At 47.8% G+C, this 133186-nt stretch overlaps 3 protein-coding genes across 5 annotated transcripts; 1 reads left to right on the top strand and 2 right to left on the bottom strand.

The window, feature by feature from the left end:
- Positions 1–24739: 24739 nt before the first annotated feature.
- On the top strand, positions 24740–32978 carry fhl3a (four and a half LIM domains 3a). Its single transcript, XM_035389936.1, has 5 exons — positions 24740–24943; positions 25810–25984; positions 30413–30582; positions 32355–32541; positions 32761–32978. The coding sequence occupies exons 1-5, from the start codon at positions 24788–24790 to the stop codon at positions 32910–32912; spliced, it is 840 nt and encodes a 279-aa protein (XP_035245827.1). The 5' UTR covers positions 24740–24787; the 3' UTR covers positions 32913–32978.
- Positions 32979–58325: 25347 nt separating this feature from the next.
- meaf6 (MYST/Esa1-associated factor 6) lies at positions 58326–63344 on the bottom strand. Of its 2 annotated transcripts, XM_035402793.1 has the most exons (8): positions 63141–63344; positions 62101–62216; positions 61898–61985; positions 61627–61672; positions 61171–61360; positions 59809–59838; positions 58970–59003; positions 58326–58593 (listed from the first exon to the last, which is right to left on the bottom strand). In XM_035402793.1, the coding sequence occupies exons 1-8, from the start codon at positions 63228–63230 to the stop codon at positions 58585–58587; spliced, it is 603 nt and encodes a 200-aa protein (XP_035258684.1). In that variant the 5' UTR covers positions 63231–63344; the 3' UTR covers positions 58326–58584. The 2 variants fall into 2 exon arrangements, with proteins under 2 accessions (XP_035258684.1, XP_035258692.1); XM_035402801.1 differs by lacking the exon at positions 59809–59838 and having other exon boundaries at positions 63141–63342.
- An 8010-nt stretch (positions 63345–71354) lies between these two features.
- rspo1 (R-spondin 1) lies at positions 71355–108569 on the bottom strand. 2 transcript variants are annotated; one of them, XM_035403626.1, is made up of 6 exons: positions 107861–108569; positions 98474–99289; positions 89296–89487; positions 85667–85816; positions 83045–83260; positions 71355–72224 (listed from the first exon to the last, which is right to left on the bottom strand). In XM_035403626.1, the coding sequence occupies exons 2-6, from the start codon at positions 98565–98567 to the stop codon at positions 72052–72054; spliced, it is 825 nt and encodes a 274-aa protein (XP_035259517.1). In that variant the 5' UTR covers positions 98568–99289; positions 107861–108569; the 3' UTR covers positions 71355–72051. The 2 variants fall into 2 exon arrangements, with proteins under 2 accessions (XP_035259517.1, XP_035259511.1); XM_035403620.1 differs by having other exon boundaries at positions 107865–108569.
- Positions 108570–133186: the final 24617 nt, after the last annotated feature.

Here is a 133186-nt window from a genome sequence, read left to right as displayed (position 1 = left end):
AACAGATCGTTCTGCCAGCGCTGTGAGGATCGCGTTGAAAGCTCGTGATTATTCTGAAATACGACCTCGTCCCCTGCTAGCCGTCGAGCCGACAGCATCCTAACTGTATAATAGACGTTAGCTACGCCAGCGTGCGTGCGTGCGCATCGGAGAAATAACCCGACCGACAGAGTGAGCTTTTCCCTTTTTTCGCCTTGATGAGCGAAGCATTCAGCGTTCTACAGAAGGACCTCGCGGGGCATTATTGGGTTGAGAAGACTCATGTCCTTGATTTTTAGCGTGTTATTGATGCGTTAACGGGCCCACTTGAGTCGGGACGTGGGACGTGAGAAACCGTGCAACGACCGTTCATACAGGAGGAAAATACTTCCTCACTGACAGATCTCCCACCTTGTGGACTGCGAGTTCAGTTGTCATCATCATTTTAGTTTTTTGCTGTTCCACTGTCTTCCTCTCTCTCTCTCTCTCTGCGTTGCGAAAGGCTCGTTTCCTGACGCAAAGCAGCGAGCGCCTTAGCTTGGTGACCTGTTTCGTTTCCGCGCGCGTTCACGAGGTTCACCCTTTTGTTTGGTAAACGTGTGAAGAGCGGCGTTTCGGTCTGAGGGGGCACAGAGAGTGACACGTGGCTCCCCTGGTACAGGCAGCCAAACGGGTGCATAGAGAGTCACATGACATAGAGCAAAGCACGGCGTGAACACAGCTTCTGAGTGATCATTTTTAAAGATTGCCTGTGTGTGTGTAAGTGTGTGTGTATGTTGTGTGTGTGTAGGTGGTGTGTGTGTGTAAGTGTGTGTATGTTGTGTGTGTGGGTGTATGTTGTGTGTGTATGGGTGGTGTGTGTGTGTGTATAGGCGGTGTGTGTGTGCTTGTGTGTGCGTGTGTGTGTTTCAGTTTTCACTGGAACTGGTAAACACAAGCCCTAGACATCCATGGAAAGTTATTCTTGGAGTAAAGCTGAAGTGAACCAAAAAGAACCTGAGAAAAATATTGAGCCCTGCAGGGGGGCAGGGGAGGGGAGGGGGGGGCTTCAGTGTGTCCCCCATGACTGAAGAATGAATGAATGAATAATGAATGAAACGATGAATGAAGGAGAGAATGACTGAATGTGGGCCACCACGGGCGAGAACGTGATACCTCCTGCTTTTGTTCTGCGCTTCGACGGTGACATCATCCGTGACCCCCTCTCATCCGGGGTCAGATACCGTTCCCCCCGGCTCAAGCCCCGCCCCCTGACCTCAGGCTGACCTTTGACCTCACGTTCTGGCTCAGGCTGTCAGAAGACGGTGCGATTATGAAGGCAGCTGTCCAGAGACTGAACCTGGCGTCAGCTTCCTTATTTTTAGTGAAATAGGGCAGGCTGCTGTCTCAGAGGTGCTTCTCTTTCCCTGTAAGTGCCCGATATTTAATTTAACCTTCCAGAGGAGTTCAGTGCTGTAGTCCCAGCTAGCACAGCATGTTCTTAGCTAGTTGTTCTTGTAGTTCTGGAGAAAGAAGCACTAGAAATGGTAGTCTCATTCACTCACTCACTCACTCACTCAATCATTTACTCAATCACTCACGCGCTTATTTATAATCCTTCTGATTGACAGGCTAGACAGCTGACTGGACTCTCTTTCCAGCCATATTGCCAGGCCTAACTGTTAACCGAGGGCTAAACTGAGATGCACAAGACCCGAGGAGTGTCACTGCAGCGTTGCAGAAATGTTGTCAGAATGTTAGCTGTTGGTTGGCTGTGTCCCTGTGAAAACAAAGAGACTGAGAGAGAGAGAAAAAAAATGTCTTCCGTATGGAAATGTGTAGCCCCCCCCCCCCCCCCGCCTCCCCGCCCCCCACCAAGCTGCACATCACTAACAGGCAAACAAAAGGTCACTCAATACCCTCTAGAGTAATGCATAGCAGCTATTCTCTGGCTTTACATAATCATATGTATTTTTTTTTCGCCTTTATGATTTTTTTTCCCTTTCATTCTGCTTCTCCATACGTTAGCAATTCTTGAACATAAAAGAAACGTGCAGGGGGGGGGGGGGGGGGGGGGCGCGGGGGATGGGGGGGGGTGCAGAGGGGGGTTGCAGGCATCCTGACTTCAAACGGTCACCACATCCTCGAGCTTGAATTGAGAGGAGAAGGCAGTAAGTGGAACAGACCCCTCAGCCTGGTGGGGGCTGTGCGCAGGTCTAATGACACAAGGGCCATTACCTCACTTTGAAAACATGCCCCAAACCCCCCCCCCCCCCCCCCCCCCCCCCCCCCCCCCCCCCCCCCATAATTCCCCTTCCCTCACACACATTTTTTCCCTCTTAAACCCCTGCAAATGGAAACTCTTTAAGGTTGTATGATCTTAGGGGAAAGGGAGAGGGGAAAAGTCAGCATGCCCAGGGGGGAACGGCTCTGGGTCCTGTCTCAGTTCATTGCACTTCCTGAAGGGGGAAATCGCAGGGGACGTGTGTGTGTGTGTCTGTGTGTGTTTATGTGTGTGTGCGTGAGCGTGCACGTGCGTGTGTGTGTGAGAGAGAGAGAGTGTAGAGTGTGTGTCTGTGTGGTGTGTGCATATGAGAGAGTTTGGAGTGTGTGTGTGTGTGTGTAGAGTCTGTGTGTGGGAGAGTATGGAGTGTGTGTGTGTGTGTGTGTCTGTGTGTGTTTATGTGTGTGTGCGTGAGCGTGCGTGTGCGTGCGTGTGCGTGTGCGTGTGTGAGAGAGAGAGTGTAGAGTGTGTATCTGTGTGGTGTGTGCATGTGAGAGAGTATGGAGTGTGTGTGTGTGTGTGTGTAGAGTCTGTGTGTGTGGGAGAGAGTATGGAGTGTGTGTGTGTGTGTGTGTGTGTGCGTGAGCGTGCGTGTGCGTGTGTGTGTGTGTGTGAGAGAGAGAGAGAGTGCAGAGTGTGTGTGGTGTGTGTGTGTGCAATGCGGGTGATTTGAGGCTGTGTTCTTTCAGGCTTGCGATCTTCCCCAATAACCTGAGACCACAAGTAAAGTATTTCAGCAGCGCACTGACGCAGGGCTGAGTCTCCTGTTCTTCTGTCTGCGTGTCTGTTCGAACTCAAACGCACATGTTGGATCCGTGTGCCTGGATAACCCTGTTTTTGTCACTATGGGGCGAGAGAAGGATGGAGACAGAGAGAGAGATGGACAGAGAGAGTACGAGGAAGGGGATAAAAGGGAAGAGGGAGAGAGAGAGAGAATAGATATGAAAACATCCAAACTCATCTCATTATAAAACCCATAATTCACCTGTGCTTGATCGCTGTTTATTGGGGCACCTGTTGCTGTGCTGTTTCTCATAGCGAGTGTGAGTCTGTAGGAGAAGGCCCAGCCGCTTCTGTAAATATTACCATTGGCGGCGTTCTCTGGTGCCGTGAATCAGAGGGTTTCACATCGCGTCCCGATAAAGGCGTTCCACCTGACACGCGGATAAGAGCTCGACAAATTAAAAGACTCCTTGCTCCTTCGGCAAAGCCAGGCCTACGAAGCGCTTTTTGAGACCGGTCCTCCTCTGACTGAAAAAAAAGAGGAAAATCTCCCGTGCTCTCTGTCCAATAGAAGCCCTGCTGCCTGTGCACACGGACCAATCATGTCCCGGAGTTCGTTGCGCAAGCTAGCTTTGCGCACTTGTAGAGTAACTCTGTAAGGAACATTGTACGGACTGCTCTGGTCTAGTTGACCCTTCTGAAGAAAACATCGGGCCTCATTCGCAAAACGTGCGTATGATCGCATTTGATCGTAAACTGCGTGTGAGAACGTTTCCAAGACAATTTCGGCATTCATAATAATTTTTCTTATCTGTATTTGTTCATGGCTGTTTCCTTATGCTAATCACATGAACAGGACTGCGCATAAGATCTGCACGTTTCATGAATCCCATGCTGGCCCATTGACACATACGACACGTTTTCACACAGTGGGGACTGTGCAGTGCTGTAGTGTCTGCAGCTAACGCTCCTGTGTGCGTTACAGTGTGTTCTTACTGGCGAGGGGATTCCAGTGCTGTCAGTTTGATTCTCGGTTGGGGAGTTAAATGGTTCTTCGGCCGAATGGCTTCAGTAAATATCCAGCTGTATACATGGATTGTATGTAACGCATGTGAGCTTTGGTAAAGTCACTGTGGGTTAGAACATCTGCTGAGTGTAAAATGTAAAATCTGTGTATGCGTGTGTGTGTGTGTGTGTGTGTAATTGGGGGGGGGGGCTCAGAATGATAACTTATTGATTTATTGTCTCCTTTGAAGCTCAGTGCAGCCCCCCCAAGTACCCCCCCATGCCCCCCCCCGAACCGGTTTGCAGTGTGCTAGCAGAAGCAGCCCCAGCCACACCCCCCCCCCCACCCCACCAGTCTGCAGTGCACAGGCAGAAGCAGCCCCAGCCCCCCCCCCCCCCCCCCCCCCCCCCCCACCAGTCTGCAGTGCTTTACCAGAAGAAGCCCCCCCCCCCTCCACCGGTCTGCAGTGTGCTAGCAGAAGCAGCCCCCCCCCTCCCCACCAGTCTGCAGTGTGCTAGCAGAAGCAGCCCCCCCCTCCCCACCAGTCTGCAGTGTGCTAGCAGAAGCAGCCCCCCCCTCCCCACCAGTCTGCAGGGTGCTAGCAGAAGCAGCCCCCCCCCCCCCTCCCCACCGGTCTGCAGTGTGCTAGCAGAAGCAGCCCCAGCTCCCTGGGTATGGAGAAGCAATTTAGCAGGAGGCTGCAGCCCCGAGCGAGGTCACATGACCCCACAGCCATGTGCAGCACACTTATTTACTCACTGCCTTTCAGGGTTCAGAACACAGAGACCGTCAGAGACCCCGGGGGGAGGGGGGGGGCACCCCGGGCTGTCAGGGAGCTTGTGAGAACATCCTCTGTGTGTCTGAGAGAGGAGAGAGAGAGGGGGGGAGGAGGGAGAGAGAGAGAGAGACGGAGAGACTGCAGCGGAGAGATAGACGCGTTTGAAATAACAGCGCCGGTTTCCGCTGTGTTTCCAGTCTACTGGAGACTCGGGACAGAGCGACAGGAAGCCGATGCCACTTCACTCCCACACGGGCTCTCCTCTTTATTTTACTTCCCCTGTGTCTGTTTCCCAACAGATAATAAATGTGTGTGTGTGCGTGTGTGTGTGTGCATGCATGTGTGTGAGTATGTGTGTGTGCGTGCATGTGTGCCTGTTTGCAGTGCAGTGCATGTTTGTGCATTGGAGCGTCTATAGGTGCATACATGTGTGTGTGTGTGTGTATGCATGCATGCTTTTTGCATGAACAGTGTATGTATGTGTGTGTGCATGTATGTTTGTGCATACTTGCGTGACAATAAAGTAAGCAAACACAGAATGCAGTTCTGCTCCATCTCATAAATTGAGAGCTGGGGTTTCTAGCGTACCACTCCACTGTCCTGCCTGGGATAATTATCTGGTGGGACGGGGGGTATGGTGTGAATGGGGGGGGGGGGGTGGTCTGTGGTACCCTAAACACGTCTCTGTAATGACATCACCGCGTCCTCGGAAAGAGGTCATCACAGCCTCCTCTGTGAGTGCACGGTGAGCCAAACCGCCCACAATCAGACTGCCCGCCAGAGGTCACATGACCCACACAAGATCCCTCCAGGCCAACGTGGGACGATTAGCGTGTGTAACAGAGAGAAAGGGATTCAGGTGTGGGGGGGTTCGGGGGAGTGAGGCGAATGGGTTGGACCCGTGGCCCCCTCCTGTGTTATTTTGTCCTGCAGTCCTCCCTTCAGACCTCTCTCTCTCTCTCTTCCTCTACCTCTCTCTCTTCCTCTATCTCTCTCTCTCTCTCTCTCTCTCTCTCTCTCTCTCTCTTCATCCAGTCACCTCAGCTCTCAGCAGTTCAGCAAAGTACAGGAAGTCCGTGTGCCATGGGGACGCTGTGTATGCGTGTGTGTGCGTATGTGTGCATGTTTGTGTCTGTGTGTGTGTGTGTGTGTCTGTCTCTGTGTGTGTGTGTGTATACCCCCCCCCCCCCACCCAATCCCTCCTGTTTTTCTCGACCCCCCCCTCTGTGGTCTGTCAGGTCACAGTCCAGCAGGAAATGACCTCACGGTCGGCCCCAGTGCCAGGCCCAGCACAAAGAAAAGGTCTCATTAGTGTATGACTGGAAAACCGTGATGCAAACCAGAGGTATGCAGCCGACCCTGGGGTGCACAGCCCCCCCCCCCCCTCCCCCCCCACCCCCACTCCCTCTCTCATCTTCTTTTCCGTTCCTTCCCTCATCCTCTCTTTCTTTTGCCGAGATTTCTCGATCTGCAGTCGTTCTGTTAGCCTGGGCTGCACCCAGGAGCTGCTGCAGGTGAGCTGAGCCCTGCAGGTCTGCAAAGTGTACGCAGTGAAATGTCCGGTGTCAGTTCAACTCGTAGCAGAGTACATAATATGAGTCTGATTGAAACCGCGTGTACTCTGTAAGAGTTGATTTAACGCTGAAAGTTTCACCGTGTGGAGGAAAAAAACAGTTTAATTTAGAGTACTATCTGTTTCACACGCAACACATCGGTGTGGTGCGCTGGTAAAGCAGCGAGCCGTGCAGGCCGTGGTTGGGTTGAGTTTAATTTGTCCAAATTTCACCGGCGTGTTTTGCACGTGTGTTGTTGGAAGGGCGTTCGTCTTCATGAGAAACGGACTTGTTTTAGTGTAAAGCGTTAGAACCTGCAACGTAATGTATGTTCCTGGCTCTTATTTTATTTGCGAGCCCTTGCATTCAAGCCGGACATAAAATATCTAACCGTAAGCACACAGCACACTGATGGCTGTAGCTGGAATGAATGCCTCTGCTTCCAGTCTGCAATTTGTCAGGGAAATCTCTTTTTTTTTTTCTTTCTTCTCTCTCTAAGCGTTGCTCACATTTTTGGCAGATGTTGTGTTATTACTGGATTAGCTCTCTCTAGGACTTGTATAAGGTGGCTTGGATACTGAAGACTCTCTTTTCGCTCTCTCTGTTTGTGGAAAGTGGAGCTTTGTGTTCCTCGTCATGGGTGGAGCCACCGCAGTGCTGCCAATCTCTGCCCCTGTGGTGTGTGCCAATCAGTAACGTGATTGGTTCAAATCATTCAAGTCGTGGTGTCGCAGTGTGATAGCTCCGCCCATTTTTTTTGGAGTAATTTTGGCTGCAGTTTAGAATCGCGCTTTAGGTTCTGTTCAGAATCACTGTTGTCTCTGTTTTTTTTTTTTGGCTTGCTGTCGTGCCAAAACCTCAAAGCCGGTGGAAGATCCTGCTAAAAAAAATGCAAGTTAGCCACAGCGCTACAAAAATGTGTCGGTTACGTATGTTGCGAATGCGTTGGAAATGCGTTGCGAAAGCGCTGTGGGAAGGTGGCGTGCTGATGCGGGTGAGCTCACCGGCCAGAGCCGTCTGAAGCAGGGGTATGAGGACACTGTTTACTCGTTGCCATGGAGAATGAAGAAGAAGAAGAAGAAGAAGAATAAGGGAAAAAAAACCACATGTACTGGAAATGACTCTAAACGGCTATTCGTTCCAGTCATTTCCCATTTGGCAGGCTTACCCGTGAGTAACCTGCTTTGAGTAACGCCGTTTCATGAAAAAAAAAAACCAAAAAAAAAGGATCACCCCTCTTGCCCAGGACTGAGGGAGATGGAGGGAGACTTTACTCAGCTGCCCACAAAGGATCATGGGAGATGATGATGTGGCAGTGATGATGGGAGCCCACGCAGCTTATCGCCAATCATATCACACTTTAAAAATGACCAATAGGGGCCTAGGATTGTCCACTTCCAAAAGGAAAATGGTCACTCCAGCACTAGGATCTCTCTTCACAGTTTTTCATGAATACCCACGATGCACTGCGGCAGTAGGTGTCAGAACTCACACAGACTTTCTTTTGGCACTCAGGGGGGACAGAGGGCCTTTGATGTTGTCTTGGCCGTCTAAGTCATCGCCAGCTGGCGCTGCTCATTTTTTTGGGGGATGTCTTTTGTGCGATCGGGAGATTTGTTGACAGACGAAATTAATCATGTGTCAGGCAGGTCCCATAGCAAGTTGGTTTAAAAGGGAGGATAATACCGTTTTATATATATAAAAAAAGGAATACTCCCCTCGTGGCTACATTACTTTAATATCATAATTATAGCACCATGAAAGAAAAAAGAGAGCGATACAGAGACAATATTTGCGTTGCCGGGGGAACCGACGTGCTAATGGTTATGTCAGTGGATCAAATGCTGTGGATGGCTGTGAGCTGTGAGCTTCAGAGGGGTAATTGTGTCATGTTTGTTGCGTAATCTCTTACTGTGGCCACTGTGGTCTGGTTCCCTAAAAAAAAAAAAAAAAAGGCAGTATCGTTTGAAACCTTACCCTGCATCCCATAATTTATGTTGGTTTTTTGGCTTTAAGTGCTGATGCGGAGAATATGCCTTGGGGAGACCACCTGGAAATGCCCACTCAGAGGTAACAGGAGCTGTCTGATCGTGGCCCTGGCCTATGTCGGGGCAGACTGGACTCAATCCGAAGCCATTTTGGCTCCGGCGGCTGCCATTTTGGCTCTGTGGTTCCGGGCCTGCCTGCCGCCCTCATTACTGGGTTAATGAGAGGCCTCCGGAGGACCTGAAGCGAATTCAGCCCCGTTCTAATTCCGCGGTGTGGAGGCGGGCGGCTGTAGCAGTGAGTTTGTGATCAGGGGGCCTTTGAGTTCCCTGCTGGTGTAGTCTTTAAGGAAAGGGCTGCCCAGTGCTGCCCGAGTAAAAACATTTACTGCAGGAGCAGGTGAGGGTTCGTGTCTCGTATAGGGTGGTTAAGGGGCCCTGCTGTGGTGGTTTTTTTATTTTTTATTTTTATTATTTATTATTTTGGGACCCATTTTCTAGACCTCACCTAGGGCCTCACAAGCCTCACGTGCCCGCTGTGGTTATGCCCACTTTTCACAGGCTGGCAGTGCCACGGTGTGGCTGCATCGTAGGAGATCTACTGCGTGGGGGGCGTCTCGTGGCATAGTCTGTGGACCGCATAGCAAGCTTCGAGTCCGACCCCGCGACCTTCGTCGCATGTCTCTCCCTCTCTCTCTCACTTCCCATTCTTCCTGCCTATACGCTGTGCTGTCCAGTAAAGCTGAAAATGCCCTAAAAAATATATATATATACACACACATATATATAAATAGACATACTGCATGACACAGGCTTGATTTTCGGAGAGGCCCTGCGGTGTAAAGGTTAGGCCAGCAAGCCTTAAAGCTCCCTGGCTGCGGGTTCGATTCCCAGGTGGGGCATTGCCGCTGTGTACTTGCGCAAGGCCTTCGGCCCCGATTTGCTTCGGTAAACATCCAGCTGTAAAAATGAGCCGTGTGTGAGTCAAAGGAATGCAAGCCGTGCTTGTGAGCGTCTGTTTGAATGCCTGAAATGTTTCAGTTTCAAACATGTATTTTACTGCAGCCCTCCGTCTGAACTCGGGTCCCAGAACGGTCTCCGAATTCAATTATTCCTGCGAGAGAGAATAACACTGTCACAAGCCTGCAAATAAAACACCTCCGTCGGGCTCTCGCTCGCTCCAGTTTACCGTTTACTGTTTACAATGCAGGCGTTAGGCTGATTCCTTTAAAGCAAGCTGACTTTTAATGAAGTAGTAAGTGTATTTATCATGGCTGGAAAACCAGCACTAGATCCAGAGTTCAGTAAAGCAGTAATGAAATGACCGAGATGCAAGACGTGCGAAACTGAGAGAAAAGTGTTGGGGTTTTTCTGGCTCCATATTGAAAGAAAAAGAAAAGAAGAAGAATCCTGATTGTTTGGTAAAACTGCAGCTCCTGTGACCTTGCCTTTTAGACCTGTCTCCAGTGCATCTGTCTGGCTTTGGGTTCGACAGCCTCGTCAACTAGGGAGGGGGTGGGGGGGCGGGGTGGGTGGTGAGCACTGGCAGGGATTAATCTGTCACCAGGCCCGAGAGAAGGGAGATATCACCGGGGGGGTTTCTTCTCCAGCCCCCCCCCCCCCCCAATCCAAACTCCATCAAGGTCGACCGGCTGGGTAAAGTTTAGCAGCTCCGGTCGGTCGGTTGGTGTGAGAGACCCAAACATCAAACATACACTGAGGTGGTGTTGAGTCTGGCAGTGAGGACGCTCTTTCTGTCACTGAGCCTGGTGATGTGGGGTGGGGGGGGGCAGGGGGCGGGGGGCGGGGGGGTCGTGGGGGGGGGGGGGGGGGGTTGTCCCCTGTAATAATTTGTTCGGTGTGAAATGTTACACACTCACATTCCTATCATTTTTGTCAGCATTACAACTGTACCGTAACATCATGTGCTAATGAATGAGAGAAAGAGGGAGAGAGAGGGAGAGAGAGAGAGAGAGAGGGGGCAGATGGGGAGAGAGAAGGGAGGGAAAAGTGGAAATAAAGAGAGAGAATGGAGGAAAAGGGGGAAGAGAAAGAGAGATGGAGGGGGAGGGGAAATGACTGAAGTAGAAAAGAAACTCAATCCCATGACTTTCTGTGTGTGTTGGCAGGGTGGGGGGGGGTGGGGGGGGGGGGGGTTTATGGAAGGTGGTGATTATCTGTCTGCCCCACGGACACATGATCTGCCTGATGAGTACAGCGGTATCATCATCATCATCATCATCATGGCTGTCCACCCCCACTGAAAAATGGCCTTTCAAGTGATTTTCCACTGACACCCTCCCTCTCCCCCCTTCCCCCATCCCTCTGCCTAGTCACTGACCGTGCTGTCCAAATCAAAATCTAAAAAGCAACAGATTGGAAAAGCAAAACTTTTTTTTTTTTTAATCTGAGATAATTTAGGTGCCAGATTTAGCAGAACAACGTCTTTCCGTTCCATCCTGTCCTCCCCGGGCTGGGCTGGGGGAAAAATAACAACTACGCTCGATAATTCTGCGAAAAAATATACCGGCAAAGAAAAGAAAACAGAAGAGAAATGACGTCTGTCCTTATCGTGGACGTCCCTGAGGGTTAGCCTGTGTGTGGAAGGAAGAGGGGGGGGCGGAGCCAGGGGTGACCCCGCCCACAGGACAAATAAACGTGATAGCTAGCGTAGCGCGATGGCATCCGCACGCCGTCCCTCCCATCGTTCTGCGCACGTCAGTGACCAGCAGGCACCTCGGTGAGAGGGAGCCAATCGCAACGCGGTAACGAAACAGGCAGGTGCTGTCCGGCCCAATCACGGCGCTCTCACGGTGAGGTCACGCCTCCACAGCAGTTCATTTGCATGTCGTGCCTGGACCTCTGCAGACAGTGGGAAATAGAGAGGAAAGGTGGTGACTGTAGAGGTGATGGCAGACCGCTGAGAGCAGCCACACGTCTCAGGCTTGTGCCTCTCAAGGCAGTGCACTTTGTGAGCGGAGAGCCCTCCCACATTTTGGAATATAAGAGGTACGGGTTCGGGTACGGGAGGGGAGCCCATCCTAGTCCCCAGCATCTTTCGGGATCTGGACCGCCTGGGGTTGCTAGACTACCCCGTGACGGACAGCGAGGGGGAAAGAGACCGGGGATGACCATGTTTGGTCATAAATCAGCATCATACGGGTAGCGTGGGTGGGGGGCGATTTGTGCATGGTGTTTGTCTGCAGAAGGAGGAATAATATACTCTCTCCCTCTCATCCTGTGGCCCCAGGACACCCCCCACTCCCCCTCCACAAACCATGCCTTCCCTCTCTTCCACATCTCCCTCCATCTCTCTCTTTATCTTTTTCTCCTCCTTTTTTCACTCTCACCTTCCTCATCCTGCCGTTCTCTCTCTCTCTCTCTCTCTGTTTTTTTCTCAACCTTCTCTGCCCTTCTTCCCTTCTTCCGCAGCACTCGTTTTTCCATCCCTCGTTCCATTATGTCATTCCCAGTTTCGGTCCCGTCTTGCTCTTCCCCCTTTCGACTCTTTACAAGGAAGAAAATGTCATCTTCCCATGATTCACCGCTTGCCTGGCTGCCACCAGGGCTGCCTTTATTTATTCTGTGTGCGAGTTGCATTCTTTCATCCGTTTATTACAGCTTTATTACAACTTCACTGCTTTATTACAACTCACAACTCCTGCTCTCCTCCTCTCTACCTCTCTTCTACCATCAGCTTTCACTGGAAGAAAAATGTACAGCATTAAAAAAAAGAATTTAAAAAGACAAGAGCACCTTCGCTCTCTGTATTCTGCTTAGCGACTGCTCTCGGAAAGCCGCATTCTTCTGCCGATGCAAACCAGATGTGAAATCCTGATGTATGTTGTTTTTCTTTTCTTTTTTTTGCTTCTTCTTCTGTGGAAAAAAATTAAGAAACATGAGCAAAAAAAAAAACTTTTTTTGTTTTAAATATCCGCTGCGATTATGGAAGTGAACGTATTGAATATATTGCAGAAGAGTATATTGAATATATTGCAGTATATAGAAATGTGGGAGAATTGCCATTGACTTCTCCTCATCCTCCCCCCTTTCTGTTTCCCCTGCCAAGGTATTTTTGGCATTGCTTTGGCAGGGTTCATACCAGCGATAGAGGGCGGGGGTGGGGGGGGGGGGGCAGAGAGGGGGTGATGGAGGGCGAGGGAAATGTTTCAGTAGGAAGGCATTCCTGAGTCATCTTTGTTGAATTTTTTTCAGTTGGTAGGGGGTGGGGGGTGGGTGGGGGGGGGGTTCTGACGTGGCATGATGGTTCTCAGAGCTCAGGGGCTCCTGTGTTTTTTGTTTTGTGTGTGTGTGTGTGTGTGTGTGTGTGCGTGTGTGTGCGTGTGCGTGTGTGTGTGAGTGTGTGTGTGTGTGTGTATGTGTGTGTGTGTGTGCTGTGTATATGTTTGTGTGTGTGTGTGTTAGTGTGTGTGTGCGTGTGTGTGTGTGTGTGCGCCGGAACCCCAGTGGATTCTGGGAAACGGGGTTCCCGCAGGACAGCCATAGGCAGCACTGGAGGTCCACGTTCGGGAGAACCGCACGGTCCATCCGAAGACGTTTCCGGTTTCTAGTGAGAAATTTCTAAAAAGCTCTGGGATCCAACTGTTCTGAGGCCAGAACGTACGATGGCTTTCGCCCAGGATGGGAGCATCAGCTGCACGGTCGGGCCGTGGGAGGGGTCAACGGATATGTGTTTAAAAAAAAAACACATTTTATAAACGTTCCGCACACATACACACCAATCAAGCCTAGTACGAGTATAGTACTGGCATAGTACAAGCATAGTATTAGTATAGTACAAGCTAATTACTATGACATATTTCTAATGAATGTCTGGCTTTGTTTCAGTGAGAGGGGTGTCATGGAGAATGTACTCCCTCGTTAATTTGGGGTTCTTGGAAAGCTTGGGAAACCCTGCTGTGCACATTTTGTTGCAGAGTCTTGCTATGCTTATTACATACTGAGTAAGTGCAATGCAAACTGTGTACGTGTGTGTGCTTGGTGTGTGAATGTATGTGTGTGGATGCTGTGTGTATGTGTGTGTGTGTGCGTGTGTGCAGCATGTTTGTGTGTGTGTGATTAGGTGTGTGTGTGTTTTGTGTGTGTGTCTGAAGGAATTACAGAGCTGTGGCGGGCTTCCCTCGCGCAGACGGTGCGTTTTTCGGGTCCTTGATGTTTACGGCGTTCGCCTTCATCTGAGGCTCGGCGCCCCTCCCCCCCCCAAACCCCCCCCTCCCCTCCCCGCCGACAGGCAGCCGCCACTTACGCGCTTAGCCCAATGACAGGGTAGCGCCCAGCCGCCGTCTGTTCCCAGCCTGGGCTCCGCTCCCAGAGCCCCAGACTGCACCGATCCCAGCCCCGAAGCAGACCCCCCTTTTAAGGCCTGCGGTGTGCGAGCACCTGCCGCGGGATCCTACCTGCGCGGGGCCCTACCTGCGCGGGGTCCTTACCTGCGCGGGGTCCTTACCTGCCCTGGGGTCCTACCTGCGCGGGGTCCTACCTGCGCGGGTTTTTACCTGCCGCGGCGTCTGCTCTGAAAAACACGCCGGTACCTTTAGGCCAGGTAGGGAAACCGCACCAGGGGCTGGGGGGTCATTAGCCATCCATCCATCCATCCATCCATTCTCTTAAACCGATTGTTCCTGGTCAGGGTCACGGAGCCTATCCCAGCATGCAATGGGCGGGAGGCAGGAATAGGACAGGCCTCCAATCCAATCCAATCCACTGCAGGGCCTGCACACCATTCACTCAAATTCAGGCCCCAAGCACAGTTTAGCCTGCTGTCTTTGGGCTGTGAGAGGATACTGGAGTACCTGGCAGAAACCCGTATGGACATAGAGAGCGTGAGCAAAATCCACACAGAAAGACCCTCGTCAGGATTTTAACTCAAGATTACTTTCTTGCTGTGAGGCGACAGTGCTGTTCGCTACACCACAGTGCCTCCGATGGTCCTTATACCCTGGGACATTTCTGATCTAAAGAAGGGTGTGGCCAAAACAATGGCTTTTAGCATTTCTTTTACCGCTGTGGCTTATCTTTTGAGAGAATCTTTATGTTCTTAGACTACAAATACCAGAAATGCCATGTGGAATTTCACCCACCCTCTGGTTTTGACGTAGAGGTCTGATGCTTGCAGACACCTTCACTCACACACCGCTCTAGACCCTGAACCAGGTCCTAGACTTGGGGACGGAGGGTTTATGATCCAGAAGTACGCAGCTGAACTGCTTACCTAATTTAATCCGGTGTGATTTTCTTAGCAGACTACTTTTTTTACGAGGGCCCATTTTTTACAGTAGCGTACATGTCCACGTCTAACAGTATACATTATCCGGCTTGTTTACCCAGCTGGGATTTTACTGTAGATCTCTGTAGCTATCAGCAGTGCACACTGCTGAAAGCTTTCAGGAGCCAAAAAGCGAACAGTTAAATGGTGCCGTAATACATCATTGGACGCATGGTTGCCCCGGTAACGTGGCCACCTTCCACCTTCCACCGCTCCCATGTCCTGCGTTGCTGGGAATGCGTCATAAAGTCTACCTGAGTTCATTTGCACCAAAGGGTGTGATGTCACAAATATGTGATTAGAACGTTCTCGACTGAACATTCTAATGCTGATGTCACAATCGCTGCTGGTAAATTGTAAGCAATGGAATTCTGGAACACTGACTAGGAATTTTGACTTCCAGAAAATTCCAAAAACATTCCAGACAGGCATGCATAGAGTGGCACAGATTCAGGAGGGGGAGGCAGGGCTTATACTAGGACCTTCCCATGAAAATGATAATTTACAGATATGCAGAATGCAGGTCTCAAAGTTCAGAGAAATGGCGGGATGACCGTTAGTGTTTGGTGCTGGCGCTGCAGTGTGGGACCCCTGCGTTCTAAAGCGAGTGTAGAGAGAGGGCGGGGTTTCTCATCCACATCCGAGCTCAACATTGCTGTGTCCCAGCGGAGCGGGTAACCGTTCTCCTCAGGTGACCCCCAAACCCCGTTAAAGCACAGGTGATTAGGGGAGACACAATGCCAGGGGGGGGGGGGGCATCTTAGTCAAAACTTCAGCCCCAGGACGTCTGGTATTTTCCCAGGGGTTTCTACTTTTTTTAGGGGGGTGGGGCATTCCATAGCTTTTGCTTCTCTCAGGCGTGTGAGAAGGGAGGGTGGGGGGGGGGGGGCATCGGCTGCTTGGCCCAGTGATCTGTTGAAAGCGTGAAGGGGGGGTGGGAGGAGATTGGGATGAAAGTGTAAGTGGGGTGGGTTTTGGTGGAGGGAGGGGGGACAAGCTCTCTGTCCCAAAACTGTTTGTTTGCCGACAGCGTCCAATCCCCAGCTTTGCATAAACAGAGAATAAACAGCATCAGTCCCCTGATCGCCCAGCTAGTGCAAAACTGCTAACCTGCAGAGAGAGAGAGGAGGGAGGGGGGAGAGGGAGGGAAAGAGAGAGGTGGAGAGGGAGAGAGAGAGGGAAAGAAAGAAGAAGAGAGAGAGGGAAAGAGAGAGGGGGGATTGAGAGAGATAGAGAGAGAGAGTGAAAGAGGGACAGAGGGAGGGAGGTAGAGGGGGGGATCGAGAGAGTGAAAGAGGGGCAGAGGGACGGAGGTATAGAGAGAGAAGGGGGAGGAAAGGGGAGAGAGAAAGAGAGTGAAAGATTGTGTGCACTGGAGCATAGTTTACATGTAACAACCTTGTCTGAGTACGTCACACATTCCTGCACGCTTTATGAGGGAAGCTGGTGTGGGGGGGTGGGGGGGGGGGGGGGCAGGGGGTGTGGAGGGGGGGGGGGGTGAAAAGGCCTGTCTTTGTGCCAGTTGTCATGCAGGCATGTGTATGCGTGAGTGGTCTGCTAACTGCACATGAAATTATGCCCTTCCGGTAGTCCCTCCTACTCCTGCGTGTGTGTGTGTGTGTGTGTATGTGCGTGTGTGTGTATGTGTGTGTGTGCGTGTGTGTGTTTGCGCTGTGTGTGTGTGTGTGTGTTTGCGCTGTGTGTGTGTGTGTGTGTGTTTTTTGCTGTGTGTGTGTACGCTGTGTCTGTGTGTGTGTGTGCGTGTGTGTGTATATGTGTGGGTGTGTGTGTATGCGTGTGTGTGTGGGTGCATGTGTGGGCGTGTGTGTGCCTGCGTGCATACGCGTGCCCGCGTGTGTGTTATTGTTATTACACTGCTTCCTTTGATAAGGCGCCCTCTGAACCAATTTGCAGTATCTGAGTCGGCAGCTGCTCACCACAAAAAAGCCCCACCCTCGCCCAATCAGACCACACCCCCCATCACTACCCCGTGCAAACCCACAGTCACATTCCCTCAGTATCTCTGCGATAAGGGCGCTAAAGTTGTGGGAACAGCGTGTATTTGCACAGAAATTTCCTGGCGGTGTTTACTGGAATGTGACACAGACGTTCAGTCGAACAGTCACCTCGATTTCTCCACTAAGTTTACAAAACAGTGCAGAGCGAGGCCCCATTTATTTTAGGAAAGCGTCTCAAAGCAGTAGCCCTGTTCTGGAATCAGGTTTACCATGCCCCAAGCCCCCCGTTACTCAAATCTGAGAGCAGCTGGTTTTCCACCCTCCCTTTACCTGGAAGTCAGGTGTGAAGACAGTCTTGGCCAATCAGGAGCGCTAACTGTTCAGTTAATTACCTGGGAGGAAAGAAAACCAGGGGCCGGATTTTGATTCCAGGCCCAGATGTGAGTAAACCTGCCCTAACCTAATCTCACCCATAATCCTAAACTGATCCTGGATCAGCTCTCCTTCTCTTAGACTAAATACAGGCAGGAGTGTAAAGTCCAGGGGTCAGAAAGTAAAAGTCCTACCACATGTTTCTTCCACCCATACTGGAGAGGGCTTTTATTTTCTGAACCTGAATATTTCAGCTCTGAATACAGGCTCGGTTCTCTGTCATCCTGCTGTTTGAAAGGGCTTCTGGGTACTTGTTTGAAAGGGCTTCTAGGTACTTGTTTGAAAGGGCTTCTGGGTACTTGTTTGAAAGGGCTTCTGGGTGCTAGTTTGAAAGGGCTTCTGGGTACTTGTTTGAAAGGGCTTCTGGGTACTTGTTTGAAAGGGCTTCTGGGTGATAGTTTGAAAGGGCTTCTGGGTACTTGTTTGAAAGGGCTTCTGGGTGTTGACGGTCCACTCTCCTTTGTATCTGGCAGCACAAGGAAGGACTTTATTATGAGACTCGCACCCAAACCTCTGCCAGGGGCTCCTGGTAGGAAGGTTAAGGCTTCCAAACTCGTTTATCTTTCTCATCGCTTCTTGTCTTCGGGTCGTGTAGTTTTTTGTTTTTTTTTCGGTACACGTGACCCCAGTTCCCCTCCTCCCGGCCCTCCGGATGATGTATTCAGATGTCAGGCTGCCTCTGCGGCTCTTTCTCGAAACCCTGGTTAGGATCAGGCCTGAGAGAGGGTTTTTTTTTTCGGGAGGTTGGACAGGGTCCAGGGGACAGTGCCTGAAGACAGATGGACGGAGTGTGTTTACACAAACGCAGTGTGTCGCTTCTGCCTGGCTTGGCTTCCGCGCAAAAGCTGTGTGTGTGTGTGTGTGTGTGTCTCTCTCTCTTTTTCTCTGCCTTTTTCCTTCCCTTCCTCTTTCTTTTTCTTTTTGTCTTGCTCTTGCTCCATTTATTTCCCCTTTTCTCTATTTCCCTTTCACTCTCCCTCTCTTCTCTTTCTCCTTCTCCCCCTCTTTCTCTCTCTCTTCCTTCCTGCCTCCCATGCTGGTAAGCTGTAGCAGAGAGCAGACACACACACAGGCCATCGCCCCTGAGCTGGCGTCTCAGTGTTTGGCCCCCTCTCTCTGTTTCTCATGACCAGATTATTCTGCGTGAACTCCCGCCTCACTGTCTGTTCTGTACACTGTTTGTCATCATTCCTGTACCCTGGAGAGTTTAGGGTTCCCCTCCCCCCCCCCCCCCCCCCATCCCGTGACATTTACTCTGCTCATGTCTTCTTTCATGCTACACTCTTTAAAAGTCCTCTTGAGTTACTTCCTTGAGAAATGAAGACCTAGTGTCCGGTTGACCGTGCCAGACTTTTCACCCATAAATCTGACTTGGAAAGTATCGGTTAGTTTGTGTTTGGTGTAGGTGATACATCCAATAAAATACTCCCTGGAGTCCATTTTCAGATACTGTACTTTCTGACTTTTTTTTCCCAGATGACCTTAATTTGACTTCAGGGTCCAGTTGGCAGTACACAATAAATATCTGCTAGGTTTTTGTTTTCCCAACACTGCCCATAATTCCTTGTTGTGTTCTGTATGTGCAGAACACTTTTAGAGTGACGTGTTTGTGGTGTACAGGACCCTGAAATTGAGAAATCAAGGCCACCGTCCTTCGGTTTCCAAGAGAAAGGGAAACAAAACAAGACAGCATTAAATGGAAAAGAGTAATTGCCAGGTAGACTGCCGACTCTGTTTTCGGAGAGCGACAACAAGTCATTAAGTCCGGGCAAGAAAATCACAGACAGGTGTTTGTGATGTAATTGGAGGTGTAGTGTATGTGCACTTTTTTTTGGGGGGGGGGGGGGGGCTGTTACAGTAATCCCAGAAAAGAGAAAAATATAGAATTAGAGGGAGCTGAAACAATGGCGGCTGTGTTTCTCTATTGGTTCCAGCTGCCGCTGCCGCCGGCGATGAAGCAGCCAATGGCGTACGAGCCTGGCGCATGGCGTGTTGGTGATGTCACGCTCACACGTTGGCCGAGTTTGTGTTTCGGACATTTTGGGGGTGTACCGCTCAGAATGTATTGGATGTACATCTAACCCAAGTCTTAAAGCACACTTGCGCACATGTATACACACACAGACACTGACACACACAAGTGCACACACAAACACACAGAAACACATGCTCAAATGCATACAGAAACAGACACACTCACATTCACAAATGCACACGCAGGCACACACTTGTATGAGCACACGCACATGCAGACACATACTGTAAATACATGGATTAGACACAGACACACACACACACATATTGTGTCCACGCACACAGAAAAGCACCTGCACAGACACACACACTCACACTCACAAACACAAACACAAACACAGCCCCTCACCTGTCTGGGTTATTAATAAACTCCTTTGATGGTCAGCGCTGGACACAATAGCAGCAGGACTTGCCAAAGGCAGGTTCAGACATGCTTATGACCACAGAGCCGCCTGGTGGGGGGTGGGAAGGGGGGGGGGGGGGGGGGCAGACGACGGCCTACATTCGGGAGGAAGACCTTGAGTCACTCTTCAGCTGCTTCCTGGACCGTGGGCCGGGACGGGCCGGCCGGGGCAGCGGGCGGGCATGTGAGGCCACTATTCGCTTGGGGGGGGGACACGGTTGTATTCGGAACTATGGCCTTTGTTTTCAGAGCTGTGAAATGAGACAGGAAAGCTCCGGGTAGGACGCCGCCACTTCTGCGCCGTTTTGTTATGGGGGGGGGAGGAACTGCATCCTGTCTGGTTTTCTTTTTTTTGGAGGGGGGGGGGGGTGTTTTCCTGCTCTGCTGTCGGGACTTCCTTTCACCTGAGGGGTACTTAAACATTCCCAAACACGCGGACATGGCTAAGCTAGCGACCGCGTTCTATTGTGACATCATAACTGTAACGTCTGTTGTTAGCGAACTGCCCTTAGCCGACTTGGTTCCCATCAGATCTGTTTTTACATCTGCAAATAGATGCTGTACCTCGCCAGATGTGATTGGCTTTCTTTCTTTCATCCTGATCTATTTTTGTTCATAGGACAGGCCAGCAGCTTTCATGTGTTTCCAAGAATAGAAGAAGCTGTGGCATTGATCATCAGTAACACGTTAATAAGGAAGTAGATTTTTGAAAATACACTTTGGCTCTTTCATCTTCTTTTTAATATTTTTTTTGCAGTTTCGATCCCTTGTCGTCATTTCTAACATCTGCGTCTTCGTCATCCGGGATGAATGGCCGTGGGTGGTGTGCACAAACTGTTACCATCTGGGGGGGGGGGGTTGATGACTCACCTCATCCACCACCGATGTGTAGAGCCCACCTGTGAGATAGAGGGGTCAGCCATCTTGGGCCAGAACGCTCACCACACACATCGGCTGAAACTGAGAAGGGAGCGGTTTTATCTCACCAGCCGAACCGGGAGATGGTTCCATTTTGTACATTTGGGATTAGGCCAGGACAGCAGCCGAGACCCAGGGGTCTGTCACATGGTCCAGGGATAACCTTCATCAGCCTCACCTCTCCGAGTTAGGCTCTAATTCTTCTTTGTGTGTGTCAGTATTGGTGGTTTGCGGGTGTCCTATTTATTATTGTTAATAAAGGGAAGTTAAAAGTTTTTTCAAAAAGTCTCTTTTAGTAGAGAAGAGGCCGGTGGCTCATAACTACTCACCCTCGTTGTTTTAGAGAGAAGCAGGGAGGGGGGGGGATTCGGGGGGGGGGGTAAAAATAAGCAGCCAATGGCGGCTCTCCTCAGATTACTGTGGGACAGGATTCCCAGCAGCCCCCTGCAGAGCAACGCTGCCTGGGCCTGGGCTAAAACAAATAGAATGGGCCATAACCATAGCGACGGGCAAGCAAACCCTGCGTGATGGGCGGCGCCACAGTGAGCTGTCAATCACCGACCTGTTTGAACCAATCAAAATCATTTCCCCTCTGGAGCATCGCTAGTGATTGGTTAGCATCAGTGGGCGCATGGTAGCACCTCCCATTTCGTTCATGATGCCTGTTTTTTTCCAGCAGTGGGAAAACTGGGTTGTGATCGTCTTTCTCATGAAACAGTAAGAAAGCCCTCCAAGACACACAGAGATGACATTGGCCCTTAGGCCCCTCTTTCTGTTTGGATTTTCACTTTTCTCACACTTTCTGATGTTTACTTTTGGGCCATTTAAGGAATCATTTCAACCACGTCTTCCTCCCGTACAGTACATCTTTGTGAAAGGAAAAACAACCGAGCATTTCAGTCCTGGAAGGAAAAACAGAAGGGCAATTATATGAAAAAATGAGTGAGCCGCAAGTTGAGATCCGTGCTTGTTTGAAGTCGAAGCAGAAGGTAATAGTAGTGTCCTTTCTGCCTTGACCTCCTGCGTGGATCTTTTCCCAAGTTTAACAGGCTCCTGGAGCTTGTTGAAGGCCGCGTTTGATTGGTCGGGACTCTTAGCCATGCGTGTGTCACCCTGCAGTCGAGCGCACGGAGGTGAATGCAGGTGAGGTCTCCGGCGCGGCGCGGTGTGGCTCGGCGCCGTTGCGGTTTAGCGCGTTTACGCCGGGCCCCGCTTCGAAAGAGCTGAGCGATCGATTGCTTAGTAAAAAAAATGTGTTAATGTGTTGATGCATTTTCATGATTCTTTGGAGCATGGTGACTGTTCTCTCCCTGCTGACATTTATCCTGTTTTTTGTGGGGTTTTTTTCATCTTTTTATGAAATGCAGAAGTCACAAACATGCAGCTCACACCAGCCTGGCTTTGATGTGATGGGGCGGGGGATGGGGTGCAAAGTGTCTCCTTAACCAAACACACATTTCAGTATTCAGCCTCGCCACCCCCCCCCCTCCGTGCCCTCCCTCCTGCTGCTGCACAGGAGGAGAGTAGACCTGGGGGGATTTCCAGCAGAAATCGAGCAGCAGGCTGTTTGAAGTTTAGTAGAGCATTATGGGAGTTCTGGGGGGAGGGGTTAACACAGCAGACAGTAGAATGCACATGACGGGAGGGGACCGGGAGGGGCTGCCAGCCTGCCCGCCCTGACGCAGCGGCACAAGCAGCGATGCCACGCCCTTCCCGGCTTCCTTTCGCGCCCTTATTGTAGTTGGGAGGGGCCTGAGTGCCCAGTGACAGACCATAGGGCTGCCAAACCCGGGACTTCCTGGTTCCAAACACAGACGGGTCAATGGACCTTCTGCCACTCTGAGGTTGCTCGCACATCGTGTGCAACAGCTATGAGAATCTGTTTTTTCATTCAGTGAGCAATACCCTCGGCCCCCCCATTCCCTCCCACCCCCCCCCCCCCCATCCCCTCCTATTCCCCTCCACCCTCCTCACACCCCCCACCCCTCCACCCCCCAATCAGATCTGTTGCCGTTCCCAGATTCTGGGTTCAATCACCTCTCGGGTTGTCTCTGATGTCATCGTCCGTGCTGTTCCTGTCCGAGCCATGGGGGGCGGGGGGGGGGGGGGGGGGGGGTGAGAGGGTTGATGGGGCGGAGGGGAAAGGGGGGGGGGGGCAGTGGGGGTGAGGGGGTCAATGGGGTGGAGGGGGAGGGGGGGGTTTACCATTGGGATTTGATTTTCCCATCAAACTGCCTGGGCCCCCCTGCTAGCCCCCCCCCCTGCCCGGCCCCTGTCTTCATCTCTGACATTCAAACGTGACACGGAGAAGCAGAAAAATGCGGCCCTAGCAAACATGTGTTTGTGTAAACGTGTGTATCTGGGTTTGGCATCTGTGGGCCCGGAGCGTTCCCAGCTGTCCTGGGGCAGGCTGCTGAAAGCTTCGCAGCGGCCTTCCCGGGCCTGAGCGGCCCGCAGCCCTCATGGGGCCTCACAATGAGCGGAGTTCGGGGGCTGAACCCCGGGAACCTGCGTGGGCTGCATTGTGCAGATAACTACAATGCAGGGACCCCCCCCCTCCCCTTCATACACATACACACACATACATACGCACATACACACACACACACATACATTTATACATACATACAGTACATATATATAATACACACAAATACATACGTACATACATACATACATTGATGCATGACCTTCGGTGTGCACTTATTGTCTGTCTCTTTGGATGAAAGCATTTGCCAGAGAAATGATGTGATGTAATGTAATGCATACATACATTCATGAACACATCATACTTTACACGGTATTGATTATAGCCCGGGATGTAATTATTATTGTTATGCTGTGTTCTGTGTGTAAGAAATGTCCCAGCTGAACGTGTGGCTCTTTGGCAAGGTCCCCATAATGTTATAGCAACCTGATAATGCTGCCACAGTGTTGCATCAACATTGTACAAATATGACAAATGATGTGGTCTGCTGTGTTATCCAAATAGCACTTTCAAAAATGACTTTGTGAAGAGGGTCACACTGTACGCTGTGGTATTCATAAATACCAGTATCACAGAGGTACAATATGTAAACACACACACACACACACACACATGCTCTTTCTCCCATTTTCATACACACCCATACTCTCTCTCTCTCTCACACACACACGCACACACACATACACTTCTCCCATTGTCGTACACACACACACACATACTCTTACATTTCCACACACACACACACACACACACACACACACACACTTCTTCCATTGTCGTACACACACATACTCTTACATTTACACACACGCACACACACATACCCTTCTCCCATTGTCGTACACACACACACATACTCTTACATTTCCACACACACACACACACACACACTTCTTCCATTGTCGTACACACACATAATCTTACATTTACACACACACGCACACGCACATACACACACCTTTTCTTTGTCCTGTTCTCCACACACGTACACATCTCCTTGCCTGCGGTGTGTAGATGTGATTTCGGGGTTGGTACCCTGCTACCTCTCCCGCTCTGTGGGTGGTCTGGTCACCACTGCAGATTCACGCGCTTCATAAATATTTACAGGTGAACTCAAACAGGTTGAGCCAATAAGTGTGCGTGCGTTTGTGCTTCATGCAACCCTGTCCCTTTTCCTTCCCACGTTCGAGCACGGGGATCTCTCCTTCTCTCCTTCTTTTCTCTCTGTCCTTTCTTTCTCTCTCCTCTTATCTGAGTGTCATCAGACCAATCCGATAAGAGAAAGCCACGCCCCCCCCCCTCCCACCCTCAAGTTTAAGGCTCCCCATTGGTCGGATCTTCCTCTAATCTTCCTTCTCCTGCCCTTGTGCTCACGCATTCACATTTGAAATGCCGTATAACGACGTGACCATGAAACGCTGAGCAAATACAAGCGAAATATGTGTAATATCCTGTCCTAGCATGTGACCTCTTTGGCAGTGACATCACCAATTTGTTGCTTAGTCACATTTGTCCAGTGAGTCAGGACCATACTTCCTTCCCCATTTTACATGGATTTTTTTTTTAAACACACGAGCCACAGAACATTTTTGAGGCAAACGAATGAATCGGTCTCACTGGATTTCTCATTTCTTGCGTGCTCTCAACCTAGTTCAAATACGTACAATACGCGTGACAACACTGCTGCTAATCCCAAAGAGGTTTCAGGGAAAGCAATAGCGCGTGAATTGAATGAAAGGTTGAATTTAGTTTTTGAATATTGACGAAAATAGATGTTTTATTTTAAAATTGTATGCTGCAGGAATTCTACTGTTACTGTTGGGTACCAGTAGAATTCCTGGAGTAACTCTGGGTCAGAGCATCTTCTGAATTCCTGCCTACAGTGTAAAAGCATGTAGCTTATACCACCTTATGCTGCCATTAAAAGCCCAGCGTGTGTCTGTTTGGTGTTCCAGTGTCAGGACGGGGCGAGCAGAACAACATGAGCGAGAGATTCGACTGCGACAACTGCAAGGAGTCCCTGTACGGGCGCAAGTACATCCAATCAGAGGACAGCCCCTACTGCATTCCCTGCTACGACAGCCTGTTCGCCAACACCTGCGACGAATGCAAGGAGCTGATTGGCCACGACTCCAGGGTGAGTGGGACGCCAGCCAATAGGAATCCACCTAAAAGGGAGGCGGCTTCGTTCCAGCCTTTGGAATATTCCAGCCGCCCCCGAACAGAGACCGTAAAAACACCGCTCTCTCTCTCAAAAACAGGCACAGTGCCCCTCTCTCTCTCTCTCTCTCTCTCTCTCTCTCGCTCTCTCTCTCTCTGTCTCATTACCTTTCGTCTTACGGTCTTACTGTAAAACAATCACCCCGTCACCCTCTCTTCTCTCCACTGCTTTTTTTTTTGTTTTGCCCTGAACTTGTAAACAGAAACAAATGTTATAAAGTCAGAAGAGACCCCCCCCCCCCTCGTCATCATTGGAATCGGGAGTTTACTGTCTGATGCTGTAAAGGTGCATTTTATATGAGGGCTGTTAAATAGCAGCTTAATGTACAGTGGGTCTGGAAGTGGTTCTGGATTCAAACAGTGCCAATGTGGAACCTGACTAATTCCAAACAAGTGAAATGTCTTAACGGCTTCAGTATGAAGTAAAACTCCCTCTATCCAAAAAGACCCAGCCGTAGAGTGATTTTTAAAATGAGGAGAACTTTCAGTTGAGGTATCTTGTTAAATATTAAATGGGGCTTGCCACTATGTGTGTTATGTCATATTACTTAGCTAATGTTTAATACATACCATGAATACTTTGGTCCTGTAGGTATGTAAGTATATTCACACACAGGCCTGCACACTCACACACACACAGTTTCTGGACAATATTAATACGTGAATTTTAATTAGTTTTACGTGTGTTACAATGTATAAAATTAACATTTCTATGAGTTTCTGTGTTTCGTCTGTTATTGTGATTATATTGAATGATCGATGACCTTTGACCCTTGACCCCAGGAACTGTTCTACGAGGACCGGCACTACCACGAGCACTGCTTCCGCTGTTTCCGCTGCGACCGCTCGCTGGCGGACGAGCCCTTCACCAGCCAGGAGGAGGCGCTGCTGTGCAACGACTGCTACTGCAACGAGTTCTCCTCCAAGTGCGTGGCCTGCGACAAGACCGTCATGCCAGGTACGGCCACGCCCTCGCACCTGTAATACTCCACCCCAAAGCCCCGCCCCCCAGCCACGCCCTCGCACCTGTAAAACCCCTCCCCAAGCCCCGCCCCCAAGCCCCGCCCCCCGCCACGCCCTCGCACCTGTAAAACCCCTCCCCAAGCCCCACCCCCAAGCCCCGCCCCCCAGCCCCGCCCTCGCACCTGTAAAACCCCTCCCCAAGCCCCACCCCCAGCCACACTCTCAGGGTAAGGCTTGACCAATCATGAAAGACACACAAAAGGGTACACCATGCTCCTTGTCAACTCTCCTCATAGAGAGAGAGAGAGAGGGGGGAACATTCTGTTCATATGTTTGTTGTTACTCATGCTTTGGCAATATGTGTATACTGTATATATATCATGCCAATAAAACTCATTTGAATTGAATTGAATTGAGAGGCAGAGGGACAGAGAGAGAGAGATAGAGAGACCAAGAGAAAGAGAGAAATTAAGAAAGAGAGTGAGAGATTGAGAGTGAGAGATTGAGAGGGAGAGAGGGAGAGGGAGAGAAAGAGAGAGGGAGAGAGAAGAGTTAATGGCTCTCCTCCAGCAGTGACAGAGTAATTGGCGGTTTGGCCTGACGAGCCATCTCTCAGCCAGATCCCCAGGCCTGGCAGCGCGCCAGGGTGTGATGATGAGGAGAGATTAGCCCGTAAAGTATTCCAGAAAGAACCGCGGCCAAGGGAAGAAGCCCTAAAATAACAAATCAGCACAGACGGAACACTGCCATTTTTGCTCATAGGGTTGGGATATTTCATCTTTGTCTCCCTAGAAATAAAGAAATTAGCTCTTACCCTTTCACCCCTGAGATTTTTGGTCGCTGCACTGCGACGCTAGGTCGTGGAGGCTGTTCTCCGGACATGGCTGAAATGTTTGTGGCTACGTGCTGGTGGTGCAGTAGCACTGGACTGGAAGTGTTACAGGGAGGCTTTCTTAATGTTAGGTGGGCCCAGCGAATGTCTCTTCCCGTTACGATGCGCCTCTAAGGCCTTAATTCAGAATGGCAGGCTGCTGGCACCTGCTCTGGTTTTGCGAAACGGCGAACAGGCTTCAACGCCTCTACGCTTTTTAACGTAGGATAACATAACGACGGGATCCGGCCATTCAGCCCAACAATGCCCGCCATTTTCCTGACTAAATTAGCGCTCTGATTACCTACAGACTAGATAGTATCTTAACACCGTATCAAGCCTAGTCTTGAAAATCCCCAGAGCTTCTGCTGCCTCTGCTACGTGACCTGGCAGGCTACTCCACACATTGACTACTCTCTGCGTGAAAAAAAAAAAAACTCTTCCTAACGTCTGTACGGAATTTACCTTTTGCTAATTTCCATTCATGCCCCCTCGTTTCTACTAACAGAACTCAACCTGCAGAATCTCCTGTAGTTCACTTTGTGTCGATCCCCTTTATGAATCTAAAAGCCTCAATCAAATCAAATCGAGTCTCCTTTTCGACATATTTCGACCGATTCCCCGCGGGTCAGGGCGGTGCGGCGCTGCCGCTCGGATTTTCGGGCCGATCGCGGTGGAGGCGGGGTTTCCTCGGAACCTCTTCCCCCCCCCCCCCCGTTTTAAATCACGTCCCGTGCTGACAGAGCCGACAGGACCCCCCTGTGACCGGCCCGGCGGTTTACAATCAGGCGTTCAGGCCTCAAGTGCTTTATGAGCTTCCTGAAAGAGGGACGAGGAGACGGCGGTTTATCTTCCGAGCGTTGAGAGGGTCGCGGGAAGAGCTCTGGCGTGTCCTCCAGCCCGGAGTCTTCTGGAAGCGCAAACCGTCTGCATCGTCTCCGCGAACCGAATGGCGATGGATTTTCCCTGGGTTTTTGGAGTAAAAAAAAAAACCCGCAAACAAAACATTTTGCTATCCCTAATACTTCAGCTGTACAACCTCTCCACTGTTACCATGGAGTAAACCGATCTGACCAATCACATGGCTTGGCGCAATTTTCTACCACGTTGCTCGGCGATGGCTGCCCTGCGAGGTTGATGACCAATCGGATGCCTTGCAGACCGTCCTCGCTTTACTCTACTTTACACCCTTACTCTGCTTTACACCTTTACTCTACTTTACACCCTTACTCTACTTTACACCCTTACTCTGTTTTACACCCTTACTCTACTTTACACCTTTACTCTACTTTACACCCTTACTCTACTTTACACCTTTACTCTACTTTACACCCTTACTCTACTTTACACCTTTAGTCTACTTTACACCCTTACTCTACTTTACACCTTTACTCTACTTTACACCCTTACTCTACTTTACACCTTTACTCTACTTTACACCCTTACTCTACTTTACACCTTTACTCTACTTTACACCCTTACTCTACTTTACACCTTTAGTCTACTTTACACCCTTACTCTACTTTACACCTTTACTCTACTTTACACCCTTACTCTACTTTACACCCTTACTCTACTTTACACCCTTAATTAATCTCTTTTTCTCTCTCTGTGTCCCTTTCCTTTGCTCTCTCTCTCTCTTTCCAACTCCCTCTCTCTCTCTCTCTCTCGAACTCTTTGTCTCTTAGTTGTGTAAGTCGCTCTGGATAAGAGCGTCTGCTAAACGCCTGTGATGTCATGTTTGCCTCCAGTCTGTCGTTATGCACGATGTCGGGGGAACTGTATGTACTTCTTCATTTGTAATGTTTCCTTTCGTTCAACGGAAAGATCCACAGAGCAAAAGTCAGTTTTTATTTATTTGTTTTTGTTCTGTTTTTTTTTAGTGAAGGACTTGGCCAAGATTGCCGCCATGGGCTTAAATGTTTGAGAATGAAACGTTTTAATATGGCAAACAAGTACAGCTGTCACAGTGACAGTGGGCAACAAGGCCGTTAAAATGGCGGCAGATGTACATGGAGATGAGCAGCACGTGTGCATTCCTCAGCAGCCCCACTGCCAAAAAGACATGATCAAATCACCAGAATAAACAGGAACGTCCCCATACGAATGGAGATTATCATTACATTATTGTAACTATATTTGTGGAAATGACAGAGCGTCAACTAATACCATATGTGCGTACGTGTGTGAGTGGGTGTGTGTGAGTGCATGTGTGACTGAGTGCGTGTGTGTGAGTGCAAATTGCTATGTACACTAACCAGAGTAGGGAGGTCAGTTCTCTTTCAATAAAATCAGGTCAGGTCAATTCATGAATCTAAAAACAGTTTTAATACTCTGTGATGATTTTTCAGTCATTGAGTTGAATTTAAATTAATTGCCTGATTCGACTGAACCTGAAATGGAATTGATTCCAAATAATGATATTAGCACACTGCAGAGCGCTGTGTCTCCTTTAACTGGATCCCTCTCCTGTCACTCATCCTCGCTTAATGTATAGTTGTGTACAATCTGAGGGCGTTGTCACTCACTCTCACTGTCCAATCAGCAAGTGCTGCACCAGTGTCTCAGAATGCACTGCCATGTGATTGGCCGGGGAACATTGCATACATAGTGTCAATATGCAGTTTCTCTCTCCTGTGCTTTGTTTTCTTCCTGTTTTTATCTCTCTGTCTCTCTCTCGTTTTCTCTCCCTCTTGCATCTTCATCATTCTTTTCTCTCTTTTCTTTACTCTTAACCTCTTTTTCCATTCAGTTTCCCCATCTTTTACACTCTCTCTCTCTTTCAAAGTTGCTGCATGTAAACTATGCTCCACTGCACATAATCTTTACTCTCTTTCCTCTCTTCCTGTCTCTTTTGCTCCCTCTCTCTGTTTTTTATCTCTCTCTTTCTCTGTTTTTCCACTTCATTGGCAGAACAGCTGGAGCAGTATTCCCACAGCACATACAGTACAGAACATATGCAGTAGGAAATGTTAAATATTTATCTTTGTCATATTGTTTAACATCCAAATATAACAGTCATCTCTATCTCCCTCTCATTCTCCCATTACTCTTTCTCTCCCCGTCTCCCCCCTTCTCTCGCCCCCACTTTCTCCCCCTCCCTTCCTCTCTGTATCTCACCCCATCTCGCTCCCCCTTCCCTCTCTTTCTTCCACTCTCACCCTCCCTCTCTCCCCCCTCTCTCTCTCCCACTTACTTTGACCCTCCCTCTCTTTCTCTCCTTCCCTCCCTCCCACTCTCCCCCTCCCTTCCTCCTCTCCCACCGCTTTCTCCCCTTCTTTCTCTACCTTTCTCCCTCCCTCTCTCTCCCTCTCTCTCTCTCTCCCCATCTTTCCCACCCTCCCTCTCCTTCCCCCTCACCTCCCCCCTCCCTCCCTCCCTCTCTCCGTCTGTCTCCCTCCCTTTTTCTCACCCTCCCTCTCTTCCCCCTCTCCCACCCCTCTCTCCCCCTCCATCCCTCTCTCTCTCTCCCTCTCCCTCTGTCTCTCTCCCCCCATCTCCCCCCTCCTTCCCTCCCTTCCCCCCCCCCCCCCCCCCCCCCCCCCCCCCCAGGCACACGGAAGCTGGAGTATGGGGGGAGCACGTGGCACGAGACCTGCTTCATCTGCCACAGCTGTGAGCAGCCAATCGGCTCCAAGTCCTTCATCCCGGACAAGGACGAGCACTACTGCGTGCCCTGCTACGAGAACAAGTTCGCCCCGCGCTGCACCCGCTGCAAGCAGGCCAGTACCCGCGCCCGTGCCCTCTCAGTACCCGTCCCAGTGCCCCCTCAGTACCCGCCCCAGTACCCCCTCAGTACCCGCGCCAGTACCCCCTCAGTACCCGCCCCAGTACCCCCTCAGTACCCGCCCCAGTACCCCCTCAGTACCCGCGCCAGTACCCCGTCAGTACCCGCGCCAGTACCCCCTCAGTACCCGCGCCCATGCCCCCTCAGTACCCGCCCCAGTGCCCCCTCAGTACCCGTGCCCGTGCCCCCTCAGTACCCGCCCCAGTGCCCCCTCAGTACCCGCGCCAGTACCCCCTCAGTACCCGCCCCAGTGCCCCCTCAGTACCCGCCCCAGTGCCATCTCACTCAGCAAACCTCCACTGCTTTATTAATACAGCCCACAGGCCAGTACCCACTCCAGTGCCCCCTCACTCATTAAACCTCCACTGTTTTATCAATACAGCCCACGGGCCAGTACCCACTCCAGTGCCTCCTCATTCACCAAACCGCTGCTTTATCAATACAGCCTACTAACACACACACACAGACACACACACATACACACTCTAGAAGGATTCATAAGGGCGGCAGCCATGTTTGTTTGACAGTATCGTGAGACTCGGCCCTTTATTTGGCCCAGAAGATGGCGGTCACGGCGAATGACCTTTGCCTAGCGTACGCTAGCTCCTAGCCCTAGCATCGCTGCACATTTGGGAACTCCAGAGCTGAGCAATAACAGAGCTTCCAGTGGTCCCTACAAAGCAGCTTTTGTCCGCGTTCATTTTACGGTTGTGAATCAGAATTGTTTTTTTTTCTTCGTCTAAACACTGCTCTTTTGTTGTGGCGAATCACGCAAACACTGTTTGATATTCCGTTGTCTTGCAACTGGAAAATTCCCGATTGAGACAGAAAGAGTCTTACAACAACAACAACAACAAAAAAAAAAACACAATCTCGCAACCTCGTTCCCCCGTTTAGGGAAACGCTAATCCCTTTTCAATGTGTTCGGTTTAATCAACAAGCGTGAATAATAACTGGATTATCTAGCATTTGAATGTTTTAATTTATGCAACCGAGTAGAACAACTGCAGACAACAGTGAGATTAATTAACTGTTTGTTTATGGTCCGTAATTGGCATGAATTGTTTGCATAGTTAAGCCCGTTTAAAGGAGGACATTTGCACAAATCAAAGACTTGTGTATTACTGGATTCCTTTTAATGTCTGTTTGTTATTTTGAGGAAGGCCAACAAACCCTTAACATCAACACTTCTATAAATATTTATGTGTCCTCATATGTAATTAATAAATGCTTTTACAGTTTTAAAGCAGGTTTTGCACCAGATTCCTGTACCTCTGATACTCATTTCCAGGGCAGTACGTTTACATGGGGCCACTTGTGGAATTTATTAAATTTTTAAAAAGTGCACATGTATGTGGGCACATTAGACTAAAGTACGTATGATGGGTATATGAGGCAGGAAGTGGGTATGATGGGTGTATGAGGCAGGAAGTGGGTATGAAGGGTGTATGAGGAAGGAAGTGAGTATGATGGGTGTATGAGGCAGGAAGTGGGTATGATGGGTGTATGAGGCAGGAAGTGAGTATGATGGGTGTATGAGGCAGGAAGTGGGTATGATGGGTGTATGAGGCAGGAAGTGAGTATGATGGGTGTATGAGGCAGGAAGTGGGTATGATGGTTATATGAGTCTGAAAGTAGGTGTGATGTCATAATGGATGTTCCAGGGTGATTGACGGCTGTAGCCCCTCCCCCCCCCCCCCACTGCAGGTCTTGACGAAAGGGGGCGTGACCTATCGGGAGGAGCCCTGGCACAAGGAGTGCTTCGTGTGCACGGGCTGCAAGGTCCAGCTGGCTGGCCAGCACTTCACCTCCCGCGAGGACAGCCCCTACTGCCTCAAGTGCTTCGGCAGCCTGTACGCCAAGAAGTGCGAGGCCTGCAGCAAGCCAATCACAGGTGACTCTTGCCCTTGCAAATGAGGCATAGGGATGGATATGGTCTGAATCAGCGGCCATTGTTGCTTTCTGCTTTTTTCTATGAATCAAACCCACAAAATGTGTTTAAGGTGCTGTTGGGGACTTTCAGTGGTCTAATGCTCTCACTTTCTCTTTCCCCCTCTCCCTCCATCTCCCCATCTCTCTCTCTCCTCTCTCTCCCCCCCCCCCCCACGCGCAGGCTTCGGCGGGGGGAAGTACATCTCGTTTGAGGAGCGGCAGTGGCACCAGCCGTGCTTCGCCTGCTCGCGGTGTTCCGTGTCGCTCGTGGGTGCCGGCTTCTTCCCCGCGCAGGACGAGATCCTGTGCCGCGAGTGCAACAGCAGCCTATAAGCCCCGCCCCCGCCCCCCGAGGCCACGCCCACCTCACAGCCTTAACACCAAACGAAAAAACAAAAACAAAAAAAAGCTTTAAAAAAAAAAAAATACTAAGGCCTGCTGGCTGATGGCACCCCAGCTCCCTTTCATCGTTTTACTGAGGCTTACGAAGGTGTTTACACTCCTTACTGTACCAAAGAGAGATTTCACTAATCACACATTTCCCCACACACACACACACACATTCACAGCGTCTACACACAAGCGAAACCCTTTTTTTTAATGTTTGGGGGGAAAAAAAAAACAAAGCTGTTGCCAGTCTGCGGCCTTCAGTCGAAGCGTGGCTCGCTTATCACAAAACAGTCCCCCGCTTCCCCACCTCATCCTGCCGGTGCCGATTGCCCGGGTTTCCCTTCATCTGCAACAGGAGTTACGGAAACAGCTGGGGTGGAAGGGGAGCCAGGGCGGCCATTGTGTGTCAAGCAGGCTTCACTCTGAATCTGACAAACTCGTTGCCCCCGGCAGCAAACAATGGCAGTCAGCTCCAGTAGCACTGCCTGCCTTTGCCACACCAGCACAAAAACGAGCGCCCAGCTGTGTTAAGATAGCCAAACTGAAGAGGAGCGTCGAGTGTGATCTGGGGCTGGTTTCCGTAGTCGTCCTCGTTGAGCCCCACCGTAATCGAGGGAGTTTTGGGGAAAAACCCTCCCACCCACCAAATTTCGAAAATACCGTGAATCACGCTTTTATCGACTACTGCTGTATTCAGTCCCGAGTGTTCTGCACCGAGCAGGATCCTCTGCAGCCATCGGTCAGAAGTTACACTATGGAACCTGGGTAAATGTAAATACCCCAATCCACCTTTGATGCAGTCACATCTATGCATTTCCAAATAGCCAAGACATTGACGACAAAGCAAGAGGGTCTGTATGAAGGGGTAAGGGGAAGGGGTACCCCGGCCTGGGCGTATCGAAGTGTCCCTGAGCAAGACACCTAATCCCTAACTGCTCTGGCGAATGAGAGGCATCAATTGTAAAGCGCTTTGGATAAAAGCGCTATATAAATGCAGTCCATTTACCATTTACCATTTACTAAGCATTTACACACACACACACACACACACAGCACATGCACACACAAACACACACACACACACACACACACACACACAGCACATGCACACACAAACACACACGTGCACACACACACGCACGCACACACACACAGCACATGCACACACGCACACACACAGCACATGCACACATACACACACACAGCACATGCACACACACAAACACACACACATGCACACGCACGCACACACAGCACATGCACACACACACACACGCGTACACACACACACACACACACACTTTGTCAAGCCACAAAAGGACAAAAAATATTTTATTTTGCTGTCACAAAACACACTTTCCGCTCTTTCCACCTCTTCGATTTTGCACGAACGCCTCACCAAACTGCTGAAGCAAATACACACACGACCAGCCACAAAAACGTTTATATTCCTGTACGTCTGAATGGATGAAGATTTGTTCCCACGCCTAATTTTTTATACTGTACACTGCACCAAAAGCCTTGCTGTGTAATTTGTGTTTCATTCACCTATTTTAAGCACACTGTTATGTTGAGGATCTATTTCTCACACGTCTGGTTTAGGATGCAGTTTCTGTATGTGTGGACTTTTTGCCATGGATGTGAAGTTGGCTCTCCTGGTCAGTGCGTGGAACTTTTAGACATGATCTGACTGTCCCTGTTTATATCTTTTACTGCAAAAAAAATAAAAATGAAAGGATGATGGTAAGATAATGAGAGAATGCGAAGGAAGAATGAAAAAAAAGGCAGGATTAAGAGAACGGGAACTTCCGGGGGTGGTTGGAGTTCATTCTCTTCAGATGTTTTCAGCACAGAAAACAAGCCGCGTTGAGAGATGTTCGTATTTTATACACACAAAGCATGGCACACTGTGTTGAAATATGTTCTCGAAGCATAATCAATGCACATAACATGCACGCTACGACATAACATAGAGTCACATGACCACTAATTATTATTCTTATAACAGCTGTATTGAAATTGATTTTCATTTTGGTGTTTTTTTTTTTTTTACATTTTCTATTCAAATCTTATCTGCTAATTGACTTAATGCTTATTTTACACTTTTATTTCTTGTCTTCTTTGTATGCTATCTTTATTAGCAGTACCATTTTGTTTTATAGCCATTATTATAATTGATAAGAATGAATGGGCTAGCCCCAAAGTCACTGCACTGCATTATGCAAATATGTTAACCAATGATATGCAATGCATGACGTCATTCATGTTGTTTTTCTTTATATTTGTGATAATAATTATTGTTGTTACAAGTTGGTCACCTATGGAAAAGTTCTTTTTGTAATAAAAGTAAACATATATTCCTTTATTTGAATTTTGATGCTGGGAAGTCAGAGTTGACTTAAATGCTTTTTTGTGCCTTAGAGAGAAGAAAAAAAACATGCCTTAGATTTCAGAGCATGATTAAAAGAATGACTTCAAAACAGAACAAGAATTTATTTGTGCAAGAAAAATGTTCCTTTATATGATTTGTTTATAGAAGCCTATGAGAATAAATTTAAAAGAAAAATGATTCTGTTTGTGACTTTTATTCCTAAGATGGTTTCCTTTTTGTAAAGTCTGTTTGTTCTTTATGCACACAGATTGTTTTACCCCACAATGCTGTAGCTGTTTGCTACAAGTCACTCAAGTTCTCATCTTATATGCAGTTGCATTAATTCACACATAACTGCTATTGCCATAGCCAGAAAAAAGGTAATTAATTTTTTTGATATATGTGACAAAAACATGACAAAAACATGTTGCAGGTAACTATTTTTTTAAATATTATTTATTTTATTTTTTGTGAATATCCCTTACAGGTCAGGTTTCAGCTGAGCAAAACTTACTGTATGATTCTTGAGATTAAGACCAGAGACTCATGTCCCCAGTAGGGGATGGAAATGTGTCACCAAGTCTTAATGGGATATCTCAGGCATTTTATTTTTTAAAAGGTGACAGACCTGCTACATCATAAATCTTTGGTCAAACCCGAGTGTCACTAAACGATCTTACCAGAGTGAGCAGCCCCTCAAAACGTTCTCGTCGAGCCAGACCCAAATCAAGGCACGACCTGTCAGTTTTTTGCGAACAGGTCCAAACCTAAAACATGCAGTCTCAGCTTCCAGTAATTTCTTAACCGGAAATTCACAACTAGTCTCGGCCCCGTCCTGCCCCCACTGAATCCCCCCCCACCCCCACCCCCACCCCCCCTCCACTGACGCCCCCCCTCCTCGCCTCTCTGAGTCCAGAGAACAGGATTTAGGATGAGCTCAGCCCCCCCCGCCCCCGCAGGATATAGGATGAGCTCAGCACACACCGCACACCGCAGCCGTTGTTATGAACACGGTGAACCGAGGCTGGCTTGGCTCTCACACGTTCTCGCGGGCTGGCGGGTGACAGCTTGACGTTGTTCTGCTGGAACCGTTCCCCAGCCCGTTTCTTCCAGGAGGTGCTGACTGCCAGGCCCTCACGAGGTGATGACTGATGCTTTTAATTAAACTGGGGCTTGAACCCATGCCCTCGTGGTGTCAGGGGCAAACCGAGTTAGCCAGTGAACATCAGTCAAAACTGCGGGGGGGGGGAGGGATGCCTGCTTGTCTTCCGGACGAGAACCAGAGCCTGAAGCAGGAATTTTAAAACTCTGGGCCGAGAGGGATGGAGGTTTTACTCAGTGTCCTTTCCGTCGGCAGTCGGTTCTGGCCTTGAAGCCCACAGGTACGTGGACTCCTCAGCCAATCAGTGACTGAGGCGCTGACAGAACACCTGTGGTTCGGCTCTCCTTTGCGGTGAAGGAGACGGAGCCTTCCCACGCTGGCCCCTAGTGATGATGTCACTCCACCAGCGGGCACGTTTTCTGTGTTGAGTGTGGACACGCATGTGTTGTGTCACATCCTGGGTGAAACACACACACTCACACACACACACACACACTCTCACACACGCACACTCACACTGACACACACACACTCTCACACACTTTACAAGCTGACGGCCGGATATACTCTCCTTCAGGCCTGCTCCCCCCCCCCCCTTCCAGCTCCTGCTTCTTTTTCAGATTTTTTCACCAAAAAAGGAAATGGAAATCAGAAAGGGGAGGGGCTTGGTGTGGAGGGAGGAGGATGGGGACAGAGGAGGGAGAGAGTAGGGGTAGTGTGTGAGTGTGTGTGTGTGTGTGTGTGTATACACGTTTGTGGGGGAGAGCATTTCAAGGGGGGCTGAACATCTGGATTTCATCGCAGTTGCTTTTGCTGGGGGGTCAGTTGTACACACACTCACACACTCACACACACACACACACAGCACTCAAATTTATGGAGAACAGCCTGCAAGCATGAGTGAGGGAAGAGAGAGGAAGAGAGGGAGAGAGAGAGAGAGAGAGAGGGGGGGGGGGTTCCCACACAAGCTCCTGATGGCAAAACAGGGTGATTCTCAGAACCCCCTCACCCCCCCACCCCCCAACACACACACACACGCGCACATACACACACACACACCAACATTAATGACATGGGTGTCTGCCACAGTTCACGGTGGAGCACTGAGATGGGCCACAGACCCCTGGACCCCCGCCCCCCCCCCCCCTTCCTGCATGCGTCAGTGTGGAGTTGTCGTCCCAGTGGGGAGGGCCGGGGAGGGGAGGTGGGGTACACACACCAGGGAGCGGTACCTCAAGCAGAGGGCCCAAAAAATGCAGTATACCCCCTGTGGAGGGGACGGAGCTTTCCAATGCACCCCGGACCCGTCCTGTGCAAGCACACAAATCTGGAGCCAGTCTCTGTGAGCAGCTCAACATACGCTTACGAGAAAACACTTTCAACTGTCTGTGAGTGTGTGAGTGTGGCGTGTGTGTGCCTGCGTATGTTTGTGTGTATGCATGTGTGTGTATGTGTGTGCACGTGTGTGTGTGTATGTGTATGCGTGTCTATGTGCTGTGTGTGTGTGTACTTGCTTGTTACTGCATGCTTCACTGGGCATGCTGATTTCGTACCCCAACATTTGGATGTGCAGAACACAAGGACCTTGTGAAATGCATTCTATCCCAATCAATTTAGCCCGAATGATCTCATCGCTCTTTTTTTTTCTCCCCCTCGGTAACACAAACCCAGAGACGGATTACATTTCTCCTGACCCAAAAAGTTTTTTTTTAAATCTGATACTGGGTCCCAGTCAGAAGAGACAGCAGAGGAATTCTGGGTAATGACCTCTATTCACATGACAAAAAAAAAAAACTGCATCGTCAGCTTTAATTCCTCTCTGTGAGGTCACTCTCTCGCTCTCTCCCACACATGAGCTGGGCATCATCAGTATCAGCTCTCAGACTGTCTCAGCCTGCCAGGGCTTAAACAGATTCCACCCCCGCTGACGCTCAATTTGTTTAACACAATTTTCGCACGATGATTCGGGTTCGGATTACAGCTAGTGTAGGCTGTTTTTTGGACCGGTGCTGGGTGGCATAAACTATCTGGAGACCATAGCTGGAAGCTTGAGTGTATTCATTCATTAAGGGAGGTGGAAAGTCCAGGGGTCAGCCAGTACAAGTCCTGCCCTGTCCTACCCATGAACTCAGCCAGCTGATTTCACTCATTAGTTCAACCTCCTGGCAGAAGAATTGTGTTAATTAGTGAATCCAGGTCAGTGGATCATAACACTGGGGAGGACTTTTCCTTTCCATACTTGGATTTTCCACCTCTGTTCATTAAGAAAAAAAAACCCTCAAAGCCTTCAGCATTCCTTTTCACTTGTACCATGATGGACAATGTGTCAACCCGAACCCCTCTAGTGGCCAACGTGTGCAGTTACAGATACCAGATACTTAGACTTAAATTCATGCAGAACAAAATTAAACGAGCATATGGTGTGTGTGTGTGTGTGTGTGTGTGTGTGTCTTCACCACAGCACAGTAGAGGAACATATCTGGCCGTAACTTCATCATAATTTCCCCCCCAGCAACACCCCTCACCCCAGTGCTATGCAAACAACATCACTTAACGCAGACGTGATGTCACAGACGCGCAGAGGGAGCCGTCCGGGATTTGAACCCGGCGTTCCGTAAGTGAGAGTAACCGACTTTGGGGAAATTTTGGAGTGCGGGGAAAGGTCACAGAGGCGGGCTGGACTGCAATCTGAGTCAGCACAAAAACGAACAAATACTCAGCAAATAGGCCCCAATGCTCTCGCGCACGCGTGGAGAGGGGAGAGGGGAGATCGCTGGTTTCCGTGACAGCGCGAGTAAAAAAACAGCGTAGCCTTCCTGGTGACGTTGGGGCCGGTAATCTTTGTGGACACGATCGTTACCAGCAGTGGTGAGGCTTGGAGCCACTTCAGCCAGAGCAGTTCATTTTTCCATAGAACCTGATGTTATTACTGGCTGAGGTAAGAACAGTGCATGTGTGTGTGGGGGAAGGGGGGGGGGGGGGGGGGGGCTGGATTCTGCCGACTCAGCAGACTGCGAAATCCAGATGTCTTAAGCTACCTGAAGCCCCGAAGAGCTATGGTGGCCATTATGGGACTTATAAAAAAGTAAAGATGAGTACTGTCTGTGCTGAAGAATAAGAACAGAACTGCTTAGTTGCAACATCAAAAATCTTTCTCTTGCCACCAAAATGATACCTTCCCCCCCTCATCCTCTTTCTCTGTCTGTGCCAAGCCTAAGTGACCCTTGCCCAGTGCAAACTTAACGCCATTCTCATTCTCATTTGACCTCATGCTTCAGTGTGGTGTTCGCTTTAAATAATCGGTGGCAGTTGGTGGCAGTTAGTTTGAAATAATCGGTGGCAGTTGGTGGCAGTTAGTTTTGAATAATCAGTGGCTGTTTGCGGCAGTTGGCTTTAAATAATCGGTGGCAGTTGGTGGCAGTTAGTTTTGAACAATCAGTGGCAGTTTGCGGCAGTTGGCTTTAAATAATCGGTGGCAGTTGGTGGCAGTTCACTTTAAATAATCAGTGGCAGTTCACTTAAAATAATCGGTGGCAGTTGGTGGCAGTTGGTTTTAAATAATGTTGGAATTTCATCTGCAGCAACATCTGGAGACTCTCACGAAGGTCAGAGTGAAACCGCTCACCTTCTCCAGTCGTCAGGCCAGTCTGAAAACCGTTGGTTTTCAAAAATTTGAAATATCTCTGCTGACATACTGCCGAGAGTCGCCGTGACAACTTGGAATCAGACCTGCCAAAACAGACAGACGTTTCGCGTAATGAAGTTATGCAGAGGAGAGGAAAAAATGGGCAGCAATTAAATTGCATTTCAGTTGTCGAGGCTTGTCGACCACAAGATGTGTTTCCCCTGAGCTCTCGTCAATCTCCCCAGTCTCCAGAATCAGACCAGCTCAAGCTCACCCGTTCGAACCCGTGTAGAAGAAAGAAACAAATCACCATTGCTGCGCGTCTCCCTGGCAATCAGGGACTCCACCTTCGCAGTCCGGAGTCGCTGCCAAAATTCAGTAGGAAGCCCTCTAAATCATCCCAATTCGCCCCTCAGGAGAGGAGTAAGGAGAACACAGGGCAGTAAATACACAAAAACTGTCCGCTCTCCACTTAGCCTATCAGAATAATACCTGCAATGCATGGAGAGCAGGTAATTCGATCAGCAACACGAGGAATTAAGTTTCCTTTTTTCATCCTGGAGGCCTGCAGACCCAAGGCTGTAATCTCCTTTTTAAAAAGGGCTGCAAAAACTAGCATCCACGTGTATTTAACACATCCAAAGAGGGGAAAACATCGGGTTAAATTTAAGCATCTTTGGCAATGCTGTGGTCATTGCCATTATTACTACTCTAGGCTATAAATTGTGTTGTCTTACATAGACTCAGGCATAATCAAATTACTTGATGGCAACAGCTATACTTAGCTGTTTAGAGTTTGGCAGAAAGTTATTTTATAATGTTAGCGGGTTCCTACTAGCTAGGTAGCCGACTGCCTAGCTGTGGTTACGAATTAGGCCACTATTCTATTGTGTAAATAACTCAAGTTATTTAGGGAAGCAGCAGTTACAACGTACCACAACCTCTTGCAATAGTGGTGGTTCATCTCATCTCTTACTAAGTGTAGTTTGTTGTCAAGGGAGTACAGATGGCAAGATAATACCTTGGCAGCCAGTTATCCAGTAAGCATAAAGGCTCATAGTACAAAATGATCAGTTACCATAGTAATTGATGCCAGTTTAGTAACTGTCAGTATGGAATTCTGGGAAATGTATGCTATAGTCAAGTCAACACACTTTTTGAAAGGCATACTATGCAGATATTTTTTAGCCCAAAACAAGCTCCAGAGAGTTTATGCTCCAGAAGCTCCTTTCCGACACGCAGCGCAGAGTTTATTGGCCCTCTAAAGCCGGCTTTATTAAAGATAGATAAATAAGTCAATAAAGGAGTTGGAGCAAAGCTGGATTGGGGGGGGGGGGGTGTGGGGATTGAGAGATCAGCCTCAATTAACGGCCTGATCCTCAGAGCTCTGCAGGAAACGAGCTCCATAAAAAGCTAGCACCGCGGCGAGCAGCGTGCCGCCTCCATATTGCTCCCACATGTCCCCGGATCGCCGTGACAACACGCTCTGAACCTCTCAGCGCGTGCATGCACGCTGCAAACAACATGCCCCCGTCACACGCAATCCTGTATTTATTGAGCCATTTGCGAAGCCGCGTTTGGCCCTCGCACCGATATCGCATCGCGCTCACAGACTGCCTTGTAAGTTTTATTTAACATTTAACGCTGGCGATGTGCAGTGTTACACACAGACTGGGCCACATTAACTGGCACAACCAGTCGAGAAAAAAACATTAGCAGAATCCCGATGAGGGATTCGATCCCACATCCATCTGTTTTTTTATGCCGATAGAGGGGGACCAACCCAGCTCCTGTAGAACCACAAGGTCCCTTGTTTCTGCTTTCATGTTGAAATTAACAACCAATTTAGACCAAATGAAGCAGGTGAGGTGAATTAACAGTGTAATCAGCTGCTTTAATTGGTCAATTAAGTGCTGAACAACAATGAAAACCAGCAGAACCTGCAGGCCACCAAGACCAGGGCTGGGGACCTCAGCAGACCCTGCAGCTCTCCTGGACCAGGGCAAAGAAGCAGTGGTGAGGGGTTTGGAGATGGTGTGGGTAGGCAAACTCCTGCCATCCCACCAGGTAGCCTACAGCAGGAACCCGGGGGGGTGGGGGCAAACAGGGACCTAAGAACGCTGCCAGGGGGGCGGGAGAACAGAAAACAGGCTATCATGTCTCCTGTGGGGGGGGGGGGAACTACTGCCCTACAAAAGTTTTTGATGTAGGTCACCTACTCTTAAAAGTCATTTTTTTGCCCATGGACTGTCATATAATTGTACATTTTGTATGGTAACACTTTCTTCTTGTAGTTGTTTTAGGATCTGCAAGGACAACTTAGATTTTTTCAGCACCTAAAGAGTCAAATTATTTCAAATATGCACACATATTTGTCCCAGATTTTGGCCAGTGTGATATTACAGATTTATAGACCACAGAAGTTTATGCAAACAGGCTGAATCAATTGCAACACAAGTACTTCCTCTCCTGATATGGAAAGAATTTGCCGTAATATATTTCAACTTAATAAATGTTTTTTTATACAATTCTTTATCCTCATTGACTTTAAATACTGCATTTGAGTTACAAATAAGAACTCTAAGGGAACTGCAAAAAAAAATCGTAACATAACAAAAACAAATGAAAGGAAAAAAACTGCAATCGTTTATACAGTATATTAATTTGTTCTGAATGCTTAAGGCTAGTTCACAAAGTTAAAAAAAAATGTTTAAAAATTAAAATTAAATTTTAAAAAAAACAGAAGTTCTTGACTTATGACAGGTTACAGCTCTTTGCCAGCAAAGCCTTTCCTCTGTCTTAAAGGGAAACCTGGCAGAATCGTTTCCTCTGATCACCAGCAGCTTTTTTTTTTTTACCAGTGTAGGCTACTCAATAACTCAGGTTTATTTCAGCCTTGGAAGTTCCACATTTCATTTGTGAGGGATTCGGGGAAAGGGGACAGGTGAGGGGAATAACTGCCTGCGTCACCGGACAGCTGCTGGATAACGACCGCGCATCGCCCCGCGTCGGGAACCGAAGCGCGACACCGCGGGTTAACGGCCCAGACTCGCTGACGTTACGACGAGAAACCCGAGCAGCCTGGAAACAGATGCCGTTTACTGCCTGGCCGAATGCTCCCCGAGCAGACCGGTCGTCTAGACCGGGAGCACCTAAGGATTAATCACCTGGGACAGCGTAACGGCGTCAGCGCGTTTACACAGACTGAACACGAGCGCATACTTAGCCCCGTCTCCCTCGTCAGAGCCCAGCCCGCGTGCACTGAAAAACAGGGTCGCGAGCGTTCGTTTGCGCAAGTACGGGACGGAGCATAACTCAACAACACTGATCATAACAGGAAGTGCCGCATACCGCATAGCGCACAGCATCACGTAATTTAAGGCGGCCAGATTTTATATATTTTTTGAAGGGAGGAGGTGGCATTAATGAAATTGTTGACCAGAGGAGTGGAGTGGCGGTGCTGGGGGGTAGAGGTTATGTGCTATGCTATTGATTGCACCCCATTTATGGCTGGGTATTTGGGGAATTAGGCGTGTATCCAGAGTATAGCAACCCAAATTTAGTCGGTTATTCACCAAAGCACCATAAACGGGACAATGGACATTCTATAAGGGACAAACCATACCACACAACACTTCACAATGGCCATTTTCCAGAGGAAATATAAAGCAGAAGTAAAAAATAAAAACATTTAAAAACACACCGGAAAAGTAAAATTTATCAGCTGGCACTGTACCTCACAGGTCAATGGAGGACTAATTCCAACAATAGGGATCTACTGGTGTACCCCAATAAATAATGGGTACAGGGGGAATTATGGAGTCGGACACAGAGGACTAAAGAGAGAGAGAGAGAGGGAGAGGGAGAGAGAGAGAGAGAGACCAGAGACTAAGGAATGATGTGGATGACATTTAACTCCTAACTTCTCTTTTCCTGGAAGTCATTTATTTTGTGTGGGTGTAATCCTGTGGCGATTCAATACTTCTTTGCATTTGGCCCAATTACAGTCAAAGCTCCTGGGGGGTTGGGGGGTGAGTGGAATATTACAACCCCCACCCCCCCACCCGGCTCCAAGTTCAAACCGCGGGGAGTCACACAGCTGGCAGTGTGGAGTACAGATTGCCTACATCTCGTCCCATAGCCGTGGTCATGGGTGAAATATTAAATATGAAATATTCAGTGGAGTGTACTTAACGTTCTTGTTTGTGCATCTTTAGATATCAGATATCAACATTTCAGATATCAACATTTAACAGGATGAAATGCCAGAGGGAGCAGTGAACTTCCAGCCAGGCCCTACTGTCCATATGTCATCAAAAAAAATTATGAATAAAATATTAAAATTAAATGAAAGCAGATTCTGTGCATCTTGTGTGGTCCGCCTAATTTTTTTTTTTATTTTTTTTTTTTTAATTAAAGCTTCTGAAACTGGTGAGTTTTTTTGAAACTGGGAAAAAGTGCGTAACTGAGTAAAAACTTGCAAAGTCCATATCAAAACGCAAATTTCTGAATGAAATGACGGTTTCCATAACAACGGTTCCTCACTGGACTGCTAAACAGCAGGGGGAATGTGGTCTAAAGCAAGATTCTGTCAGCTAGCAAATTAAGACCATTTATACATGCAACGGCAAGAGGCTGCTTCAGCAGATCCATCTTGCCTAAAAAAAAAAAAACTCTAAATATCAGAGAGGGAGAAAGTGCTGTAGTTAAACGTGTCAAAATGATGAACGAGCGAGCCGAGCGAAGGCTTTCATTAGGAAGCCCCCGGTCGGCAGGGAAACCGCCGATCTGCTGGTGTTTATACCTTCTGTTGTCCTCGTCCACTTTAAAGCTTTCAGCAAGGAGAGAAAATCTCAACAAGAGAGCTGCTGACGCAAAGCTTCACATCTGCGAAAGTAGCAATGGCCCCAACCATCCGAGCACTCATCACCTCCAATTACACATGGAGGGAGGGAGAGAGAGAGAGAGAGAGAGAGGGAGGGAGAGAGAGAGGGAGAGAGAGGGGGAGGGAGAGGGAGGGAGAGAGAGGGAGAGGGAGAGAGAGAGAGAATGAGAAGGAGGGAGAGAGAGAGAGAAGGAGAAGGAGGGAGAGAGGGAGAAAGAGAGGGAGGGAGGGGAGGAGAGAGAGAGAAAGAGTGAGAGGGAGGGAGAGAGAGAGGAAGGGAGGGAGAGAGAGAGAGAAAGAGGGAGAGAGAGAGAGAGCAGGAGGGAGAGAGAGAGAGGGAGAAAGAGGGAGAGAGAGAGAGAAGGAGAGAACAGAACAGAGAGAGAGAATTTTTTTTTAATTCTAGAGAGGGAAAGGGAGAGAAATAGTCTGCTAGTGCATTCTGGGATTGTGGAGGTTCTGGCTGCATGCTGTCCACCGATACACCGATTCGCTGAATACCTTCCAGCTCCACCAACCAATAGACACCTCTTGTAAACGCACTGAAAGTACACCAACACAGTACAGACTGTACAGAACATAGCAGGTTTCTCAATAGAACAATCTACTCCTCTATCAGCCTCTGTCAGACAAATGTTTATGTATGCATTTATATGTCATGTATTTCCCACACAATATGTCCATGACCTTTAAGTCCATGACATTATATTTAACGAGAACTCTTAGGCCACAGAGAACAGAATATCAGATAAAAAAAGACCCTAAAATACCAAACAGGAAACACTGGAAACATGCAGGGTATAACGTTTTAAAATATAGACTGGATTATTTTCTCGGCCTTATCAGAACAGCATTGTTTTTTTTTCGGCTGTGTATCTCTGTATGGAGTCTCGTGCTCTCAGGCCCTCTGAGAACACCCCCCCCCCACCCCCATTGGAGCAGCTGTATGGCTGAAGCAAGCAGCCAATACCAGGCTGCGTTTCTGAAGCTCACTTCCTGGTCTTGTTGAGAGACGTTGCTCACTAGCGCCAGTGCGGTTTTGCACCAGTTTAGGTGTTAGTATAGCCTCCCGTTTCAATGCAAGTCAATGGTAACTATACAGTCAAAATAAGTGTCAATCATATTTGGCTTTCACAGATAAATTTGAGGGCCCTTCACAGGCAAAAGTGAGGGCCCTTCACAGGTAAAGGTGAGAGCCCTTCACAGGTAAAGGTGACAGCACTTCCCAGGCAAAGCTGAGGGCCCTTCACAGGTAAAGGTGACAGCACTTCCCAGGTAAAGCTGAGGGCCCTTTACAGTTAAAGGAGACGACCCATCACAGCTAAAGGTGAAGACGGTTCCCTGCGAGGGGAGTCAGCACCACTGAGGAGAAGTGTCCGCCCAGCGCTGCAGCGCGACGTGAGGTCACAGAGTTTCAGCTGCCCTTCAGCTGCTCTCAGACACGTTATATTATGGGCTGGAGGGTGGGAGGGCGGGCGGGGGGGGGGGGGGGGAAGTGAGGGCGGGACAGGGAGGGCGTATCTCTATTCTGATCTCAGATCAGTAGCGGGTCAGCCAGCAGCGGCGGCGGCGGCGGCGGCGGTTTGGGGAGGAGAAACCGACTTGTGTAAGCGTCTCTCCTCTGGTACGAGCCGCTTCCCTGTCCCAGGAGCGGCAGCGAGCCCCGGCAGCTCTCTAACCACGGAGACTCCCCGACAGCTGCCAGCCCTCTCTGCCTCTCACATGGGCTGGGCTGGGCTCCTCTTTTTATCCCGGTTTTAGTAGCTTCTCCCACCCCCCCCCCCCCCCCCGCTTTGGAATGGCGACGGGTGTTCACCGTGCTTAGGCCTGTCCCGACGCTGCAGCGGCTGCCTGACGGTTTTGGGAACGCGCGAACGAGCGTTGCGCGCGCGCCATGGAAACACACGCTGCCTTTCTGTCAGTTCATGTCTAGAAATGAGCGGAGCGTGTGCAAGCTCCAGACTGCAACCGCTCTTCTAGATCCCGCCACTTCGCAGTCCTGCACGGCAGTTTAACTGCTTTCGTTCGCCACAAAAAAAGAATTCTGACAAGCAGCAACAACGGCTTTCAGTATCTTAGCAACCACAAACAAGCCAGCTCGTGGCATTTTTCATTTCTGCGTCCTTCACACTGTTTCTACAAAAAATGAAATTGGCCATTCCCATTTATCGTGAAGTAGTCATGTTAAAGGGGGTATTTCTGCGACGTTAACGGCCAGCTTTGAAGTGTTAGCAGTTCCCGTATCATGATCAGCTTCTAAATTTTCCTTTTCTTCTTTCTGGGTCAGACTGCGTCCTCAATCTTCCGGAGCGATGCGGACGTTGCGCTTTGATGTGAAGAGTAAATCTTCGCACGCGGCTCGCGGGTCCCTCCCTTCTGTAAAGCACGTCATAACAGAGCGTCCGTTTCCCCACAGCTCGTCTTCAAACCACACCGTCCGCACGTCACCGTCAATCAGCCGGTAATCTCAGAGGAATTCCTGCCCGTCCTTTAGTGCAAAATCATGCGCTCCTGAGGCGTGATTGGACAGATATTAATCAGCTGCGTTCTAAATTATGAGTTACACAACGCCGATTGATCTGACGTTTGAGGGGCAGGTAAGGTTGCTGAAGTTTGCTTTACATAAACAAAATGTTGGGGGTTTTTTTTGTAATGTAAAAAAAAAAAAACTGAAGGATAGAGGCGGATAAAAGAATTTTAAAAAGGCAAGTGTGGTGAGCAGCAACCAGTGTTAACAGTAGAGCCAAGGCCTCAGAAAAGACCGTTTTTATGGTTTATGTCTGTGGGACGTGGCGCTCGAATCGCACGGTGGAGGACGTCGCGGACCAGAGGAGCACATTCCAGAGGCTTACGTGGGATCCCAGAGAGGGTCGGGGAGTCAGAGTTTGGGTTTCGCCTGGGTGTCTCCCTGTGCAGATGGGACAGTCCCACGTCTGGCTCAGGGCAGTCTTAACCCAAAAGGACACAGCTCTAGAGCAGTGGTTCTTAAACTATGGATCGGTACCCAAAATGGGTCGCAGGAATTAATCTGTAGTCCATGAGACCATGCTTTTATGCATACTTGACAGGTCCCTGAAAGACACTAAATGTCTACTTCTACTTTACTCTTCAAAGGGTTAAAATGGCATCATATGAACAGACCAGCTGGTCTTCCCTACAAGCGTTTTTTATTTTATTTTTTTTTTGGAGCAGGATGTACTTGGAGATATTTTACATTACCTTATCTCTTATTTATGCTGTGCTCATGAAGTAACTTCTCTTATCTTCTGAAAGCCAGTGACCTCTGCTTCCTCCGTATGTTGGTCAAGAGCCTTCTGAGGTCAGGCAGCTTTGAGTGAACAGGGCCCCCATCGCAAAATTTATGAGGCTCCACCGTGTGCTTACAGCTTCGCGAGCAGCACTTCATTTCGCTAACGTTTATGAAATTACAGCTTCAAAAAAAAAAAGCACAGATAAGCAAAGTTATGATTTTCGGTCTTTTTCATGGTGCTCTGTGTCAGATGTACTCATTCAATCAAACTTAGGGGAGGTTGCCAAGCCGGTAATTGAAGACATAGCCTCATGTGTCAGACTCACAACCTCCTGCTACTATGAGCCTGACTAAGCAGTCAGTGTGATGTGAGATAAGTCCATCAACTTCCTGGCATGTGGTTTGCTAATAAAACCAACAGTGATTGACTTCTTTTAGCCAATCATAATCTCACATACAGCACTGTATGTGGAGGCTCAAGCTGTATGTTAATGAGCCAAGTGAATCAGACCAATGACTGATAATGTGACGCCGGCTGAAACTCGCCAGAACCAATCAGATTGCAGGATCTCAGATACTGAAACTTCCCTTTATATATGATCAAGGTGATCAATAGTCAGGGGGTTGAATGGTTTTACTGTCAAATCTGGACTGTGCCAGTACCGACTGCATCCAAGTCAGTCCCTCAAGGTGAGACATGATTGGGCCTGGAGACAGCCAGGAGGGCAGTGTACTATCTGCTCCATAGCGACCCCTCTGGCACAGCTGGGTTCCTGCAGGTTGTCGGGATCAGCTGTGTCAGGGTTGTAGTACGGCAGCTGGGGAGGGTCATCCGATTGGCTGGAAAGAAGCACGTTTTTTGGACGCCGCGAAAGCTTGCGCGTCGCGCCCACCAAAACCGACCAGGATGATCCTGGAATGGCACACGCCCACAGGCATTTCGAGTTTGGAGAGAAAATGGGTGCGGTAGGGTGGGGTGTTTGCAAAGAAAAAGAAAAGAATGCTGAAAAAATTTATAGGAAGTTCACTGGATCCATAACACGCTGTTTTGAGAGCACTGCAGACTGGTGACCCCTGAGGCCAGAGTCACTTCAGGACTGGTGTTTGGTGAGGGCAGTTTGGAAGCTGCCTGCATGGTTTTGCCCATACAGCTGCCCACAACCACTTCATTCCCAATTTAAGGTCAAGAGCTGGCTTAGAGTGGGAGGTTTCACAACTGCCCTGTTATAAAACCGTCTCTCTCTCTCTCTCTCTCTCTCTCTCTCTCACACACACACACACACACACACACACTCTCTCTCTCTCTCTCCCTCTCACACACACACACACACACACACACACTCTCTCTCTCTCACACACACACACACACACACTCTCTCTCTCTCTCACACACACACACACACACACACACACTCTCTATCTCTCTATCTCTCTCTCACACACACACACTCTCTCTCTCTCTCTCTCTCTCTCTCACACACACACACACATACACTCTCTCTCTCTCTCACACACACACACACTCTCTTTCACACTCTCTCTCTCTTGCCAACTCTTTTGTTTTCTCATCCCAGCACTTATCCCAGCAAACCAAACAAACCATCATCCATCATCCACCCAACCCTGTGATTCCACTCCACTGAAAACCCAACTGGCAGCTAGCTGACCTAACATATACCTACCACTCTAAATAACCTGGGGGCATCAAAACAGGGGGGGGCGAGGGGTTGTGTGTGTGTGTGGGGGGGGGGGGGGTTGTTTGGGGAAACAGTGCCATTGTGAAAGATCCTGCTAGAGATTCCGCTCAGATCCATGCCAATCACTGTCAGACTGCGCTGCCAAGGCTCACAGGCACCAGGTGTGATGTGCTGACATCATCGGCTTAAACCGCTGAGGTAAGGCCTTTTCTACGATTTCAATTTCTGTAAAAACAGCCTCACCCCAGGGGAGGGACATCGCCTCATATTTTCCACACTATCTACGAACGCAGCCGAGTTCATGACTGAGGCAACTCAGGTGAAACGCTTTAGCTCGAGGGTACCACAGCGGCGCCCTTGAATGGACACAAACCTGCAACCTCCAGGTTTCAAACTGATGTCCTAACTCACTACATAACACCACCACTCCTATGGAAATTTCAGGTCTGTGAGAAATAGCTTACACTCAGCACATTTTACACTTAAAGGCCACATTTTAGTCATGTTTCCTTCATTTATCCAGGAGACAGTGTTGTAATCACATCGCCACACCTCAAGAGTAAGTTGGAGTCTGGAGCCCCCTGTGTTTGAGTCTAAGACCAAGTCACTAAAACAGAGTCCAAGTAGAGCCCCCAAGTCCAAGTCACAATCAGATGCACTTAGTACTTTACGTCCATGATAATCAAGTCTGCCTCATTGTGAGAGCTGACCTAGGGGATAACCTTTTTGCCCCAGTGTTGTGTGCACATCCTCTTTTATTTAGACACAAGAAATAGGGTCAATATATCAATATCTCATGACAAATAATGACCTACTGCCAAAAAAAAAAGAAAGTCTTGATCAAGTGTGAATCCTCGTCTCCGAATGAAGCCCATGCTTGAGACAGAGTCCAAGTCTGAGTCATCGGTTCTGAGGTCCAAGTCTGAGTCATCGGTTCTGAGGTCCAAGTCTGAGTCAGGAGTCATGAAAATCAGGACTCGAGTTGGATGAGTCGAGTTCTACGGCTCTGCCATGAGCTAAACTACCGCTAGCTCAAGTCGCTCCGCGGCGCACCAGCCGAGCCACGCAGTCACTGTACGCACGAGCGAACACCATGCTCCTACAGGCTTCCAAAAACATGAATCAGCATCGAACGACTTCCAATGAGCGAACGCCATGCTCCTACAGGCTTCCAAAAACATGAATCAGCATCGAACGACTTCCAATGAGCGAACGCCATGCTCCTACAGGCTTCCAAAAACGTGAATCAGCATCGAACGACCTCCAATGAGCAAACGCCATGAGCTACGGGCTTCCAAAAACATGAATCAGCATCGAACGACTTCCAATGAGCGAACGCCATGCTCCTACAGGCTTCCAAAAACATGAATCAACATCGAACGACCTCCAATGAGCGAACGCCATGCTCCTACAGGCTTCCAAAAACATGAATCAGCATCGAACGACCTCCAATGAGCGAACGCCATGCTCCTACAGGCTTCCAAAAACATGAATCAACATCGAACGACCTCCAATGAGCAAACGCCATGAGCTACGGGCTTCCAAAAACATGAATCAGCATCGAACGACTTCCAATGAGCGAACGCCATGCTCCTACAGGCTTCCAAAAACATGAATCAACATCGAACGACCTCCAATGAGCGAACGCCATGCTCCTACAGGCTTCCAAAAACATGAATCAGCATCGAACGACCTCCAATGAGCAAACGCCATGCTCCTACAGGCTTCCAAAAACATGAATCAGCATCGAACGACTTCCAATGAGCGAACACCACGCTCCTACAGGCTTCCAAAAACATGAATCAGCATCGAACGACTTCCAATGAACGAACGCCATGCTCCTACAGGCTTCCAAAAACGTGAATCAGCATCGAACGACCTCCGACGACAAAAAAAATAAATAAATAAACCCAGAATCAATCAGCGCATAAATAAATATATAAATATGCACACAGACAAAAAAAAAATAAAAAATCAAACCTCAAAAGCAAGCGGATACAGAGCGCGTGAGCAGAGCGGAGCCGCCATGAACGCGCCGACGCCGCCGGCGATGTTCCACAAATCACTCCCAGGCGGAGAAGCATGGGTTTGTGGGTAACGACGGCGGGAAAGGAAACCCTGGCGCTAACAGCTTACACGTGTGTTTCCCGGCAACCACGTCAAACCCGCGTTTCAAACGGAACGCTGTAACTCACAGGCTCGCAGCGCCAAGGGGTTCCAAACGGCTCTTCGCTGTCCGTCGTTGCGTGCGCGCGGTGTCTAATTTCCGTATCTTGGGTACTTTTTTTTTTACGCAAATAACCCTAATTCACTTCACCTCGATTGTTTTAATTTACGAGAACTGTTATATTGACTTAGAGCCAGCATAAGCAGAATGCCAGTAAAAGCAGGGATGGATAAGCACATTCATTAATAAACAATTGAAGTGGCCTGTGATTGCGTCATACCTAACTTTTGTAAATCGCCACCTTTCATAGAGAGCACATCGAGTCTAAAGCATGGCAAACGATTAGGGTTCGGGTTTGGTTACAAAGACACCACTGAGAGTAAGTGCAAATAAAAGTAAAAAATAAAACTTAAAATAATTTTCTGGAACACATTTATGGAGTTAACCAGGCCGGCTCAATTAGATAAATATTACTGCAATGTGACACGCAGTTTTAATAAAGTCAAATACTTCCATCATATACAGTGTGGGTTATATGCTAATATGAAGTGTGTAAAATCAGCAAGCAGACCAAAAACACCAGTGGGGCGGGGGGGGGGGGGGGGTTCACTCGGCAATCAACCTGCTTTAGGGTAATTGATCAATTTACGGCTGACGAGCAATGCATCCCATCAGCCCTTGCAGCTCAGCAGGAGACCCCTGTTCCATGATTTATGCTTCATTATCACAACAATGAAAAATTGTGGAAGAGTGGTACCGACATATTCTTTCGCTAGCTATGTCTTGTAACTGGCAATTTCAAAGGGTGCATGGAGAACATGGTGTCGGTTAGCTGTGAAAATCACTGATTGAATATGGCAGTCTCCATCATACAGACTAACTACATTTCCCATGAGCACCTTGCAAAGGGAATGTAGCACACCCATGGCCTAGGTTTCCAAACACAAATGCAGCCCCCTTCTTGCTGGGGGACATTAGCATAAACATTCACAACTTCTGCATTTCTACATTGCTACACAGTATCCATTTACACAGCTGGATGGACCTTGCTCTGTGGTACAACGGCAGTGTCCTACTTGAGAATCAAACCTGCAACCCTTAGGTAACAAACACATTTCTTTACCCACACTGCTTCCCAACAATCCTGGACTAAACACCCCATGGATCTCTGTCTCTCCTGCCTCCACTCCACATCCAAGTGAAGTTTTGTTAAATGCGCTTAGATGGGCTGAACAGTCTGTTCTCATCATCATATATTCTGAAGTCTGTCTCCTTGCTGATAGGTTGCCCGGAACATCCAAACACACGGGGTGCCGCTGACAGAGACGTTTGAAGCAAAGCAGACTTTGCAGTAGGCATTGCTTTGCATTTCAATAGGTCCCGACCGCAGCTTTCTCACGAGCGCGACCGCACAAGTAATAATATTACTGTGTACACAGTGCCCATTCTGCCACAATAAATTCTGGGAGCTGAGAGTCAAGAACTGTGGGAACTGGTCCTCTGACCCAGAAGCCTGGCGAGGTTCGTCCAACTTGCTGTGAAAACTTCCCCTCTACGCCATTGTTCCAAACCGCACCTCAAACAACTCTGCAGAAGAGCGAATACGAGGCAAATCGGCTGCAAATCACTTCATGTATTCATTTATGTCAGCTGTCTGTATTGTTATAATATAAATTAGGTCTGAGCACATTGCCTCAAGTATGTGCATTTAGTGTCTTGCTTAAATCACTGGTGTAATGGCTGAGTTCACTACTAGTGGACAGTTTCTGTCAACTCTTTTCTTGCTAGTGCTAGTGGTTACTATGGTTATTTCCAAGAGGAGCTGTTTGTCATTATGGACTTGTAGGCTGCTTTGTATTGTAGCGATGGCCTCAGGGCAGTGACCCGAAAGATCTGCGATACCAACCATAGTTTATTTTTGTCGTTTATTGGTTATTACATAAATCTCAAATACAACATTTCTTTTTTTAAATACATCACTTATTGGCTGGCAGGGGTCACTGTAAGATCAGAACACAGCTTGACAGAGCAGTGAGGAATGCCTGGAGGCCATCACCCAAGCACTACATTCTATGGGATGGGACTTTTTTGTTACACACACACACACACGTACTGCCATAATTGTGAGGACCTAACTTCCCTGTTGGTACTGAGGTCCAAGCGGCCAAAACCAGACTTCGTTTTTGAAGCTCATTTCCTGGTGTTGTAGTTCCTGGTTGCTCACTAGCGCCACTACGGATGGCTCCAGTATAGGTGTTTTCATATCCGGTTTCCATGTAAGTCTACGGTACAAATGCGATCAAAATACAAAGTCAATAATTTTTTCTCAAAAGAACAAATAGTCATAATAGGTGTATTTTATTGGTCTTATGACTGTCCATGGGTCGATTTCATGATTTATTGCGTCATTTGGGCACAGTGCCAATATTTGTTCTGGACCAATGAGGTACAGCTTGCGTCACTTCCGGATACTGCAGAGGACTCAGCTACAGTAGGGGCTACAGTCTATGGTCACTGGGGTGGGCGGTGGCGCTTCTTGGCCTTGCCATTGCGGCTACGGCTACGGTCCGCCTGTGCTAATTCTGAAAATGCAGGCATCCCATTTCGTGGTGATTTCATTATGGCGTGTGCTATTTACAGCTGCTCTAGACGACCATAAAATAATCCTCCTCTTAAGTTTTTCGGTATCCGAGTCATTTTTACTATTTCCTTTAGCCTACTTAACCAAATAATTACTTGGCAGAAAGCGTAATCAGCTTGCTATATTTGGTAGTCCAGTAGTAGCCTGTGCTAAAACAGTTCGCAACTTCGGCTACCAAGCCATTTGACTAGCTAGCTAACCTTAACCGGCAAACATCCAATCTGTCAAACGTGTTTGGCGGCTTGTCAGTCGTGTACATTCCGTAAATGTCTACCTGGGCCATGCTTCACGCATGTGACAAAGCTACTATAATCCCGATTTTGGGATAAACACTTTTTCAGTTTCACGAAGCGAATTAAGAGTTTCAAGGTTCATTTGCTGAATATACAACACACGATGAAATCACACACACAGAATTTAACGAAATGAACCATCTTGGCATTTAGGAAGGAACATGTTTTTAGCATTTAAGAGACCGACAAGCTAGGCATTTAAGACAGTGGTTCTCAGAATCGGTTCTGGGGGCTCCTTGCGTATATTGGCTTTTCTCCATTGGTTTTGATGATTTACAAGAAAAAAATAATAGCCTAATAATAATTAGAAATTCAACGTAGGCTACATTATTTTTCTTCATGCACCAGGTGGAAAACTTGCCGTACAAAGTGCGTTGTCATATTTACACGCCTGCAGATCAGTTATTAAAATACTTGGTAGATTTGTTAATCACCGCTGAGTGTTAATTTTTGTTCGGTAGAAAGTGATTTGCGAACGATCGGTCAGCTAGCGTCACCCAGCAAGTGAACACCACAAACGGCGATGGAGTAGCTAGTAGTAGCAGGCTCATTATCTGACTGGCGAAAACCTACGACGATAACTTGCTCGGTTAACAGATCTACCAGACAGTTATACGAAAATTTGCCTAGTCAAATCACCAGTAGCCTACACATCTCCGATTGATTGACCATCAGTGTAGTCAATGTTCTTCCCCTGTGGTTCATATTGCTAACGCGTGAGCTAACCACGGACAGCCTACCTAGCTCACTGGCAAGCTGATATGCTAGCTAAGCATATTCGTTTTGCTGAGAAACATACATTGAAGATAACTGAACATAGCCTAATTGTATTTTTAATGTCATACATAACGTGATTACATGGCACAGTACAGTCACGGATGGAAATTAAACTCCGTAAACATCTGATAATATATTTTAAAACATAACGGCAGACAGTCAGCTAGCCTCGTTCAGGTTGAGGGGCTTTTCCGCACCGGACTGTCAATCAAATTGTAAAAATCACAAGACCGCTTAACTCTATGGTTTTGGCTCCAAATCGAGAAAATGGCCGCGCCCGCCATTGAGCTTCAAAACGTGTTTTAGAGACCCACGGAGAGTCAATGGGTGACGTCACAGTAGCTGTGTCCATATTTTTTACAGTCTCTGCTGAGGACCAGCACTTCCACTGGAGGTAGGAACATACAAAAAATACTCAACAGTGACCACTGTCACACACACACTCACAAAGAATTATGGCCAATGGAAACTGTGATATATGAGAGTAAATATGGCTGCACCAAGGTAGTTAGCCCTCTGGTGGTTAGCTAGCCAGCTACTCAGCTATGTAGACACCTACTCTCACGTGGAATCAGAATGTGATTCCAGCGCGAGTGGAACGCGAGCTCCAGCACGTATGCAGCCGAACTTGCCTCACGGGCGGCGCTGTAGCCTCCCGCGCTCCAGCTGGGAAGGAGTCTGAGTGGCCCAGTGTTAGCAAGCCACTGCTCCCCCCAGCCCCAGTCACGCAGCGAGAAGGAGAAAGGGCCAAGGTTCCTTGCCAAAACAGCAGAGAAGCTCCCGGAGATGGGGCTCTTCAGCAGACGGACGGGAACGAGATCTATAGCGCCAATTATTTACCCTCCACTTCAGGTCTGTTTATCGTTCTTCGTGCGCAGTGTAAACCGCGCGGCGACAGAAGAACATTCGGTAATGGCCACGCAACGCACTCAAGAGTCAACATTCCCAGAAGAGTTATTCTCCGCGAGCCAAACATAGACATCAAGGAAGCGAGCACAACTAGCGCCGCCCCACAGACAAAATGTCTGCCCCTGTTTAATGGCACTTGTGTGGTGTTAAAATGTGGGAACTGGTTACAGGTAAGTAAAGGAGGAATCATCATCATAAATAATTACGCCTCGTATATCTATCGCTGCAAAGTACATAATTATATTCCTAAAATAATTAACTCATTTTAATGTACGCTATTCCGCTGTAATTAGATGCCATATCTTATTTTAATCATACCAAGTTGCCTAACACTTCAAATTGTTTTTTTGTTTTTTTTGTAAATTAAATATCTCCCTGAGGCTTCCCGAGCAAGAGGCTGTGGATGAATTTGTGTCATTCAGCGCACTCCAGTGGTCAATTTTAGTATTGCACAATAACTTTTCAAAACTTTTTCCCTGTTACTTACTATCAACAGGAATCACTTATACTTACGTGCCAGGATTCAGGTTTCCAGCCAAGCTTTAACCTTCATTCATCCTTCCTTTCCTAAATCGCTTATTCCTGGTCATGCAAGTGGCAAGAGGACACTCTGGACAGGTCACTAATCGTGCACAGGGCACACAAGCCATTCAATAAAGCAGTCATACCTGTGGGAAATAGAGCTATTCCAATTGGACTAACCTGCATGTCTTTCAAGGGGGTTGATCATATCCCAGCATGCAGCTGGTGAGAGGCAGGACCATTGTGCTGCCCAGCTTCCACCTCAAGAACATGTGAATCATCTGCAGTATATCACCACAATGCATATGATGTTTTAGGGGCTGTAGATTCCTTTATTCCATGATTCTAAATTGAATCAGTGTGTCAGTCTGGGTTGGGGGACACAAGTTGACCCTGCGTGCAGTGAGTTCTGAGTAACGTGTGAGCAAATGGAAACTCAGAAATGTAACATCCTTTGTCATGTGGCGTGGAAATACTATGTTTAAAAATATCTTTATTTTGTTCTTTTTAGCTAACCATCCCATAATTCAGAGCAGTCTAAAGATGTTTAGCAGCTGGGCAGTATGTAAAATGTTGTGTTAAATCACACTCACCCACCCACTCCCTTTCACCTCAATCACAAAATCCATCACGTTTTTTTATTTTTATTTGCATATACTTTTTTTTTTTATTACATTTTTATTACAAAGGTCGAACATGTTTTTTTCCACGCATAGAAAACAAAATACAAAAAAAAGGAAAAAAAAAAAATCATACAGCTATTCAGGTGTACAGTCAGAACTACACAACCAAATAAAAAAGGAAAAGTAAAAGTAAAAAATAAAAATAAAAAGTAAAGAATCTTGCTTTAAAATCCAATTAGCGAGTCACAACGAAGGGAGAACCGGAGGACGCTAACATTCACGATCGACTCTGCGTGCTGTATGACAGGTACGGCATGCAACGACTCCGTGCTCGAAACAAACAGGCCTAACGTCTGGCGCCCCCTAGCAGCGAGCCAGAGTACTTACTACGACACATGACACGGCTTCTTCTCTAAAACACCAAATGAAGAGGTGAGGGAGGAGGGAGGAGAATTATGGGATGGAGGCTCTGAGATACAAAGCACACTTATGTAGGGGGGGGGGGGGGGTTGGAGGGGGGAGTCAATGGGTTTGGTGGGTGGAGGGGCAGACAGTGAAGCACTTTCAATGAGTATTTTTCTAACGGAGAAGTTTGTGCCTGTACAGGGGTGCTGCTGGCCGGAGCTGAACCATGCCCAGCACGCCCCCCGCCGACCACCCCCCCCCCCCCCCCCCCCCCCCCCCCCCCCCACCAACCCCAACCCCCCTGGGGTGGAATCCCTTCTCTTGTCGTCTCACAGGTTGTCAGGTGGCCTAGTAGTCCTGAAACACAATGAAATCTTCATTAAAGATACAGCATTACAGATATAGACATAGCAGCTGTGTTCATTAAAGATGTAGCATTAGAGATATAGACAGAGCAGCTGTGTTCATTAAAGATCACCACTTAGCTTTCATTCCAGATGAGGATGAAAATTTAATTTTTTTGTCATATTTGTCTTCTATTGTGAAACTGTGCAATATGCTGATGCTAATCTATTAGAGAGTTAGAGAGTAACTGCCAATAGCCTCCATTCAAAGGCAGGCTGTTAACAAGTATGTGGTCGGATATACACAATACATTATAATACATTAATATCGGGAAAACGTCAACACATTTTCACAAATAATCCGCAAATTTGAGAGAGGAGCAACTTACGGTTCTCGGTTTTTTGTTCATCTTCAGGTCAATTCTAGAAAACCAAAAGGAAACCCGTTAAAGGAAATGAAGAGCTGGGCATTCCACCGGTCGCTACGGTGACCGCAGGCGCACTCAACAACAACACGACTGAACCACAGAGACACACTCGAACAGGAACTGGAGTGTCATGGGGGGGGGGGGGGCGGGGTCCAGCTGTCCCCTACACACAACTTCCTGTTCCCTTCTGTCAGGGAATGACGGGGAAGCCGTGGGTAGGGGAAATCCGAACCCCCAAAACACCAACTAATGGGAACAGAACCGAGATGAACCCCCATTTCTTAAACACTGTTCAATTCGACTCAACCACCACGACCGGAAATTTCTCAGATTGCCCACCCCATCTCCAGAATTCAAATATTAATATAAGAGTTTCCAAATCCTGGAAAATGGCTTTTTTTTAATGATCACCATTACAAATAACTTGGGGAAATGTTTTGGTTTTAAAAACTTATTCTAATTTTTTTTTTTTTTTGGTAATAATCTGTGAATTTCACAGCTTTTTGAGAAGGCTTAAACGGTTCGTGCTCAGCCAATGTTTAAGAAACACAGGGCACCAAATGGATGCGCTGTACACACAATCACATGACACAATGGAACGAATGGCTGAGAACTAATGCTAAGGCACAGGAAAGAGGGAGGGAGAGGGGGAGGGAGAAAATGAGGCGAGAACGAGAGAGGAGGGAGGGAAGAACTCGGGGTGAGATGGAGGGAGAGGGGGAGAGGAGAATGGGAGGGATGGGGTGGCCGAGAGGGAAGGGAGGACACTGCAGGAGTACTGAATTAAAGGTCAAACTTACTCAAAGTCATAATCAAACATGCCAGACGGGCTAAGAGCAGCGTTAGGGGAGGAAGAAGGCAGGAGACATTAATACACACAGAGCCCTTCAGTTACACTGACCAATCACAGGGCCTGTCCAGCTACGCTAACCAATCACAGGGCCCTCCCAGCTACACTAACCAATCACAGAGCCCTCCCAGCTACACTAGCCATTACTAACAGTAGGCAGCAGTGTAGTATAACGGGTAAGGAGCTGGCCTTGTAACCTAAAGGTCACAGGTTTGATTCCCAGGTAGGATGCGGTTGTTGTACCCTTGAGCAAGGTACTTAACATGCATTGCTTCAGTATATATCCAGATGTATGAGTGGATGCGATGTAAATGCTATGCATGTGAAGTGAAAATTTGGTGAAGAGGTTCAGTAATTTGTTGGGTATGAGAAGGGCCTAACTGCATAAAAATTAAGAAAAAAAATGTTGGTTATGGTTAAAAAATGGTTACAGCAATGCTTGTGAAAGGGGAAATTCTGCTTTTAAATCTAGAAAACTAGAGAAACATCGATAATTAATAACTATTCCAAAATAACCGAAACAATCTCAAACTTTAGCAGCTAATTATTCCTGTACAGAGAGGAAGCAGGTTGTTAGCTGCATGTTAATTTAGCCTAGTTTAAACTAAGGCATTGTGTGTGCTCAGTTCAAAGTGAATGCAAAAGCAGGGAACTAGAGATTGGGCAGACACAAGCAGTTTAACTCACTGGCTACAGGGACAAGGAAACTGAGGAGAATCGCTTAGCATCCAAAACCGGCAACTCCCTGCTTCACCCAAGACTCTCTCAGAAGTCAGCCATAATAAAACAGGGATTAGGTGGCTGGGATGTCAGCAAACCCACGAGCAGAGGAGCTCAGCCAATCACAGAGTACACTGGTAACAGCCAACAGAACATTTCTGATGGCGATTGGTTGACACTTTCTGATGCTTTCTAGCAATGTCCACAGGAATCCCAGAACTATACCCAAAACATTTGAGGTCTTCACACTGCAGCCCTACAGGACTGGGGTTTGAGGCCTTCACACTGCAGCCCTACAGGACTGGGGTTTGAAGACCCCACACTGCAGCCCTACAGGACTGGAGTTTGAGGTCTTCACACTGCAGCCCTACAGGACTGGGGTTTGAAGACCCCACACTGCAGCTGGAGTTTGAAGACCCCACACTGCAGCCCTACAGGACTGGAGTTTGAAGACCCCACACTGCAGCTGGAGTTTGAAGACCCCACACTGCAGCCCTACAGGTCTGGAGTTTGAAGACCCCGCGCTGCAGGAGCTGTGTAACCTCATTCTCAGGAGATGGCGGTGGGCTGGCGGGGCGGGGGGCTGGTCTACCTGTGCCGGTTCTTGTTTTTCCGTTTCTTGTGGCTTCCGTGGTGACTACCCGAGGAAGAGGAGGCCGCTTTCTGAGGCTTCATCCCCTGCAGGGCTCCGTCGGGGTCCTCGGTGTCCTCCTGGCTCGGCTCGTTCTCCTGGTTCTGGAAGTCGGGCGAGTTATCGCTCTCTGTGCCGCTGCCCGGCTCACCTGGGGGGCGGGGCTTGTATCAGTGACATCACACTTCCGTAGCTCTGAGAGTCAACACCAACGTTCTTCCCAGATAGCAAGTGACTCCGGGCCAAATCTGCACTGAGTCCAGCAAGGCAGAGCTGGCTATAGGCCAGAATCGGCCCAGTTCCGGCCTGGAGTCGCTTGCCATCAGGGATCCACTTTGGTAAGTCGCTCTGGATAAGAGCATCGGCTAAGTGTAATGAAATCAGAGACAGATGTCTGACAAAACAAACAGTACTCACGTTTTTCAATTAGCTGGTCCTGTATCCCCCCTAAAGCACTGACAGCCTACAACGATAACACACACACAAACAGCAAGACAGACTGAGCATGGATTGTGTGAAATTATGAAAGATAAACATGGGGGAAACTGTTCCTAGCACCAGTTATGACTGAATAATAGCAGCAATAACAAACAGATGCCCCCTCTAGTCAAACCAAATGAAGGTCTAGTGACAGCAAACTAAAGTTTTAAAAAAGACAAAACTGGTGGATCAAAGGAAGGCACTTTACCGCAACAGAAGTGACCGACGATTTACTGAAAAGACGTTCCGCCTCTTTGAACTTTCTGTTTCTTCTGTCATTCTTGCTGTTGGAGTTTCTGCAACAAAGTTATGTCATGTGTATGTGTTAAGTATACATAAAGCTGTACGGATTTCATTTACCATGCGATTCTGAATTACAGTACTTTTTAAAAAAATCATACAGCAACTCACTTTTGGTTGGTAAGGTAACGATCCCATCCTCGGATGATGTTCCCGTACATCTGAGTGTCTTCCAGGTAACTCCCCTCAAACGCATAGATCTGCCGCTCCAAGTTTGCCAGTGTCTCCTGCAACAAAACACAACACAGGATTCCAATTATTTCTCTACATCTTGCAACTAGTCGTGGCAACTAGGTAGTTACTGACCTCTTAGTTACTCATGGCAGGTAGTTAACGTCAATGATACGGAGACATATCTAAACTAGTGGGTCAAACCGGGCTTAGTGGCAAGTAGGTTTGTTTGGGTGCTAGCTAACATGCTAGCTACTCAGTAACTTCAGTGACAATGTTAAACAGACCCTCGCTTTGACTTAATATTATATTTAACAAGCAAGCTATACAGATATTGTGTGTGAATTGTCAATAGGAGTGGGACTTTATTGATGCAATAACTTATCTACTTAAGAGAGAAAATAAGTTAGCAAGTACGTAAAATACATAAGATAGATAACCGTGGGTTACACTAGCCACAAGATCGCTATAGCAGGAAAGTACAACTTGTACAGTGCAACTCGCTACGTTATGTAACTCGCTAGCTAATGTTAACGTTAGCGGTGTGGTTGATTTTGAACCATTTATCCTAGTCTAGTTATGATAACGTTATATAAACAGTTTGTTTCCAACTGTTAGCTAGCTGTGTTCCGCCTACTTTCCGACATACAAAGGAAACAAGCTCTTAAACCAACTTTGATTTACAGACATGAACCTAGGCCTCCCAAAACCATATTTCCAGCGGACTTTCCTGATTTGTTATGCGGGGATAAACTCGCCTGAGAACGGCCAAGCCTCCAGCGCCACTACGCGTAGCAGGCTACGTGCTATTCACAACAACGGATTACGCAGCTTCACCAAATAAACCAACCAATCATTTTGTTGCGTTGCGGACGTAACGTAACTATGTCGCTAGAGTTACAGGTACACGAGTAAACCCCATTCATTTGCCGTTGTTTATTTCGAAAAATGTATCAAGTCTCTCAGACGAGAGTATTTACCGCAAGTTCTTGTTTCCTCTTCACCAGTTCTGTCAGTTCCCGACGTGTGTCCGGGATCTGAGGCGGCGTTGCTTTAGCGTGCATAGCCATATTGGATATGAAAAATGAACGGAATAAAAACAAAAGGAGCTCCTTCACCAGCGCAAAAAGGCGCCTACATTTGTAACTCCGCCTGTGAACCTTACCGTGAGCTGCCACAAGAGGCAGTAAATGTGTTTGAATGATACGGGGTGGGATGTTAAGGTCATACGTCATACGTCATATTCGAGAAAATGTCATTAATTAATTTATTTATAAAAGAACAATTATTTTCCTTTTGGATTTTCCCTTTTACTTTTACCCAATGTAAATACACTTAAATACCTTTTTATGTCAATGGACTTGGCTATAGTTAAGTGCGTTTAGCATTATTTATTTTTTGGAAGACGCCCTACTGTAATTCAATGAAATCTCGTTTTCCAGATAAATTCAGTTAAAGTTAAACACATTCAGTGTTGTTGAGTTCTGAACATTGTCCACAAGATATTTTATGATATACTAAGATTTGTTTGTATTTATCAGCATTCGTGGTGCCTTCAATCGGAACCAAATCACCAACACCAGATGTGGTTATACACCCTCAAACTTGCTCTGATCATCCATCATGCTTGACTGATGGTTATAGACATGGTTCAAAGAGTCTTTCTTTCATTGCTTCAGCAGTGTACTTGCCTTCTCTTACTTCCGAAAATCTCAAATATCAAATCTCATTACTCTACATCTCTGATGTTTACTAGAATGTAATAAAAACCTTGGTCTGTAGACTCAGTGAATGTGCAAAAAAAAAAAAAAAACATGCAATATCTAAGCAGATCTGTACAGTTGAGACGAGAAGAGAAATGTACCACTTCACACAAAAAAAAAGCATTACGAGTGGAACTAATAGCCTGGATCTGCTGGCTAGATTAGCAATACTGGCACAATCGTGAAATAAATATTTCATAACTGATACCTACAGAGTCAGCCAATGTCTCGTATCAACTCCGGAATGCGGAATGTTGGCATCTGCGCTGGAGAGAGAGCCAGAACCCTGATGATAATACACACATTGCAATCAGTTTTCCGGGGAGAAGTGCCTCGTGCAGGGGTAGGAAAGAGGGCCATATCTATGGATTCCCTGCTCTTAATTATATCGTTAGCTAAATCATTTATTTTAAATTTAGCAAAACATTTCTTGATGGGCTCACGAATAGCAGATGTAGAATGTCATTGTGTCCCTATATGAAATATTTCACTATGGTAAATTATCCAGTCGAGCAGTGTTTGCACATTTGGCTAATTGGTTCATTAGACCGGGGCAACTGGTGGCAATTAAAGGAAAGCATGTGCGTCAGCCCTACAGAACACTTCTGGTATATGCAGGCTTGTTGTTAGGAAACAGACCTGCCCAATTAAATTACATGCATTCTGGTCGCTCTTTGAAGTTACTTTACATGGTCTGGTGACTGCTGAATGCAAACCGTCATCACGTTTTGAGTGATTTCTAAATCATCGTCAGAATGTGGGGAAAACACAAAGCGAGGTCTTATTCAAAGGGGCAGAACGTTATGTTCTTTTCAAATGTTCTGTTGAACGGAAAGTTCGTACAAAATAATTGTGTTTCATTTCTCAGGAGTCACAGGGGTCGAGAACATTGGCGCATTAATACTTGTGGTGGGGTAACAACGTATTGAAAACTACGGTTGGTTCCCAACCTCTGTCCTGGAGTACCCACGTGTATGCTGGTTTTCGGTTAATTTAAATTTAAAAAAGGTTGTTAATTTTTCTTAAATATTGTGTTTTATTGTGGTTGATTATTTACCCTCTTGAACACAGGGGTAGGCTACTCCAGGACCGAGGTAGGTCACCACTGAGCTAGGCGATGCTATTGGCCAGTGTAAAAGTTGCAGCAAACCGAACATAATCAGTCTTTTAGTCACCATACTTTAGGCAGGTGTTCGTTTCGTTTAGTCCGGGGTCCACTTTAAAATGCCGACGTAACGGTTTGCGGCTCTTAATTGCTTCATTTTTGAAAGGGCGAGTGGAACGGATGGCACGGAACACGGAGGCTGCAGTTCGCGTCATAACCTCCAAGTGGCGCCAGTGGCGCAGTAATCAAACGAGTTTACCCAATCCAGGTAGGGGATTGGATAAAATGGGAAAAAGTAGGGGGATAAAGAGCAAACTTTAGTTCCTCTTTCCAAAAATGGAAACGCAGACCATGCCACACCTTAAAATCTGGCCTAACGAAGGCAGCAGTATAAACCTGGGCTGATCACCGACAAGCTTCGGCTGTGAGTGTCTCTAGGGGAGGTGTTTGGCTGTGTTTGAATTGTTCCTCATGTCCGAACCTTGCGTCCTTTTACTGATTTAGCCAGAACCTGGCACCAGGAAACCAGCCAGGAGGAAGAAGAGGACGTGAAGAATTTCATGAGAATTTGAATGTTCTCATTCACTCCAGTATCATGAGGCTACATCCTCTATCTATCTATCTACCTATCTATCTGTCTGTCTGTCTGTCTGTTTGTCTGTCTCATTCGTACAGGACTTTTCTAACAGGGCACTCAGGGAACAGTGAAAGAATCCGGAGAAGCATAATGTAACAGCAATGGCAGTGAATCAAAAAAAAAAAAAAAAAAGAATTTTTATCATCAACCAAAAAAAAGAAAAAAGAAATGATGAGGTGAAATAAAAACAGGCTGCGCTGGGGTCGCTGGGGGCGTGTCCTGCTTTTGCATCCTCTCCAAAGTACGCACAGTACTCCAGGCGTCTTCAGTGCTGACACGATAGAAACGAAGTCCAGGCCCGCGGGGCCCGTCTTGGACCCGAACGCCGATTTCGTACCGTTTAGCCGCGCGGACGGGAGGGAGAGAGAGGTAAGGGAAGGACAGAGAAAGAAGAAGATAAACGAGAGGAGAGAGGGAGTGGGTGAGAGATATGTAATAGATATGTAACAGATGAGGATGATATAATAGATCTAGCAGTGCTGGCAGTGGGAGCGCCCGGAGGCTCCAGCAGAAGGGCTCACGCAGTGACCATGAGGCTCTTATCTGGCGCTTTGGATAGCCTCCTGAGATCGTGACTGTTCACTTTTTCGCGTCCGCTCTAAGGGACATGCGTCTCTGGACTTTATCTCAAAAACCCATATATGCTACTATTCTGGAACCCTATGCGCTGCAAGGGACATTCAATGACAAATGAAATCACCTTTTCCCCCTGCAACATATTTTGGTCATTCCAAGACATTTGTAGTATATTGAAAAAATTGAAATTATTTGAGTGTGTGAGGTGTGTTTTGTCGTGCCCCTGTAAATCACTCTGTATTGGGGGGGGGGGGGGGGGGGTTGATTGGTAGCCCCCCTTGTGCGGGAGGATTAGGATTTTTTTTATTTAATTTTTATTTTTTTGCTTTTTCAATTCATAACTGAAAGCAGAGAAAGAGGGAGTGAACAAGACCAAAGAATAAAATGAGAGACAGAGGCAGACCCTCTTTCTCTCCCCCCCCCTCTCTCTCTCTCCGTCTCTCTCCACCCCCCCCACTCTCTCTCTCTCTCTCTCTCTCCCCCCCTCTCTCTCCGTCTCTCTCCACCCCCCCCACTCTCTCTCTCTCTCTCTCTCTCTCTCTCCCCCCCCCTCTCTCTCCGTCTCTCTCCACCCCCCCCCCCCCACACTCTCTCCAGGGGCAGCCCTGGGTTCATGTGAGGAGAAGTGGACCTCTTTCAGCCAGCTCCTGAGAAGCTTGAATGGGAAGCAGAAATGTATAATAGCTAACGCACGGGCTCACGGTGGTGTGTGTCTGATACCCCAATGGCCTTGTGGGACGCTTTGCTGATTATGCAACAGGAGTGTGGATGGGGGGGGTGTAAGGATTGTTTTCAGTTTGGGTTTGGCTTTGAAAACAAACTTGGGGTTGAGGGCAAACATCTGATTTAGCGAGGGTGCTGATAATCCGACCCGGGTTCGGCCATTATTTAAAACTCTTTTAACCCGTTATAGCCAGGAACATTCCTGCAGTCTAACAGACAACTTCGCCCCCCCCTTCCCCACCCCCCCTTTTTTCACGAAAATACAGAAAGAAGCACTCTTGTTTTCATATGGTTGCAAGGCTTGCTTAGGTAGCCGTTGAAAATTAGCTGGAATCTGCAATGGGATCTAGAAAACGCAAAAAAGAAAAACGTGTTTCACCCGGACGTGCTGAAGTTTAATTCAGCTACAGCCACGTTCATAAGAGACCAACATGGATCAAATCGGCTCAAGTGAAATTCACTCTAATCAGAGTTATTCTAACTAACTGTACTGGCAGGAAAACAGAAACGTATGTGGGGGGCGACAGCGCAGTATAATGGGTAAGGAGCTTGTCTTGTAACCTAAAGGTCACCATTGTACCCTTGAGCAAGGGCACATAACCTTCATTGCTTCACTATATATATCCAGCTGTATAAATGGATGCAGTGTAAATGCTGTGTAAAAGTAGTGTAAGCCACTCCGGATAAGAGCCTGTAAATGTGTGTAATGTGATGGGAGCAGGAGGAGGTGTGAGGCAACACAGATTTGATGTTTAAATGCTGCAGATTTCTACAGTAACCAGACGGTGAGCATCTGCGTTCTCGCATCTGCTCTCTCTGCTTCCCTGCTACAGGTGTATTCCAGCAGGTGATGAGTGTTTCCTGGGCTGTACTGCTGTTTAAGGGCATCCAGAAGGAGGCCCTGCCCAGTGACCGAGCATCCACCGCCCGTTTGGGTCAAATCACACATCTTTATTTTTGGCTGGACCGCAACAGCGGGGCCGGCCCTACGAACGCAAATGTCTGTGACTGAGTGACTGAGTTAGTGACTGAGTGAGTGATGAAGTTACACCATTGGTCGGCCGAATTATGAAGTCACACCATTGGTCGGCCGGTCCAGCCATATACTAGGTTTTGACCTGGTCTTGTTTAAGTTTTCGTGAGTATTGAAAAAACCAACATTGATTGATACATTTCTGGATGCTGGGTTTTTTTGGGCATGTCAAAAGTTTTGTAGTTCTTCGGTATCTGGTATTGACCCCAGTGTGGTTATTTCAGAACAGGTCAGAATATTTCACATTCCACAAAAGTACATTTTGATTAGTCAAGCCATTTTTAAAAATGGGAAAAAACAGATCAATTAGGAATGTGGGGGGGGGGGGTTACACAACAGAGATGGGAGTTTTGCTTCACCCATAGATAGATGGTTCACAAATTCGATAAGGGGTTGTGGTATCTTGGCTCAAAAGACATAAAACAAAAAAAGTACCCCTAACAGTGTATTAGAGCAACAACTTTATGTGTGTGTGTGAGAGAGAGAGGGGAGAGAGAGAGAATGCACATGTGGTGTGTATGTGTGTAGTGAGACAGACTGTGTTTGACCAATGCACCTCTGTATTATTTAATACGGCATAGTTAAATATAAACTTAATTTAAGCACCCCTTTCTGTTTATGCTATAGTTAAGAGTCACCCCACACATATTTATTAATACCCTGTGCTGATACTGTTACAATTGCATTGGACTATTTATTTGTGTTGATGAACCAATGAAATTGTGGGGAGGGGGTGTGGCTTCCATTGGGTTCCGCCCACAATTTAACCTCAAGGAAGGGGATAGGCCAACAGCGCTCCACAAGCCTCGCCCCCACAACCCCATCCGAATGACACTCTTAAATCTGTTTGTTTAAAAAACCAACCTCTCTCAAACTCAAAAAAGCTCAGAAATCTGAAATCTGAAATCTCCAGGTACCCGCTGCGACAGAGAAAGAAATACAGCCAAGACCAGGAGTAACATCGGATATTGTATTGAGCACATCAAAACTGAACTCTGAGCGTGGATTATGTGTCAAATAATTGCAGAGAAGCGTTTGTTCCTCCCGTACCTTTTTAAAGTTGTTCTCTCAGCTGCGATATCAACGTTTGACCCTCCAATACCTTTACAGCACAAGCAGAGCACTTCTCTCATCTACCGATGACAACTCTGATTGTGCTCTTACATGCACAGGAAAACAGAACCAGGTTTAAGTGTTCTACCAGTCAGAACTTTGAATGCAGAGGAAACATGTTCTAATTTTGAGCGACTGTACCGTATGAAAATGACATGCACACTGGACCACAGTTTACATTAAGAGCCCATCGAGACTGCTATTAAATTTAAAACATTGCAAACAATAAACTAAGCATAACTTATTTTCAAAAGTACTCAGCGAATAGATAGTAAGCAGGTAAAACTTATTAAATAAACCTTCAGTTTAAATAATGCAATTTAGAAATAATTTTAATAGTATACACTTCTGTTCAAATGTTGTTTTAATTATTAAAATATGAAACAGTGATGCCACATAACTGATAGCTATGTAAGCTTGAGTTACTTTCAGACCAAAGTGGTACTTTATCAAGAAACAATATGGAAATCATTAGTTATATACTTAGTACATGTTTACTACACATATACTATCTGTGTATTGAGTCTTTCAAAAACAAGTAATGCTCACTGGTAGTTCTTATGTAATTCCATGTTTATTCAACATTATCCAATTGTATAGAGGGCCCTTAAAATAAAATGCGATGCAGATAAAATCCCAAATAATAATTATTGTTCACCAGAATGAACAGCGTTTGAAGTGCCAGGGTGAACGGTCCCGAAATGTGTAAATGTTCCCAGGTGTACCCAATACGGTGTTTTAGGTTGCAAGGAACAGGGCCGCTGCTGTTCTGCAGTATCAAATCTGGTATAACCCATACACCCAGTGTATGGGTCACACTGACACTCACTTTCTTGGGTTAACAATGTTGAATAAATCTTTAACTCAAATAGTTATGTTATACAATAATAAATCAATAATAAACGGTAACCATCTGGGGGGGGGGGGGGGGGGAACATTTTTCTGTGACCTCTTTTTTTTTTAAAAACTTTTTTCTAAGATTACTTTCTGGATATTTTCTGAACCAAATGGAAGACGAAGTTGGAACGGACCCCAACGGTTCTGAAATGTACCTGGGCGTGCCACTGCGCGGACTCCTGTACAGTGTTCAGGTATTGGAAGGTAAATCAACATTATACATACGCAGCTGAGCCAAACAGGAAAATAAAATAAATGAACATTTGTCACACAAGCCAAGCTCCGTTACATGTTAAACAGACTTGAAAACAACGAGCATATTGTAGAATGTTTCAGTTGGTGCGTTAACTGCATTTACTCTTTTTGTAAATTTAGCATATAGTACCCTCTTTTATACTGTATCCACAGCGGTCACAGAAATTATGAGATACAATAATAATAATAATAATAATAATAATAATAATAATAATAATAACAACAAAAAAACTGCATTTCAGTGTCACAAGCCACAATGCATATGGATATCTTTTTTTACGAGGCTAGTATTTGGTGTAATGCAAAAATAAAAGTATCCAAGTCAAGCTTAACTACGTGATGACAGCACAGAGAAAACTGTACAAAGAAAACAGTCTTTTGGTCCTCTCCGTCAGAGAAAGAACATTTGCAGTCCTACTTGTCATTGACTATATGACACACACAAAAAAAAAAAAAAAAAACGTCTTTCTTCAGAAACTCACCTTCGTAATACAGAACACAGGCTGGGCAATGTTTGCGACCCTTTCTGCAGACATACATGGCTCCTTCAGCAGCAGTAGAAGGCTTATACTAAACCAAAGGCCTTTGATTATCGCGGAAAATAACATGGGATACGTCACCACTGGTTCTCTCCTCTTCCGAGCAGATTCACTGTTCCACAGGACAAGCTAACAGTTAGCATTTTGCACACACATACATACATACACACACACCCACCTATATATGTATGTGTGTGTGTGTGTGTATATATATATATATATATATATATATATACACACACACACACAGTATATGCTTTCATTTTCTTTATCAAAAAATGTTTTGTCAACTAAGAAATTAAGATGGTGGGTTTTGACAAACAAACAAATCTGGATATGGGGCCTGCTTCTTGAACTCATTCTATCATTTCTTTGAACTGATCTGGAAAGGGATACACAAAATACAGGAAATGAAATGAAAAGAAATATTCAGCAAAACCTTTTTTTCCAACAAGCCACTATTTAGTTCCAGTGCTTTTTTTCGTTTCATTATAAATTTGAAATAAAAAATAAAATGTTTTAATACTGTTCATCCCCTACCCCCATCTCCTCCCCCCCCCCAGCCTCAAATATTAAGTTTAAACAACGCCCCCAGACTTCCCTTACTGTTACAGCACTGGATGTGTGCTGTAGCATTCCACGTTTGAAAAACAAAAGCGTCATTAAAATAAAATTTCAGAATTTCAAACAACAATGCAAATGCTGTGAATTTAAACATCCCCCCCCCCCCCGCCATCTCTGCTGGGCCTCCAGCATTAACTTCTCTTCGAGTTTACCCTCCAAACCTTAGACCTCTTTCATCCAAAGTCTGTTAATCTGTTCACAAGAGAAAAACCAAGGAAATAAAATAAAAGAACCAATGCCATGACAAACCTCGGCCCCCGTTACGTTCTCAAAGGAAAACCACACAGGATTCCCAAACAACGGGACCCTCCCATCGCAGATAGAATGTCCCGGAAAATGTCCGTCTGTCCGTCCGTCCATACGGCAGGTCTGCGACCCTGCTCCGTCTCGACCCCAACCCCCGCCCACTTCAGAACTGTTCCTTATTTATTGCAGCAATCCTCCAGTTCTCTTGGCAAAATCTTCTTCTAAATGCATTATAGCAGCACAAACCCTTTTCTTCATTAGTGAGTTTATCTGGTTTCACATCTTTCTTTTACATATATATACATATATACACATATATATATATACATATATGTGCATGTATAGATATATATGTATATATAGGCCCTTCCCTCGGTGGGTTAGTTGGTGCCGCTGGGTGTGAAGGCGGGGGTGGGCGTGGCCCGATTTTGGCCCTTCTTGCGCTTCCCCCCCGCTCGCCCGTCTTTGGCCTCCCGGCTCCTGTTCTTCCCGTTCTCTTTGTTCTCTCTGTTCTTGTTCTCCTCTCGTCTCTCGCTCTTGTTCTTCCCCTTCTCTGAAAAAAGAGAGAGAGAACGAGCTTGATTCCGCACGCGAGCACACGCACACGCGCGCACCGCGTCAAGCACACACACACAGACACACACACACACGCACACGCACACACACACACGCACACACAGACACACAGGCACACACACGCACACGCACACAGACACACACACACGCACACACACACAGACACACATACGCACACACACACGCACACGCACACACACACACACACGCACACACACACACAAACACATGACACTCATCACAAAGAGTAGGGGGTTCCCCGGTGTCCTGCCTAAATTCCCAACCTGGCTCTCTCAACCTGCAACCTAATCATCCCCTGATTTAATTGGCTAAAAATCGTTCTCTCTCTCACCATCTCAGCTGATATTTTGTGAGTGTTCTGGTGCAAAATGGCTGCCGTGCATCACCCAGGTGGGTGCTACGGATTGGTGGTGGCTGAGGAGAGTTCCCCCTCATCACTGAAAAGAACTTAAAGCATCGTGAAAAGTGACACATAAAAGGAATGATTAATTCATTAAAGTAACTATGGCTTTCTTTCAGTAACGGCTGCATATACAGTGTCTATGCAGTAGTGCTGCATGTTCAACAGGCAACTACATAAACACCCACACCAACACATACAAGTTTATGCAGCTAAAAAACACTGTTTATTATGATTCTGTGTCGCACTTGTTGGATTTGCAACGCGGTTTTTACGCGATAACTTTGGTGCCGGAAAAAAACAACAACAACATGAGAACCTGGAGGCAGGCACCGGACAAATGAAGTAAGGCCCTGTTTATCTCCCCCAGTCCAAACTTCACAGAAACATAATGAGCTGTGTAAACATTTCAGGGGGGTTCTGACTGGATTCTTCCAACCCCCCCCCCACCCTCACCCCCCCCCCCCAACCAAACCCCTTTCCCGTAACACAAGGTTCCGGCTCACGGCCAAGCCCCACACCTGAAAAAAATAACCCCCCCCCCCCCATAAGTGCCGACTAACTGTCTTGGCAACCCCATGCAGACTCTTATTAGCTGAGGCTCCCAGCGCCTGAGAGCCAGGAGAGAAAACAGTTTAGGAGAGAGAGAGAGAGAAAGAGAGAGAGAGAGAGAGAGAAAAACAAAACAAACATAAATGTGGAAATAAAATGAAAAGGGTAAGAATGGCAGGTATTCCGGCGGCGACCGGTTCTGTCCGTCTCCGCGGAGACGCGAGGCCCGAGCCTCGGCCTGTTTGTTGTGGTCCTGTGAGTTCCGCCGTTGCCGGGATACCGAATAAACACTCACAGGGAGCTGTTCAGTGTTTGCACTCCGAGGGGCTTGACAACTGAAGTCGAGTGACAGCTTCTGTCACGCTGTCTGTTTATTCAGGTAAGCCAAACTCTTACCCCTAACTCTAACCGTATATCCCAACCATAACCCTAACCGTATCCGAACCATAACCCTAACCGTATCCCCCACAACAGTGTGCGTGTCTGTTCATTCAGGTAAACTGGACCCTGACCTAATTCTAACCCTGTCCTAAACATAACCGTAACTGTAACCCTCTGTCACTGTACCAGTGTCTGTTTATTCACGTGACCCTGGCCCTAACCTAACCCTATCCTAAACATAATAATAAACCTGACCATAACATAACTCAATCCTAACAATAATTTCAAACCTTCTGTCAGTGCAAGCAGTGGTTAGTCATGTAAGCCTGATCCTAGCCCTATCCTAACCATAGTCCCAGTTTTAACCCACTGTCACAGTGCAAGTGACTGTCAGTTAAGTAAACCTAATCCTAATACAAACCCAGAGCAGATTGGTTGCTGGAGGGCCAGTGTGCATGTTGGTTTGCATTCCCACCTTGACTCAATTAGCTGATTGGCCGTACATACACCAGGTTGCACTCAGAGATTACATCACAGTAAGCCGCCTCATGCAGAGGCATTAGAGCTTCTCTAGAAATTTAGTTAAAATATCCATCCAACCATTATCTACACCCGCTTATCCTGGGCAGGGTCGTGGGGGGGGGGGGGGGGGGGGGGTGGTGCTGGAGCCTATCCCAGCATGCATCGGGCGAGAGGCAGGATTACACCCTGGACAGGTCGCCAATCTATCGCAGGGCACACACACACACACCATTTTGTTAAAATATCAGTCGAGTTCATTAAATAATTAAGGGCATAAAACCCCTATCAATGCTTCAGCGCAAAACCAAGCACATAAACTCTATCCCTCTCTCCCTCTCTCCCTCTCTCCCTCTCTATCAACTGCCTCTTTTATTTGTAAAGCTCTCAAGCGTGTATTTGCTCAATCTATGAAATCTTTGTTGGGAAATCATTGGAAAACGATATGTTTACTCACCCGTCTCTAAAAGGCTGTTTTATAACCCCTCGGTAACCATATAAAAGAGCAGTTATTGGCCACACGAGTGTTCAGTTACAAAAAAATACAAACTGCTAGCGCCACAATTTATTTTTCAGTAAAGAAAACTATGAAACACATGAGTAACTGTCAACATTGGCAAAAAAATGTTTAACAAGCAACTGGAAGGTTTTGCTGCTCCGCGGAGTGTTTTTATTGCTGTCATTAATGATCAGGAAGGCCAGATATCAGCGAGCTGAGGACAGAAATATCGTAGCGCGGCTAAAGCAGGCAGCCAGTCTGAAGCAATTTTAGAGTTCAGGCCTCGAACGCGCTGCTTTAAAGACTCCGAGCCGGCCAGTCTTTGTCCGCTCTGCTCCTGCCACAACAGCATCACCACTCTGCTACAACAGCATCACCGCTCTGCTACAACAGCACCACCGCTCTGCTACAACAGCACCATCACTCTGCTACAACAGCACCATCACTCTGCTACAACAGCATCATCACTCTGCTACAACAGCATCACCGCTCTGCTACAACAGCATCACCGCTCTGCTACAACAGCATCACCACTCTGCTACAACAGCACCACCGCTCTGCTACAACAGCGCCACCGCTCTGCTACAACAGCACCACCACTCTGCTACAACAGCATCACCACTCTGCTACAACAGCATCACCACTCTGCTACAACAGCATCACCGCTCTGCTACAACAGCACCACCGCTCTGCTACAACAGCATCACCACTCTGCTACAACAGCACCACCACTCTGCTACAACAGCACCACCACTCTGCTACAACAGCACCACCGCTCTGCTACAACAGCATCACCGCTCTGCTACAACAGCATCATCACTCTGCTACAACAGCATCACCACTCTGCTACAACAGCATCACCACTCTGCTACAACAGCATCACCGCTCTGCTACAACAGCACCACCGCTCTGCTACAACAGCATCACCACTCTGCTACAACAGCATCATCACTCTGCTACTGCTACAACAGCATCACCACTCTGCTACAACAGCATCACCGCTCTGCTACAACAGCATCATCACTCTGCTACAACAGCATCACCGCTCTGCTACAACAGCACCACCACTCTGCTACAACAGCACCACCACTCTGCTACAACAGCACCACCACTCTGCTACAACAGCATCACCGCTCTGCTACAACAGCATCATCACTCTGCTACAACAGCATCACCACTCTGCTACAACAGCATCACCACTCTGCTACAACAGCATCACCGCTCTGCTACAACAGCACCACCGCTCTGCTACAACAGCATCACCGCTCTGCTACAACAGCACCACCGCTCTGCTACAACAGCACCACCGCTCTGCTACAACAGCATCACCACTCTGCTACAACAGCATCATCACTCTGCTACAACAGCATCACCGCTCTGCTACAACAGCACCACCGCTCTGCTACAACAGCACCACCGCTCTGCTACAACAGCATCACCACTCTGCTACAACAGCATCATCACTCTGCTACAACAGCACCATCACTCTGCTACAACAGCATCATCACTCTGCTACAACAGCATCACCACTCTGCTACAACAGCATCACCGCTCTGCTACAACAGCACCACCGCTCTGCTACAACAGCATCACCGCTCTGTTACAACAGCACCACCGCTCTGCTACAACAGCATCACCACTCTGCTACAACAGCATCATCACTCTGCTACAACAGCATCACCACTCTGCTACAACAGCATCATCACTCTGCTACTGCTACAACAGCATCACCGCTCTGCTACAACAGCACCACCGCTCTGCTACAACAGCATCACCGCTCTGCTACAACAGCATCACCGCTCTGCTACAACAGCATCATCACTCTGCTACAACAGCATCACCGCTCTGCTACAACAGCACCACCGCTCTGCTACAACAGCACCACCGCTCTGCTACAACAGCATCACCGCTCTGCTACAACAGCATCACCGCTCTGCTACAACAGCATCACCACTCTGCTACAACAGCACCATCACTCTGCTACAACAGCATCATCACTCTGCTACAACAGCATCACCACTCTGCTACAACAGCACCACCGCTCTGCTACAACAGCACCACCGCTCTGCTACAACAGCATCACCGCTCTGCTACAACAGCATCACCACTCTGCTACAACAGCACCACCGCTCTGCTCCTGCTACAACAGCATCACCGCTCTGCTACAACAGCATCACCACTCTGCTACAACAGCATCACCGCTCTGCTACAACAGCATCACCACTCTGCTACAACAGCATCATCACTCTGCTACAACAGCATCACCACTCTGCTACAACAGCACCATCACTCTGCTACAACAGCATCATCACTCTGCTACAACAGCATCACCACTCTGCTACAACAGCACCACCGCTCTGCTACAACAGCATCACCACTCTGCTACAACAGCATCACCACTCTGCTACAACAGCACCACCGCTCTGCTACAACAGCATCACCACTCTGCTACAACAGCATCATCACTCTGCTACAACAGCATCACCGCTCTGCTACAACAGCACCACCGCTCTGCTACAACAGCACCACCGCTCTGCTACAACAGCACCACCGCTCTGCTACAACAGCATCATCACTCTGCTACAACAGCATCATCACTCTGCTACAACAGCACCACCGCTCTGCTACAACAGCATCATCACTCTGCTACAACAGCATCATCACTCTGCTACAACAGCATCACCGCTCTGCTACAACAGCACCATCACTCTGCTACAACAGCATCATCACTCTGCTACAACAGCATCACCGCTCTGCTACAACAGCACCACCGCTCTGCTACAACAGCACCATCACTCTGCTACAACAGCACCACCGCTCTGCTACAACAGCACCACCGCTCTGCTACAACAGCATCACCGCTCTGCTACAACAGCACCATCACTCTGCTACAACAGCACCACCGCTCTGCTACAACAGCATCACCGCTCTGCTACAACAGCACCACCGCTCTGCTACAACAGCATCATCACTCTGCTACAACAGCATCATCACTCTGCTACAACAGCATCACCGCTCTGCTACAACAGCATCACCGCTCTGCTACAACAGCATCACCGCTCTGCTACAACAGCATCATCACTCTGCTCCTGCTACAACAGCATCATCACTCTGCTACAACAGCATCACCGCTCTGCTGCTGCTACAACAGCATCACCGCTCTGCTACAACAGCACCACCGCTCTGCTACAACAGCATCACCACTCTGCTACAACAGCATCACCGCTCTGCTACAACAGCACCACCACTCTGCTACAACAGCACCACCGCTCTGCTACAACAGCATCACCACTCTGCTACAACAGCACCACCACTCTGCTACAACAGCATCACCACTCTGCTACAACAGCATCACCGCTCTGCTACAACAGCATCACCACTCTGCTACAACAGCATCACCACTCTGCTGCTGCTACAACAGCATCATCACTCTGCTACAACAGCACCACCGCTCTGCTACAACAGCATCACCACTCTGCTACAACAGCATCATCACTCTGCTACAACAGCATCACCGCTCTGCTACAACAGCATCATCACTCTGCTACAACAGCATCATCCTTCTGCTACAACAGCACCACCGCTCTGCTACAACAGCACCACCGCTCTGCTACAACAGCATCACCGCTCTGCTACAACAGCACCACCGCTCTGCTACAACAGCATCACCACTCTGCTACAACAGCATCACCGCTCTGCTACAACAGCACCACCGCTCTGCTACAACAGCATCATCACTCTGCTACAACAGCATCATCACTCTGCTACAACAGCATCACCACTCTGCTACAACAGCACCACCGCTCTGCTACAACAGCATCACCACTCTGCTACAACAGCATCACCGCTCTGCTACAACAGCATCATCACTCTGCTCCTGCTACAACAGCATCACCGCTCTGCTACAACAGCACCACCGCTCTGCTACAACAGCATCATCACTCTGCTCCTGCTACAACAGCATCACCGCTCTGCTACAACAGCACCACCGCTCTGCTACAACAGCATCATCACTCTGCTACAACAGCACCATCGCTCTGCTCCTGCTACAACAGCATCACCGCTCTGCTACAACAGCACCACCGCTCTGCTACAACAGCATCACCGCTCTGCTACAACAGCACCACCGCTCTGCTACAACAGCACCACCGCTCTGCTACAACAGCATCATCACTCTGCTACAACAGCACCACCGCTCTGCTACAACAGCACCACCGCTCTGCTACAACAGCACCACCGCTCTGCTACAACAGCACCATCACTCTGCTACAACAGCATCACCGCTCTGCTACAACAGCACCACCGCTCTGCTACAACAGCATCACCACTCTGCTACAACAGCATCACCGCTCTGCTCCTGCTACAACAGCATCACCGCTCTGCTACAACAGCATCACCGCTCTGCTACAACAGCATCACCGCTCTGCTCTGCTACAACAGCACCACCGCTCTGCTACAACAGCACCACCGCTCTGCTCCTGCTATAACAGCACCACCGCTCTGCTACAACAGCATCACCACTCTGCTACAACAGCATCACCGCTCTGCTACAACAGCATCACCGCTCTGCTACAACAGCATCATCACTCTGCTACAACAGCATCATCACTCTGCTACAACAGCACCACCGCTCTGCTACAACAGCACCACCGCTCTGCTACAACAGCATCATCACTCTGCTACAACAGCACCACCGCTCTGCTACAACAGCATCATCACTCTGCTACAACAGCATCATCACTCTGCTACAACAGCATCACCGCTCTGCTACAACAGCACCACTAAGCAGAAGCATGTGTGTGCGCTATGCGCTGTGTGCTTGTGTGAACTTGACAAACAGCAGTTAAATGCGCCATCTTTCTGTCCCCTCCGCACCAGAACAGGGAACCAGTCTCTGATCCGCCAGTACGTATTGGTGCCAGGGCGTGTCCAATGAGGGGGCCGGGGGGGGTACTGGCCCCCTCTGAAATTTGATTGGCCGCACCAGGTGCCACCCCTTTTTTCCCCCCTAAAATAGCGCATTATCATTGGCTAACATAACTGTTGGCAATAGTGTGCCCCCCCCCCCCCCCCCACCTCACCCCATACTGAGTCTGTGACCCCCTCCCAAACTGACCCGCTCCCTTATACCGCCGCCCCCTTGGCCAGTTCCACAACTGCGTCCCGATTGAACGCTCATTACATCACATGATGCTTATCTGCCAGAAGCTTTTATCCAAAGCAACGTGCAATAAGTGCATGATGCATGTCACCAGTTTACGCACAGCACAAAGGCACGTCAGTGAAGGGATCAAGCTTCCTGTCTAGCACCCTGTCGTTATCGCATCATAATAATCATAATATAGCGTAAAATTATTAGCACCAAGCCTGTGAACATTCTTTAAGTTCAGAACGGGCTAACCCCCCCCCCCCCCCCCACAATACTTCTATCTCTACCCCCACACAGGTACCTTTCATCGTGCCAAGATCAGAGACTCTTCTCTCTCTGTCTCTAGAAACTTCTAAAAACAGAAAATTCATGTAAATAATTAGAACCCCCCCCCCGCTGTCCCCTCCCCACCACCACCCCCCTGAATACACACGGTCACTAAGTTTAGAAAATCTGGCAGGCGGTGTAGCATTTTTATGGGGCAGTTTATAATACTTCACTGTTAATTATTCCTATGATCCAGGAGTGGAAATTCTTTCCGGAACGCGGGCGTCACGCGGCGTAAATTTGGGGCTCATTTCTCACCCGCCTCTCGCAGCCACCGGCCCGTCCCGTCCCGGACCGAGCCCCTCTCCTCCCTCCCCCCCTCCCCCCCCCAGTGAGGAACCCCAAACACAAGAGGGGAGAGCGAAAGACTAATAGAGATAAGGGGAGAAAAAAGGAAGAAGAACACGCCATTCCGGCTCAAATGGTCAGAGCCGACGCGGGGTAGCTTCCCAGCAACGTTTATCGTTTTGTTTGTTTGTTTGTTTGTTTTTCTTTTTGTTTATTTTCAGGAAATGTTAGAATGTTAGAATGCTCCAGTCATCAGATATTGACGTATTACATTCATATTGTAGTCTATGTCTCTCCAAAGATTAATATTTCAATAACTGGATCCCCCCCAACCCCCCCCCCCCCCCCCCCCCCCCCCCCCAACGTACCCCAAGCTCTACGTGGAACTCCTGTTCATTCCGAAAGAATAATGACACCGCAAAGAGACTCTCTCTCACACACAGCAGGAGTCATACCAATAAATTATCTTATTTTAACACAATGTTCTGAGTTTCTTTTTTTTTTTTCAAAAGGATATTTGTTAGTGAGAACTTCATGAGAAAAATCTAGATTTTTAAACAAAACTGTTTAGCCTAACAAGCATTCGAACACTTAATCACTAATCTTAGACAAGAGTGTTTACTGAGATCATTTGATATTTTGACTCAACGCTACTATTTTTAGGACCCACTCTGTTATAACATAACAGAGGACACGGTCACTTTGTATTGCTTAATGCATAAATTGTCATAACAGCTGTATAAACACATAGAGGCAGTAAGTGTTCTATAACACACATTGTTGCAGACCAGTCATTGACCGCAGTAAGACACACCCACACTCAGTCACAAGAGCTATACAATAACACCAAGCGGGGATATCGTTCATTTAATCTCAAAAAAATAAATCCCCCCCTTCCCACGCCAAAAAAAAAAAAAAAAAAAAAGCAATAAAAAAAGTTTTTTCACCAGCAGTCCTTCTCTCGGTTTCTCGTTCTGTCCTCTCCTGTCACAATAAAACACTTTAAGGGCCATTAAGAGAGAACCTTCGGCTTAGCGTGTCATAACCAGGCCACCAGAACGTGGAAATATGACCACCTGCAGCCCCACTCCTCAGCACAATCCCACAATGCCTTTCACCCTCTCCCGCCTCCGCGAGGTTCCGCCCTCCGCCCAAAAGCTGGAGGCCGCGCCTTTTTCTTTTGTTTTTCGAAGGGTCCGTTTTATTGCTACTCCAGAAAATTTGTGTTCATTAGAACAGGGGAAAGCAAGCAATGAATTCCACTGACCCTCCTGCCGTCCCCGATCCAAGATCCAGCTTTTAATAAAATTAAATACACGCATACCAGCTGGTATTTAAAAAAAACAATCGCATCCCTAATCATTTTGGTCTGTGCATTTCCATATAATTTAATTTGTACATCTAAACTGTTTATTCACACATAAAATAAGATTTCAGATTCCCAAAAGAAGTACAAGCTCAGACAAAAAAACTGCTACACTAAGTGGTTGTGCCACTTGGGCCAAACATTTATGTGGACTGCATGGTTAGGAGTTTATTGGCCACTTTAACATGGCAATAGACCGTCATGCCCAATTCCAACACTCCCTCGAGAATTCAAGCTCTAGCTGTGCGCTCTCTCAAGAACATAAGAACACATACTGAGGAGAACAGGCCATTCAGACCATCTAGAACATAAGAACATAAGAATACATAATGAGGAGAACAGGCCATTCAGCCCATCTAGAACATAAGAACATAAGAATACATAATGAGGAGAACAGGCCATTCAGATGATCTAGAGCAGAAGAACATAAGAATACATACTGATGAGAACAGGCCATTCAGTCCATCTTGGCACATCAGTTACCTACAGGCCAGAGAGCACCCAGCACTGTGCCAAAACCTGAACATCACATGACCGGACAAGCATGACACACATGACCATGCACAGTCAGACAGCTTTTGAAAAATCCCACCAACGTCCCACCTTGTTCAGCTGACAGGAAGAGCTCGACTCACAAAAAAAAACGAACAAACAGAGCGCGCAAACCGAACTACCTTTTTTTGCAATCGTAACCGTGCCGACGGCTTTCATAAACGAGCGGGAACGGGCGGGGCTCCTCTGCGGCCTCATATAAACCCAGCGGGAGATTGCGCAACGGCAGGCCGGCAGGCAATGCCCATTCGAACCCGGCCAGCCAACGCTGAGGCCCGGCGTTTGTGCCAAATCTGCTGGACCACACCGAACCGAACCGCATCAGGGAAGGGGGGGAGGGGGGGGGGGGGGTGGGCGGGGGGTGTCTCGCTCACCCTGATCGTGGTCAAGAAACGAGTAGTACACTGACGGTCGCAAAGACACACAAGACAGACAGAGGTGTGACAGAAAAGTAACCAGCTGATGAAACTGCACCCATTTGTGCAGCTGATTTCTCACAATGCATTCTGGTACATCCATTTCTGCAGGGTACAGTTCATTTCTTTTAAACTGATGAATATTTGTTGCACATTAACCTCTCACTCACACACTCTTTCTCTCTCTCTCTCAATACCCCTCTCTCTCCATCCCCTCTCTCTCCCACTCTCTCTCATTCCTTCTCTCTCCCACTCTCTCTCTCATCCCCTCTTTCTCCCCCGCCCCCCCCCCCCCCTCCCCCGCCCCCCCCCCTCACCCCCCCTCACCTTTGCCCCCAGCGCAGGGCACCTTCCGCACGGTGCATCTGCGGCTCTCCGTCTCCGGGGAGCAGGTTGCCGGGGCGACGGGAGACGGGACAGTGTCCGGGCTGGGGGTCTGCGTGGGCTCGCGGGACCGGACCTGGGTCCCCTTCCTAAAACCGCAGGTCTTGTTCTTCTTCATGCAGGGCCCCCAGGGGCCCCACTCCCCCAGCTCGCATTGCACTGTGGGAAATCCAGCACGGACACAGGGTTAGCAAGGGAAGTGCACGCATGCAAGGACAACACCTAAAGTTCTCTGACACAGAGATAATAAATGACTTTTTTGGTACTTTTAATTTGCTTTATTTCTTTTTTTGGGGGGGGGGGGGGATTTTGGAGATTGTCTTGAAAAGTTTCACCTTCAGGCTATACGTGATATTATTCCTGATCCTAAAGAGTCTGATTCCTTGATCAGAATCCACATCGACTCTAAATTATCGTGGTTTGGGCTGGGGTTGAAAGAGGTGATCTTGGGATGGTATCAATTTACCAGGTCACTGAAGCCATTTTTATATTACTTCATTGATGGACTATAACACACATCATATAGCCTTATATGAGAGCATACTCATGTTTTTATGGGTCATTGAGCTTGTATAAACGGGATGTAGAAAGTACTTGAAAGGGTTAGAATGGGAATCACGGTTTGAACAGAACTCATAGAAGCGCGATGCCACATGACAAGCGTGCAAACTGGAAAATTAAGAATACGATCTTGAATTACAGCGGACCGCATGTCTGAGATGCGGCAAATTCGACGTTAGCGAACGCCAGCCGTGACTCATGAGCGAAAGACGGCATGTTGTAATTATTAGATTTGGGAACCGACAAACGTTAAAAACCTTTACTGGATGTTTCTGAGCAGGAGTCACGACTCCATCTGGTCTGAGCTGTTTTTAATCGCGGGGAGAATTTCAACATTTCATTATAACTGCCCAGGGAATTCATGGCCTTTGTGCCTGTGAAAGGAAAGGAGGTTTGGGGAGGGGGGGTCGGGGGAGCTGGATTGGGGGGGGGGGGGCAACTTCACGCTGCCAAGGCGATGACTACAGACTGAAAAAAGCAGGAGGGAAGTACTACTGGAGTAACACATTAGAGAAAGGCAAGATAGCGCGAAACCGCGCCAGAAACGTCACCCGGGGGAGGCTCCCCGGCCAAAAGACCACAGAGAGCGGCCTCCTCGCGGAAAGCGAAGCCGTTAGCAAGGTACTTACTCGCCTGTGACAGAAATATTTTCAAAAAAGTGATCAATAAATTCTCTGAGTACCGCACCGCAGCGCGCTCTCCAAGTCCGACTCACGGGAAATTGAGAAAGAACAGAGCAGGGCAACTCGAAAAAAAATTAAAAAAACGACCACATTGCAGATTCCTGGGAATTTTCAAAAAAAAAAAAAAAAAAAACGTATTACAAAAACCAAACTGTACAATAATCACAGGGAAGAATCATTTAGTTCTGAACACTGGAGAATGGAAATAGATGTTTCTTTTTTTTTGTCTGTGAATTGATGGAATTTTAACCAAGGGCTAAAGCATTTAAAATAAAGTATTTGACCCAGGTCATTGTCAATCAATTAAAAAACTCCAACTGCGGAGAGCCTAGGAAGGCCATGAGCCACTTACGCTCATCCCCCATCTCAAAGTGGCACTTGACGCAAAGCTGAGGTTCTGTGAAGAGACGCAGGAGGCACTCGAAACTGAACCCTGGGCAGGTCCTCTTTTAGTTTGGCACATCACGCGCTCATAAATCCAACTTTTAAAGACTTGTGAAAGTGTGTGTGGATTCGCGTGTGTGCGTAGGTGTGTGCAAGTGCACGCGTGGGCATGTGAATGTGTGTGTGTGTGTGTGTACTATAAGTAAATGGTCCTTACTAGGCCACAGAAGAGGTCAACAGCCCTTGAAAGATGGATGTGTTAAGTGCTTGGGGGACATCCTGACCCGCCCCCCCCCCCCCCCCCCCCCCTCTTAAATTGGGCCCTGTGAAATGACAGACTTATGGGGACCTTTCAAAGAAATTTCACACTAAAATGGCTTTTTACTGCCCAGCTTGATAAGACAACACTTAACGTTTTAGGTGATGCCAGCGGGATGAATTCACTCAAAGAGAGCAGTCCTGCTCTCAGCCAATCATCGTAGCCTTTACGATTTTAAACTTAACTGTCTAAACTTGAACAGGAACCTGCCCTCTGTCAGTTCACTGAGGCAATACTACATTCCTCTCTTTAAAACTTCACGGTAAAAGGGAGTATGCACAACCATTACCATGCTACTCTTGCCTCAGGCTCCCATAGTGCATTGCAAAGTCATTGACTATGATGTCTATGGGGTGTTGGTGAAGGGCCTGATGGGAATTGTATTCTAAAACTGAATCAGTTTTACTGACTACGACGTTTGTTTTAAAAAGGTATGCTTACATGACTTGGTAAAACAAATCAAAACATATGACGATTACTACCACAGTGAATGTGAGCAGCGACCTACGGACTGAATGGTAAGTTCAATGACCATTGCCTTTAAAATTAGTCATGTGATGCAGGTGGTCGGGAGTGTGGGGGGGGGTTGGGGGTCTGGAGAGGATGAACGCCGCTCACCTGTACTGATGCACTCTGTGGTGCCGTTAGTGGTGCTGAAGCCCTTGGGGCAGCTGTTGTAACAGCGCCCCCTAAGGGAATACAGGCCCTCTTTACATTTTGTGCAGAAACCTTTACTGAAGCAGGCCTCGCAGTTCTCTATTCGACACCCTGAAATGAGAGAGAGAGAGAGAGAGAGAGAGAGAGAGAGAGGGAGAGAGAGAGAGAGAGAGAGAGGGAGAGAGAGAGAGAGAGAGAGAGAGAGAGAGAGAGAGAGAGAGAGAGAGAGAGAGAGAGAGAGAGAGGCGTTAGCTTTAGCAGAACACAGGAGGCGGGTCACATGACTTACAGCAGGAGGGCTGCTGTGTTTTCAGGTTTCTTCCCGCATTTCATCCTCCGTTTCAATTATCCAATCACCACTTGTCTACTCATCACTTAGCCAATCATCTGAATATGCACCAGTTCACTCAGATCAGACCACAACTGTTTCGGGTAGGGCAGGGCTGACCAGCCTTGTCCCTGGAGATCTACCATCCTGCAGGGTTTCACTCCAACCGAAGAGAACAAAGCGCACCTCATTCAACAGCTTAGACATCTCATTGAGCTGCTATTTACTAGAATCAGGTGTGCAAAAATAACAGGATGGTAGATCTCCAGGAACGAGGGGCTGGGCAGCCCTGCTGTCGGGAAGCAATAACGTTCACGAGCTAACAAGGAAATGTGGCTGAAATGTCAAACCACGTTAATGACTGAGCGGCGGCAGTAAATAAGAGCAGATGTTGGGGTCATAACCAGAGAAACGGGCCCTCTCTGCCCATCCTCATCACAAGCCTTTGAAGTGTGCAGGTTTCTTTGGAATGTTGCCAGTCGGTGTTCTAGAACTCCGTCGCTTTAAATCGCCAGAGCGATTGTTACATCAGCGTTAGAATGTTCAGTCAAGAACATTCTAATCTCATATCTGTGATCTCAGACCTTAAAGGGTTAAGTGCATTGCCCCCCCCCCTCCTTCAACCTGAGAGGAGGCACTCCAGTTCAGTCTTCAGCTCAGTGGGGTCAACAGCTCCGCTTCCCAGCTCTTCCTCATTAAGAGCTGAGCCCAGCCACTCAAAGCAGGCCGCTAACGAGATTAGATTAGGGCTAATTGCCCTCTCACACACGACGAAAACCTGACACGAATCACGTCTTTGGAACACAAACTGAGCACCCCCCGCTTCACAGTTATCACTTTTATTGCTTTCATAGGAAAAATGCCACTAATGCTTCCTGTGAAAACCAAGGAGGAGGGAGAAACAGATGCAACAAATCGCCTGAAGACAACAGAACGTTAAAAAAACAAAACGTTTCAGGAGAGCCATATGACCCGCAGTTCCATTACAGTATTCTACAGGAAAAAGCCCGCAGAACTTCTGAAAAGGATAAAATGTCAGCACCTGGGGTTCAAACAACATCTACAGAAGCAAACAGAAAACCAGCTAACCCATTTCCCAAGTTTTAATGAGCTTTTTCTCTCAGTGGATTACGTCCAATCCCAGTCGCACAGTCGTCTCAATGTTGCTACAAAAGTTCTGGTCGCCCCAAAATTGGTACCGCGCGAGAACCTAGCCCCCTGTTCGCTGACCGTTCAGTAAATTCTGCAACAAAGCATTTGGGATTCGGGACTGTCGTCTAGTTATGCCCACATAAATGCTGTGATCATATTCGAGCACAGTATGTGCATTGCCGTATGCAAGCTTTCTGCATGCAGCACGCTGGTCTCGAGGTGGGGAGGGACAGGGGGGCGGAGGGGAGAGGGGGGGAGGGGGTGCTGTGGGGGCAAGCGCTGAGTTTCGTTACAAGCTCTGCTCTCAATTACCCCCATTAAACCCCTGAGAACCGCTTCTGACGTTGGTTTCACACTCGGCCACTTCAAAAAAAAAAAAGTGCCCCTTAACACAAGACAAATGTTGCTAACAAGACCCGGGGATCTGGAGGGGTATCGGATGTAACGGGATCGTTGCACAGGACCGAGCCGTCGAGGGGGTTCGGCTGCGCACGGGGGAAAACCCGGCACGGATTCTTGCAGTGTCTCGGACTGGAGTCTGAGACACAGGGACCGGAGAAGCCAGAGCGGTTATCATTAAGGGAGCGCGCATTAGCAGAAAAGGAATTCCTTGCTGCAGTGTAAATAACTCAATATGGGTCCTGACAGCAGAAGAAGAAACCTCCTACAGCTCTGTTTCTTTTTTTTTTACACAAAGTCCCCCCATTTTAGGGGAGCAAAAGTAACTGGACAGTTGGCTGCTCAGCTGTTTCTTGGCCAGCTGTGTGTCTTTGCATCACATTAGTTCATGCACAAGAAAAGCTAACAAAAGGTCTAGAGTTCATTCTCGGGGTGGAATTTACATCTGTTGCCGTTGTCTCTCATCACGAGGACCAAACGCTAGCCTAATGTGCTCGGTGCTCCTTCAGTGTGGGACAGGTTCAGTCACGCAGACCTGACCCCTCAAAGGGAGTTTAAGGGGGTAATTGAGGACTCTGTCTGGGACGGCTACAGAGGAACGTCAGGAAAAACTACCTCACCCCCCCCCCCCGGAGAAAGCCCCCTCCACAGCACCGTCCCATTACAGAACCAAATGACTACAAGCCGCGCTCCTCTCTAACAGGCTAACGTAAAACACACATGCTCCAGGAACGGGACGGGGAGGCTGAAGTGGGGCTTTTAACCGTTTTAAAGGGGGGGGCTCGCCGCTGGTTTCTGAACTTCTGAACTCTCGTAATTGGAAGCGTGGGTTTGCGTCCCTTTAGCAAGGCTTCGCTTTGAGTCACGTGTGCTGAGAAGAAACAAGCCAAAAAATCCCCCCAAAAAACAACAACAACAACAACAACAACAACAGCAAGAACAACAAAGAGCCTGGCAGTGACTGGGCTGGTGTGGAACAGGCCTGATCAGAAGCCAAAAAGAGAAAGCCCTGTTCATGTTTAAAAGGCAGACAAACAACGGTGCGTTCGCCGCTGTTTTGCGTTGATCTTATTTATTTCATTTTTCCAATAAGAGAAACCAGTCCGCGGTGTCCCGGGGTGGGACAGACGGGCATGTGTCTGTGGTCCCCCGGTGATCTGAGCTTCTCTAAGCCCACCGCAAGCTAACGGCACACAGACACGGACAGATGTTTCCCGCTCTCCATCATCTGTTGTTTTTGTTTTCTTCCATTCAAACAGCAAACAGGCCTCCGCTGCCCCCTTCCCTCCTCCCTCCTCCCTCCCTCCCTCCCTCCCTCACAGAAAAACCCAGAAGAGTAGAATCCGGAGGAGACACGCATGTCGTATCCACAGTCACACGCTCGCCACCGTAATTGCCCTTCTTCATGCTTTTCTGACATTTTCAGCTAATTCATGTCTAGGTTCCGGGTCACTAGCATTCCACAATCATCTTACGCACAATGCATTTATACAGCTGGATGTTTACCTGAAGCAATTCAGGTAATGCACTTTTCCAGGTGGGTTGCAGGTTTCAATTCCAAGGTGGGGCACAGCCATAGGAACCTGGGAATTGAACCTGCAACCTCTTGTGAGTTTATAAAGCCCAGATCCCTGCACTGCCACCCTCTTACTCCCCACTCACTCACACACAGACAAGCGGGACGGCGGTTTTTTGGCGGACAGCCACTCACGGGTGCACTTGTTCATGTCGGGGTTGCGCACCCCGAAGTAGCCCTCGGGACAGGACGAGAGGCACACGCCGATCTCGCGGATGTCGTTGCGCTCCAGCAGGATGAAGAGTTTGGGCAGGCACTTCAGGCACCCGTTGTACTGCGAGCACAGCTCGCACCCGCGCGAGCAGGAGGGCGGGACCTCAGTGCTTACTGCGGGAGGAGGAGGTCAGAGGTCAGAGGTCAGAGGTCAAAAGGTCAAAGGTCAATGCAAGACAAGGTCATCCCAACAGAAAGGAAAAAATGCAATACAATATACTTTAAATATGTGGGCTCATGAACATATAATTAAAATAATAAAGAAATAAATAATACACTTCAGAGCAGTCTTTTTAGATAAACTGACACATGAAAAAGTTGCAGTTTTTTGTCATTTGTGTATTTACCCATATATTAGGAATAGTTGCAATATCCTCATACATATATATTATTTCAATATGCTTTCAGTGCATTCCTTAAGAAAGAGATTAAACAAATCAAACTAATCACTGTCAATCAGTCGATCATTTGATTCGGTGAGCTCACTGTTGCTGTATTTTGTCTCACGCACCTCAGAAATGCGTTGGAGCTGAATGTATGGGAAACAAACATAAACATTCTGCTAAGCGCAGAAGAACAGCGTATTTCCACTCTCCAAATGGAAGCGCCCTCGACCGGGCCATTCTGATCCTGTGACTAGCCAGCTCCGCGTATCGTTCAGAAAAAAGCACGCTCCTCACGGCTGTCTGTTTCCAGGGATCGGATTCAGGAGTATGGAATAAGTCCCTCGAGCCTCTCGAACTCTCATAAACTGGAAGGAGGCGCTCGGCCTAAATCGAAGCTGACAGTACCCTTCAAAACACCCCTCAAAACAGTTCCCCTCGAAAAAAAAACAAGCCTTTTTTTCTCCTAATCAAATGCTACATCCTTTTGTCATCACGTTACGCATGTGTCTGGCTCTTTACTTTGAAGAGTTTATAAAAAAAAAAAAACATCAAACATCATCATCTGAGTACAAAAGGATGGCCATTGTGTGAGGTCAGACGGTCCGTGTACACGCTGCTTACCAGCAACAATGCCTGGAACATTCCCCCACGCTCCCCATCTCAGAGCAACCCTGTACTCGCCAGCAAACCCTCCAGTAAAAATATCACATGACCTCTGAACTCTCTGCATGGGCTTCTAACTCATTCGCTTCTCAACATCGCCCCGTTGTATCTGTACTGTGACGTTTAACTGTACTTTAACTGTACGTTACAAGACGAAGTATCATTGGCTGCCGCTATCGGTCGTGACCTTGAATATTTGCCTGACCCCAATCTTTACGTACTTATTTGAGTCGCACTGGATAAGAGCATCTGCCTAATAGCTAAATGTAAACGGAAATGATCTCTCTGTAACAAATAAACAGAAAAGAGAACCTTTTGCGTCAAACATCAGTTAAGTGCTGGGTTATCGAATTCCTTCAACGGGTTAATGTTTGCTGCTAATTCTTCCAAGAGGCTATGCCAAGTGTCTGTGTTTGAACAGTTTCTCACTGTTTACGTGACACTGGCCAGCGGAGATCTTGAAGAGATTTTCTTTCCTAATGCTGGATTACTGTGGAGGTCTGACAATGATGAGCAACACAACCAAAACTCCAGCCCCAAGATGGCCGAGGAAAAGTGAGTTCCCCCCGAACAGGAAAAGCAAAACAGAGGGGCTCTACCAATCACGGAATGCATTACTCACAGCCAGGAGAACAACGCTGACAGTGATTGGTGTATACATTCTGACTACTTCCTGGTAATTCCTACAGATGCATAGCCAAAAAAAAACCCCCAATCATTGGTTGTTTCCCTCACAGCAGAGTCATGATGAGTCACCCCACCTCACCCCACCACTTTCACTCCACGAGCCTTAACGAGATGAAGGGCAGCACAAGAGCTCAGTTCTTTTTGCTTAAATAAAGCTTGCGTTTTGGGTTTTTGTCTACGCCCCCCTCCACCAAAATATTTATTTTTTGAAAAATAAATAAATGAAATCAGACAAATTGAAAGCATAACTCAGAGGACAATTGCTTTTGGAACAGTTGCATGAAAAGTGAGTCAGAGTGCATGTCCCGTTCTGGGGGGGGGGGGGGGGGGGGGGGCGTTTTCGGTGCCCAAGTCTCAGTCAGGCAGGAGGCTTGATTTACGGGGGGTTCCAGCATCCTATCAGCTCCAAATATACACACGCTGGGGGGGCTATCTATCAGCCACTGGGCCTGGGGGGGAGATAAGCTGGGGTGGTAAAAGCGTTAGAAAGGCGTTTCACTCACCCCCCCCCCCCCCCCCCCCCCCCCATGCCCCCCAGAGAGATTGCAGGCCAAACGGCAGCTTGGTTACCCCACGCGAGGACGGGCTGGAACGAGGGTGGGGTGGGGTGGGGGGGTTGGGAGCGGTGGCGGGGGGAGGGGGGGGTCATTAAGCAGGGAATCCGAGGTGCTTATCAGCGTCCCGGGACGATAAGGCAGCAATCGCGCCGCTGAATATTTAACCGTCCCGCAAACACGGCCCGCTCGGGGCCCTCGGGGGAGCGGCACTCGTGACCACCGTTTTTGGTTTTTCGGGCCGTGCTGATAGGGGGCACGTGGACGCTCTCCTCTTTCTCTTTCTCTCTCTCTGCTGTGAACTAGGGTTAGTTTCCTCCTCCTCCCACCGTCCCCCCCCACACACAGACCACAGGTCCACACGCTGCCTTTCATCAGCTGCCCCCCCCCCCCCCCCTCCCCCCACCCCCACCGCTGCAGCAGCGTAAGGCCAGCGGTCCGGTCCGGTCCGGTCCGGTCCGGTCTGGACGGGAACGAAAACGGAGCCACATTGATAAGACGCAGAAGATGTTTCGCTAGGCGGCCGTCCAAACACATTTTCGGGGGGAAAAGGAGGCAACCGATCGGCCTGCACTTCTTCAAAAAAAGTGTCTGACAGATTTTTGGTCGCCGATTTATTATTTTTTGTGTGTTTATTTAATCTCTATTTATCCAGGTGGGCCCCCGCTGAGACAGAAATCTCTTTCTCAACGCGCAGCCGCTCGGTCCTGTTTCCTCCAGAGCCAGGCACTTCGGCCTAATAGCTCACGCGCTAAAGTGGATAACGCGTTATGGGCAAAAAAGGCAAGCTATGTGAGTCACTCTGGGTTAGCGCTCCCGCTAAGCCAGCGAGCGCCGCCACGGATCTCCGCGGGACCGCGGTGAGGGCTCACGCCGATCGTTATGGCCTCGTTCCGAAGATTCGTGCGGGCGTTCCCCCGGGGGCGTAGGCCGTCCGCACCCCTGACGGGAAGCGGAAAAGCCGCGCGTGAGCTATAAACCTAAACTCCCCACCCGGCTTCCGCCAGGCCGCTAGCTTTACCGCCGGCTCAGTTAGCGGTTTTGTCGCTGAGAGCCGTTCGCGGCGGCTCCCGTTTCGGGGTAAGAGCCGGGCTGAGAGCGGCAAGGGGAGAGAGAGAGAGAGAGACGCTTTTAGGCAGGAAGTAGTCCAGCGGCGGCCGTTGGGCCTGTTTCCTACTCACTAGGCCTAGACCAGAACCCACTGTATGCATGTATGAGTGTGTGTGTGTGTGTGTGTGTGTGTTCTTTCCTTCAAACTGAGTCTATGGCACGTAAGAAAAGGGCTGTTCGGTCTATCCAAATAATTCTCTGTATTTAAATCTGTCATTGCTAAGTCAAAGGCTGTTCGTCGGAAGTTCGTAATCTTGAAATTAAGCTGCAATGCTGAGATCCGGATTGGCCAGCACGGAAAAATGAGAAATGCGTTCTGGAGCAGAACCCACTGCAGCCCTATTACACTGAACTGCGCCAGCAAATCACCCGCTAACATAACACCACCCGATACGCCCGCGCTGGGAACGGAGCACCCCACCCGATATAAAGCTCCACCACTGAACCGCCCGCTCGCGCTATGCCGGCCCCCGTGGTTAAGACTGGGCGTGGCGTTTTGGGCGCGGTCCAGCGCAGTGTTCCGGAACCCCGCCCCGAACCGCACGCGTCGCGGCCCGCCAGCGCCCCCCCCCCCCTCCCCAAAACACGGTGTCCCGACATCCCGCTGTGGTTATGTACCCCTTGGTACCCAAAGGGGGGGGGGGGGTTAATAGGGACCGTTCCCTGCTGATTTGGCTCGGGTGAGTCCGCACCTGGTCTACCCAGGGCTACGGAATCACTAAGCGGGTCACGGGGCAGTTTGAAAACATTTTTTAAAGGCATGTTCCGTCTAAATCTTCTCAACAGAGAATTTCTCAAGCTGCAAGCTGGCCACGCACTGCCATACCAGCGCTGCTTCTAACATAAATACAGCCGGCCTGGACTAAATCAGCTGTGACTCAGGAATAAATCCACTCCCTGGCACGTCCGTGTTGGCAGTGGCTGAACTCGACCAAACGAAGAAGGAAAAAAAAAAAAAAAGAAGCAAATTCAAAATTGAATTTAATCTTGACTCAGTCATATCTGAGGGGCAGCTGTTGATAGAGTGCAGAGATCAAAGGCTGATAGAGACAGGCCCTTCAGGTGATGCAGCAGAACAGATGTGGACCAGACTCCGTGCTACCTGAGTTTCCAGCTCCTGTGAAGAGCAGTGCCTGTGCTCCTACCTCTATTTTTGAGACCAGTAACAGTTTGCCAGATAAGACAGCCCGGCAGATTTATGTTCAGTTAAAGATAAATTTTTTTTAAAACCATCATGGCAGTAGACTCTTTTATGGGCATGTCAGCTAAATATAGACCCTCTCGTTTGATTTACACACAGGTGTGCCCAGCCATAGCCATCACCACCCCAGCTTTGTACAGCCTACTGTTTCTAAATAGGGAAGAGATGCAGAGGGAAAACATCTAGGTAAAGGTCCAAAGTGTTCCAGTCACCCGGATTGGCTAATTAATGCAATTCCTCAGCCAGGTAGAACTGATTAGTGAAATAAGCTGGTGGAGCTCACAGCTAGGACACATGAGCAGGAAGTTTACTTTCTGACCCCTGGACTTCACACCTCTGGGCAGAGATGATTGATGTTGCTCTCGGCAGGTTATCACCCGCAGGAAATGAAAGGCAGGTTTGTTTCCGCCATTCCGTCCGCTGGGAGGGGCACCCTGTTCACCCAGGGGCTGGGAATGAGGAAGATGACGAAGAAGATTACGATGGTGGTGGTGAGTCATCAGCACCGCTACCAACAGTCTGACAGAGTGGAACACCGAGCCTTCCGAGTCAAACTGAAGCCGTGGAAACGAGAAGCAAACATGCTCTTAAAACCCTCATCATGGAACAAATACCAACCCGGTCACCACCCAGTAAGACTACGGAAACCCTGTAGTAAACAGGCCTAAAAAGAGACAGGGCAACAGAGGTGGTGAAGGATACAAAGTTCCGAAAAAATTCAGTTAAGAGGAAATCCACTTGATTAAAATTATGTGCTTGATTCTCAACGCTATTCTAAAAGGTAAAATCTGTCACCAAGCCCCTCCAAACAGACAAATCAGATGTGGCGAAAACATGAATCACACACCTGATCTGGTGAAGAGGACAAGGCCAAGAGATAACCAGCTGATGAATAATAAGCTGATGAACAATCACAGTAATTTTAGGCCTGAGAAAAATTTCGGGACCTCTGACGGGAACACGTGGACCAGTTAGGAGGGACGTTCCGGTTCCACACGGACTCTGCCGTCGTCCGACACAGGTAGTCAAACCCCACGGTAAAGCTTTCAGTGTTACAGCTTTAATGAGTCCAGCGGGCACCATACGCACCGATTATGATTTAACACTCCCATTTACACCGTGTGAAAGAGTCACGTTTTCTTGGACTGGTTACTTAGCGTATGTTCACACCATGAAAATTACAGGGAAGGGGGGCAGAGTGGGGGGGGGTCAGATTCAGTATGGTGCTTGCTAATTACAGCAGAAGGGACACAGTATCAGGTCGCTATACCGATGCTGCAGAGGTGAAAGGTCAAAGTAGAATCACAGTAGCCTTCACCATAGACTGATGAAGGCATTTCCCACAATGCACTTGGGCACAGAGGCTGACACGTGGAATCACCACAGAGGAAGACTTCTGGGCCCACAGAGGAAGGCTGGTGACAGGAGTTACTGGTGCTGTATTACAGTACGCAAATGTCCACTGCCACTGTGTCAAGACATGACCATGCCCCACTCTTTAATATTCATGAGATCCGTCACACTGGACCAGTTCTGCTACAGGGGTAAGTGGACAGAAGAGTGTGGAGCCGTTGGAGTCCGTTGGGGTTACAGAATCCGGGGTTGTCCTGAGCTCAGTTGTTGAGTCGGGAGGGACGGGCGAAACCGCTGAGGGAACGGCTGATTTGAGCGAATCGATAAATCGGTTAAGGAGCGCCCGGCCGCCGCGAACCCCACAGCATACGCTGGCGCGGCCGACGCTAACCCCTCAGCATACGCTGGCGCGGCCGACGCTAACCCCTCAGCATACGCTGGCGCGGCCGACGCTAACCCCTCAGCATACGCTGGCGCGGCCGACGCTAACCCCTCAGCATACGCTGGCGCGGCCGACGCTAACCCCACAGCATACGCTGGCGCGGCCGACGCTAACCCCTCAGCATACGCTGGCGTGGCCGACGCTGACCCCTCAGCATACGCTGGCGCGGCCGACGCTAACCCCACAGCATACGCTGGCGCGGCCGACGCTAACCCCACAGCATACGCTGGCGCGGCCGACGCTAACCCCACAGCATACGCTGGCGCGGCCGACGCTAACCCCACAGCGTACGCTGGCGCGGCCAACGCTAACCCCTCAGCATACGCTGGCGCGGCCGACGCTAACCCCACAGCATACGCTGGCGCGGCCGACGCTAACCCCACAGCATACGCTGGCGCGGCCGACGCTAACCCCACAGCATACGCTGGCGCGGCCGACGCTAACCCCTCAGCATACGCTGGCGCGGCCGACGCTAACCCCTCAGCATACGCTGGCGCGGCCGACGCTAACCCCTCAGCATACGCTGGCGCGGCCAACGCTAACGGCGAAGCTCGGTTAACCATTAGCAGGAGAGACGCTAACGTGCTCTTGAGCCCGATGACCTTTGGAGCTCCGAGCACGCTGTGCGTGTGTGTGTGTGTGTGTGAGCGTGAGAGTGTGCACATATGCATGCATGTGTATGTGTATGTATGCATCTACGTGTGTTTGGATATATGTGTCCATATACTGTATGTATGTATGTGTGTTTGTGCATGGGTCTCCCTTCCTTCAAACTGAGTCTATGGTACATAAGAAAGGGACTGTGGCTCAGTCTTTCCAGACCATTCTCTGTATTTAAATCTAAAGCTAGCAGTCTTGCAATGGAGCCGCAATGCCGAGATCTGAGATTGGCCAGCCTTTTAAATGTTGCCACAGGGGGACCGGATACAACCATACATTATTTAAAGAAAGAACTGTTTGGATTTAAATAAACAGGCATTTAAAATGTTTTTTTTTTCTGCAAAAGGACATGTGAAAAAACATAAATACGAAGCGCGGGCTTTAACCGGCAAAGGGAGCGGTACGACAGTCCCTTACGGGGCAGTCCGGCTCGGGCCTGCTTAATCTCATTTCTCCCGCCGCGGATTACGGAAGTTATTTAAGAAAGCAATAATGGATACGGCTAATCCTCCTGGGACTGCTTTAAGTGACTGCCTTAAGCCGGGGAGAACCCAGGAAAATATCGAGGCGCATCTGCGAACGGGGGGGGGGTGTTCCCCTCCGTCCGTCCTCCCTTCTCGCTCTCGCGTCTCTTTTCTTGCAGTACCACTTGCTGCCTGAAGAGGGAGCACTGGAACATGATCACAGCAAACCGCTTTGACTGAAACCTACGCACCGAATGTGAACTATGCCAGGAGTAAATGCGCAGATAAGAAAAATCATATCGCAAAAAAAGCAGGACATGTATCAAACTCAACTCTGCCACAGTCTATTTATCTTCCCGCGAAAGTACATATTAGCATCGCGAACTAAACAGATTATGACGTGATCTCAGAATTATGACGCACTTTCACCTGATACCGTGTCAAACAACCACGTTGATTAATCAAATCAAAAGGTTTCCTTGTTGTTTCAGCTCCATATCACCCCTGAGATAACCAGGTCTATTCTAATTCCTGTTCAAAATCTGTGAGTCAAATATAACTGGTGGCATATTTCCACCTATCACAGCAAACGATGCGGTATCTAAAACCAAACACTACAGAGCAAAAGCTCAAGATTTCCTTTATAACCAAAGCAGCGGTAATGGGCATTTATTAAAACAGCATTATTCAAAACCACAGATGGTCCGTAATGATTCTACAGTAAACATCAGACTTGCAAGGTCACAGTGTGCTTTTGGAGTAAGGACACACGGACGTCAGAAAAATGTTTCTGAAAAGGCTGAACGATGGTCACTTATACAAATCATATAATATAAGGGGAGAGGCGAGCATTAAATCTCAATTAACAGGGCTCTGCAGTGCTTGATTTTAGGAACATTTTCTCCTGAAGGTTTATGTATGCTAGCTGGAAAAAATAATTCAGGAGCACATCTACTAATCGCGATACATTAGTGCGCTCCTAGATTTTTCAACTTGGAAAAAATGCTAGCGTACAGCCCTGATTAAACATATATTCTACCACCGCAGATTCACTCTCTGCTGAGAGTCCTCTTTAACTATTTCCTATGAAGTCTATTTTATACCGATATAAAATATAACGTCTTTATATGAACTGAAAAAAGACACAACCATAAAACGTAAAAAGGGAAGGGATAAGGTGAGAGGAATGAAACCAGGAGACAAAATAATGGCAGGAAAGAAGAGTGAGAAGAAATAAGCAAAACTGCGATCTTTACTGCTGCAGACAAACATTTATAAACCTCTATGAAATGTTTATGCCAAAATTAAGCAGGTGGCAGTGAGCGACAGGTGGTGGCACTGAACGAATAGCAGAGGAGAAAAAAGAGAGAGAGAGACAGAGAGAGAGGGAGAGCAGAGACAGTGAGGGAGAGCGAGTGAGACAGACAGAGAGAAAGAGAGAGAGGGAGAGAGAGAAACAGAGGGAGAGGGAGAGAGAAAAACAGACAGCGAGAGAGAGAGAGAGTGAGAGTGAGTTAAAAAGAAACAGACAGAGACAGTAAAACAGAGGGAGAGCGTGTGATGGTGGGACTCTCACTCACTCCGTCTCTGTCTCCGGTCCTTGGGGTCCCGGGTGGTGCTGCCGTTCTCCGCGGAGCTGAGGAAGATCAGCACCGCCATCAATCCCAGCTGCATGCTCACTGCCGGGCCCTGCGGGGCCCCCCCCCCCCCGACCCCAGTCCAGGCGCGCTAAACGAGCGGGACCCCTTCCACTCTGAGACAGGAGCGCGGGGTGGTGGTGGTCCTGCTGCTGCAGAGGTGGGGGAGGTCCTGCGGAGGTGGGGGTGGTCCTGCGGAGGTGGGGGTGGTGGTGATCTTGTGCGGGTGGTGGTGTCGCTTCCGCCCGCTCACTGGCAGCGACCCGCTATTCTCCCTCCGACCGCCGCCGCGGCTGCAAGTCCAAACACGCCAGAGGCTGGGGCCATGGCGCCCCCCCCCCAAAAACGGGAGGCTGCGGGGAGGCTGCGTCCGCACGAGGAGGAGGATGAGGATGAGGAGGAACGACGAGGACGAGGAGCAGGAGGAAGAGTGTCGGCTCTTCAGCTCCTCTTCAACCCATGAAGATCGCGGGACTCCGGAGGAGGGAGGCAGCTCATGCAGAGAGGAAGAAAGAGAGAGGGAGAGAGAGAGAGAGAGAGCACGGGGGTGTGTGCTGTTTGAGCGTCCGAGGCCCGGGGAGAGCAGGTCTTATTTGCAATGCTTTGGGGGGGTGGGGGGGGGGGTGGGCAGGAGGGGAGAGTGTGGTGAGTAGTGTGGTGGGTGGGTGTATTGGATTGGTGGTGGAAGAAGAGGGGGGGTAAGGAAAGAGGAAAGATCTGGACTATGCGTGACAACAGGGCATCCGTCAGTGCCAGGACCTGTAGGAGAGAGAGAGAGAGAGATTGGGTGAGGAGGAGGAGAACCAAACTGCAGGCATTATCAATGAGACACACCGAGCGATAAAAACTACCATCCCCTGCACAGTGAGCGCAGCCGAACAGGAGAGAGAAAGATCTTTTGACAGCACATCTCTGACCTCTGTCCTTCGCTGCTTCATCACACAGGCAAGAGGGAACACGATTACAGAAGAGAAACAAGGAATACGAACTCTAGCCGAGGTCCGAACCACGATCCAGGCCACGGCGAGCACCAGCCCGTCAGGGCTGACCGTTTAAGCTGTGAGGTCACACACACACATGTGGTGAGAATGTTCTTAACCGAACATTCTAATGCTGATGCAACAATCACTGCTGCCAACTGAAAGCAGCGGAATTCTAGAACACTGACTTAGAATTCTGAAGAAGCATTCCAAAAAAACGAATCACGAGAAGGGGTAAGACCCACAAAAAACTCACCAACGCAACACTGAACCTGTCAGAAACTTATCCACAAAAACTTATCCACAGAAACTTATCCACAAAAACTTATCCACAGAAACTTATCCACAAAAACTTATCCACAAAAACTTATCCACAAAAACTTATCCACAGAAACTTATCCACAAAAACTTATCCACAGAAACTTATCCACAGAAACTTATCCACAAAAACTTATCCAGGGTCACTGGCTGAGCACCAGGTTCCCTGAAGCAGGACTCACTCTCCACTGTTCCCAAATAAGACGAAGCACCTCTTCTGGTGACTAAATCTAAATCACACTCCGCTAAAATAAGCCATGTGTCAGAGAAAGCCACGAGACTCCAAAAAACAATAAACCAAAATCATATTTCCCGGAGAAATAACGCGATGCAGTATATTTGCGCAACAAGTTGCATCATATTAATTAGTCAAAAATAAGTTACACAATACACAATAATAAACAGAGGGAAAAAATCATTACTGATGCAATCTTTCCAAAGAAAAGAAACGCTTAACCGGAGGGAAGCTGGGGCATATTAACACACGTGTGTGATTGTGAGTCTCGGTCTAAACTAAGCTCGTTTACAATTTACAGTTATTCTGTGCACACACACCGGCATGAGGTCTTAGTCACCGTTTGAGAAATAACGTCATGTTTATCTCATAGCTACATAGCAAATCTGAACCAACCCCCCCCCCCCCCCCCCCCACCCATGTTCATGTCTCACAGCCATAAAGATATACTGCAAAGAGACACAACATCAACCACCAACCCCCCCCCCCCCCCCCCCCCCATCACCACAGTGCGACCGTTTGGTTTACAAACATACCCCTTTAACTGCCCTGCCACCTCCCACCTGATTAGGCAGCCATTGTCAGTCAGTTGGTTGCTATGGCGACAAGAAGCAGTGCAAAGAGTTCCACACTGACAGAGTGTCACTGATATGACCTGTTGGAGTCACTTCCCCCCACCCCCACCCCCACCAAAATGGACAAATGGATGTCTATACACTACAGGACTCACTCTCTCTCTCTCTCTCTCTCTTTCTGTTTCTCTACCACTCCTTCCCTCTCCATCCTTTTTAACGGCCAGAACCCAAACAGCTCCACCACACCTTTACCCACCCCCGAATCCCCCAAAAACTCCGTCACAGATTCCTTCGCCCGTAGTCACCAGTGACCGAACCGAACGACACCACTCTTTCCAGAACCACTCCTGACTTTGAACGCCAAGCGAGCAGAGTGCACTATGGGAAGAGCGAGAGAGAGAGAGAGAGAGAGAGAGAGAGAGAGAGAGAGAGGCGCTCCTCTGTACCCCGGGAGGTGATCGGGTTCAGAACCCACCCAGGAGAAGGACGTGGCCGTGCTGTAAAAGCATTGCCCCCGGGGGACCCCCCTCCTCTCCCACCTCCCACAGTTCATTTTCGTCTGGAAACCTCCAGAACATCTCACCGACACCTCCCCGCTATTTACCCGCGCGAGCCAAAACCGTATCTTCTCTCTCTCTCTCTCTGTTTTTTAAGATTATTTTTTTTCCGTGGAGCCTGTCAGATTTATTAATTGGGGGACTAGGGGGTGCTGGAGGGAGGGGGGAGGGAGGAGGAGGGGGGTGGGGGTGGGGCGTATTTTAAACTGGCAGCCCCTGGATTGGAGGAAAGAGCTCAGTAGCCAAAACTCACCTACGCAACGCGGTGAGGGGCGATGGCAAAAAAAAAACGAGGCGGTTTCGCAACCGAGCACTCGAACCTCAGGAGCGCAAGCCATAGACAGGAATTAATTATTTAAACGGCGAACATAAAATCGCGGACGAAAAAAAGAAAAGAAAAAAAGAAACAGAAAAACAACCTGTGAAAAATGAGGACCACCAACCCGTTCGGCTGCAAAGCAAAACGTTTGGAGTCAACTCTCGACAGTACGTTTTATCACTTTTGGCCTTGCGTAAACGCTGCTAGATCTGAATTAACCCTGAACACTGAGTACCATGAGGCACAGCTCCAAACAAGCTGCTAGTATAGCGGGACAAATTTAGGGTAACAATCACGATACAAAGGATGTTTGTATCATTAACACGCCACCTATACTGCATTGGGTCCCAGCCGTACCCAAACGTATCCGCACGGACGCTGTTCTCTTCTTTTCCTGGGCTGATTAATTTAGTGCTGGGGTCCCCAACCCTGGTCCTGGAAAACCACAGGGTCTGCAGGGGGCCCCAACCCTGGCCCTGGAGAGCCGCAGGGTCTGCTGGGGTCCCCAACCCTGGCCCTGGAAAATGGTAGGGTCTGCAGGGGGCCGCAACCCTGGCCCTGGAAAACCACAGGGTCTGCAGGGGGCCGCAACCCTGGCCCTGGAGAGCCGCAGGGTCTGCTGGGGTCCCCAACCCTGGCCCTGGAGAGCCGCAGGGTCTGCTGGGGTCCCCAACCCTGGCCCTGGAAAACCACAGGGTCTGCAGGGGGCCGCAACCCTGGCCCTGGAAAACCACAGGGTCTGCTGAGTTTCACTGTTACTCAGCAAAACAGTTCATTCACCTCAGCCTTTTTTTATTTATTTTTTAAAGCCAAAGTCAAAACCAGCCAACCCACGCGGCTCTACATCACCGGGGACTGAGGACCACTGGCAGCTTTCTCCTTGTCCTTTCCTCGAATTCAAAACTAAACAAAGTTTTAAAATTTTCTATTAATCAAGAAGTAAATCTGACCCAATAAAGTTTGACCCTGCATGACAGCAACAGATACAACCCAGCAGAGTCATCTGTTTAATGTAGTGGGCTGCGGGCTGATTTTCTGCTGATGTCATATTTGTGTTGTACTGTGTCTAATACTGTATTATATTTGTATCTGAATATAGTCCATGTTAATTTTACAGTGAAAAGCAATGCTTACTTTTAACAAAAATGCATTAATCCTATATGCATATAATTATATTAACAATTATTGTTACCATAATTCTTACAGTATTACAGTAATTGACTTGTTTAGTGGGCTCCTAATCGCTTCACTGTTTCCTGCTGTTTCTTCATCCGTGCAGCGGGCGAGAGGAAGGGGTATCACGTTCGCTCCGCGCGCTCCACCCGCCCCCAGCGGCAAAACGAAACTCGCTCCCCTCATCAAATAGTCAGGAGATTAAATTGCCCGCTTTGTACATTCCCGCTTTGATTTATCAATTATTCAGCCGTGCGAGGCGAAAGCTGGCCCGGCGGTGTCGGGATTTCGCTCGCGGAAGAGAAGAAAAAAAGGCGCGTGGCGAACTCTCTGATAAAATTCTGAGCTCGCGGTTTGACCGTTTTTTTTTTTTTTTTTTTTAATCGCTCGGTATCAAGTTGAAGGCTCGCGATCCAACATCTGTCAGACATTATTAGTTCGTTGCCATTTACCCACACAGTCATCGCGAGTCACTATCAGACGTCACTCGCATTGAAACCACTCGTCCCTCTTTTACGGCGTGTTAATCACCAAGTAACTCTTCAAAGAACAGGAAACAATAAATAAATAAATAATGAATTACCGTTAAAACCAAATCGGTCTCAAAATCATTAAAAACAACACACTGCAACAACAGAAACCCCTTATTAAGCGGAACAGTTAAAATTATTATCACGGAATCATAAAAACAAAGTGAGACTGGAGCGGAATTGTTCCGGGCACTGTTGATATTGGAATAATCACTTACAGAAAAAACGTCGAGTCCACACACTGTAGCTAATACAAAAATTGCTCCCATTTAATTACAATAATCAGTAGATTTACGTAAGATTTAAGCCCTTAAACGGATCTTCCTCACAAGTGAGAAACATAACTTCTGGAACATAATCATATGCTCGTTTTAACTTTCTGCTCCCTTTTTAAATGAATTTTTGTTTTTTATTTATTTATGCTTTAATGGACCAATGAGACCTGGAAGATTCCCCCGATTCTGTGAAGCGGCTCGCACAACCGTGAACGGACTGGAGTAGCGTCCAAAGTGTAAATACCACAGGCTATAAATCACAGGGTAAAAACTGCCCTGTCTGCAACAGCCCCTGCCCTCCATCTGAGGGCGTGATGGAGCACCCCTCACCCATGAACACCTCCACCTTCCCTCTGGAAGGTCAGAAATGCCCAGGTGATTCCTCAGCACCTGCTCCTGCAAGTTCTAAAGGTGAGTGGAGGTTCAATGCTGGCAGTCACGATCCAAGGTGTTCACCAGAGACTGAACCAAGACTCTCCTACCTGTCCAAACCACAAATTCCAGATTAATTGAAATCCGGCCAATTCTCCTCACTAACGCACGTTCCCACTGACCTTGCAGCAAAGTGCTGTTTTACACTGAAAAAGAAAATGCTTCGTTGGACAAACCAATATTTTTTGGGTTTTCTCAACTGAGATTTTTTAGGTTCATTCAAACATACCCAAACAATTTCAGCTGAGAAAACCTAAAAAAAAAATACAGGGGTAACAAATTGAAGTAAAAACTTTAGGTCTATCCAATGGAACTTTTTTTCGGTGTAGATAAATTCCGACTACAGGTGCTTGTGCGTGACAGCACACTTATTGTACGATCGGCTTACGTTGTTACACTTCGTTTGACGATACACTTCCGTTTCAGCGCTGCTCTCCATCCAGCCTTCTTATAAACAGCCAGTATCTGTGAGTAACTCCGGGGAAGAGCATCTGCTAAGGGATTTAAACTAAACACAAGGAAAAGCTGCTCTTTCAGTTTATCCACGCCTCCCGCTTCACGGACTACACCTACGGAGGAATTGAGCGCTTACACTCGGCTGCGATCCCAGTTTGATTTACTTATGGGGTTTTGTGTGTTTTTTTCTTTTCCTTTTCTGCGAGTTTTTTCCTTTTCCTTATCTGTGCATCCGAGCCGAAGTTCTCCATGCATCAGCTCGTCCACCCACAGGGACGCGACAGGGCAGATGAACAGGATAACCTGCTGGCTCCAAAAAACCAGTGTACGTGTGAGAAGGTGAGAAAGACAGAGAAAGAGAGCAGAATAGAGAATGTGCTTGTTATTATTACAATTATTATAACTACTGTTATGTTCCTTTACAGTGGCCACGTCACTATCATCACAGGCACTTATTCTACAGGTCACAATTGTACGTGTTTTGTACAGTCCTTTGCGCTGGTTGTCCTGCCAAAAAAGCATCTTTGAATTTAATTGAACTGAGAGTGAGAGAGATAGAGAAAGACAGAGAGAGTGTGAGAGAGAGAGAGAGAGAAAGGCTCTTGCTTTGGCAACACTGTGAATCCAATGCCAATAAAGCAACTTGAAATTGAAATTGAAAAACTGAAATTGTGAGGGGGGGGGGGGGTGGTTGTCTGACAGAACTAAAAGCTGTCTGTTGACCGCTGACCCCTCACCAGAAAGTATGAGTATGAGACCCCAGAAGAGTTCACCCTGATCAGCCCCAGTCTAGAGCAGCTGTGGTCAGTTTGACTGCGCAGATCTGCGCAGACAGAGAGACCCGCGCCTGCCTCAACCCAGCGCTCACACCCGGGTGGTCAGCTCTTCCCCAGCAGAAGGAGCATGATCGCTGGGGAAAAAGCCCATAAATCTGGGGCGGATTTACCTGCTCATCCCTCTTTCCTCTGTTCACCCCACCCCTGCCTCACCCACCCTCTCTCATGTACACTTCAACTGAGGAATAAATACTTCAGCGCCAATCCCAATACACTGCCAAAGTGTTACATACAGAAACAGACACATTATACCGTATGACAGAATGTTTCAAAATAATAACCACAATTTATACGCGGTCAAATGTTCAGTGTTAAATCCACTCTGTTAAGAGTTGAATTAACATTGGGAATTTCACTGTGTGAATATATATGAAATTTATGCATATATATATATATATATATAAAACTCTCTCTCTTTCCCCTCAAGCTCCAGCTGTGCTCTCTCGGGGGGTGTGGGGGGTATTCTCTCTCGGTTCGTACACGAGAATCTAAAACACCGTGCTGTGCTTTTCCAGGTGTTTGGAAATATTTACACCTTAATACCCCCTCCCCTCCCCCCATCCAGCACTACAAGATAAAACACATTATTCCTCTGCCAACACCCCCCATCCCCCCCCCCTCCAGTCCCATCACTCCATAACGTCTAAAATGCCTCCTGCCCTCCCTCCCTCCCTCCCACCTAGCTATCTCTAGTTCAGTTCAGAATCTGGAAGGCAATACTGGTGCACTGTACTGCGCAACCAAAGCAACTGTTCAAAATGTTCAGACCGCAGAGGGGATTCTACATTTCAAAAGTTAAAAAATTCTGAGACATAAGAACAGAGACAGAGAGGCAGATATAAAGAGAAATAATGAGAGAGCGGGAGAGACAGAGAAAGCAGAGGGAGTGAGAAATAAAGAGAGGAAGAGAGAGAAATAAAGTAAGAAGGTGAGAGAGAGATAAAGAGAGAGAGAGAGCAAGATAAAAATAAATAGAATGAGAGAGACAGAATTACCTGTAACACAGCGGGCGTTTCAGAAGCTGCGGCACCGTGTTAACGAACTGTCACATGAGCCCCTTGTGCACTTAGCGCCAAAATAAACGCTCAAGTTCTGTGCACTTGGCTTCCTAAATACACCGACTGCGTGGAAGTCCCACTACCAGCAGAACCAATGGCACGTCTCCCAACGCAACTCAGGCTCCTCTGACGGACCCCGATGGAAGCTTTTTGGGTTTCCTCATATTTCAGACTGACAAGTTCTTACAAAACTAAGTTATGAAATACGCACGCACATATATGCATGCATATCCAGCCTATAAACTCTGCTCTCACAGATTATTTGTGCAAAAGAAACATATTTTTCTGCCCAAAGTGGGAAGACTTTAAAAGGTCCTCAGGTTGGTCAGTACTTTAATTGTTTACATATATTATCTTTTGCATTTTACTTTAAAAGAAAACTCACATACATGCGCATAGTGAAAGAATTAATCTGAAAGTTGTAAACCTTTTAAAATAGAAAAGAGAACAACAGCATGATGCTGCAGCTCTGTGTTGTTTAACATTTTGTTTTTAATGTTTCACTTATATTTTTCTGCCACACTTTTTCTTAAACTGCATACATTGTAGTAATAACATGATTACAGAATTTTGCAGCCTAATTCAAGTTCATTTTCCTGGGACACGATGCGCCTAAATTATGTAAAAATTAAGACTTGTATACCTCTTATAACCTTCAACAAGCAAAATAAATGTTTTGCAAACATTCTACAACTGGCAAAATAAAGTAACCACATAAACTAAATACGACTTCATAAACTGTGTAATTAACTCGCTCAATATATTTGCTGCATAAAACGTTCTTCACTCAGGCTACTAAAAACTTAAAGCCCTCCACAAATCTAAGGTAACGCCAAAACTAGAAATTGCTAGAATAAAACCGATGCATGGTCACATTAAAAACAACAACAACAACAACAATAATAATAATAGTAATAATAATAATAATAATAATAATAATAAATGTGTTGTTAAAATTTAAGTATGTAAGTTTTTTTCAAAATTTTCTCTAATTTATCGTTCATATTACCTTGACCGCGAGATATTTTCTCTCGAGAACACTTATGTACTGCTCTGCGCGTGCAGCAGATACTATCGTGTGAGGTCCGCGATAACTCAACAGCAAATGCTACAAGAGGTCAGTCACTTTTTCATTATCGGTAATGACACTGTTACAAAAGCATGCAAATTGTTTTGCCGCCAAAAGTAGCGATTTTCCTTTAAATAGTACTGTATATAATTTAGTTGCGCAAACTGTGATAAAATGTTAACCAAATAAATAATAACAGAATATCATTTGAAAATAATACACAATATAAAAACGGGCTAATGCGCCATATAGCTTCGCTCATTTGCATGGTTTGTACATTCGTGCATTGAGTTTAAAAGTCTTATTTCAATCGTGCAATGTAAAGTGATGAACGAACGTTAATGCAATTTCAGATATAGTGGCGCAAGTCGCCCTGGAAAAGAGCGTCTGCTAAATACCTGTAATGTAATATCCAACATTAAAATGAGATTTTTCAAAAATATTTTTCAGTCATAATTACAGTCATAATTCCTCCCAATTAACGAAGCATAAGGAAGTAAATTTGATTGCAACACACCTACCTGTTAGGTAGTCACCGCCAGTCCCACGCGCAGCGTTCCAATGGGTAGCTGGGTTCAAATCTTCTTTTATAAGGGGGAAAATCCGTTACTTGTAAGGTTTAAACGAACTCCTCCTACAAGACAGCTCCAAACGCGAGTAAGGACAGTTACCTATTTATCTATTAATTATTTTGCTGTTTCTGTTTACTTGGTTGTTCCTCTGGTTGTTCAACAAAATGAGCTTCAACTTTGTTGAACGTATTCTTCGCAGCAGTAAGGTAAAGCGAGAGTGAGCATATAGCCTACTTTTTAAAATAAAACAAGCAACGGCACTTAAAAAAAATCCCAAGAACAATTGAGTGTTTCATCGCAACAATCTCTGTTTTTTGCCATCTACAGAGGTATTATTTATATGGATGCTCTCTCCGGTCATTTCAAAGCGATTTCCACATAAATCCTCTTTAAAGTGCAGGAAAGCATCCAACTCAGCGCAGTAAGTCACAGCCGCGGGAAGTCAGCATCCAACCTCATCTTGTGCAGCCTCGGCGTGCAAAAGGTTGAGTTAGCCCCGCCCCTCTGAGCGCACCACGTTATGCAAGAGGGAAAACCCGTGCTGGACTGGAATGGGAACAAGGAGATCGTTTTGTTGCGTGCAGGGTTATGTGACTGTTTATGACAGACACCATTGTCTTGCACATTGCGTCCTAAATACCCTCGTGCACGGCTTACTAAAGCCAGACCCGTTAGCCTAAGGAATTGTCAAACACCGAGGATTATATGGAATAGAGTGGGGTGGGGTCTGTTTACCTCGTGCCTCATGTTGTTACGTTTTTGTGGACGTATCAATGAATGTGTCTGTTTCACCTGGAATAAATTACATTACTCTACAGCAACGTAAACTAACTTTTATTAAAATAATAAACTATAGACGTGGTTTACAATACATCGTGATACTTAATAAAGTATAAAAAATATATAGCCTATTAAAAAAAAAACATGGTACTGATTGATTGTCTCGGGACGTTCTTTGCTATGACGACTTCGCTGTGGCACGTGAGGCACTTTGCGCTATTACGCGGTCTCCTAGTTACGATTTATCGTATGCTGATAGGAAAAACTCGCACTGGTATGAATGGGAATTGTTATTTTCTCATGTCTGATTACAAAAATTAAGTGAAGTTGCTCAACACGAGCATCCTCTTCCTTTTAGTCATATCCAAATCTCAGGTCTTTCGATTTATAACCAGTTCATACTTGGCTAACAAAGTTTTTGCGGCTGCGGCCTTTTCCAGTAATACAGTGCAGCCTACTCCGTTTGTTAAACAACGAACAGGAAAAGCTTACCATTGTGGCCACAAAACAATCAATATGTCAGCTACCGATGGTATGACTCTAATAATACTTAGTATTTTACTTTAACTACTTGATTCAGTTTAATGTTGCAGTTTTTGCAGAGTTTTCTTCTGTAATTAATTGTGAATATTTTCCTGTCTCCACGTTTTCAAAGCTGTTGGTAGTCGGCCGACTTGCAGATTGTAATGTAGCAACTTGTTTAGGTACCTGAGTATTAACAATCTAATTTAAATTATTATAAAATGTAATGGGTGGAGTGAGGCATCTTTCATTATTTCTGAAAAAAACAAAAAAACAATTGCTTTCTTGAAGAGAAAGAAATAGCGTTTGTTTTCTGAAAGGTTTGTGGGGAGGGGGGTCGGGTGGAGATGGGGACTTTAGCGGATGGAATCTGATACGACGTTAAAGGCACGGGGGTCGTTTTGTCATTTCAGGTTGCCAGTTATACGACCTTGAGCCTCCCCCTACACACACCCAAACCATCCCACAGGTTGGCAAAGGTCACATAGCTATATACCAGGGCTTACTCTGTGTTTTTCTTCAATTACGATTGAAATGGAGAGCGTGAGTGAGTCTGTGTGTGTGTGTGAGAGAGAGAGAGAGAGAGAGGGAGAGAGAGTAGTTTAAATATATACTTGTTTTTCTACACCGCAGCATGTATATTCTGAATTGTCAATACACAGAGTAAACAATTTGGCAATATTTCCTGACTGAATGTTATATACTTTATAATTAGATCTGCATTCTCAGGTCTCTGAGTTTGTCTTTTTAAGATACTACCGTAGCAGCGCGCTCCACCATTTGGTCTACGGTGGCGTGCAGTCAACCCGTAAAGAGCAGGAACGTTAGTAACGACTGCTGGCCCGCCAAAAAAAATATGCCTTGTTTACACCAGAGCGTCCCTCTTATAAACCGATCTTGCACGACAAGCAATCATGCTAAAACCTGTTTTTTTGGTGGGTTATTTCCCAACCGCTACGATACTTAGTTACTTCCCTTCCAGAGTCTTGAAGGGTATTTCGTGTTACTGTTCGTTTGTTGTGAGGGGAGAAGCGCAGGCAGCTACTGGTTATGTGCGCATGCTACATTCTTTTGCAGCTACTCAGCTGATGCTCTGCGCTGACAATGTGTAAACTGCCGATCGGCGAAAGAATATCCACCCCAAATCCCTCATCATGCAGAATGCATTTATTCTGTTCTCCGTTCTCAGGAAGTTTGCAGTGGTGGCATGCAAAAGATAGGTCTAGGGGCAGCGGCTACCTTGCCGAAGTTGTTGGAGTGGTGAAGTAGTCTCTTTGCGATGTTTTCATCACGATGAAACCCCTGTCACATTAGCAGTAACCTGGGACTCATTTTTATCTGTGTGATTGTCCCCCCAGGGACGTGAACTCATAAAGAGGTGGGTTAGGAGCTAGATCATCACCGTGATAAGCATGGCACGTGTAGGGAGCTGAAACTCTAGTCGTCCTGCAAACGTCTAAATCGAATCATTCTTACAGGAGCAGCCACTGGGGAAAGTCTTCTGAAAACCAACCATGCCGGTGTCAACATTTTAAATCTCATAAAATAATTTAGATCAGTGTGGAGGAAATATTTTGAAGACATGGCGATTTGGGCCCGAATGTGTAGGCCTATGTGTTTCTGCATATGAGTGAGAGAGTGTGTGTGTGAGAAAGAGGGAGAGAGAGAGAGAGGTAAGACAGAAACAGCAAGACTAAAACAGGTCTATTGAGCCACGATTTTGGACCTTGGATCACTCTTGGTGCCACACACACAAACTGAGTTAACATCAATCCTAAAACAAAGTTAACATCGATCTGCATGCAGTTTCTCTTCCCCCCGCCGTCCCGCAGGGAGGGGGGCAGCGAATGGCGGGGGTTCTTCAGCGGGGCGATCCCTGTGAGCTCTGAGGAGCAGCAGACCGAAAAATAAAGAGACCAAAAATGGCTTCCAAATCTTTTCGCGGGTTTCTCAGAAAGGATCCGCCTTTCCGCTAAGCTCGCAGCGTGTCGGACAAGTCCGCCGGGCATTTGGAACACCGAGGACTTTTACCTCTCATCTCGGCGGCCTTGGGGCGAAACGATTTACATTTACGCGGCTATGTTGTTAAATTCACTGAATTAGATGAAATGGAGGGGGGAGGGGCGGCCTGGCAGTGTTGCTATACTCATGGCTAACCATGGCTGCCAGTGTCAAAGAAGCCAGTCATTTCTGAAGATATCTGTCAAAGATATGGCGTACAAAAACACAAAACAAAATAAAAACTGCGGGGGGAAAGAAAAATGCTTATTTCACTTTTCCTAGAATCCCAAGGTTCGATGGGTCCAGTAAATTTTTTTATTTGCTTTTTTTCAGGAAGTTTGACATATTGAGGCTAGAAGTGTCTCGTTTAATTTCCTTGACGTCGCTGGTCTGTCTCCCCTGCCGGCTTGACTCGGACGAGCTGTGTTTACCGGCCAATGAGACGGCTTGTTTTCTCAGCTCTCTCCGCCTGTCCCTTTGCATGGCCTTTTCTAAAAAATAAAAAAATTAAAAAAATTTTTTTAAAAGGAATACGACGGTATTCCAAAAATATTCCTGTTTTCCTTGGCCCGGAATTCCGCTTGTACTCAGTGGTCTTCAGTAATGATAGTATGCGGTGGGCACTTGTCTCAAGCAAGTGGTGCCAAATGGGGAGGGAAAAAAAAACCTTTATGACTCCGCAGAAAGATTTATGCTGCTCCAGTCCACCTCCCGTTACACATCTTTAGTTTAATACAGAGGTGATATGTGAAATTTATTATTTTTTCTTTAATTTGGAAGGGCAACATTTTTCAGGAGCCAGTTTGTCTGCAGTTTTCCAGCGATGGACTCCCCGATCGCGTGTATTTTTCCCGAATCTCTGCGGGTCCTGCGGCCGTCTCCGGTGACGCGAAGACCAAATGAGCTAAAACGGGTCTGATAATCGCGAAATCCAACTGCGTGTGCGAGAACCCGTTACGGCAGGATTTGCGCAGTGAAACTGCAGCCTTACGCAATATTCCTGTCCTCTGGAGCTCGTATTTAAGTTCAGCCTGTCAGAACTGCAGCTTGACAAATTGCAGAACGACCTTTAAAAAAATAAAAAAAAAAAAAAAAAAACCCCAGCACAGAAGAAAAACTTTTTAGTGTTAGTCTGTAACTACTGTACAGGGTTCTCACTGACATCATGAGAAATAGTCTGTGCAGTAGTCTCCAGAATATTGCCACTGGAAGCCTGTGATCCTGATGGAATTACCACAGTGAGACTGTTCCTCCATACCAGTGACGTAGGCTAGCCAATGTTGCAGAATTTAGAGAACAGGAACTGAATGATTCTACTTTACACGGTGGAAGTTTTGTGTGATGGAGATTCTTGCATTGGCCAGTCGTTTGTGTATTGTCAGAGCATCACTTTGGTTGATGGAAAAGAAGGTGGCGCACACACATAACCTGCAGCTATGAAACAAGACAAAACAAAAAATAGACAGGCAATCGCAATAATAGCGATGAATAAAGTCGTCCAGAAAAATCACACGACCACATTATTCTCCTGGCTTTTTTTGTTGAGAGAAACGGTCTTAGAGACATGAGAAAGTTTTTTTTTTTTTTTTTTTTTTTTTTTTCAAAGGGTGACTTTTATCCCTGAATAAATCAGTTATAAAGGCACAGAAGGGTTTCAGAGAATAAGAAGGGGTGGGGTGGAAGGGCGAAGGGGCCCGAAGGGAGGGGTTTTTGGCTCTTAGAAGGCTATTTCAATCCTGCTTCTTTTTTTTAAAAAGAAAAATGGCTTTGGCTATAACGGATTAATGTGCAACTTAATGCAGTTTCGTATAAGAACCTGCCAGTTCTGCTGGGTATTGGATGCTAGTAATGATTTGGACAAGATGCATGTTTTTTACTTTACCAGATTCAACTTATTCTTTCACGAGTTTTTTTTTCACGAGGATCATGCTGTTCTATCAAGACTTTTGGGGGGGGGGGGGGATTAATAACCCACTATTGCCATAATCCACCCACCCCCCTCACTACTTACCCCCACCCCCTACTCCCTCCTCTATCTACCCCCAGGTGTTAAATCCAGGGGTTTTCTTTAAAGGAAAGGATTGCTGTTATCCTATAGAACACAAAAAGAGACCCCCACCCACCCCAAAAAATGTTCAGAAACTTATTTCTTCCCAGACAGCAATGCATGATTAACTCTTAAGGTGGGGGTGTGTGGGGGGGGGGGGGGGGGGGTGGGGGGGGGGGGGGGGGCACCATACACAGCATGTTGTATGCCTTTTTAATGAAAAGAGTTCTAGACCAGGCAGCAGTATTGTCTAAGAAATTTTCTTTATTGTATTTTCGACAATGTTATCATTGGGAAAATGATAGAAATTTAAATCCCAGAACACATTACAGACATATTGTATCAACAGTCTTACAAAAGAAACATAAAATATCAACAAATAGCTAAATGAGAAAATTAATACTTTATTCGTGAATAGTTTATTTATGTGTCCTTTGCAGCACTAAACCACAGACCCTATGGATGTTTCAGCAGTTATGCCTTATCTACGGGCCCCTAATACAGCCACAAATGTACAGACTCATTCATGGCCTATCCTACTGTGACCTGCCGGAGAAAAAAAAAAGTTGAAATATTTTAACGCAATAAAAATCCAATCATCCTCATCACTCAACAGCAACCCCTCAGCGAGCCACTTCCCTCTTAAACAACCTCCACCTGCATTTTTTTTTGCTCGCTTTGCAACTGTGTTGGGCCAGCCAAGCTGGTTGTGCGTAGGTCATACAGTCATCCACGTTGTGCAACAGCGACCCCTGCTGGTCTGTCTGCTTGTTGAGAAGTGCAGGAGGTGTCTTCCTCCTACTCACGTCTGTGTGAGCCCCAACTTGAGAAACACGGCATTGACCAACCAATAAGCGGTAAAAGGGTGGGTACTTATTTTATCGTGAGAAGGTTTTCTCGTGGTGGGCCGTTTCGTTCACACACACACTCACAAACCAGTGGTGAAAGGCTGCCATGCAAGGTACCAATCAGCTCGTTGGGAGCAATTAGGGGTTGGGTGTCTCGCTCAGGGACACTTCGACACGCCCAGGGCAGGGGGATCGAACCGGCAACCCTCCGACTGCCAGACAACCGCTCTTACCTCCTGAGCTATGTCGCCCCCATAACAGTCGAAGTTATAATATTCGGCGTTGGGAATCGCCTCCATTTGCAGTTGAGCTTCTGCACGCTCCGGACCCCGGGCTTCCTTAGCTTTTCTTCAAAAACAATTAAGCGCAGATCTCTCACCAGTTCGCTAATTAACGGTCGCCGCCTTCGTTAGCATCTTTCGAGTTTGGATCTTTGTGGCGAGGCACGGGTCGGTGCAGGGGGTGCGGAGCCACGCCTGCCCGTGTGCACCCATTGGCTCGCTCACCAGCGTTTGCGTGATAAGGGATTTCCAATCACACGGCGAGGTGCATGTGGTCCTAATTCGACGTTGGGAAAGTCCAGCCTTCGGGCTTTCAGCTTTTATTCAAAGACGATTAAGAGCAGATCTCTCACCAGTTCGCTAATTAATGACTGTCGTTCTATATCAGACCCAGGGTTCAAATGTGCCGTTTAACTCAGTGAGTGGGCGTGGCTCCAGGCTGCCCCGCCTCCTCTCTACCGCACCGTTTTAGGCCCCAGCGCACGTCTTTCAGAAACGAAGGTTGTGTTTGGATCGCGGACCTGTGATTTGACTGACTGGGTTTTTTTTTTTACGCTCTGGGACTCTGTGTGAGCTCATTGCAGTGCTCTGGGTCCAGCTGGCCCTTCTCACTCCGTAGATCTGCTGACTCAGACCGATCAGCAGCTTTGAAGGTTTAAACTCAAATGCAGAGTCATTAAATAGTGCCCAGCTTTTATTTTGCCCTTATTTTTTTTTTTGTTTTCTTTCGTTTTAAGTTAAATAACTGATGATGGTTCGGGAAGAACAGGGAGTCAAGAAAGGGTAGCTCTGAACGCTTTATTACTTTTGGTCGGTGTCCCCTTCTGGTGTCTTTGCCACAGCTGTGATTTGAGGACTGAAAAATGCTGAACTTTCGGTCAGGTCATTGCGTCCAACGTTCTGTTCGAGGCCAAGGCAGCGCATGGCCTATTTTTTTTTTTCGCTCTGAACTTTACGCCACTTCCCAGTAACGCTGAGAAAAGGTCAGCGTGAGACGAGGGAATGCAGGAGAAGGTGGAGGGCAGTAGTGTGCGATCATCCCTTTCCTTTCTGAAGGAACGCCAGTGTCTGTGGGACGGCCTCTGCTCGAGTTTTGTTCTGGTCAGTCCCCTTACCTCATCTGACCCAGCTGAAATAAAGCCTCACACACACCTGGAGTGTGTGTGTGTGGGGGGGGGGGGGGGCGGGGAGGCACTTCCTGGAGCGCGCAGAAGTGAGACTTCAGAATCAGCAGGATGTGAAATCAGTGATGCTGCTTATCAGTGTTTATCTTTGCTAGCCATGACACATGTATGTTATCCCCACCAATACATGCACACACACACAGGCACGCACACAGGCACGCACACACACGCATACACACACACACACAGTCCTCAGGAGGGGAGATTGAGGCCCAGTCAGTCACGACTCGCATTTTTCCTGTGAATATTACAACTTTGACTTTTATGTGGGTCATAACTTCTGTCAGGGCCTGTCTGCCAGCGGTAGTTAGCGAGGGTCATTGTGTTACCTTCTGGACGCTCCGCAGGCTCTGCCCGGCCCCTTCATGAGATCTGCAGCCCCGAATTCTGCTGCGGCGTAACGAATTAATGGCGTTTAACGATAGCTTTACGACCCAGCGAATCGGGGCCGCTCGGGGGGGACGCGAAAGCCAAGGCGTGAAATATATAACACGGGAAGAAAACAAAACATTACGCGGGTGGCCGGGAAACAGAGGAAGGGTGGAGGAGAGGAGAGGAGGAGGAGAGGAGGAGGAGAGGGGCGAGCGGCCGATTCCCCATTACGTGGCATTTAATGGCTAAAACATTTTTATAAGGAACGAAAAAAAGTGGTTTAAAAAAAAAAGAGTGGGGGGGAAAAAAAGAGAGTTTTGAGACGATGCAGAGAGACAGCCTCTCTGTTTGTGCCTAGAGCCTGATAAATAGAACGTATCAGGCCAGCACACTGATCAGAAATGCAGGCTCACGCGCTTCGGTCTGGCACCCAGCAGCCAGACGTTCGGTGTGGATCTGAGCCCCAGATGAAGGGCTGTTAAAACCTTAAATGATCTGCTCTCTCCGACATCCTGCTCTTGTAACTTCACCAATCAATCAGTTAGACAGTCAATAAATCAATTAGTCAATGAAACGCGTACATTCTAGTGATGGTGATGTAAGGGAATGGGTGGAGTAGCATATGCAGTGCAGCCAGTGATTTGAACCAATCATTGATTTTCGCTGTGGAGAGCAGAATTTTTTGATTGGTTCAATTAAGTCAATGATTGACAACTCGGTGTGGCTCCACCCATAACTCTCCCATCCCTGATACCTTCAAACAGACTTTGAATAGGTAAGCGTCATCTGCCATTTTAGAAACAGGCAGAGAGACGGAGAGAGACAGAGTGAGTCAGAGAGTGAGCGAGAGTCAGAGAGACACAGACAGAGAGACAGAGAACAATAGAGAGAAAGACAGAAAGAGAGAGAGAAAATGTGGCAGAATTCCATGTGAGCTCACCACAGAAAACAGAAACCCCCCCAGGGAAGAGAGGTGAGGGGGTGCAATCGATTCCCCATTACTGCAAACTTAAGCTCCACTTTAATGTTAATAATAAATTTTATTTATACGGCACTTCAAGAGTGTATTGAATAGCTGCATTTTAAGCGATTCTCAAATTGCTTTCCAATGCATAAAAGATAAAATGCTATAAAATTCAAGGTTGAATAAGAGGGAATCTAAAAAAAAATGAGTGTGGAGAAATGCGAGGACAAAAGAAAAGGTTAAATGAAAAAAGCAAAACAAACAATAAAAATAGCAAAACGAGGAGTTCTCTTGCTTCTTGTTTTTGTAAGGGTAACATTTCCAAAACTAGGATTGTGTGTGCTTGTGTGTGTGTGTCTGTGTGTCTGAGTGAGTGTATGTGCGTGTGTGTGTGTGCTTGTGTGTGTGTGTGAGTGAGTGTGTGTGTATGTGTGTGTGAGTGAGTGAGTGTACGTGTGTGTGTGCTTGAGTGTGTGTGCGTGTGTGAGCGAGCGAGCGAGTGAGTGTGTGTGCGTGTGTGTGTACTTGTGTGTGTGTGTGTGCGTGCGTCTGAGAGAGCGGGTGAGTGTATGTGCGTGTGTGTGCATGCTTGTGCGTGTGTGTGTGTGTGTGTGTGAGTGAGGGAATGAGTGTATGCGTGTGTGTGAGTGAGCGAGTGAGTGTATGTGTGTTCATGTGCGTGGGTGCGTGCATGTGTGTGTGCTTGCGTGCGTGTGTGTATGTATGCATGTTTGTGCCCTGCCTTTTATCTGTTATGCGAAACATCTTATCCACCACAGTAACCTTAATGAGTCAACTGGTCCCCTGTCCCCGAGCCATCGCAGGTGGTCACCCTGGCACAGTTTCATTCATAAAGCCCTTATTGACCAGCTGCCGGCCGATTGCCGCAGACTTCTTAACAGGTCTACATGAAAGTGTGACCTTTGGTCTAACGATCAGTTACTTTTTACTGTACCTCCACCTCGATTCAGAGTTCGGTGAAATGTCACGTAGTTATTACGCCCTGCGGAGGTGGAACCATCTGCAAGAAATCACCAAATTACAGTGTTCTGTTCCTCTTAAATCACTAATCCATTCTTTAAAAAAAAAAAAAACTCAAACCTGCACCTGTTTTACATAATGCTGATGTGCTGTCTGTTTGTTTTCTTTTAAAATTGCGTGTGTCGTAACTTTACCGTTTATTCGTGCCGTTTTAACGTTGTTTCTTCGAATGCTTGCGTGTCTGAGGCCGGCCTACAGTGAAAAGGAGACACGTGTGTGTGTGTGTGTGTGTGCGTACGCTCGCAATTCTCAGAACCAAGATAAGCCTTCTTGCTTAAACTCTCGAAGCCCTTTTGAGATGTCCATTTCCACCCAGTCCAGCGAGCGGGACCGTTTCCCAAAATCCCGAAAGATTCCGGAGGCTTCCCCCAGCCGTTCCTCCGTGCATTTTTCGGAATCGTAGGAACAGATCGAATTGATATGCGTGTTACTCTATAGCCATAACATGGCGTATCGTTCAAATAACCATGATAAAATAATCCCAAGTTTATTTTGGTTGCAATCAAATCGCGAGCAAACTCTGAACCTCCCTGATGCAAGTGGAGATATTTGAAATCGAGAGTTGGTTTTCTGTTTACAGAGGGATTTTTTTCTTAATTCGTTAAAAAATGTGAGCAATTATCTTTCAGTTGGAGCCATGTGTTGAATGGCAGACGCTGTAGTTTCGTTGACTTTGTGTTTATAAGTGCAGAACCTGTGTAAGGCATACCCGTGCCAACTTTAGTTATTAAAGCGGGAACTTTTTGTGTTCATGTCATTGATCAGTTTGCCCTGCCTTCAAATGCCAGTGGGGTTGCATGTTATATTACAATCTGAAAGCGAATTTCTGAAATGTTATGTTTAGGAATGGCAGAAATGTAAGCATAATGAAATGCAGACACTCGCATACATGCATGTACATGTGGATGCACGCACACACACATGCACTCACACACAGATGAGCATGCACGCACACACACACACACGCACGCACACATATACACACACGCACACACACACACACGCACGCACACATATACACACGCGCACACACATACACAAACACTCTCACGCGCGCACACACACACACACACACATGCACACATGCTTATCCTGCACGAATATTTCCAGATGGAGCAGAATGAAGGCGGTTCAAAAATGAGGACTTTAAATTAATAGATTGTATTATTAATGAGCAACCGTCGCTAGCAAACGGGCGTTATGACAGGAATTTGCCAGGGTACAGCGTGCTCCGCCTGACAGCATGCTCCGCCTGACAGGGTGCTCCGCCTGACAGGGTGCTCCACCTGACAGGGTGCTCCGCCTGACAGGGTGCTCCACCTGACGTTGCTTATTCTCGGAGGGGTTCAAACTCTCGGCGATGGATCGACTGCGGCGCTAAGACACCTGATTCTACTTACCGAGGCCTTGATTGAAGACCGTGATTAGTTGAATAGTAGAATCAGGGTGTTGTAGCGCTGGGGGCTAAAGTGAAAACACGTGCCCACATCGGACCTTTTTTCGGGTTAGATTGGACACCCCCCCTGATCTATGGAGACAGAGGGCTGAGTTCTCGCCAGTTTTTCACGAGCTCATGCACAAAAACGCATCTGATCCATTTTATACGGGGGCTGGCCAGGCACGTGCTTCTGGATTGGGTGTGCCATTGGCAGCGGTCCACACACGGCCAATCGGTGTTTAGGTGGGGCGGGGATTTCGAGGGTGGCTGAATGCATGACAGTATGCCTGCAGTGTAGGGGGGGAAATGGATGAATGGATTCTGGAATGCAGCAGGTTTTTGTGATGTCAGCCCCGTGGAATCTGATTGGCCAAAGCCTGTTGTTTATACCATTCTGGCATATAGCCATAAACACATGTTATGAGCTGTATTATTAGTATTATTGTTGTTGTTTTAAGCAGATTCTGTTTTCAGAAGAGCAGAAAGAAAAGTCGTAAGTCATAAAAGTCTCATGACATAACATTACATAATGACAAGAGCAGGCCATTCAGCCCAACAATGCTTGCCATTTTCCTGACTGAATTGTACCTAGTGTTCTGTATTACCTACACACTAGATAGTATCTAACACCGTATCAAGCCTGGTCTTGAAAAATCCCCAGAGTTTCTGCCTTTAATATGTGACCTGGCAGGCTATTCCACACATTGAATAATTCTTCCAAATGTCTGTACGGAATTTGCCTTTTTTTTCGCCACTTATCTACTCGAGATGCCACACAGAGATCAAGCGAGAAAGATGTTTGAGTTTGACCTTTTGAACTGTGAGTCCAGACCGTGGTGTAAGTGTGGGCCGGGGGTGTTGTCGATTGCCCGCGAGGTCTGCTGAATTTCAGCGTGTAATTTAATCCACGGCTCGGCCGAAGTCGGCACATCTCGCGTCCAAAGGCCCGCGTTTGGCCGTGGACGAGAGAGAAAACGCGGAAGATAACGTGTCAGCGTTTTAACACCCCTGAGCGTATCCCCTCCGCTGACCCACAGATTGAACTGGTTTTTTAATGTTCCGATTAAACTGAATAAAACACAAATAAATAATGTGACATCGCAGCGTAAAGGGTACTGAGGGTACGACGTGTGGAAATGTTCAGACTCAATTTCACACGCTTGCGTGAATGCGGCGTTCGCATGGTGAGCACATTGTTTACTGAAGATCAGTGCCCCGCTCTCTTGGGTCTGACTGTCTGCCACGTCCCCTGCGATAACTTTGCGATGCGTTAGAGCGAGCGTTCTGAGTGCACTGCCTTGATCGCTGCTGCCTGCGAACACTTAAAGCCCCATTACCTTAAATTGATGCGCTTGTTGGTCAACGGTGTGCCAGGTTTGGAGACAAAAAAACCGTGTGTTTAGAAGGAGGAAGTTTCCAAACCGCAGTCTCAGGGGGTTTCTCTCAGGAAGGATGGAGGAGTTCGCCGGATAAATTTAGTAAATACACTTAAGTGACTCAGGCTCTTGTCCAATCAGATGCTTTATGAGATACCCTCGTGATGAGCCGGAGGGTGTGCTGGACTCATTGGGCACTTAATTCACCCGTCAACTCACCTCACCTGGTTTCTTGGGTCTGAATTTTTAAGGGGGGAAAATAAGAGGCAGATGAATCTGCAGCTGGGATGGTTAGCGCTGCTGCAATAGCATCGATAGCGTGTCTCTTTTACAGCAACCCTCGGCCCGGGAGAGACGCACAACACTAGGGTGGCAGTGTAGTATAATGGTCAAGGAGTTGGTCTTGTGACCTAAAGGTTGCAGGTTCGATTCCCCGGTAAGACACTTCCGTTGGTACCCTTGAGCAAGGTACTTAACCAGCGTTGCTCCAGTATATATCCAGCTGTATAATTGGATACAGTGTAAGTCGCTCTGGATGAGAGCGTCTGCTAAATGCCTGTAATGTAATGTAACACGTCTGCTGACTTCTGTTTTCAGCTTGGAGCGGGGAATGAGTTCAGGCCCAAGGGGACCCGGGAGAGGTGAGTTAACTTTGTAATCAAATGCTTTAATTGATCAGTAAGGCGGTGAGTTAAAAAGGACAGACCCTGGCGCACCCTGTGGTCCTGGTCTACAGCCTGTCTTAAAGACACGGGGGCAGTCAGGGCCTATTCATGACAAGGTGACAGCCAGAAAAGAGCTGCTGTTTCTCAAAAAGTTTTGTTGTCTAAAACGACGGAGAAATGGGACTCCAGTTTAGCATGGGTCCAAGACAGACCTCAGAATTTTAAAGTGAAACGCGCAATTTAAAAATAAAAACAAAGTAAGATGGAGCCCGTCTTCTGACTCCAGTCTGCTTTAGGATCAGCAAGGGACTGTGGGATTGTCTGAATTAGAGCGGAATCAAAAACTGAATCAAAGAAATCGTATTATGTTTCTGACCAGGCCTGTCAAATTTATGAAAATATTATTCTGTGGTGTCAATTTAATGATAGGGTTATGTAAAGTTTGATGTTTTGCAAAATCTGGACTTAATTTGAATAAGTGGGGGGGGGGGGGGGGATGAATGGAAGACCGCAAGAGGAAACCTTAGTGTTGAAGAAAATGTCATGAAATTTGGTGGATAAAAAAATGACAGAAGAGCACAGGCTTTGAAATGATATGAGAAATCAAGTCCCAAAGATATGAGAAATCTCATGTCATAGCAGTGCATTGCTCTCACATGTTCATGAAAAGTAAAAAGAAATAGACTACAGGAGTGTCAGGGGTGTCATACTCCAGTCCATGCAAGCATAATTAAATGCATACACTGGCACAGCGCCCCCTCCAGGACTGGAGTTAAACCTGCAGACGCTGCGGCCCTCCAGGACTGGAGTTAAACCTGCAGACGCTGCGGCCCTCCAGGACTGGAGTTAAACCTGCAGACACTGCGGCCCTCCAGGACTGGAGTTAAACCTGCAGACGCTGCGGCCCTCCAGTACTGCTGCTAGCTCAGGCATTACTAAGCGAAACATCACTCTCGCCGCCCCCGCACACGCATACACACATTAGGTAATGCGTTGTTGGGAGGGGGTGGGTGCGAGAATGTGGGGGGGGGGTGGGGAAGATTAACATTTTTGCGAATGTTGCAGACGGCCGCTGATCTCCGGACAGCGGGACACACAATCGCCGGCGGTCCGGGGGGGATTAACCCGTCTGCCCCGCACCCTGTGGGCCCATTATGCTTTTTATGGGGATGTGCACAATCAGTCAAGATGGAATGCTATCCTGGGTGGGGGGGGGGGGGGAGTGGGGAGTGGGGGGGGGGGGGGGAGGAAGAAGGGGGGAAAAATAAAGTTTGGTCAAAAATAGACGCGGACTGCAGCCTTGCGTTTCGGAACACAGAGGCCGTGGGGGGGAGATATGAGGCTCATGTGACCCAGCGCGTTTTTGTTTTCGTTTCAACGATGACCACACCCGGCAACTGTCTAGCCCTCCCCCCTCCCCCCCCCCATCGCACCCGGTAACCATCCCCCCACTCCCATCCCATTGCCCCCCACATCCGTCAACAGTCCACCCACCCCCACCCCCCGTACCCATCAACTATCAATCCCCCACCCGCCCCCTTGCACTCGCCAACCCCCCCTCATCCACCCCCACCCTCACACTCGTCAACTATTCATCCACCCGCCTTTAGCTTTCTGCACCCCTTACGAATTACATGTAAACAAGTACGCAACTGCTTCTGATGGTGCTTTGCTTGCCTACAGATTGAAGGTGCAATCACTGACTGGTGGTTCTGTGTTCTGTTGGTTCTGTCTTCAGACACAGTGCTAAGTAGAACACAGAACGGAATCACCGGTGACTTCCTCCACCTGCAATAAAATCATTATCTACAAAATGAAGTGAATTCAATTTGAATTCATTTTGTGAAAATTGACTGAACTGAAAATAGATTTGAGCCCCAACTCAGCTCTCAGTAAAATGAGGTTCAGCAAAGTTTCCCTGATGGGGAATTCTGACTTGAATGATCTTCAGGATTGTGCCTACTGGGAGGTCCAATCAATACCCAGAGAAAATTAGGTGGTGATGTCAGTTTGTGCACTTGCTTTATGACAAAATTAATTTTAGGATACGTGTCCAAAAATGTTGGGAGACCTTAGTTGGACGTAATTCTTTTGAGCCTGATATTCGGCATGTTTAATTAATTCTCTACATGGTCGGTACCCGCAGGGAGGATGCTGGGGGCAGGGGCGTCAGGAGTCTGTCTGCGGCAAAAACGCAGTGAATAGATTTATTAGTTCCAGTGGCACCGACTAAAAAAAAACGGAGGAAGAATCACCGAAGCGGCTGCTGTTTCACACACGGGAGCCGCGCGTTTCGCGCAGAACTGGGCGGAACGCCGCGCCGCGACCCAGTCCCGCTTTTTAATAAAAAAGGGATTTGTTCACGCAGGGCGTCTTTGTGCGCGCATGTGCGGGTCCGGTGCTTCTGAGCCGTCGCCCCGGAAACGGGCTTGCCGGTGTCGCGCATTGTTCAGACCGGGCGTGTGCAGGTGCGCGCGCGTGATTGCTCGTTAATAGCATACAGACAGACAGAGATGGACGCCTGTCCGCGTGAGAATATTGTAGTATTTGAATGCTCGGATGTACGTTCTCCTGTTGATCTCTAAATCCCTATAGAAACATCGCTCCAAATGAGCCAGAATTTGATGGATACACTCACTGAGCGTTTAAAGAGAACTGCCGCTGGAGAAAATAATGTGGACTCACAATGCACATTGTGGTGAAGTAGAAATATGTGTCTCCATTGGATTTGGTTCCTGTTTCAAAATGTCTTACTTATTTATTTTTTTTTTACTTGCTTTGGAAAACAATTGAAAGTTCCAGAACACTGACTTAGAACTTTGACAAAACATTACAAAAAAACCTTTTGGATTTGTTTAGCTGAACTTCTCGGACAAAATGTTGTCAGAGAAGTGACAAAGGGCATGAGTTTTAGCCAATAGAGAAATAGAGAGTCCTTCTCTAATTATCACTAATTGTAGATTGACAAACCTGTGACTGAAGGTGAATGTTGCTCTTATATAAACCATAAGCTTATCATTTCCATGGTCCATTTAACCCTTCCAGTGCCAGGCAATTGATAGATGTCTCACTGAAGACGCTCGCCAGAGGTGCAGTGATCGATGTGCTCTCCGAGTAAACAGTGAAAAGGCCTTTATAACCGTGCTGAGATGACAAATGTTACGAATTTTCAGCAACGAGCGAAGCAACTTTAACCGCAATTCATCTCTCCGCTTTTTTAAAACACCGGGCAAAGTTCCATCCAGAAGGCCGCAGCACAATGAAGAAATAAACACACACACACACACACGCACACACACACACACTCACAAAAAAAAAAAATGATTTGCCTGTCATCCGGGATAGATGTATGCGAATCAGAAGAATGTTACGGGCAACTTTTTGCTTTGAAAGCTTTCCCACTACTTCAGGCTCCGGGGATTGATTGCGCTGGAAACAATGTGCCCCGCCCGCAGCCCGCCGGCCACATGTGCCAGCCATATTGCGCCTCGTACGGCCAGACGGCGGTATTCTCGGCTCCCGCGCGCGAAAGGGAGAGCGAGCGCCCGTCGGGCCGCTGGCGGCAGGACGCGTCACCGCCGTCAACGGCCCACCGGCGGCAGGGCCGCTCGCCAGCTAGCCCACGCTTGATCGGTCCCAGAGGGGAGTTATGGGGCTACTGGCGTCCCCTTGAGGAGTGGTGGGTCCTCACCTCCGTGGCCCCGGAGTCGACTTCCTGTCCGCCAGCAGACCGATGTAGTGTCTCTGTTTTCCAATGGAGAACGGTAGTCTGATGGTGGGTTCAGACGTGACGTTCAGAAGTGATGGCACTTCCTGTGCACTGCAATTCCTGTGCACTGTGCTTCATTTGCACTGTGCTTCCTGTACAATGTACTTCCTGTGCACTGCGCTTCCTGTACACTGCACTTCCTGTGCACTGTGCTTCCTGTACACGGCACTTCCTTTGCACTGTGCTTCCTGCGCACTGCGCTTCCTTTGCACTGTATTTCCTGTACACTGTGCTTCCTGTGCACTGTGCTTCTTGTGCACTGTACTTCCTGTCCACTGCACTTCCTGTGCACTGTACTTCCTGTGCACTGTGCTTCCTGTACACTGTACTTCCTGTGCGCTGTGTAGGCTCACTATCCTATCCCTGGTTCCCATTGGAGATATGGCCTAGTCCTCCTCTGTGGGTTGAGAACCTCATGGCTTTTCGCATTTTCACTGGCAAGTTCTCCACTCCACGATGGTGCGCGTGGGTCCTGTGTCATCAAATGTCAATTTCATGCAGATGACCTGCGGGGGATGGGAGCAGGATAAAGCTACAGTTAGCAGGGGGCCGCTGCTAGCTGGTAGTTAGTAACCGGAGTGTGTTTTTCAGGCAGAGTATGTAGCTGGAGTGTGTATCTTGAACAGAGTGTGTTGTTGGAATGTGTATCTTTCTTCATACAGAACGCGCACACACACACACACACACACACGCACACACGCACACAGGCAGAGATGTAACATCGTGTTCATTTTGAAACACATCAGCCAGAAGTCTTTTTATAGTTGGGCTGCCTGTTCTGCTTTGGGGAGACGCAGAGGCCTCTGGCCTGCCAAAGGTGCATTCAGTCATTCCCTTGTACACGTCACAGTAAATCCCACAGACTCATAAATATCACAGTTTTATTTTAGCAGCTTTTGATCTGCGATGTTCTTTTTTTTTAACTTTTTTTTTTTTTGCTTCAAATGAATAAAGCAGTACATGCAATGAAGATGAAAGCAGGAACAGCCTTTTTTGTCTTTTTGGCAAAAAGAAACTGGCGATAGATCTTCAATGTACATATTAATACATTCACAGCTGCATGTTAAAGGACTGCACTGGTGTGCTTGGCCTTTTTCCCACAGATTTCTTCAGTTAAAACGAGCCTGTTATATCATTTTCTGGAAGACATTAATCTTGACGATAATTTCCGTGGCGAAGTCATTTTCCAAAGTTATTACAGCTTATGAGCAGCGGGGATTTATGACGGACCGTCAATAAATTTCACCTGCGCTCCAGTCCTCCTGAGAACAACACGAAACGCGAAAGGTGAGGGGTGATTTAGGATGTCTTCTGAAAACGCGGACAGCGTATGCTTTGGTTTTGTGATGTCGTAAAACAATTTTTTTAAAATTATAATATTCTGGCAGAAGTTATTGTGATCTTGTTTATTTTTGCTCAGATTGCGTAATTTCTTTTACTCTTTTGGGAGAGGTTGAAACGTTTTTGGGCGTATTGTTCCGAGACCATTTGAAACAGGAGAATGGTTCGCTCTCTGGTTTCAAACAGGAAAACAGAGGAAAACCTGAGGTCAGAACAACAAATTTAATTTTCCCTGGACACAAAGACCTAAATGCTTTTAATCAGCTGGCTCTCTTTTTTTCTCTATCCTGTCTGACCTGAGTTTGGTTTTATTTTATGATTAATAAAAGGTTAATCAATGACTTGTGAGATGACTTTCTTCTGCAGTGAAGTCCAGCAGATATGGTATTTTGTTTAGTTTTTCTTGCGACCAGTAAGAAGAGATTTACTAGTGGCGTGGTAATGAGAAGCGGTCGATATATGGAACTACAGATACGGAGTTTCAGTAATAAAGATGCTACAATGAAACCGAGAGGTCCGCTGTGTGAAGACAGGAAGTCCAATAAAACAGGTAGCCTGCTGTTCACAGGAACTACACAGGCTTAAATTAATAACAGGCCACGGGAAGGGCATCTTAGGTGAATCTGTCCTCTCTTTTCTGGGCATAACACTGGGCTGCCCAATCCTGTTTCTGGAGATCTACCGTAATGTAGGTTTTCACTCCAACCCTAATTGGGCACACCTGATTCTACTAATTAGCCGCTGAACGAGATCTCTAGCTGTTGAGTGAGGTCTGCTTTGTTAGGGTTGGAGTTGCCATATTCTTGAAGGGTGTTATTTGGCCTGTTTTATGACCCCCCCATCACCCCCCCATAAATTATGCTCTTGCCCAATTGTATATGTATATCTGTCCTCACCACGGCAACCTGTATGAAGCCAGGACAGTGGAGACCAGCTCACATCCTCTGCTGAGACAGGCAATGTCGATTGCTGCACCTCAGCCACACCGTGGTTCACAAATCGGGCTCACACAGACGTGAGTGAGTAGGAGGAAAAGACGCTTCATTGCGCTTCTTAGCAGGCACGCAGGCCAGCAGGGGGCGCTGTCGCGCGACGTGGATGATCGTGTGCCCTTCGCCCAATCGACTGTTGACCCAACGCAGTTGCAAAGTGGGCACAAAAAAAAAAAAAAAAAAAACCAAGTGGCGGTTCTTCTGTAAGAGGGAAGCGTCTCTGTCGCGGCTCACAGAACGAGCGGGGGTTAAAGTTAAAGGTGTTCGCTGAGGGATTACAGGCCCTGCGTGCGCTGGTTGTATATCCCACGTTCCCCGTGTCCTCAGTTCACCCGCCAGGCTCAGATGCGGGAGGGGGGGGGGGGAGGCGTTCTGAGGTGAAGGTGCTCCATTGCCATAAAAACCCTGAGGACGTACTTGGCCCAGAGGCAGGGGGGATGATCTACGATCGCTGGTGGAACATGAAACAGCGATACTCCGAGCCGGCCTGCCAGCTTGATAAAGGCATAGAAAGCCATCAGGAATCAGCAAGACTTATTGATCGTGGACACGCGTCAAAAATACAGAGGCTCCCGATCACAAATTCTTTGGGCTGCCGCCCGGACTCCTGTCCAGTTTCATCTCCCTCCCTCCATCCAGTTTTGTTTTTAGACCTTTTTTATTTTCCTCCCTCCCTCCCTCCCTCCCTCCCTCCTCTCTCTTACCAAAGAGGCGGTTTGTTTGTTTGTTGTTCCTCCTCAAGATTACCGCTTTTCGGGTTTATTTTTTCTCCATCTCTGGACATCCCAGATGTGGTGCTGTTGATCTGTGTGCATACGCTGGTCTCTCTTTGCTGTTGACCTGCGTGCATACGCTGGTCTCTGTTTGCTGTTGACCTGCGTGCATACGCTGGTCTCTGTTTGCTGTTGACCTGCGTGCATACGCTGGTCTCTGTTTGCTGTTGGCCTGCGTGCATACGCTGGTCTCTGTTTGCTGTTGGCCTGCGTGCATACGCTGGTCTCTGTTTGCTGTTGGCCTGCGTGCATACGCTGGTCTCTGTTTGCTGTTGACCTGCGTGCATACGCTGGTCTCTGTTTGCTGTTGACCTGCGTGCATACGCTGGTCTCTGTTTGCTGTTGACCTGCGTGCATACGCTGGTCTCTGTTTGCTGTTGGCCTGTGTGCATACGCTGGTCTCTGTTTGCTGTTGACCTGCGTGCATACGCTGGTCTCTGTTTGCTGTTGACCTGCGTGCATACGCTGGTCTCTGTTTGCTGTTGACCTGCGTGCATACACTGGTCTCTGTTTGCTGTTGGCCTGCGTGCATACGCTGGTCTCTGTTTGCTGTTGGCCTGTGTGCATACGCTGGTCTCTGTTTGCTGTTGACCTGTGTGCATACGCTGGTCTCTGTTTGCTGTTGACCTGCGTGCATACGCTGGTCTCTGTTTGCTGTTGACCTGTGTGCATACGCTGGTCTCTGTTTGCTGTTGACCTGTGTGCATACGCTGCTCTCTGTTCTAGCCAGTCCTCGTAATTAGTTAGGGTTAGGGTTAGGGTTAGGGTTAGACCTAGGCGAGCGGGAAGACCTGTTCTCGCGCCTCTACCATGTCAGCGTTTGATTTGACTCGGAATGCAGGTTTGGTTCATTGGAATTTGCCTTTTTTATTTTTTGCTGATTTGATTAATTTCCTACTAACTAATACGAGACTTCAGCCACCAGGTGCACTGCCAGCATGTGAGACTGAAATCCAATTTTTCCTGTCAATCAATCCAGTTATTTGATCAGTTTGTCAATCAATCTGGTTAGTAAGTGTCCAGCTGTATGAATGAATTGTATGTACAGAATATAAGCTGTGTAAATGGCGTTTGCTAATTGCCTAAAATGTGAATTATGAATGTTCACCCAAAATATCTGTCTTTGCATTTAGACACTGGAAATTGTTTTTAATGGAACTTAATCAGTGAGCCTGCACAGGGAAATCTTTGGAAATCTTTACCACACTGTAGATTTTTAAAAGTACCTGTTTGAAAATCTTGACCATACTGTAGAGTCTTTTAAAAGTGCCGGTTTGGAAATACTTACCACACAGTAGAGTCGGTTAAAGTGCTCGTTAGGAAATCTTTACCACACTGTAGAGTCTTTAAAGCACTGTTTGGAAATATTTACCACACTGTAGAGTCAGTTAAAGTGCTCGTTTGGAAATCTTTACCACACTGTAGAGTCAGTTAAAGTGCTCGTTTGGAAATCTTTACCACACTGTAGAGTCAGTTAAAGTGTTCGTTTGGAAATATTTACCACACTATAAGAGTCTTTTAAAGCACTGGTTTGGAAGTCTCTACCACACTGTAGACTCTTTTAAAAGCGCCCGTTTGTGAAAACCAGGCCTGCAGCCTTAACGCTTGTCAGGATCGTCAGACGGGCCGCTCTGGTCTGATAAATATTTATGGAGCAGAACCGATGTGACACAGAAATGTGAATGCCAGAGAACGAGGAGAAAAGAGGGGGAAATGGGAAAAGGAGAGAGAGAGAGAGAGAGAGAGAGAGAGAAAAAGAGAGCAAGAGCAAGAACGAGCGGACGAGAGAGAGAGAAAGAGAGAGAGAGAGAGAGGGGGGAGAAGAAACAGAGACTGGGAGGGAGGTAAAGAGGAAAGGATAAAACAAGATTTACACTCCTTAAGCCATCCTTAAAAGCTATTAAATATATTACATATTGAGCACAATCGCTCACTCTGTGCACTCCTGCACTGCTTGCTGCTGTTCTCACAGTGTGTCCGCGAGCATGCGCACCTTGCTTCGCTAATGTTATTATTATGTTATTATTATTTTTATGTGTACTTGGAGTGCCGAATTAAGCTGAACTAATGGCAGCATGTGGACTAGCAGACCCCCCGAACTACATATACTGTTGTGATGATGTTTCTGTATTATGTCAGTGCTAAAACATAAGCTACCTGCTTAGCATTATTGATTATTTTGGTAGCGGTTTCCTTAGAAGCAAAATCATTGATAATTGCCATGTATCAAAAGATATACTGCAACCGATGAATTGTACGTTTAAATATATGGAGGCACTCCATGTGCAATATACACTGTCAATTTTGCTCAGTGGTGAATTCTCTTGGTTACATACAGATACATCCAATGGGGCCAAGAAGCCCTAATTGCTAAATATAACTAAATGCTAACATATCAGAGCAGCCTTCCATTGTCCCCAAAGAAAGTGACAAAGTGACCGATATGATTTGATTAGATTTTTATTTTATTTTTGTGTCATGCACCAGAGGTGCCCAGCCGACGCGGACTTACAAGACACTTCATAAAATCATTGCACTGGAGTGCAGCATAGTCATCACAAAAACAGACACAGTTTTACAAACTCAATTTCATACGAACAGAACATTTTGTCTTTTTTGTCCCGTGCTTTACAAATTAAATTTGCCAAAAAGAACAACGTACCTTTCCCTAAAACCTAAATCAAGTCTTTCGCGATCATCTAGCCAGAAGAAGAGGGACTGCCTCCTGGGGCTTCCAGCACCGAGCGTACACAAACAATTATAATTATCGCGGAAAACGCGACGCGGGGATTCCGGTTCGCCTTGCGCAAGGGCCCCCGAATCGCACGTCGGCCGCCCCGTTTGAGCCACCGATGGCGCTAGAGGCCCTTTCTCGACTCGCGCCGAATTTAGCGGCAATCCTGGCGGTTTCCTGATGCGTTCCGCGCCCTCGCTCTTGCCCTCGCCCTCGCTCTCGCCCTCGCCCTCGCCCTCTCCCTCTCCCTCTCCCTCTCCCTCGCCCTCACCCTCGCCCTCGCCCACGCCCTCGCCCACGCCCACGCCCTCGCCCTCCCCGTCACCCTCGCCCTCGCTCTTGCCCTCGCCCTCGCTCTCTCCCTCTCCCGCGCCCTCTCCCTCGCCCTCGCCCTCGCCCTCTCCCTCGCCCTCGCCCTCGCCCTCGCCCTCTCCCTCGCCCTCGCCCTCGCTCTCTCCCTCTCCCTCGCCCTCGCTCTCTCCCTCGCCCTCGCCCTCCCTGTCACCCTCGCCCGCGCCCTCGCCCTCTCCCTCGCCCTCGCCCTCGCTCTCTCCCTCTCCCTCGCCCTCGCCCTCTCCCTCTCCCTCGCTCTCTCCCTCGCCCTCTCCCTCTCCCTCGCTCTCTCCCTCTCCCTCTCCCTCGCTCTCGCCCTCTCCCTCGCCCTCTCCCTCTCCCTCGCTCTCTCCCTCGCCCTCGCCCTCTCCCTCTCCCTCGCCCTCGCCCTCGCCCTCGCTCTCTCCCTCGCCCACGCCCTCGCCCTCGCTCTCTCCCTCGCCCTCGCCCTCGCCCTCGCCCTCGCTCTCTCCCTCGCCCTCACCCTCGCCCTCGTCCTCTCCCTCGCCCTCGCCCTCGCCCTCGCCCTCTCCCTCTCCCGCTCCCTCGCCCTCGCTCTCGCCCTCGCCCTCGCCCTCGCCGTCCTCCGTTGTTATGACAGACGGCAGATGTGGGGGGGGGGTCGGTCGGGCACTGGAAAGGGCAGCCGCGTCCAGGCCTGGACTCGATTAGCGCTAACGAGCTGATGAAACGAGAGAGAGAGAGAGAGAGAGAGAGTGAGAAAGAGAGAGAGAGAGAGAGAGTGAGAAAGAGAGAGAGAGAGAGAGAGAGTGAGAGAGAGAGAGAGTGAGAAAGAGAGAGAGACAGAGGGAGAGAGAGAGACAAAAGAGATGAAGAGAGAGAAGGGATGGAGAGTGACACATCCACATAGCCTCGTGCCTTGTGTGCTGAAGAAAAAATAAAATTGGGACAATTTTTAAAAAGGAAAAGGAAAATAAATCTTCCCCGATCCCAGTCACTACTTGCGATGACAACGGTGCTGAAAAAAAGCTTTAAAAGATGAATAGCAAAGCAACTTGGAGTGTGATTAATCTGTGCCAAAACTAGGGTTTGGGGTTAGGGTACCTCACCTGGGTCCTAATGTATGGGGGGGATATAGGGGTTACAACCCCCCCCCCCCAGTATTCAAACTAAAGTTACATATGGCATTGGGCAACCATGTGTGGCCATTCCAGCCTGTTTGCAGTGTGTGGAATTCTGCAGGAAGACAGGCACCGCTCTTCCATGGGACAGACTATGACAGGAGTCCACAGCGTAAATCCAAAGCGCTGTGGGGGAATTGTTAAAAAGAATCTCAAGAATTTTTTGTTGAAAAGAAAACGATGCACTCGTGACAGCACCACTGCGCCTGGCTGCCTGTGTGCTTCTCTGATGCTTGCACAAGCTGCACATGAATGCCATTCATTGGACACGCTCATACACACACACACACACACACTCTCTTTCTCTCACACACACTCACACACACACACATACACACACGCACACACACACCCAGACCCACACATGAACGCGCACATGCACATGTACGCACACGCATGCACGCACACACACACACCCACACACACACACACGAGCACACACAAGCACACACACACACACATGAGCACACACACAGTTCCCGGGACGTCCCAGGATTTACGGGGTGGACCCATTGACCCAGCTGTTTGTGGGAAATGGCCGAAAAATTCCCAGTTCTCTCCGCGTCTGTGTGAGCGGGGTTCTCTCTTCACCTGCACCGCTGCCCCCCCCCCTCCTCCTCCTCACTGTGACCCCTCCCTCGCCCACCCCCCTCCTCCTCACTGTGACC

Source organism: Anguilla anguilla, chromosome 1 (assembly GCF_013347855.1).
Source record: "Anguilla anguilla isolate fAngAng1 chromosome 1, fAngAng1.pri, whole genome shotgun sequence".
In the NCBI taxonomy this organism is placed as follows: Eukaryota; Metazoa; Chordata; class Actinopteri; order Anguilliformes; family Anguillidae; genus Anguilla; species Anguilla anguilla.
This window is presented reverse-complemented; position numbering and strand designations above follow the sequence as displayed.

Bases quoted from the DNA above. Each gene is read 5' to 3' on its own strand.
- fhl3a (XM_035389936.1), top strand. From the start codon at position 24,788: ATGAGCGAGAGATTCGACTGCGACAACTGCAAGGAGTCCCTGTACGGG. The intron at 24,944-25,809 runs GTGAGTGGGACG...CCTTGACCCCAG, and splicing joins TGATTGGCCACGACTCCAGG to GAACTGTTCTACGAGGACCG. The intron at 30,583-32,354 runs GCCAGTACCCGC...CCCCCACTGCAG, and splicing joins GCTGCACCCGCTGCAAGCAG to GTCTTGACGAAAGGGGGCGT.
- meaf6 (XM_035402793.1), bottom strand. From the start codon at position 63,230: ATGGCTATGCACGCTAAAGCAACGCCGCCTCAGATCCCGGACACACGT. The intron at 59,839-61,170 runs GTAGACCAGCCC...CGCTGCTCTTAG, and splicing joins AAAAACAAGAACCGGCACAG to CCCGTCTGGCATGTTTGATT. The intron at 59,004-59,808 runs GTAAGTTTGACC...TTGGTTTTCTAG, and splicing joins ATGTTTGATTATGACTTTGA to AATTGACCTGAAGATGAACA.
- rspo1 (XM_035403626.1), bottom strand. From the start codon at position 98,567: ATGCAGCTGGGATTGATGGCGGTGCTGATCTTCCTCAGCTCCGCGGAG. The intron at 83,261-85,666 runs GTGAGCGGCGTT...GATTTCCCACAG, and splicing joins CACAGAGTGCATCAGTACAG to TGCAATGCGAGCTGGGGGAG. The intron at 72,225-83,044 runs GTGAGGGGGGGT...CTCTTTTTTCAG, and splicing joins GCCCTGCGCTGGGGGCAAAG to AGAAGGGGAAGAACAAGAGC.